This window comes from Theropithecus gelada, chromosome 7a (assembly GCF_003255815.1).
Source record: "Theropithecus gelada isolate Dixy chromosome 7a, Tgel_1.0, whole genome shotgun sequence".
Classification (NCBI taxonomy): Eukaryota; Metazoa; Chordata; class Mammalia; order Primates; family Cercopithecidae; genus Theropithecus; species Theropithecus gelada.
In genome coordinates, this window is record NC_037674.1 from 32,894,860 (window position 1) to 33,011,497 (window position 116,638).

The 116,638-nt window shown below is 42.5% G+C and overlaps 1 protein-coding gene and 1 pseudogene across 2 annotated transcripts; both read left to right on the plus strand.

The window, feature by feature from the left end:
• The first annotated feature begins 10,430 nt into the window (after positions 1-10,430).
• MYZAP (myocardial zonula adherens protein) lies at positions 10,431-104,665 on the plus strand. 2 transcript variants are annotated; one of them, XM_025389892.1, is made up of 13 exons: positions 10,431-10,630; positions 23,051-23,137; positions 36,986-37,141; positions 40,225-40,317; positions 44,539-44,652; positions 48,378-48,530; positions 51,067-51,192; positions 52,271-52,399; positions 56,640-56,719; positions 58,380-58,485; positions 80,818-80,901; positions 94,336-94,436; positions 103,705-104,665. In XM_025389892.1, the coding sequence occupies exons 1-13, from the start codon at positions 10,556-10,558 to the stop codon at positions 103,799-103,801; spliced, it is 1,401 nt and encodes a 466-aa protein (XP_025245677.1). In that variant the 5' UTR covers positions 10,431-10,555; the 3' UTR covers positions 103,802-104,665. The 2 variants fall into 2 exon arrangements, with proteins under 2 accessions (XP_025245677.1, XP_025245679.1); XM_025389894.1 differs by lacking the exon at positions 80,818-80,901.
• Positions 87,875-87,931, plus strand: LOC112628091 (annotated as a pseudogene).
• Positions 104,666-116,638: the final 11,973 nt, after the last annotated feature.

Consider the following 116,638-nt stretch of genomic DNA (forward strand, 5'->3'; position numbering starts at 1 on the left):
TATCAGGGTCTGGTCTTGCTCCTGTATGTTTGCTGGCTGCTCTGATCTGGGATGACCAACCATTCTGGTTTGCCTGGGACTGATGGGGCTTCCCGAGACAGAGGGCTCGGTGCTAAAACAGAAAATCTAGGCAAACCAGACCATGTTGGTCATCCTATCCTGAACCTTTTGCTCTGTGCCTGAAGTCCCACACCTCCCTGGCAGCCCACCCTGGACTTCCCTAGTGTCTCTTCTGGCTCTGTTGCAGGTCTCAGCCCACCTATCAGAATTTGCAGCTGTTTAATCTTAAACTCCCTGTTTCTGACTGATGGTCGGGACTGTGACTGGGAGTTGCTTAAATAGCTCCCTCCCATTTCTCAGCTAAACTCAATTTCCCCATCAGCCCCCACAGCTGGGGTAGATCTTGAAGTTCCCTTCCTGCCCCTCTGAGGAGACCTTGATCCTGTCCCATCTGCTCTAATGGGAGTAATCACAACACTAGGGTATCTTCCCTGCCTGACAGGGACAATGGGAGCTGAGTGGCTATCAGAAGAGGTCACGGTGAAGTGATGCTCACTGAGAGGGTGCTGATGGGGTGTTTTTGTGGGAAGGCAGAGACAGAGCATGTATCCAGGAGACAGAAGCACACAGCCTCCCAGTCCCTCCTTCCACTCCTGCTCTGAGGTTGCAGTGAAGCAGGGTTTGGGGATTGGCACCCAGCACGATGACTGTGTGTCTCTGGATGTACATGTGTCGGCTCCGATTAATGAGAAGCCTCTGACATCAAGCACTCACTCCCATTAGAGGAGAGTGCTGAGGACATGGGAATGAATGACTGCAACAAAGTGTTAAGGTGTGTCACTACACAACTGATGGAGTGATTAAGTCGTCCCTTGTTTTTACTGCTGTAGGTATTTTTCCTTATGCCTCCCTCTTTCCCCAAGCCTTTCTGTTCCCTTGTTACAGGGCCTTTTACACGGGTCAAAATCGGCAGTTTCTTTTGTTTTTTGAAACCCCAACTTACTGAGAGATTAGTGACATTTGTTCTTGAAGAGGAAAGGCTGAGATGACATGCTGTTGAGTGAGGCAGGCAGAAATAGTCAGATTAGAGGGAGGTTTGGACCAGAAGTAGATGTATTTTTTAGGTCCAATGAGTAATGGAGCCCATACCATCCCCTATGAAGAGGTGTTAGGATCTTGGATGGACTGATCTGAACATGCTGCAGTACTGGGGAAGTGGCAAAAGAACACTCACTCATTCATCCAAGAATGATTTACTGCATGTCCTGTGGCAGGAACTGATTGTTGCAGTTGTTGGTATTGGAGTAATGAACAAAACACACTAAACCCCTGCCTAATCAAACTTGGGTCTCACTTAGGGGATGTAAACACAAACAAATGCCCAAGACTTGGGCTTTTATCTGAAGAGGTGTGAAGCCATTGGAGGCTTTGGGCAGAGCAATGTGGGTTAACCTCTGTGTTGTGAATGGACTTTGGGGGCAAGGGCAGAAGCAGTTGGACCAGTTAGGACTGCAAGGATCTAGGGGAGAGGTGATGGTGGCTTAAGCCCCCGTGATTGAAAGGCTTTAGATTCTGGATATATTTTGAAGGTAAAACCAATCGATAGCATGTAGGGTATGAGAACAAGAGGAGGAAGCAAGAGTGATTCCAGGGATTTGGGGCTGAGCTACTAGAAGAAAGTAGTCCCCATTACTTTCTGAGTAATGAAAGCTGGGAACTGAGCTGGGAAAGGCTATGGGCAGGAACGGGTATTTTGTGTGTGTGGGGATGTGGATCTTGCACAAAAATAACAGAGCCCCACACATCCAGGGCAGGAAAACCATGAGCCCCTATGACTTTGTGTGAATTAGAAATGGCATCCTTTCCTCTAGTGAGCATAGCCCCAAGCTGGGGGTATTACAGGATCAGCAGGTTCATATACCCACTGCGGAGTAACAGACCAATATGCTGAGACAGCAGGGTTTGCAACAGAGAAAAAGTTTAATGATCACAATGCTGAGTGAGGAGATGGGAAGAGACCCTCAAATCCATTTCCCTGAGGAGTTCTGGGCTGGGGCTTTTAAGGGTACAATGGAGGATGAGGGGCTGGCAAATGGGGGTCATTGATTGGTTGGGGTAAGGGGGATGAAATCATCAGGACATGGAAACTACATTCTTTGGTGAGTCCACTTTCATGGGGTCCTTCAGACCAACTGACGTCCATAGTTTCACTGGCATGCAGGACCTGAAGAATATCTCAAATGGAAAACTTAAGGTTTGATAATATTCAAGTTGTTATCTAGAGAGCAGTGAGGTGGAACTATAATCTTGGAACAGGATCTACATGATTTTGAGGCCATAGGCACCAAACAACCATGAAGAAGCAGGTCAGACAGTGAGCTGGTCTTATGATGGATGCTGAGTGTGCTGCAAGCTTGGCTCATTTGCATTTCTTCCCCTCCCTTCTTCCCAGATTAGTTTTATGGAGTTTATAGGGATGGTGTCAGTGGCATAGTTGGTCAGGGGGAACATTAGCTCTTTTAGCCCGAAGGCTTTGTGCTGTGAACAATCTTCACAGCCACAAACAGAGACCCTGCCTGAAGCCACTACTGGCGTATCAGAAAGAGCCCTGTCAGGTGGAGTGGGGCCGATAGTGACTTAGGACAGAGTAAATTGAATTTAGAGAAAAATGGTTCATATTCTATGTTTTATGGTAAAGTTTATACTTGTCACAGAAGCTATATGGAAACCTGTTTACATGAGTTCATTAGAGGCCTAAAGGCAGAAAAATAATGTTAGGAAGTATTATTGATCTTCTTACGATTAAAATTTAAATACTGTTTTGTTTAAAAGTTATGTGATTCTTTTCTTACATGCTAAGAATAGATTGGTTCTCTTTATTAATTTGTCTTAATAGAGCAAATCAAATAGAGGAAAAGAAGGACTTTTATTCTTTTCCAAATGTCTCATATTAACACTGGCATGGAACACTCAATATTTTTGCTTTGAAGAAATTGTTCCAAACTTAAAAAAGTATTCTGTCATCTTTCATATTCAGCATTACCAAAAAAATGAGCAGGCAATTCCTGGTTTTCTTTAGAAGGGACTTTAGTTTTGTTGAAGGCTATGACTTACTAGAGTCATGTAGTTTATACTTTATGATCTCATTCAAGCCTCACAACAACTCTAAGAGGTGCTGCTATTATCCCCCATTTCACAAGTGAGAAGATTCAGACTTGGAGAATGAAAATAACTTGCCCAAGACTTCTCAATCTGAATGTAAACGCGTGTTAGTTTAGCTCCAAAGCCCATGCTCTCTATTAAACAGTGTTCATCAGACGGACTCCTCTGATTTGTCAGCTAGAATCCCACAATCCCAAGGCCCCAGACCTCTGGAATTTGAAGAGAATAAATATATCTACTCTATGCCCCTTTCCCCACCTGAGCTTGAGTCCTTTCTAGTCGTCCTTGATGAGTTGTCTTCACCAGCAGTCTCAGACCTGGGCCCAATACAAATGCTGGATGATGGCATAAAAAAAACAACAACTGGGGAGCTTATTAGAATATAGCTTTCTGGGTGTCATCCCAGATCCATGAAATCAGAATGACTGTGGGTTGGGACCCAGGGTGCAGTGTTAGCGAGTCCCCAGGTGGCTTTGGTGTGCAGTCTGACTTGGTGACCACTGGCAGAGCCACATTCCAGGGAAGGGGAATTCCCTGCCTATGTGTGAGGTATCCCTGCCCATCATTTCCACCCTTCCCAATTTCTTTCCTTTATGCCTTCCCTTGGCTAGCTCTGCCTATTAAAGTTGTTCCTTACATTGCAGTTGAGCTCCATCTCTCTGCAGCTTTTGCCTACTAGCCCCCGTCCTACACTCTGGGTTACCCAGAGGGTCTAATCTCTCTGCCACAGTGAGGGACATTCAAGAAGGGAAGTCACTTAACATGTCTCCCAGTCTTTTCTTCTCTAGGGACAATATTCCCAGGTCTATCACTTGAATCTCCCATCATTTAGTGACAAGTTCTTATACCCTCTGGGTCCTGTTCTTCTGAAATCATTTGGGTGTTCCCTTTTCCTTTAAACCACAGCACCCAGACCTGAAGGCCACATTCTGGCATGCTTGGGCCAGCACCACAGAGTAGCTGCCTTCCTCTGAATCCCACGCGAAATCAGATGAGATGTTCTAGGGCACAGAAGGGTGGGCTTCTGTGGAGCTACTGGCCATGCTGAGTTCCATAGGCATCTGTAGCACATACTGCTGCTGAGCCGGGTCTGCTAAGTCTTGTCCTGTGCTCTTCTTGATCTTGGACCCAAGGTTAGGATCATAAATTTATTCCTGCCAGATTTCATCTTGTCAGATTCTGCTCCTGGCTCCAGCCTGTTTGTTTTTTGGATCCTACCTCTTCAATCAGTAGATGAGTGTTCTCTCTTCTGATTCTCTGTCTATATCCATATTGTTTTATACCAGACTCTGTGGGTCATACAGTGCTTTATGGTTACCATTGTCCCAGAGATTTTACTCTAAGTGGTGACATATTACATACCCACTGGTATCTACATTTATTTATTTATTGAGACAGGGTCTCCCTCTGTTGCCCAGGCTGGAATGCCATGTCATAATAATGGCTCACTGCAGCCTCAACCTCCTGGGCTCAAGCAATCCTCCCACCTTAGCCTCCTGAGTAGCTGGGACCATGGGTGCCTGTCACCATGCAAGACTAATTTTTTTATTTTTTGTAGAAACGTGGGTCTCACTTTGTTGCCCAGGCTGGTCTTGAACTTCTGGGCTCAAGTGATTCACCAGCCTCAACCCCTCAACGTGCTGGGATTACACGTGAACCACTGCACCTGGCCAGTATCTACCTTTATATCTTGATTTGTATACAGAAATAATATATAGCTATAGTGGACACAGTTGATACCCATGCATATTTCCTTGGCCAACTTTCATCTGCTCTTTGTGTCCATTCTCTAGCTTTTGCATCCTTGGATGCTAATTGTCTGTACCTGTGACCTTCAGAGGATTTTCCAAGGATATTCAGGTTCCTTGCCCGTGTGGAGTGCTGCAAGTGCCAGAAAGTTCATGTACCTCCCCCACCCTCCATCCCCATACCCAGGGAACAGTTAGCCAATGACCGACTAGTATAGAGTACAAATGCCCTGTTTATTTTGTCTTGAGGCAGAAGTAGCTATGAGGTGCAATTTACACTTCAGAGCTTCCCGTGGATCAGGCTGAATCAAACTTTACCTAAGTTTGCATCCTTGCTTGTTTCTTCCCCTCCCTGGGTCTCCCACTCCCTTCCTGGTTTCTCCTGGGAGCACCTCCCTAATGATCAACTACATAGGAGTCCTTGGCTCAGAATCTGCTTCTGGGATAGGGTGACCTAAAATGACAGTCATTGCATAAATAGACATATCAGATGCTCTGCTTGAATATGCACACAAAATATTTCAGGACTCTTAATTTTAAAGAAAAGAACAGAAAAGAATTTCCCTTTTATAGATTATCTATTTCATTTTTGGTATAGATTTCAATACAGTTACTACTCATATTTTAATTTGTCCAAATGACAACTACTGACCGGTCACTAACTTTTGGGGAAATTACTCAAGGAAATACATGGGCTCCAAAAAGAGATGCTTCTTGCCCCGTGCTGCTCAGGAAGGCCCCTAATTCTTTTCACACGTCTCACCTGACTGACTACTTCCTTTTTGTTTTTACTATTTTTTTTTGACATTGGGTGGAGTCTACTTCCTCTCAATAATTTTATCAAAGACAGTCATCAGTGTATCTTCCTGAGAAAGTAAATACGTAAGGTTTCTGCCTTTGTATTGAAAGGTTTTCTCCAAGCTCATAGTTGTAGCTACTTGGAAAAGTAAGAATGCCACCTTCTTCTAGGTTTTGAGATTTGTCCCACTGTGTTTAATGCATGGTGAAGTCCCAAGGCTGAGAAAGAAATCACTCGTCCTTTATTTCATTCATTTTCATAGCTGATTCCCCATCCCTCAGGATCTGTAGAGGTATTTGTCGACTATTCACTTGGATGACCTACAATTCATGAAAATCCTCTAGCTTTTGGTTGGTCATGAAGTTCTGTGGATTTTCTGCCTTTTGAATCCATCCCCTCCTTTCCATTCCACTGCCACTGACTGCCGCAGTGCAGAGCCTCTTTATGTCACGGCCACACTTCCAGTGCACTCCAAAGTATTTGCCTTGTAGCCTCTGTCTTCCATTCCTACTCCTCTCTTTGCTGCCTACCATCTTTCTTCATAGAAATCTGATTGTATCACTGCACTAATTGCAAAACTTTAATAGCTCATCATCTGCTATTAAGTCTCAACTTTATTCAAGTTCATTTGCAATCGAACCCCACCCTACTTGTCTCTGGCCATTCCCTCCTGCCCTGAAGTTCAAGCTGAACTGGCTAGCGTGCATTTCCCACATCCCCCGACCCACTATTTCTTCCTGCTCCTCTCTCTGGAATGCGCTTACCTTTTCCTCCTCTTTCTTCATGGCCAACAACTCCTATGCCACCTTCCCAGGGAAGCCTTTATTGTTCTCTGCCCTGGCAGCTTCCCTCCTGCCCATCAAAAGTGCTTTGGACACACCTCAAATCTGGCCCCTATCCCCTATCCCAGTAGAGGAGGTGAATTGTCAAGTATGCAGATGTTGGAGTCATCTTGCCTGGGGTTGAAGCTTAGCTTAACCACTTACTAGTGCTAGAACTGTGGTCAAGTTACTTAACCTCCCTGCCGCTCCATTTTCTCATCTGCAAAGTAAGGGACATAACAATTCTTTCCTCATTGAGTTGCTGTGACAGTTAAATGTGTTGATGCATTTTAAGTCTTGTGAACACTGTAAGTGCCATATAAAAGTGTTAACTATCATTTTATTTGCTAAGTGCACATCTCTCTTCCTGGTTTGATTGTGAACTCCTAGAAGACAGGGGCTGTCTTACTCATCTCAGTCCCCAGTGCTCAGTACATACTAGGTGATTGGTACATATTTGTTCCATGAATTGGCTTATTATTACCCTGCCGGTTGTCTGTTTGTTCATTGGGTTAACTGGCAAGCCAACAGAATGATTTCCAATGAGCTTGTATTCCCCAGGGTGGATCAGCAACTGGTTCCAGCCCTTGTGTCTAGACAGGCTTATAACTGCTGTGTATCTGGGTGACTTGGCTGGGGTTTTGGGTTCCTCTCAGCCTGCCTTCCTTATCTCTAGGCCCCGTTCCCTGTTTCTCAGACAACCTGTGAATATGGGGTGTTTCTTGTTCTACTTTATCCAAAGGGGCTTTGTAATTTATTGCCCTTGTCCTTGGCTGGAAATGTGTCCTTCTTCTATTGTGAAAGTTTGGTCTGTTTGGCATGCAGAATGGGAGAATATGCCAGGATTTTGGGATGCTGTCACAGCTGAATGGGAGAGAAAGAAAGGGAAGCTTCAGAGACATAAGAGTGAAGAGGGCACAAAATATCAGGAAGGCTGTCATTGCTTGGGTTCATCTACTGTATGCTCTTGTCCAGTGATTTAACTCTTGATCATTTGTGCAAGAAATAATGAGTCATTGCTGCTCAGGACTTTGCTGGAGAAAAGGGTTCTATCTTAAGTCTCTCAACTAAAGATGCCAATGGAATTTGGAAAGGGTTTAGCAGAAAGCGATAAAGACAATTCAGAAGCAGAGGCCTAGAGGATATGAAAGATAATTCTAGGAACTGGGATGGGAGAAGGAGATAAAATTCAGTAACTGATTACAAGAAAATGAAGGGTGCTTACACAGACATCTCGAATTTCTACACACCTGTGCTTTAGCGGAGAAATTTAGGGCTGCTTTTAGGCATATGTGGCTGTTTCTGTGAATAGAAAAGGATGGCAGCGAAGACAGTTTTGTCATAGCTCCTGATCTCTCCAGCCCAAACACTAGCAACCCCTTCATCACCAATGCTCAGAGGGTCTGGAGTAGATGAGTCATGTTGCAAGGGCATGTGGAGACCTTCCACACCAGACCCTTATCTCTGTTTCCCTCCCACTGGCCCTTTTCCCCGCTCTCTGTTCTGTAGACTCCAGAGGACTTCTGACTGGGCGGAAGTTCTCAGCTTTTGATTCCTCTTTTGAAAAGAGTTGATCTTTTTAAAAAATCATCTTCTTTCAGAGCTATTAATAGAAACCAGTGACTGTGACTTCATTTTTCACTTTTTCCTCTCCACTCCAGATCCAGTTTTCCATTGATTTCAGTCCTACTTGTCTTCCCATTTTCCTTCTTTCCCACTTTTTGGGCTCCCCACTCTTCTCTCTCTTGCAGTTCCTTATGACCCCAGATTCCCAGTGCTGGCCTGTTAGGGAGGAGCTGTGGCATAAGCCAGGGCCTGGCATCTGCCTGGACACACCACCCACAGCCCTTGGTGACTGTCAGCCAGCTTTGGGGAAATGACCTGGCTGGGACAACCCTGGGGCTCTGGTTGCTTCAGCTGCCAAATTGCTTGGAGTCCCTGGCCCACCCTAGGAGCTGGGTTGGCAAGGATCTTAGTTTCTGTTTTGTGTGACTATGAGTGAGTTGAAATCTTAGTCTGTAATATCATTTCTTCATTCTTTCCACATTTACTCTGCACTGCCACACGTCAATTACCTGCTCTAGATATTGGACAGGCAGAGATGTAAACAAGATCCAGCTCCTACACAGAGCTTGCAAGCTAGCGAGCCATCTGCTGCTTTTGTAAAGAACTATAACACAGTGTGAATAGGATGTTAACAATATGGGTGTTATTAGAGGGTTTCGTGGAAGTGGAATGGGAAGGAACCTCTCATGAACAATTTTCTTTTTGGAAGGGATAGGTGGATGGGAGGATGCAGACAGAAGTGTAGCAGAAAAGCAGAAAGACTTGGGTTAGTAGACTAGATGTGTAGTCTCAGCTGTTCACCAATTAACCTAATGTCTCAGGCCTCAGTTTCCTCATTTGCAAAACAGGGGCAATAACTGTAGCCCACCTTGTGGGGCATTGTGAGAATTCATTGAGAAAATGCATACAAAGCACTTAGGACACAGGCACAGCTGCTGTGAGGATGATGATGGCGATGGCGAAGGACAGGCTGTGCAACTTTGGGAAAGTCACTTGTATACACTCGCCTCAGTTTCCTCATCTGCAAATGGAGTGAGTTCCACAGGATCATCTGTAATTCTGTTTAGCAACTTTTTTTTTCAGCATCTTGCCTGTTGGTGCCATTGGGCATTCAGAGAGGGTCAAGGCCTGGCCTCTGCCCTCCAGAAGGAGAGGGGACAGGCACGCACAGGGATAACTCTAACAGAAGACACGGTCCCACAGAGCTGCTAAGTTCCTGAGCATGAGTGTTTGGGGAAGGGGTTTCCGGAGAGCTCAGTGGGGAGGCAGTGCTTGACCTGGGCTTTGAAGGACCAGTAGACAGAGATTGTGTCTTTCCTTGCTGAAAACCACTTTGTCCTCAAGACAAAGACCAAATTTCCAACTAAGCACACAGGTTCCTCATGATCTCCTCAGCTCCCTTCTGCTGCTTCTCCACTGTTCTTTCTGTGCACAGTGATACTTGCAATTCTTGAAACATATTTTATACCTTCCCATGCTTTCCTTCCATCTTTGTGCATGCTAGTTCTTTTGACCTGGGACTCCCTCCTCCCTCTGTTAGGAGACAGCAGAGGGGACAAGCAAGGCACTGGGGACGGACTGGGGGATTCATATCCTACCTTTGCCACTGAGAGGCCAGTGGGGCACCTGCTGTGTTCCTCAATCCCTAGGTGAGTCAATGTCTTCATCTCCAAAACGGGGATACTGAGTAACAACAGTGACTCCCTCAAAGGGCACTGGTGAGGATTAAATGCGGTAACATACGCAAAGTGCTTGCCAGGCAGGCCCACAGTAATCACTGAATAAATATGGACAGTGTGGCCCACTCCTACTTGCATTTCAGGTCCTAGCTTAGTCATCACCTCCTCTGAGGTTGGCTGTGTGCTCCCGTAATACACGGATCTCCTCTTCTACCATAGCCCGGCACCTGTCATCCCCACCAGACTGCAAACTCCCCGAGGCCAAGAGCCTGTCGACTGGGCTGGCTGCTGGTGCGGACGCATAATAGGCATTCAGGAAATACTGAATGACACGGGGTGAGGGTCCCAGTGATCCGAGGGCCTGCAGAGGCTGTAGGGGGCAGTTCGGGGTGGGGGAAGGTCATGAGACCGAATGGGCAGGCGGACCTCAACTCTGCGGGGGACAGAGAGAGTGTGGGGGTCCAGGCTGTCCAGGGCTCCTTCTTGCCCTGGGACTGACCCTGGGAGGGCTCAGCACCCTGGGAGAGGATGGTGCTCAACTTTAACCGGGTCGGCGCCCTCGGGAGAAAATGCAGCCTGACTGGTCGGGTGAGCAGGCTCGGCCCCGCCCCGCCCCGGCCCGGCCCCGCCTCCGGCCCCACCCCCGGGTCTTCCCGGTGCAGCTGGAGCTGCAAGTATCCGGCGCCGTCCCGCGTCGCCCCCGCGCAGGGCGGGCCCCGCACGCTTATTCGGCCCGGGAGGACCGCCGGCGTCCAGCCCGTTACCGACCGCCGCTGCGGGATGCTGCGCTCCACGTCCACGGTCACCCTGCTCTCGGGCGGCGCCGCCAGGACGCCCGGGGCGCCCAGCAGGAGGGTGAGTAGCTGGGGGCGGGAGCCGCCGCCGTCCAGTTCCCCCATCCCGGCCGCCCTCTCTAGAGGGGACTAGGGATGGGAAAACTCGGGAGCCAGCACCTGGCCCCGACGCCCCACCCTGGGCTCAACTCCCCGGTCCTGTGCCGGCTCTGGCAGTGACCCTCCCTCTTGAGGTTTCAGGGGGCCCACCAGCTGGCAGGAGACGGCTTAGGGGACTTTATGGAATTCCCAGAGATTTCCTCTCCTTCCTGCCTCTCTGTCAAGCCGAGTTTTTTGGTGGCACCAGTTTAAAAATCAAGGAAGGCATTTGTGCACTGTCCCTACCTTGAGACCGAAAATAAAGAATGTATTTAAAACTCAAACTTTCCTTCTTCCATTAATTAAAAGAAAGACGGCGTCACTTGTGTCCACTAGTGATAGGGTAATTCTGGAGTGGGATTAGCCAAGCCGGGCACCACTGTGCAAACCAGAACAGCATCCGGCCGCCCAGGAGCCCAACTGTGTGGGACTCTGGTTTATGTAAACCACTTCTTTCTGATTTAAATATTAGTACAGTGACAACAGTGGCAGCACTGAAAGCCCGGGTCAGCATCTCCAGGGAATGTTTCCCTTTGGAAGTGCTGTTTCTTTTTTTATCTTTGTGCCATCTTTTCCCATCTCTCCAGATGTTCTATAAAAGAAATACTCCATCTTTCTAACAGGGTCAACACCTTCGAGCAACTGCCAGGGGCTTGGCTGGTGGCTTTTTAGTTCTTCCATTTATCATGATCTTCAGTACTTATCATTTGGTACCTCTTTACTCTGAGACTTCTGTAATCGTGTTTCCTTAAGATTTAAACAGGTGGTTAAGTCCAAAGCAAAACCCCCACTGGTCCTCCCGTCTGCGTGCAGGTCTTGGACCTGCTTATTTGCTTTTACATGTCTTAAGCGAGTGATGGTGGTCACCTTATAAGCTGTCTTTCTTTAGCTCTAGAAGAAAGATGTGTTACTCTTGGGCATAGGCCAACTGATGGATTCTGAGGTGTGCGTGTGTGTGCACTCACCAGACACTTAGGTTGTGTACACACATGCACTCACGTGCGCACACACACACACATCTCAGAATCCATCAGTTGGCTCACGCCCAAGACTGACAGAACTCCAGTTGTCCAGTCATTAGCATCATAGAATAAGATCCACATTGGGTCCAAGGGGGTTTCCAACCACAGTCCTGGCCTTGCTCTAAGTTGGGTGTTTGTATTTTTCTATGGAAATCTTTCTCAGTTTGAACACAATTGCAACTGAGAAAGAATGAAGCCACTGAAAAGCTAATCCTGAGCCCTGAGAGGATCATATGTGTAACCAGACTGCATGAATTGCGTGAAATTCTCTGTAACTTCCCTTCCAGAGCTGGGGATTAGTTGGGGTACCTAACCTAATATGGTGGATTGATGCAAAAGTGACTAGTATACCAGATCACATTTCTGAAGATTTTTGCTCAAACATTTCCTTCGGAGTATTTCTTTAATTGTAGGTGCTTTGGTGTCAGGCACATTGTGACACTCTTGAAAAGACTTTGCCTTTTGAATAAGATGGCAGACATATTTCGGACTGGAGAACTCAGGGCTCAGGTTCAGGCCATGCAGGGCTGTCCTGAATACACTGGTACTTGTTTCTGGAAAGAAGCTATCTAAAGGGTGTCGGGTTCCCCCCAACTTTATGGTTTCTAGTTCTGCTCATGATTTGCAGATGTTACAGGTACTATCTGTGTGTGTGCTGGGGATTGTGTGTGTGATGGGAAGCTGTGAGATGTTGATTAGTTGATTTATTGAACATTCATAAACCTTTTTCTGTGTGGTAAAGGGCTGGCATTGGGGTCCACTCTACCTGTAGAGGCAGACATTGTCCCAAACTAACATCAAACAAAGTGGTGATGGTTATAGTGAGGTGAAGAGTTTACAAAGTTCTGTAGAAGCTAAAATAAACGTTCTTCCTGAGACATCAGGGGAAGGCTCTCACTACAGGTATGTTTTTTTGAGATGGAGTCTCACTCTGTCACCCAGGCTGGAGCGCAGTGGTGTGATCTCGGCTCACTGCAGCCTCTACCTCCCAGGTTCAAGCAGTCCTCTTGCCTCAGCTTCCTGAGTAGCTGGGACTACAGGTGCACATCACCATGCTCGGCTAATTTTTGTATTTTTAGTGGAGACGGGGTTTCGTCATGTTGGCCAGCCTGGTCTTGAACTCCTGACCTCAAGTGATCCAGCTGCGTCAGCCTCCCAAAGTGCTGGGATTACAGGCATAAGCCACCCCGCCCCGCCTACAGGTGATGTTTGAGTTTAATCTTGCAGGATGAGTAGAATTTGTAGGGGAATTGACGTTATTGGGATACTGAAAGGAGGAAATAATCATCTCACTGGAATACTTGGCATATATAGTAATGTACTGCATAACCACATTTCGGTCAACAACAGTCAGCATATATGATGGTGTTGGAATGGTAGGCTATATCATATCTCCTAGGTGTGTGGTAGGCTATACCATCTAGGTTTGTATAAGTGCACTCTATGATGTTTACGCAACGACAAAAATCACACATGATGCATTTCTCAGAATGCATCTCCATGTTTAAATGACACATGACTACTTTATGATGATGGCAAATTGGACCTGCTTTGGGACAAAATGCCTATTGTTTAGAAAAGCAGGAACAGGATGTCCTGAAAATAAAATTGTAGACCAAATAATCATTGGAAGTGTACCTGAAGTTGAAAGTTGTTCAGTAAATACTGTATTGTTCTGTTATTCCTCTCTGATGGTGGACAAGTGATGGTCTTGAACATGTTAGCCATTAAAATTGTATTTCTGGTTCATCCAAAGAGCTCACCAAGTTTGGGACTGCAGGGGAAACCAGCCTATGTGCGTCCAGATATTCAAGCCAACCAGAAGTGGTGGTGACAGCTGACACTGAGCAGGGACTCCTGCGAGCCAGCTGCCAAGGGTTATGTGGCTGACTGGACTGTCACCAGCTAGCCTTTGTTCAATGGCTGCCACCTGCAATTTGTATTTCCTTCTTATCTGAAATCATCTCTCAAGGAAAAAAAAACAAACAGGTGGCGAGAGTAATTTCTGTCAGCTGATAAACAAAGCTCTGAAAGGCATTTATGGATGCCAACCAGCAGAAGTTGTGAAATTAAAAAAACTCCCTTCAAACCAGTTGTGCACTAAAAATAGTTTTATCTATGGCAACAGCAGGAAGACAAATTGACTGGAGAATAACCACAGCCAGAAGATGACCTTGGGGAATGGGGGGAAACAATTTTAAAAATATTGACTTTGCTTCATGCTTTTGAAAGGAATTTTATAAATGCCAGTTAGTCTTGCTAAATGGGCCTTTGAAATGGAAGTTTCGTTGTGTGGCTAGGTTGTGTGCTTTGTGGGGAAGGCATGTGTTGCTTTGTGGCTTCCCCGCAAAGCACACAACCCAGCCACACAACCGACCTTTCGGCATGATACTTATTGCCGAGTATTTTTGGCTAAGCTGTTCCGCTCCCGGGCTGTGGAATGATAGACCTGTCAAGGATCTTCTCCAGCACCTTGCTCTCTTGATGATAAGAGACTGTTGACTGGTGTTGCTGGTATCATGACTCCTCACTGGCACAGCATAAAAACAAAACAAAACCCAGCAAGGTCACAGGATAGGACTATCTCCTAGCCTGCCCTTGCTGATATTTCTTTCTATTTGGCAAAGGCTTCCTCTGTTAAACACTGGAATGGGCCTGCTAGTCATTGTTCCTTGGCTAATGTGCCCCTCTCTTATGTCCCATTGTTGCCTGACTGGCTGAAAGTAAAGAATTCTCCTTAGCTGACTTCTGAATGATCAGACAGGTGTTTACCGCACTCCCCTTTCTCAGGAGACAGGAACGTCTGTGCACGTAAGCTCTCTATCATCCCACAGGTTCTGAGGAAGGGACCCAGATGTTGTGGGACCCTTGGCATCTGGTGGAAGGAAGCTGGCTGCAGCATTCATTGGGGAAGGGGAGGTGGATCCTGCTGCACCCAGAAAACAGACTGGCTGCACACAGGGCCCTCCTGAGCCAGCCCCGATGGGCTAAGTTGTGAGGGTTTGGAACCATGGCGTCCTCTGGGCTAAGGGCAGGGCTTAAACCACTGCTGGTCAAAAATGACAGTTGTAGGCTCAGAAAAAAAGGTGCTCAGCTCTATGCTTTTTTTCTTTCACCTTGCCTTGTTTGATATAGGATGAGCAGACGTGAATTCTGGAGACTCGTAAGGAAACTTGATTTCTCCTAGACATTTATGGAGATCCCATGGCTTTTCCACAAAAGATGTGGGATGTAATTTTGACCCATTTGTCTCTGGGGCACTGATGGAGTGCTGTGTATGAGGTCCCTGTTGTAGTTCACCTATGCCGTGCATCCGTATATGAACAAGAGACCTGGAGGCTGGTGTCACCAAGCCCTGGTCACTGGGGAAGCTTTCAAGTCAATTAGCCTTAAATGTTCTTGTCTAATTGAGTTCAAGGAGCTGTGGGCGCAGGGCTGACTAACTAGAGACCATGTTAAATATTTCAACCCAAGATACTTCTCAGCACTCATCATGCCTTATGGTCTTATGGAGTTCCAGTACTTCTCCAGCACACAAAAGAGCAATACAGTGGTGTTTACCTCTTTCCCTCTTTGGTGAGTGATAGTTCCTAAGTGTCAACCACACTCCTGGCTCTTTTTCACTCTTAAGGGCCAGGGTGATCTTTCTAAAATGCTAAATCTAGTCTCCTGACTCCTCTGCTTCAAGAGCCTCCTCGGTACTGCAAGGAAAAAGTTCACACTCCTTAGGGTAGCATCCAGGCCCTCTGGTTTGGCCCATGCCTGTCCTGTTTCCCCTCCCTATATGTACTCTTCTCAGATATTCCGAATCGTTTGCCATTCCCCTGAGCTTTCGATGCTGTTCCTTGCCTCTTTGTTTTTCTTCATGTTTCTCCTCTGATAAGGGTTGTCTCCTCCAGGAAGCCTGCCCTGAACCCTGAACCCTCCTTCTCGTGTTCCTCTAGAGGCCTGTGCATGCCACCATTACTTGTGTCACCTATGATTGCCTACTGGAAGACAGGGCTTAGGAACCACCCCTCCCCAGACCTGGTGGAATAGGCACTTAAAAACAGAAATCTCACCAGGTCCTGCAGGAGCCACGGTTAACATTGAATGGGCAAATGGAAAAACAGGAAGAGAAGCTTTGGGTTAAAGCCATCCCATCACCTCTGACCCACCTGGGCAGGAAACGGGTGACAAATACGTGGGAACACTGGCCCAGGTGAGGAGTTTGACAGTTCTGGGAAGTCCTCCAAATATTCGAGTTGCCTCATCCTGCTGCACAGTTGGAGCTTCATCCCTTTGATTCTGTCAGTGGTTCTCAACCGGTTATACACAGAATCACTGGCAGGCTTAAAATAACCATGTCGAGGCCTCATCCCAAACCAATTAACTGGGAACCTCTGGAAGTACAGAAAAGCTAGGAAGCTTCCCAGGCGATTCTAATATGCAGCAAGCTAAGAATATTTCTTTAAGCATTACTCTCTTCTATAGCTTTCTTGGAAATGCAGACACTCCTGGGACAGTGTTGCAGAAAGGACCCTTGGGCCTTGTGGGATGAAGGGCAGGGTGGTGGTGGGGCAGGGCGGGGGAGTCCTCACACTCCCAAGTCACACTGGTATCTTTGTGTGCCTTCATCCACCTGTGTTTTCTCTCTAGATCTTGGCGTTTGGGGCACATTGTGTGCCTGATACAGAACGCAGCCACAGAGAGCAGGAATGTTTTGTATGCCTCTGAGCTAAGAATGGTTTTTACAGGGGCCTGCAAAACCTAAATATTTACTGTCTGGCTCTCTACAGAAAAAGTTCACCCCACCCTGATGTAGATAACTGGGCTGCAAGTTCAGGGCCACAGCAGAGCCAAGAGGTCTAATCTAGATGGAGCATGCTCCGTTCCGCATGTAGCCTGCTGCAGGCTCCTGGGATTTGCTACTTGTGCTGAGCAGAGAGTCTGGGGTCTGTTCCCCGCAGCCACACTTACAAGGGCCCCACCTTTTGTCATTAAGGGGAGCTGGGCAGGGACCCACAGTCACAAAGTGGAACAGGCCTGAGAGAAATGTAAATACACTCGGCTAATTTCCTCAGGGAAATCCATCTCTGTAAACTGTTTAGCAAACCCCTGTCACCTCCCTGAGTCATCTTCTCCACCCCCTTTTTATTTGAGATGGATATTTTTCCCCTCGGTGAACCCAGGTGCCCGAAGTTGAGAGCATGATGATACTGGATCTGCAGAGTACCCCCTAAGTAAGACCCAGGCCATCCGTTCTCCACAAAAGGGTCAGAAACAAGGCCCAAGGGGACCCATGTCTCTGGGGCACTGATGGAGCGCCCCCAGAGGCCCTGAGTTGCCAAAAAGGGTTTTGTTGTGCTTTTTCTTGTGGAGGAAACCTGAATGCTACCTGTCCCTCCCTTGCTATCCCTCCCAGGAGGGTTGGTTTCAAGAAAGTGCAAGGCACTCCAGGGAGTTTCAGCTATATTCTTACTTTGTTTTAGTTCAACCTAAAAAAACTACAAAACCCAGCGCTGAGCGAGTGCCCATCATGTGTTGATACTATGCTAAGCACGGTAGGGGCTATAAAAGTAGTGATGGTACAAAGCTTGTTTGGTCACTCCCCCTGTGTTTTCCCTTCCATCCATGTTGTAGTGCATGGAACACAGGAGACGCTGAAAATGACCAGTTGGATTATTGAATGAACTCAGATTTGAATGTTAATCTCTTCCTCCAAAGATTTGAATGGCTCCTTATTGTCTTCTGACTAGAGCCAGTGCTTCTCTATCATGCATTTGTAGATTGATAGCTCAGCCCCTACCTATTTGTTCATTTTCCTGTCCTACCCAGGCTTAGGTTCTTATTCTTGGAACTTGCCAGCTTCTGTGCACTTGGCACAGACTGGAACGCTTTGCCTGATAGCTGTTGTTGTTATGATGGTGGGTTCTCCAAACCTCACTGACCTGAGAAGTTCTTCCTGTCCTTCTATACCCAGCTCAAATGGTATCCCGAGGGACTTTCCCATGTACTCCCACCTCCCGTTAAGATTAGTGTTCTTCTTCCTATATTCCCGTGATAATAAACAATGCTGACAGAGTGCTTAATGCGTGCCAGAAATTGTCCTAAGCTCTTTACACACATTAGCTAATTTAATCCTCACAACTTTCATAAGAGGGTGCAGTATTGTTAGCTCTGTTTTATAACTAGGGTAATGGAAGTACTGAAGACTAAGTGGCTTTCCAAAGGTCTCAAAGCTAGTAGGTGTCAGAACCAATATTGGAAGCCAGGAAGTGCATTTTCACTGTGCTTTAACCACAAAGCTATCCTGTCTCCACACACCTTGTATTGGTTATTCCAAGTATTCTTGATTGCCTTGTTGTTATTCCAAGTGTTCTTGATTGCCTTGTTGGGGTATATTTCTAGATTATGTACTCCTTGGGGGCACAGCTATTTTTTTTTTGCCATCGTGGTACCCTCATAGTCCCTAAAAAGTATTTTGCAAGTAGTGGGTGCTCATTAACTGAGTAATAAAGTACGCTGAGTCCACCTTCCTGCTTTGATTCCCTGGAAGAGACCCTTGCCCCCAGGGACAGCTGGTCAGGTAGCAGTGGTGTTCAGGGTAGGATGCAGTTCTTTGCATTGTTCATAACACAAGCCCTGAACAAGCTGCTTTGGGAACCCCTGGGAATAAAGTGCCCTACCTGCCCTTCAGGCACTGCCAAGCCTGGGGCAGCTCTGGAGATTGTGTATATGAGTTTCAGGAGACCATGGAGATCAGCCTCGTAAAATGCTCGGAGGTAAGGAATGTTGCCTTGATGTTACTCAGGGGAAGATTTTCCCATGGGGAGATTGCTGAAAGTGAATGAATGGAGGGAGGTAGATTGTACTCAGTCAACTTTATGGGTGGTTCAGGGGTTACTGTCCTTAGTGCTTCTGTTAGGGATTCAGCCTACCTTTTAGACCTTTAGAATGTGCCTCTTGCCGCTCCTGAAGCAGTCCTGTGGAAGGATTAGTCTCTTTCTGGATCTGTCTCTTTCTGACATATTTTCTCCCAGTCTTTATTATTACTATTACTATTAATATTTTAATAAAAAACTTACATATACTTAACATTGTTGCCACCAACACAGAAATGTGTTTCCTTAAGAATATTTTCCCCCTACATCTACACAAGTTATCAGGGAATATTTAAAAAATAAAAATAGGATTATTCTTAATGTTTTGTTCTGCAACTTTCTTTTTTCCCCATGACCATACATTTGGCTGTCTTGTAAGGAATATGTGTGATCCTGTTCTAAGCTGGATTTAAATTGCTCCTGAACAGCCAGTCCGTCAGTGGGTCAGTATTTATTAAAGAAAAACCCGCTGTGCTCCTTAATATTTTGATAAAGCACCTCTGTTGACAAGAGTAAACTTTAAACAGGGTGCTGCAGTAGCCTCAAGCACCTGCTGCAACTGCCAAGTGTCTTTGAAGTCGTGTGTTTTATTTTACAAGTTCATTTTATTTTATGCATTCTGTTTACCTTGTGACTTTGTATACCTCGGGGTATTGCTCAGTGTGAGAGCTTCATATAAGGGTTGCCCAGCCCATCATAGGAAGCATGTTGAGGAATATAGATGGGCAGATGAAGAATGGGCTCAAGCCAGGGGAGGGACCATCTCACTTTGGAGTGATTGGACCCATGGGGTCCCCTTTCTGAAAATTATGACCGTTAAGGACTACCCCTCTAAAATAATCAACCAACCGAAAGTCATCACTTACAGTGTTAATGTCTCTGATTCATTGACCAAATTGTTATTTTCATGGAAACAGGGCTGTGAGGCTAAGCAGGTCTGTTTCATTTTGAAGCATATAGTGTGATGATAACATCTAGATAATAGTAAAAATATCTGGCTGTGTGCAGTGGCTCATGCCTGTAATCCCAACACATTTGGAGGCTGAGACAGGAGGATTGCTTGAGCCCAGGAGTCTGAGACCCACGTGGGCAACATAGTAAGACTCTTTGTCTACCAAAATAAAAAATTAGCCAGGCATGGTGATGCTTGCCTGTGGTCCCAGCTGTTTGTGGGGCTGAGGTTGGAGAATCACTTGAGCCCAGGAAACTGAGGCTGCAGTGCTATGACTGCACCACTGCACTCCAGCCTGGGCAACAGAGCAAGGCCCAGTCTGAGAATAAATAAATAACCAAATCAAAATAAAAATATCTAATATTCATAGAGGCTTACTATGTGACACTCTCCTTTTATCCCATTTTACTCTTGAGATTCAGAGAGATTAAGTAACTTTCCCATAGACACACAGATAGTAGATGTTGGTGCCTGTGTGTGTGTATGCGTGCATAGGATATATGTACATGTGTGCACACTCGTGTGTGTGTGTGTGTGTGTATGGGATGTGGTGCAGGAGAAAAGGACTTCCTTTTCCTTGCAGAATTATGCATGGACTAGACCCAGCCTAACAGGAGATTGTTGAGCACCACAGGTTTGGACTGTCTATATGGTCTGAGTTACACTTTGATGCTTGTGCAAATGGTTGAAACCAGTCTGAGGGGCCTGGAGCCAGAGGGTTGCCTTTCTCTGGAGAGATTCAAGATTCCCATCAGTGTTGTTGCCCATCAGGAAAGACAGCTACCTGGTAGTATGGCTTGGTTTCTTTTTGGCCAACATGACTGACGGTGAGCTTTGAAGGTTGCTTGCAAAGTTGGCCGCACAAGAGGCAATGATAACCGTGGGGGTCAGGCCACATCTGATTCCGGGGGCCCCTGGGGGATGATGCTTGCCAAGAGGAGGATGAGGATGGAGAGGGATCTTGAAACCAAGTCATGTGATTTAAAGAACTGGGGTTGTTTCGTCCAGAAGAAAGGAGGTTCAAGGGACAGGAGGACTGTCTAGAGAAAGGGGAATTATTTTGCAGTCCAAGGACAACCCTGGGTCCATCAGGTAGAAATTCTGGTGTAAGCTCAGATCAGGAAGTTAGAGGGGCCTGGTAGCAAAGTGCAATGCCTTGGAGGGCGGCAGTAGTGTATGTGGAAGTGCTAACATGGGTCCCAAACCTGGGATCCCTAACCTGTTCATGGAATATGAACAGGCTGGTGCCACCTGTCAGGTACATTTTTGGGTGCTGGGTTTCTTCACAGGTGGGCAGGTTGAACTCAAGAGGTGTTTGACGTTCCCTGTAGCTCTGGGCTTCTAGGCTGCAGGTTAGTTTTGCTCAGAGGCCACCCTGTGGACCAGTGCAGATCTGTGACCCTGCCAACCAGACTGGGGCGGGGGTGGAAAGGGTTTGTTTGCTAGGGCTGCCGTGAAAACTACCACAACGCCAGTGGCTTAAACAACAGAAATTTCTTGTCTCACAGTTCTGGAGGTTAGTGGCCCAAAATTAAGGTATTGGCAAGGTTGGTTTCTTCTGAGGTCTACGAAGGAACTATCTATTCCAGGCCCTTCTCCTTGGCTGTTGACAGGTCGTCTTAATGTTTATATGACGTTCACCCTGTATGTGTATCTGTCCCCAGATTTTGCACTCTTATAAGGACACCAGTCATTTTGATTTAGGGCCACGCTTATGATCTCATTTTTACTTGATTACCTCTATAAAGACCCTGTCTCCAAATAAGGTCACATTCTGAGATGCCAGGAAAGTGATTAGGACTTTAATGGATGAATTTTAGGGGGATGCAATTCAATTCATACTAGGGCGCAAACAGCACTCCCATGAATCGAGCCCATATGGCATTTCAGGCATGTGATGGGGGCCATGAGTATAAGAGCTAAGAATGAACTACTTTGAACCCAGAGACTGCCTGGGTTCAAATCTCAGTTCTGCCATTTCCCAGCCATGTAACCCTTCAGAGGCTTAGCTTACTTATCTGCAAAATGGGGCAGGTAAGACAATCTATTACCATAGGTTTGTGGTGAGGGTTAAATGAATAAATACCTGTAAAGCACTTAGAAGGTTCCTATACATGGTTAGCTATTACTATTATTACTGTTATTGTCCCCTTGTACTACAGATTATAGTAGTCCATTTTTCACGCTGTTGAGTAGGAATATGACTTTGCTCCTAGTCACCCTTTGTCAACAGAATATGATAAATCACACAAGTTGTAGCTTCTCTCACTGAATGGTGTAATGCTTTTTTATTTTTAACAGAAATGGTACAACTTAGACTTTAAAAAATCATTTAGGAACCTTTATGCAATATTTCTGTGAACTTTGTTGGCAACCTTTAATAAACTGACATGAGGATCTCAGTGACTAGTGACAAATGTTCATGCTGGTATAGCTAATTAAGGAGTCAGATGTCTTACCAACTCGTAAGCATTACATTTTCTTCTCCTATGCCTTTCCAGCTAACTGTCTTATTTTTAGTCTGTATTAAGCAAACAGGGACAGCTTTTTAAAAATTTTTAATTGTAGCAACGTACTTGTGAGATTTACCATTTTGACCCTTTTTAAGTGTATAGTTCAGTAGCATTAAGTGCATCCACACTGTTGTGCAAATGGCACCACCATCTATCTCTAGGATTTTTTTCATCTTCCCAAACTGGGATTCCATGCCCTTTAAATACTAACTTTCCCTGTATTTTTACCTGCTGGCCACCACAGTTCCACTTTCTGTCTGTATGATTTTGATTACTCCTGGTATCTCATCTAAGTAGAATCATACAGTATTTGTCTTTTTGCCACTGGCTTATCTCACTTAGCAAAGTGTCTTCAAGGTTTATCCATGTTGTAGCATGTGTCAGAATTTCCTTCCTTTTTAATATTGGGTAACATTCCATTGTATGTATAAATCATATTTTGTTTATCCATTCATCTGTCAACAGACATTTGGGTTGCTCCCACCTTTTGGCTATTGTGAATAATGCTGCTATGAACATGGGTATGTAGACTTTTTTGAAAAAAAGTTGTGATTAAACATGTACATGTATATTATAGAAAAATTAAGTATATAGGCAAGTAGAAAGCACCCTCCCATCCCAATAGAGATGTCCACTGTACATATTTTGGCTTCTGTCCCTCTAGCTATATTTTTGCCTATACTTGTGAAATGAGATCATTCTATACATATTGTTATGGAACCTGAGCCATTGGTAAAGAAATGTTTGAAATGGATCAAGTGATGTGGTAGTTTCCTTCTTTGAGCCCCAGGGTGGTGGTTCCCTGTGCTGTACCAAGCGGGCCTGGTACTGTGAAGATAAGGCTGGCCTTATCTCCTGTATGGCTCCTGTATGATCAGGGCAGTGATCCCCATTGGAAGTAGGGGAAACAGGCTGTGAGAAGCCCAAGGTCATCCGGCTCTTTCTGCCCCAAATGCTGACTCCTAACTGGCCTCTCCTTTCCCTCTCTTCTAGGCAAATGTTTGTAGACTACGGCTGACCGTACCTCCTGAGAGTCCAGTTCCTGAGCAAAGTGAAAAGAAGATTGAGAGAAAGGAGCAGGTAAGGTATCTCTGAGGCAAAGCCCCGAAAAGTTCCAGTCTCTACCCTTAACCCACTCTCCCATCTCCTAACCAGGCCATTTCCAGAGGCTGAGTGTTTGCACCCCTGTTGAGGAGAAGACCCCCTCAACCTTCCCACCTCATCTCCCGTCTTCCCAGGAGCTCTCCCCAGCTGGCTCTGCCAGCGACATGCCCTGCTCTTGTTTCTTGGTGAACACTGTGGCTTTGTGTTGCCTTGAAGCTGCAGGGACACTGGCCTTAGTGACAGGTGCTATGGCAGGGAATGTGGGTTTTTCTGAAACAGCCCAATCCAGTTGCATCAAAGGGCCTATTGTGAGCAGCTGGCGGGGCTGGAGCCTTTCTCAGCAGCTTGGAGCAGCAGCCGGGGGCCCTGCTCCCGCAGAAGAGAGGAAGGCCTGGCAGGCAGCATGGTGCGGGGAAAGGACACTTTCTTGGCTGGGGGTAGGAGGCATTCCGCAAACATTTTTGTGCCAGCTCCTGTGCTAAGTCCTGAGGCCAAGAAGATAAGTATGTCCTTGCCTTGGAGGAATTTGCAGTTTTCTGGGTGAGACAATGATGATGCGATATTTCAGGTGTTAGGATCCATCCCTGTAAGACGGAATCTGGGAACACAGAGAAGGAAATAACTGACTGCTTAGGAGGTGACGGTGAAGTAGGAGGCTTGAAGGATAAAGAGGAGGTCCTGCTGACCTCTAGGCCTGTGGTCCTGGCCAACCCATTTTACTCATTCATAATTATGGGGCACCTACTGCATTCCAGGCACTGTTCTAGACAGTAGGAGTATAGTAGTGAACAAAGCAGTCAACCAAATCTGTCATCCGTGGAACTTACATTCTAGTGGGACAAGAATGAAAGTAAACAAAATAATGAAGTACATTTTATAGAGGTTAGGAGGTGGTAAGTGCTGATGGAGACAAAGTAAAAGAAGAGGATGGGGTGCTAGGAAGTAGGCAGTACTTTTTCTTGTGCATGTATTTTATATGATTATAAAATAAAATAAAATGATATGATATAAATGTCATAAATAGAGTCATGACGTAGTGACCTCTTGAAATACAAGCCTTGCTTTGGGGTTAACCATGAATGTGGTCAACTATAAAAAAGAAAGCTAGGCCGGGCGCGGTGGCTCAAGCCTGTAATCCCAGCACTTTGGGAGGCCGAGACAGGCGGATCACAAGGTCAGGAGATCGAGACCATCCTGGCTAACATGGTGAAACCCCGTCTCTACTAAAAATACAAAAAACTAGCCGGGCGAGGTGGCGGGTGCCTGTAGTCCCAGCTACTCGGGAGGCTGAGGCAGGAGAATGGCGTAAACCCGGGAGGCGGAGCTTGCAGTGAGCTGAGATCCGGCCACTGCACTCCAGCCTGGGCGACAGAGCGAGACTCCATCTCAAAAAAAAAAAAAAAAAAAAAAAAAAAAAAAAAGAAAGCTTCTCATTGACGGCGAAGTGTTTGATACTGTCCCTAAGTTTACCGTAGGCCTCTGTCTGTCCTTGCCGTCTCCTCCCCACTTTCTACCAAGGACAGAGAGCTGCCTGTGCTGATGCAACTGATGAATGCCAGGAAAAGGAAGCAGGGTGAAAAGAAAATGAAGTTCTGACTAGAGAAAGTGAGAAGAAGTAAAATTGCTGATCTGCCTACAAAGAGTGGATAAGTTCCACTAAAAAGATCCAGAAAAACAGCTAGTTCTGGGTTGCAGCAGGGAAAAGATGAGGGGGATATGGGACCTCTGGAAAATAAAGTGCCACTGAGAGACAAATGGGGTCCTAGTATCCTAGTAAAGGACGAGCAGCCAGTTTGAACGGGCTTTCACTGGCCAAAAATGGGAACAACTGGAGCATCAAACAGAATAATGACAGTCGTGGGTTATAACACAATGGATATTTTTAAAAATCCTTATGTTTATAGTAATAATTGGAGAAGAGGAGTAGAGGCGCAAGATGAGAGGATAAAGAAGGGAAGCCTCCTTTTTTTAATAGAACACTAGCTAATCAGTTTAGAAAATCTCTGTTTTGTAACCTCCAGGTATACTCATCAATAGATGCAAAAATAAGTTGGTGAAAGATTATTGTAGGTTACTCTCAAAGTATCACCCCAATGGATTACTGATTCTAAAGGGACAGTACCTTCACAGTGGAGTAGGCAGGCAACCAGCATTTCAACTGAGTGATTCAACCTAAGTTCACCAATAGTAGGATGAGCTGATGTTACATGACTTCTGAGGTGATTTAGCTAAGAGGTGCACAACATCACATACGTAATATTCATGCCAAACTTGTTTAACTAATAATAAGGAAACAGAAAACCAGAATGTGGGACATTCTACTAAACAATTGGCCTGAATCCCTCAATAAATTCAATGTTATTTTTAAAAAAGATGAGAATTTGTTGCAGATAACAGACTAAAGAGACTTAACATTAAATGTAATGAGTGAACCTGGATTAGATCTTGGCAAAAAAAAAAAAGAAAATCCAAAAAAGATATGCTGGGATGGCTATACAATTTTGTATATGCACTATATATTACGTATTATTAAATAAATGTTAATTTTCTTGTGATAATGGTACTATGGTTATGTGGCTGAGTGGCTCTTTCAGCTTCTGTGTAGCTTCGAACATTCTCCAAAGACAAAGTTTGGGAGTAAAAGTCCTAAGCAGAGAGTGGAAGTGGTCAGGCTTCAGCCGCTGCACACCTGCTGATGAACAGGCCTGAGTGGGGCCATCTGTCACTAGGCAGTGTCCTCTTCTGTCCTCACTGCTCCTCTCCCTGCCTGTCCCTTTTAGAGCTGATGATTTGGTCCAAGATATGGGCCTGGGCTGTGTCCAGGTGCTCAGAGCTGCTTAGAACACTTTTTGAAGAAGTGGCCTAAGCTGGAGTGAAGGACAGGACAAGGGCCTGGTGGCTGTGCCTGTTGGTACAGATGGTAGAGAAACTGGGGAATATAGTCTTTTGGAGTTAGACCCAAGCTTCGTGCCTTGGGAGATGTTTGTGAAAGTTTTCTGGGTGCCAAAACTGGGGTATTAGGTGCTGGAGGACCCTGGAGGGTCTGTAACCACTGAAGAAGAATCAAGTAATGCCACGGAAGGAGCCTTGTGTGTTTAGCTGTGTTGAGTGGAGTCAACAAATTGTGTGCCAGTTTGCCTGTGTGTCTTGAACAGTGCTTTTCAAACTTGTCAGTAGGACCCTCTTTGAAAAAAAAATCAAAATGTTTTACTGAACCCTCATATGCAAACCAAGCAAAAGTGGTGCTAATGGGGGCCCAAGTCCTCCCAGTCTCCCTTTACCCCTCAGCCCCCAGAAACCCTCCTGTGGATGCTTGAGAACTCCAAGGCCCTGAGGAGCACAGGACAGGCACTGCTGGGATAGCATATGCACCAGGATACTTCTTACACCAGGTGGACCAGGCGTGCAGTCTAAGTGCCTGTGTGTGACACATTGGTGACTCATTGCAGAAGAACTAGGGTAGAGGGGAGGAGGGTGGGGCTGTTGTTTCCCTAGGGATGAAGTCTTTGGGTGGTGTCTGCCCTTGAAGTTTCTAGGGGTAACTGGGAGGTTGCTCTGAGTGATTTCATCACCATGTCCTGGCCAGGTTCCTGGCATGAGTCACTGAGGGCCAGGGCCATGCACTGGCGAGGAGACTCTGTAGGGGCCACTTCCTTGGATGTGGTTTCAACATGGCTTCCCCTCCTTGGAACCCATGGAATTGCAAGATGCCAAAACTCTAGTTGACCCTACGTGGTCACATGACTTTGGTTCCTTTGAAGAGGGATCGTCTGTGTGCAAAGGCCAGGGGATTGGAGCTGGCTCAGATATGTGAATAGAAAGTTGTAAGTGGCCCGATTGACTTCTGTTGAAGTGAGACTTCTCAAGGATTTCCAGGGTCCTGTTAGAGCTGCAAATGACGAGGGCAGCCTGGGCCTTCCTCAGACTTTCACACTGTTGTGGGAGGTGTTTAATATTGCAGGGATGCCACAGTGTCATGGGACAGCTGGCCATGCATAGAGGCTGCTGCCATTTGGGCCATTCTTCCATCTGCTGTTCTCCAGTCATTGGAGAGAGGAATTACTCCCCATGTAGGTGTGTTGTGGATGGCGTATTTTGCCCATTTCCACAAAGGTGTGTTTGGAGGCTGTCGGATGCAATTACAACAGGGTCAGCACCTTCTGATGGAGTCAAGGGTTTGTGGGGGTGTATTTGGAGGTTTCGTACCCCTAAGGCAGATCCCCTGGCTGCCTGTTCCTTTTAGTCCTTCAGGAGACATCACCTGCCCCGAGACTGCTTTCTGCTGACGACAGATGAGCTCCCAAATGCACAGCTTCCTCATCCTTAAAGTAGACACAACGATGCCTGGTTTCAAAGAGTAAATGAGCTAATATATGCAAAATACCCACCACAGTGTCTGGTTTGTCATATGGATTAAAGAGATAATGACTAAACGCTGAATCTCTTCCCTTTGAATGCCAAACCCAGTGGCCCTGGGTCTTTGTTTTTACCCCCTTAGACCTTCTGGAGTTATTCTCCTGCCTGAAGCTGCCTGTCCTGCCTCTCCTCCTTCCTGACTTTATTTTCTATACACATAGCATCTCTTCCCTCCTCTTAACCCTTGCTGAGGCCCTAGCCATGCTTGGAGTCCCTTCCCTGCCATGTCTCAGTTTATCCAAGTCTTCCCTGTCCTTCAAGGCTCAGCTAAAGGCCCACTTCCCTTCTGGTAACTTCCCTGACTTCCATGTGCTGTGGTCACTCTTCCCTTAACCTTCACAACACCCAGGCTGCCCCTTTCATTTGGCACCTAGCCATGTACTGCTAAGAGCTCCACGTAGGCATACATATATATTTTTTGCAAAATTTGTGTATAACGTATATGTAGGCACATACACACAGAGAAATTAGGTTGAGTCTTTTTATTCTGTCTTCCCAAAACCTAGGTCTCTGCCTTGCACATAGTCGGTGCTTAATGAATGCTTGTTGGTTATGATGGTTGAGTTTTATATTAGCTTCCTAGGGCTGCCACAACAAAGCATGAAAAACGAGATGGCTTCAGTAACCGAATGTATTCTGTCACAGTTCTGGAGTTCAGACATCTGGGATCAGGGTGGTGGTGGTGCCCCCTCCGAAGGCTCTAGGGGGAGAGTTCTTCTTTGCCTCTTCCAGTTGCTGGTAGCTCTTGGTGATCCTTGCCTTGTGGCAGTATCACTCCAATCTTCACATGACATTTTCATGTTTCTGTGTCCAGATTTTCCCCTTTTTATAGGGACATCAATAGGGCCCAGTCTAATGGCTTTATCTTAACTTGCCCTGCTCTCCATATAAGGTCAAATTCCTGGGTACTGGGGGTTAGGACTCCAGCATATCTTTTTGGGGGACGCTATTCAACCCATAACTAGGTTCTTTGAGGAAATCACCTTGAATGATATTAACAACTCACATGAATTAGCCATGGGCTTTTATTCGAATATTGAACATTAAAAATCATTAATAATATGGGAGGGTGCTGATTAGTTTATGGGCACAAATTACATGTTGAGAAATTGATAAATGTAGAACATAATGTTTATAAACATGCCAAACATTGAAATTAAAATTGGTAATAAATAGTTTTGAAATTAAGTACCTATTGTTTTCAAAAAACTCTGAATTTATGTATCCATATTCTTCTCCATAGTCATGCGCAACAGATTCCTATGTGTATATGCAGGGACACACACACGTACACACAGAGACAGAACCCACACCAGCTATTGCAGACTTAGCATATTGAATCAGGGCCTCACTGCACAGTTGAATTTTAGGGAATCTGATTTGAGTTGCTTCTGAGTCTTTATGATGGTAAAGTCCTGTGCGAATAGATAAAATAGCTTGAGGCAGATACTGTTTTAAATAGCTATTGACATCCCCACTTTAGAGGTGTCCTTCAGTGACCTGTTGTTTTTAAAGAAGCTGTTTTCTCTCTAGACCTTTGAGAATGCTGAGTGAGAGAGAGCAGATGCAAGGGTATGGATGTAGAGTTGGGAATTTTCATAACCCAATAAAATGTTGAAAAGGAGGAAGTCTTTGCCAGTAGGTTTTATAGTCTTCTTTCCTTTAAAAGCCTTGGATGAATAAGCCTTCTGAGTTCTTGTCCTTGGTGTGACTGTTTATACAACCTCGCGGGTTGTTGCCAAGTGAGCGAGTGTGCTGCCATGATTCAGAGCTTCAGGTGGGGGCCGGGCTGCCCTTTGTGACAGCACACCAGGGACTCTGCGTGCCCCTCAGAGATAACAGCCCCTGGAGGATGGGGAGAGACCTAGGGTTTGAGTCCCGGCTTCCTCATGAACCCCTGTGGTGGTTGGGCCAGTCAGGTTATCTCTAGGGGTCTTCATTGCTTCTTCTAGCAAATAGAAGTGTTAGTCTAGAGCCAGTGTTTTTCCACACGTTCCTTTATTAACGTTGGTAAATGTGGAAGTGCTCTTGGTAAAGTGGTCAGGGTGCAGCAGGTGGAGCTGAAATAAGATCAGGGCTATGTTGGCTGCCTCCAGCAGGCCCCCAACTCTTCACCTGACAACCTTGACAGACACGGAGGAGGAGCTGGGAATAGGGTCTGAAAACCCACTGGACTACACAACTCTTTTCCATTTTTTCTAACCTTCTGAGACTTTGTGATTCACTCCCCATGAAGAGAAACCAAGGACAGTTTGGGGGTGACTATTGCGCTGTCAAAGCCAATTTGACAACTGTGATGAGAATAGCAAAAAGACTAAGAAGAGGGTGGACAGACAGACAGATTCATTCAGATAGACATGTAGAGTTGAGTAGGAACCCAGATACTAAAAACTCACACCATTGATACTAGAAACTGCCGGTATCTACTAGTATGCTATCAGCACACTAGGTGTTTTGTGTATTTTATTCCGTATATTCCTTAGACTGCCCACTGAAATTGGTGGTATGATCTCCATTTTACTGTTAAGGACCCTGAAGCTCTTTAAAGTACAGAAAATAACTTTCTTAGGGGCACACAGCTAGTAGACAGTGGATTTGCAATTCCAGCTCAGGTCTGTGACGGGCTGTGTTGCCATGGGAATATTGACTTGCATGCTTTCTCCTATCAGAGAAACTCTGTTTAGGATATTTACATTGTATCAGTCAAGGTTACCTAAGGTGTGTACTATACCCATGGGTTCCAGAAAAGCAGTTCCTGATTTTTTTTTTTCTCCTATGTATTCTTCCCTTTTCCGCTGGGGTTATTAGGCCTAAGCAACTACTGTCTGCATCGAAGCTGTACACTAGCACTCCTGTCAGGGTGCTATCATTACAAATGCCACTCTCTTTGGGACTTCTGCTTGGCTAGAAGCTTTCCTTTTCCTTCTCATCTTAAGCTTTGAAAGTGATCTTTTCTCCTGAGTTTACTTAGGAAGTGAGCACTATTCAGTCTTTGAGACTGTCAGAATTAACTAAATTCGTTTTATTTTTTAGAAACAGGGTCTCACTATGTCATCCAGGCTGGAGCACAGTGGCTGTTCCCAGGTGCAATCATAGCGCACGATTGCCTTGAACACCTGGGCTCGAGTATTCCTCCTGTCTCAGCCTCTCAAGTAGCTGGGACTACAAGCATACACCACTGTGCCTGGTCAAGTATTTGATAAGCCGAAGGTTTCAGTTTTTCTGAGAATACGGGCCTGCCCATTTCTCCCTGTTTCTTTCCCAGGCTCTGGAAAGGCCATTCAGGCTCAGAGGTGATGTTTATTTTTGTCCAAGAAAGCAGAACAGTGTCAAGTATGAGTAATGACCTGCGCCAAATAATTTGCTGAGATAGATACACAGGTTGGACAAGCCAGAGCACGTTCCTGAAGTGCCAGCCTCTGCCTGCAAGATGGGCAGGGAACCCAGTGGCTCTGTGCTCAGCAGTCCTGGGTTAGCTGCTGCCCTCTGGCTGGAGAAAAGAGGTCTGAAGTCAGAAGTTTTGGAAATAACTTGGCTTCCAGTCTGGAAGTCACACGAGTCACGTTATGGCCCTTCTCAATCATACTGGCAGCCAGGATGTGTGACCAGCTGCCCATCCTGGCCGGTGGGGCGGGGTGGGGGACTGGCTGTGTTCGTCTGCTATTGTCAGTCTGATGTACGTTGAGCGGTGTTTCTGCTCTTATTTCCCCTAAGAACCCTGATTGACCAAGGGATTTTCTTGTTTTGCACAGATTAATCCTCAGTGTCAAGGATGACTATACTCCAAATATTCCATCTTTCTTTTTCCCTTCAAAATGTATTTATGAAGCTTCTGTTTATGCTGGGTACCAGAGATAGAGCAGTGAATAAGACAGATGTAGTCCCTGCCTTTGTGGAGCTTGTTGCATTGTAGGGTCCTATATTCTCATTTAAGATTTGTACAATATCGTTGGCCTTGTTAACCCAGACTCTTCAATGACCAGTAAATCCCTTATGAGAGGAATTTAGGCTGAGTTAGTTTTCTGTGGCTACTCTTTCTTTCTAAGGCACTGGCTGCCAGATGTATCTTTAGGGAGGTTAGCCATAGTGTGGGTAGATTTTAAGCTGTGAACACTCACGGGGAACAGCTTAATCCAGAGATTTTGTGTATGTGTTGAGAGTATGGAATGCCCTTTCAGTCAATTTTCCTTCTTTGTAATAACTTTCTTTTTATTCTACACATTTATTTGGCCTTTTATTTTCTTTTGTTTTTTGAGACAGAGTCTCGCTCTGTTGCCCAGGCTGGAGTGCAGTGGTGTGCTCTCAGCTCACTGCAAGCCCGCCTCCCGGGTTCACGCCATTCTCCTGCCTCAGCCTCCAGAGTAGCTGGGACTACAGACGCCCGCCACCACACCTGGCTAATTTTTTGTATTTTTAGTAGAGATGGGGTTTCACTGTGTTAGCCGGGATGGTCTTGATCTCCTAACTTCGTGATCCACCCACCTCGGCCTCCCAAAGTGCCGGCATTATAGGCATGAGCCACCGTGCCCGTCCAGGCCTTTTATTTTCAAGCAGATTTTATCTAGTAGTGTTCCATGCCCAGGAGGCTTTTAATAGGTCTAGAGTACATTTTTTAAAATTTGATTTTTTAATACCAAGTAGAATTATAAGGAGGCTTTTGATTTTTAAATTAAATTAAATTAAATTAAATTAAATTAAATTTTCTTGAGATAGGGTCTTGCTCTGTCGCCCAGGCTGGAGTGTAGTGGTGTGATCATGGCTTACTGTAGCCTCAACCTCCTGGGCTCAAGCAATCTTCCCACCTTAGCCTCCCAAGTAGCTGGGACTACAGGCCCACACCACCACATCCAGCTAATTTTTGCATTTTTTGCAGAGATGGATTTTTACCATGTTGCCCAGGCTGGTCTCAAAATGCTTGGTCTCAAGCAATCTGCCTGCCTTGGCTTCCCAAAGTGCTGGGATTATAAGTATGAGCCACCGTGCCTGGCTATAAGGAGGTTTTAAAAAACTTAATTTTGGAGAGTTTCAAACATACAAAATGAGACTGGATCGTGTAATGAGTCACTGGCCCTTTCCCCAGCACCACCTACCTCAATACATGGCCAATCCTGCCTCATCTACATCCATGCTGTATAAGGAAATAAATATACATCATCTGTATCTCAGCATGTTTCTCTAAAAGAGACTGTTTCTTAATATCATCATAATGCTCTTCTGCCTAAAACGTAATACTTTTCTTATTGGGAGGTATTTTAAAGGATACAAGAGGAGAGAAATTTAGCCCCAAACATCTTGCGCAGCGTATCAGCTTTTTTCTTTTTTTCCTATGTTCAGTTTTTGACCAAAAGCATGCTGACATTTTATAAAAATGATAGACATCTCTGCTCCTAGCAGCTTTTCTGGGTATACGTGTTGTGACTGGGGTAAACATCAACTGTCTATTCCTCCATCTAAGAAGAATAACAGGTATTCACTTCATTTGGACCATATTTATGTACCCTGAGTAATTCTTAGACCTCTCTCAACTTCTAAAGTTCCCTATTCATTCAGCAAATAGTTATTGAGAGACCATTGCATGTCAGTCACTGTTAGATCTGGGAATTACGGTGGAAAAGAAGACAAACTGGGCCCTGGACTTGCTGGAATTTCAGTTGATAGGGAAGCAGGGCTTCCCCACACAAGGATACTGACATATCCCAACAGTCGCTGGGCTGCAGCTGTGGCAAGTGTCGTGGGGAAGCGCTGTGAGAGTGGACCGAGAAGACCTCAGGGGTCCGAAGGGTCAGGGAAGGCATTCTTGATTCTTGAGGAAGCGACATTTCAGCCCGGCAGTGCAGATCGAGGGAACAGCACGTGTGATTACCTTGAAACAAGAAAGAGGTTGGCTCCTAAAGGAACGGAAGGGAGACAGTGAGGCAGGTGTGGGGTTGGGGATGGGTGGGGGAAGTGGAAAGAGCCCCCCACCCTGGGCCTGCCTCTTCCAAATGGCCCTGAGACCTGAAGGCAGGCTCTTGGCTTCCCTGTGACTGGAGACCCTGGGATACCACATGGAGACGTGAGTTCCAGATGCTCTCCTGACTGTAGCACTGTGGTGAAAAAAGAGCTCCAATTTGGAAAGACATAGGCAGGCACTCGCAGGCTGTTACCCTGGAAGAAGAGAGGTCATACTATTTACACAGTAGGGTCACTGTGAGGATTAAAGGAAATATTATATATTGTATATAATGTAATATATGTTATATACAATATGTTATATGACATATATGTTACAATGTATGTTATATGTTATATATAATAAAATCACCTAACAACAAATGTCTTCCCCCTCCTCTTTCTTCAGTAACGTTCTTCTTCACTTTTCCTGTCAGGGCCCATCAGCTCCTTGGGCTGCCTCAGGAGTCCCCTCCCCTGGCGTGGAGAGGACTCCATCTCCACTGCGGGTAGAGTCATGGGGCTGTGCCCTTCCAGGGGCCCTTTTATTTAGACCCTGACCTTTACACAAATGATCAATTCAAACATAATGCTTTTTTCTTTTTGCCAAAAAACATTCAAAGTCCACAAAAGAACATGAAGGAAAAAGTGAAATCTCATTTTCCTGAGGAAACTGTCGTTAGAGATCTGGATTCCATCTTTTTAGAAGTTTTACATACACAAACACACAGTCTTAAAAAACGAAAATTTGAAATTTATGATTTTTCACTCAGTGTATCTTGATCTCTTTCTGTGTGTACAACTTTGAGACCTGGGCCGCTCAGGAGTGTTCTACAGACCTCAGTGTTCCTGGCATTGCTTGTGTTTTCCCCGCTCCATGGCGGCCTCATCTCCCTGCCCAGGCCAGGGGCAGGATCCTCTGTGTCCAGCCACCTGAGTTTTCCTGCAAGCCAGTTCACCTCTGAAAGCCTTTGCTTTGCAGAAATGTGTTTCACCAAAGCTCTGTGTCGTAATCGGCTTGTTTTTGAGGAACTGCGTGGAGTCTGTGACTGAAAGATCTTGCTTTTGTTTCCTGGTATTTGGGGAGTTTCATTAGAGCTTTTCCTCTTCCTGGTTATATGTCCAGTAAACTGGGGATAACTCAATGCCAGCTTGTGACTCTGCTGCAAACTATTTAACAGCTCAGTTACCCAAACTTAAGCACAAATGTCAGGGTAGCATCAGTGCTTTTGGGACCCAGCTGTAAGGGACTCAGGGGGAAGCGTTTACCAGAAGCAAGTACAAGGAATCACAGCCCCTTGCATCCATCTCTTTCCAAGTGTGGGAAGAAGGGCGAGAAGCAATGGTTGTTGTATTGTCTTACTTTTAAAAAAGCTTACATTGAAACGAAGCAAAACAAAACAAAGAACAAGCAAGATAGAAAGGTATAAAGAAAATGACAAAAGTCCATCCTGATCTCTAGCGCCCCCACCCCACCCGAGGTTCCCTCCTTAGAGACCTGTAAGATTCATCATCATCACGTAGCTTTCTAGACCTTTCTTTGATTTTGCAAACTTTGAATGAATGGGATCATAAAGTACTTACTGTTCTGCCACAGTGAATGATTTCCAAATGCAGACTAAAGTTTTGTGTGTTAAAAAATATTTTGTGGGCCAGGTGCGGTGGCTCATGCTTGTAATCCCAGCACTTTGGGAGGCCAAAGCAGGCAGATCACTTGAGATCAGGAATTTGAGACCAATCTGGTCAAGATGGTGAAACCTTGTCTCTACTAAAGGTATAAAAATTAGCCGGGTGCAGTGGCTTACGCCTGTAATCCCAGCACTCTGGGGGCTGAGATGGGCGGATCACAAGGTCAAGAGATCAAGACCATCCTGGCCAACATAGTGAAACCCCGTCTCTACTGAAAATACAAAAATGAGTTGGGCATGGTGGTGTGCACCTGTAGTCCCAGCTGCGCAGGAGGCTGAAGCAGGAGAATTGGTTGAACCCAGGAGGCGGAAGCTGCAGTGAGCCGAGATTGCGCCACTGCACTCCAGCCTGGCAACAGAGTGAGACTCTGTCTCAAAAACAAACAAACAAAATACAAAAATTAGCTAGTGTGGTGGTACACACTTGTAATTCCAGCTACGTGAAAGACTGCGGCAGGAGAATCACTTGAACCTGGTAGGTGGAGGTTGCAGTGAGCCAAGATCATGCCACTACACTCCAGCCTGGGTGACAGAGTGAGACGCCGTCTCAAAAAAAAAGCGTGTTTTTTTTTGTTTTTTTGTTTTTTTTTTTTTAAATACATGACAAGAATCTCTGTGTAAAGGCAGTTGAAAAGTTAGCAGGAGAGCAGAATTACCCTTATGGAATTTGGGTTTCTGTGCTGTGGGATTGTCGAGGTACCTGGGTCCGCCCCAGGGAAAAATGAGAGAAGACCAGTTTGTCTGAAGTCTCAGTCCTTGATCTTGGATTTCTTCTTACTTCTCTCCCTTCCGTGTTGTGAAGGCCCCTCCTCAGTCCCCTCTGCATCTAAACATAACCTGCGGTATAGGGAGGTGCTTAATGTCAGACAGAATCACAGAGCCAGGCTTGAATGTAGATGTGTGTCTATAAGCAAGTTGCCTAACCTCTTTGAACTTCAGTTTTCCCAGCTATGAAGTGGAAAGTACAGAAAGGACAATTGCTGTGTCACAGAGTGGTTGCGAACATTAAATGTGCTTAGGAATATTTCTAGCTTATAGTAGGCGCTCAACAAATCTTAATATACCCCTTTCCTGCTTGCTAAGCCTTCATTCTATAAAAGCGTGTTAAGGCTTGGACATGTTACTGTTTCTCAAGGGTATTTGCATTTCAACAATGACCAAAACTTTAACTGAAGGAATTAAGAACCAGTCAACAGGACTGGGAGGATCCTTTTGGGCTGCAGTCACACCACCTCTTCCTGGCTTTTCAGAAATATTTCATGAATGATCACAACAGGTTACGTACTAACACTACCCCCTTTTCTCAGAACTTGGCCCCAGGACCAGCCCTACCCTCAGAGGACAGTTTGGCTGCTAGATGACCGCCAGCCTCAACCTTGTGCGTTGTAGGCCATGTATTTAATGATGAGGTTGGAGTCATATGGAGAAGCTGGGAAAAGGGGAAAGATAGCATTATTAAGAGCATGAGGTTTCAAATGCTTGCTTTTGTTACTAGGACAACACAAGTCCATCTGGTATCTTTGTGGGAGTTACTCCTAGGTGAGTGGACGGGCCCTTATAGACATTAGCAAAGGGTGCTCTTCCTCCGGGATACATGCAGCCCAAGCCTATGCCAAATCAACTTGGTGAACAGAGACCAGGTGGGATTTTTGCTCCCTCCATCTCCACTGCCAGGCAATGAGTGCTGGGCACAATTTGCATAATCATACACAGTGGGCCCATTATGACAACTGTTTGCATGAGGCTTAAAGAGTCATTATTCTTTTTCTCTTTTCCTACTTTCTTTTAGCATCTTGACCTGAGCAATGGAGAACCTACCAGGAAACTTCCTCAGGGTGTTGTTTATGGTGTGGTGCGAAGATCAGATCAAAATCAGCAGAAAGAAATGGTGGTGTATGGGTGGTCCACGAGTCAACTGAAGGAAGAGATGAACTACATCAAAGATGTGAGCCATTTAAGAGTTTTTGTCCCCATCTGTTTTCTTTTTGTAGCATGCAAGAGGATGGAGTTGGAAGCATTGAAGTGAATGTAATAAGGTATTTTGAAAGAATTCTTAATGTTATCATTTTGGCTGGAAATGTTTCTGTGTTTGGTTTCTGGAAATGGTAATGTTAAAGTACAGATTTAAATCTGCAAGGAAGGAAAGGTTGAACTTCTGCTGGATGGATGTTACTAGGTAAGTATACTTAGGAGAGCAGATGGCTTCCTCCTTCCGTGTAGGGTTTGGAGGCTCTTGAGTGGTTTTTCTTTATCACACTTACCAGTCCCAAATCCATCCCTGGCAAAAGGAATAGGAAGATGGTGGCTGATTCAGACCAATCAGCTGGGTTGAAACAAATGCTAGGAAGTCAACCACAATAGACTTTGTCCAACCAAGCCAATCAATGCCATTCACTTCCTTGTATTTAATAGTTTATTTCCTATCTTTTAAATTACATGTTCTTTGGAGAAAATTTGGGAAATACAAATATGTATGAAGAAGAAAATAAAATCACTCATAATCTCACCATTCAACCAGAGCAACTGTTAACATTTTGGAGTATTTCTCTCTCTCTCTCTCTCTTTTTCTCTCTCCATTTCTTTTCATTCCATCCTGTGTTCCCCTAGATTGACTGATTCCCCTCTTGACCAAACCACCCAGCTTGTATGGAAGAGGAGATGGGCTGCTCTGACACTGATGAGCTCACATTATAGACCAGTGGCTTAGAAAGTGCTTGTAAGAGGCAGTGTGGGGCCAGGGAGTTACCCAGGCCTGTGAGCTCACAGTCCTTGCTTTGAGCTCCAGCTCTGTGTCTGGCCCAGCAAGTCACTTTTACTCGGTGCATACTTCAGTCCTCAGGCTGAGATTGTGGGGGTTGGCTGGGCTTTAATACCTAAGGTTAAAACACAGCTCTGTGAGCCCCATTTTATTTTGTAGGTTTTCAGATAAGATGCAGACTCACGATGTCTTAGCTTTTGTGTGAGTTTTTAAAAGGAACATTTGTTGAATTTAAAAAATAATAAATGCTTAGCAGAAAGTATGAGGAAAAGCCAGAAAAATTAACATGCATATACATAATGTGTATGACAGCCACCAACCTCAAACTCCTAGTTATCCCAGCTTTCAAACATAATTTTAAAACTTTATTTTATTATATATTTTTGAGACAAGGTCTCACTCTGTCATCCAGGCTGGAGTGCAGTGGCACAATCACAGCTTATTGCAGCTTCTACCTCCCCAGCCTCAAGTGATCCTCTTGCCTCAGCTTCCCAAGCAGCTGGGACTGCAGGTGCGTGCCACTACCCGTAGATAATTTTTTGTAGAGTCAGGATTTTGCCATGATGCCCAGGCTGGTCTCAAACTCCTGGACTCCAGTGAACCTCCCACCTCAGCTTCCCAAAATGCTGGGATTACAGGTGTAAGCCACTGTGCCTGGCCTCCAGACATAATGTTTAACCTTTCAGAATATTCAATTCCTGAATTTCCTGTTAAGAATAGCTCAGACATTTTAACTTTCTTGCATTTTTTTCTCAAGGAAATATATAGACCTTCCTCATTTAAATGCTCCAGAGGCATGGCTCCTCTCTTAATAACCTTCTAAACAGAGTCCCGAGTCCCAGATTGCCCAAGACAAAGACAGGAGGAGATGTTGGCTAATCCTGAGTCGTGGATGACTTGTGCCAAAGTCACATGACCTGGAATTACTACCCTCCACTGTGATCTGCAACTTAAAACTAACTTTCAGGTCCCTCCTGCCACAGGTGGCTTCGGTATCATCCCTGGCCTGGTCGTTGCAGTATTTGCCTTTAGCTCAAGATTCTATCCACTCAGCACTGGGAGCAGCGCAAGAGCCAGCTCAGGGCCACACGTGAAAGCCGTTCTGCCTGCCTAGAATGAAAAGTTGTACTTTTAACCTCATTTTCCCAAAATGTTTGTAGTTAATGGCAAGAAAGTAGACTCTATTTTTAGAATTCATATCGGGAAGTCTTGGAGTGTTGACTCTCCTTTCCCCCAAATCTCCACCAATATCCAGTAACCCCTAATAAACATGTTGTCTAATTTAAAACAATGTGCTTCAAAATTAAACCTTCCAATACTATGTCCTAAACACTTCCATTCTAACCAAACTGCTGCCTTTAGGCCCTTCCTAAAAGAGAAATTCTGGAGTGTGCTGGAGAAAACTCCCTTGAGACTTCTTGCCCTTTTTGAGGATTCCTGAGTATTTCCCCCATCCTAGGGACACCAGAAGAAGAGAGGAGACAGGGACTGTTTGTAAGGTCTTTTGTTGTGTATTTAAAGTTTTTGAGGTCCTGCTAGGCCTCTGAAAGTAGTACTGTAGAGAAACTTGAACAGCGTTTGTGTAAACAAGTGTTTTGGGGATCACTTGAACTTTTGTTATGTTTACTGCCTTGTGTGTTATTGGTGATTATTGAGGAACTGAGTTTCCAATTTATGGGCTCTCCAGGGTTCATATTTTACTTCCTTCCATTCCAGATATTTAATTGCTCTTTGGCAGTCAGAGCAGAGAGAGGGAAAATTAGAGGTTGCTTTTTGGTTTCTTTGCTCCTCTTAGCCATGAGTCTGTTAAAACATATTCTACTTGTAAAAATACGTGATGGGAAAAGGGCAAAACCTTGCCCAAATGTAATTTGAGGGTGATAGGTGAATTTCAACAAACTATTTTTTCTTCAGAGTTCATTTGGCTAATTAATATTTATTATTATATTTATGTGTAATTATATAGAATTATATGTAATTAATATATCATATTAACATATATTTTAATATATTCTATATTAATACATGCCTATATATTTTATTATGTATATAAGTATACATATAAAATTATACGTATAAATTATTTGGATAATTCCTATCTAGTTTCTAACTAATTGTTGGGGGTGACCTCCCTTAATTTCCTGACTGTCTTGTTCTTAAGAGTATTTTTATGTGGGTTCCTTCTTTCTTTAGAGTTTCTTAAAAGTTTTGGAAAGCTTGTATGAAAATGTTATAGCTTGATCTCTAACTAGTATCTCTGTGGGCTACAGGTGAGAGCCACTTTGGAAAAAGTGAGAAAGCGAATGTATGGAGACTATGGTGAGATGAGGCAGAAGATTCGACAGCTCACCCAGGAACTTTCAGTAAGTCATTATCTCAGTTGCTTGGAGATAGGGAGGCATGGCAGAGCTCAGAGTGGTCTCTCAGTTGCTAGTGTCTAAAGATATTAGAGTATCTAGTCTTGTTTATCAATAGAATTATATTTTAAATAAACTGAGGAAGTTTTTATCACAGAACGAAATGTGTTACCTAAAGGGACATTTTTGTGGCAAGAATAATCTTCTTCATGTTCAAAGCATTCCCACCAAAGTCAGGAGCAAAACAAGGAAGCCAGCTATCACTATTATTATTTAACATTGTTCTTGACATACTAGCCAAACAAGAGAAATAAACATATAGGTTTAAAAATGGCACAGATAGATGGAAAACTATCACTGTTTACAAACCATATGACTGTATACCTGGAAAGCCCAAGTGAGCATGAGCTGATGAAAGAAAAACTACTATGAACAAATAAGGAATTCGTTATTTGTAGCAGGGTATAAAATTTTATACACACACACACACACACACAGAGGATATAGAATTAATATATACAAACAGGTTTCAATGTACAAAAAATTTCCAAAATATCATCAACAGAAAAATACTACATACCTAGGAGTCAACTATAATAAGTGGAAAGAAACACCATGTGCTTTGAAAGGAAGACTCAGCATCATAAGATCCACGTTACTGTACCAATTTGAAGTGACCCAATAAAAAGACCACAGCACTTTGGGAGGCCGAGACAGGCGGATCACGAGGTCAGGAGATTGAGACCATCCTGGCTAACATGGTGAAACCGCGTCTCTACTAAAAAATACAAAAAAACTAGCTGGATGAGGTGGTGGGCGCCTGTAGTCCCAGCTACTTGGGAGGCTGAGGCAGGAGAATGGCGTGAACCCGGGAGGCGGGGCTTGCAGTGAGCTGAGATCCGGCCACTGCACTCCAGCCTAAGACCAACAGGTTTTGTTTTTTTATAAGTGGAGTAGGTGATTCTAAGGTTTATATAGAAAATAAATAAAAAGAGTTGCAAAAATAATGAGAAAAAAGAGCAATGAGAGGGAGTAGCCTTATTGAATGTTAAAAGAAAGTGAAAAAGCCTCAGAGAGTGAAACAGTATCGTAGTGGCACATAAATAGACAAACATCAGTTAAAAATACTCCAGAAATGTACCCCAATATGTGATAAATGTAGCATCTCAAAAAAGGAAGGAAAATGGACTAGTCAATGTGCGCTATTAGGAAAACTTACGTGCTGTTGGAAGTCTTATACCTGGATAAATTCCAAATGTACCGAAGATTTAAATGTGAAAAATAAAACCCAAAAGTGCTAGAAGAAAAATATGTGTGAATTCATTTATACCCTTGGGGTAAGGGAATGCCTTTTCTTATTATGACATAAAATCCCAAAACTGTGAAAGGAAAGGCTGATAACTTTGACAACTTTAAAATGAGAAACTCCTGATGGTAAAAATGTCAAAGTCAAATGACCGGGAAAAATTATTTGTCCTTCATGTCATAGATAATAGGCTCATTTTCTGAATATTTAAAGATCCCCCACGAATCAAGAAGAAAAAGGCTACAACTCATAAAAATAGACGAAAGATTTGTAACAGGTAATTATACTAAAGGAAAGATGAAGAGCTCTTACGTGTATGACAGGATGCTCTGCCTCCCCTGTCATTTAATGCAGGTTAAAACCATCCCATGATATAATTTTTATCCATTAGACCCGCCAAAGTGCAAGAGGCGGGCAGGACATTGTTCACAGGCCTATGGGCAAACAAGCGGGTTGCTGATGAAAATGCAATTCGCTATTACTCTTATAGAGAACAATTCAGCATTATCGATCAAAATTACAGATGCTTAGATCCTTTGACCCAGCAATTCTATTCCTCTCACATATGAAGAAAGACATAAGGATAGACTTATTTATTGCAGCATTGTTTGTAATAGTAAAATCATTGGAAACCTAAATGTCTATCAAGAAGGGGAAAGTGGCCAGGCACGGTGGCTCATGCTTATGATCCCAGCACTTTGGGAGGCTGAGGCAGGTGGATCATTTGAGGTCAGGAGTTCGAGACCAGCCTGGCCAACATGGTGAAACCCTGTCTCTACCAAAAATGCAAAAATTAGCCGGGCATGGTGGTGCAGGTAGTAATCCTAGCTCCTTGGTAGGCTGAGGCAGGAGAATCGCTTGAGCCTGGGAGGCGGAGTTTGCAGTGAGCCAAGATTGTGCCACTGCACTCCAGTCTGGGTGACAGAGTAAGACCCTGTTTCAAAAAAAAAAAAAAAAAAAAGGGAAAGTAAGATAAATTATGTATCTCTACAATAGAATATATGCAGTTGTAAAAGAAAAAAGAAAAAATGCAAGTAAGCCCTTGAAGGGGAGATACAGAGAGAGATGTAGATGGTGAATAAAAGCAAGATGCAAGAAAATATGTAGGAAAATTTTGCTACCATTTGTATAAAACAGGAAGAGAAGATAAACATATCAGGATTGTTCTGTGTGTGCACAAAAAGTTACCAAAAGGATAATCCAGAAAGTAATGAACTACTGTTTCTAATTGGGAGGCAGGAATGGGCAGGTGGTAACTGAGCAGGGTGGCAATTTTTTATAAAAATATAAAAGTAACTTTATACTTTTTAAATGTTTGCACCGTGTGAGTGTATTACCTACTCAAAAATTTAAGAAAAATAACCTTCCTCTAGTTTAGCCAAGCTAATGCTTGTGGACATTTAAAAAAATTGGTTATTAATAATCTCAGAGATAAAAGTCCCTGTCTATACGACATACCTTCCATAAGAGTTAGTATCTGTGGGGAAGAAGGGCAGTTACAACAGTCATGCATCACAGTTCAATTTATGACTGGGTTGTGAGATTAAGTGCTTAAGTAACACCTACTACCTTGATGATAGGAGTGGGGCTATGTAAATTTATCCACCCAGCTCATTCCCACTGGCATGTGGGAGGACATTTGTGAAATTCTCACCTGCTTATGGAAAGTCATTCTGCCATGACTGTCGGACACCAATGACTGTCATCAAAGCCAAAGAATTGGATTTGCAATATATGCGTAAACAAGACTCTGCTCCTTGCTTTCCATCACCGTCTCTTACACACCCTCATTTTCTCATGCTAGAATTGTCCCAGAAACCCTGTCTCTCTGCCTGCAGGTCTCCTCCTTCTCCAAGCCATCCTACATATTGCAGCCAGATTAAGGTTGCTAAATGATTGCTGTTGAAACACACTGCTGAACACAAAGCTGCCACGTGCTCCTGGGCCTGGTCTGCTGCTTCAATTCTGTCTCCACTCTCCAGGGTGCACCTCCTGCTCTGCTGGGCCAGGGCTGCTTCCTGCTGCTCCCAGAGGACACATGGGGGGCCTTCCTGGAGACTTCTACCCTCAGTCCTAACTATATCTAGCCTCTTGCCAATATCTAGGTCAAGACTGGCCTCTGACTCAGACATGTTAAACACGCACACCCAACAAAGACAGCAGCAACAACAGCAGCAACAAAACAACTCTTTTGTTTTGTTTTGTTTTTTAAATGAGATGGAGTTTTGCTGTTGTCACCCAGGCTGGAGTGCAATGGTGCCATCTTGGCTCACTGCAACCTTGGCTCACTGCAACCTCAGCCTCCAGGGTTCAAGCGATTCTCCTGCCTCAGCCTTCCACGTAGCTGGGATTACAAGTGTGCGCCACCACGCCTTTCTAATTTTTGTATTTTTAGTAGAGATGGAGTTTCACCACATTGGCCAGGCTGGTCTCGAACTCTTGACCTCAGGTGATCCGACTGCCTCGGCCTCCCAAAGTGCTGGGATTACAAAAACAACTCTTGAGAATTGAGTGAGACTAAAGCATATTCTCTCCATGGTGACTACAAACAGCACGGTGGCTGCAGAAGTTATTTCAACTGGGTTCTAGTTCTAGGAGTGCCGCTTCTGAGCTTTTTGACAATGAGCAAATCACATAACCTCTCTGATTATTTTCTTCCTTGCAAAAGACAACGTTCTGACTCCTGCACAGTGTTGTTGAGAGGGCTCAGCGAGGGTCTGTGAGTAAACACTCTCCAAAGGAAGATGATTCTTGCCCTTCTACTCTCTGGGTCATGCAGATATTGACTTTTAATTTAAAGCTTTACTTTAGATATTGTTAAAGTAGATGTGGCTTCAACAGAAGAAAGTTCCAGCCTAACTGAAGATTGTCATGAACGTGTAGGGATTGATTTTGTGTGACTGTCTCCTTGATCTGTCCAGGTTTCCCACGCCCAGCAGGAGTATCTGGAGAATCACATCCAAACCCAGTCGTCTGCCCTGGATAGTTTTAATGCCATGAACTCAGCCTTGGCGTCGGATTCCATTGGCCTGCAGGTACTCATCTGGTTACTGCTATGACAGGGCAACCTAGCTGAATCAAGAGTGGGGCCTGTGCCTTTGTAGAAAAATAAGTCACAGAACATCCTCAGCTCATCATTCAGAATTCTTTAAGCAGAACCACTGTAAAGACTTATGTCCAGAAGACAGTGAAGGAAATTGAATGAAGCATTTCCAATCTGAGACTTTAAGGCTTTGGTTTTGCTCTCACTGAAAAGGGAATTTAGACCCTGAGTTTAGTGTGAGAGATGTCGCTTGCTCCACCAGATACCCGAGTATTCCTCAGCATCAGTACCTAACCCCGCACATCAGCCCTCTTCCTCCAGCCCCAGTGCCACAAGAAGCACCACCTAATCACAGAATAACACAGACTTCACCAAAGACAATCTGTACTCTTTCATGGCAAGCAATATAAAAAAGGCTTGTAAACACTTTTTTATAATTAGAAATTATTTTGTATCAGAAAGAATCATGGATATTCCACGTCTTGTTGTAGCAGACAGGGAAAGAGAAAGACCCAGTATCTTATATTTGTGAAAATGCATGTTGTTATCTCACTTTGAGGGATTCTTTTCTTGGCTGATTTGCTTTAGTAGGAGCCAACCATTCAAGTGCTTCCCATTTTTACTCTTATAAATCCCCTAACATGCAAATTAACTTGAAAATGTTCAAAACAAAGCATTATGTGTGTTTGAAATAGCTTCCCTTAGTCTTCATTTCCAAATATATGAACAATAGTTTTTACCTCTCCTCCAACTTTATTTGGCTCTTATCTTTTTATCCTCCTCTCAGAAGTTCCAAAAGCTATTTCAAATCCTTTCTGGTTCTATATAAGTAATTTATCAGATAAACAAATTTTCATGTTGGGATTCTCCACTTCCCCTAATTCTCTGATAACAGTTGGTATGGGCAGCAGTGACAACAGCAAGGCTTGGCCACTGTCCTGGAGTGGGTCTGGATGGCCTCGTGTTTGGGTTCGTCTGGGATGCCCATTTCTGGTGGGGCCTCTGAGTCCCACCCTTTTCCTGGCTCTCTTGAGTGTATGCCAGCTTTCCCCTGGCCTCAGGCCAAGCCCCACTGGTTCTGGTTTGCTCAGTAGCCTTTGTTTTCCCTTCCTCCTGTGGTCAGGGGGCTTGCCAAGGCTCCCTTTCCTCCCCTGTCGGATGCCGTCTTATTCCCAGCCCACCAGCAAGGGCTTTATCTCACCTGAGTTCAGACTTAGTTGGTATTTTTACTACATCTCTGGTTTTTCTTCCCAGAAAAAAAAATATATATATATTTGCTAGTCTTTTCTGGCAATTCTTCTGCTTTGCTATCTGGCCAACACTCTGGCATTTACTCCAGAGGCCAGCTGTTTGACTATGACCCAGGCACCTTGACTGATTCCTAGTTATCGTGCAGGCTCTTAGTCCTGGACAGCCAAAGGAGCCTTATAGCTAAAACCGCTGAGAGAAAGTGACAAAGAGACAGAGAGACAGACAGACAGAGAGAGAGAAAGAGAAGGAGAAGGAGAAAGAGGTGCCATCTCACAGCAGGAAACTCAACCTGCTGGAGGAAGAGGGCTGATGTACGGTGTACTCCCACTGATGCTGAGGACCACTCGGGTACCTGGTGAACCAAGTCTGAAGGTAGCTGGCTTCTTCCTTATGCAAGATCCCAGCCTCTCCCACTGGCCCACTCTACCCACTTTCATTATTATTGACAGGGAGGCCAGACCCTTGGTTTGATTCCATAGAATGTCAGAGCTAGAAAGAACTGAGAGGATCTCTAATCCCTTTGTTTTATGAGTAAACAAACTGAGGCCAACAGAGAGAAATGACACGAGCAAGATGCCTACCTAGTGACAGAGCCAGGATTAGAAGAATCCCGGTCTCTTGGGCCAGAGTGTAAGTTTTTTTATGGATACAAGAGTAGCATCTGTGAAGCCAGTGGGGCTGGGGGAGTGGGTAGCTGGCCTAGGTGGTTTCTAAAGCCCCTTGAAGCTCAAATGTTCTGTGACTCCATGCTTCCAAATGGCTTCAGTATTTCCTTTAATATCTAATCACCTCCTTCAGAAATTCTTTTTCTCGATTCAAGTAGGTTTAGGAGCGAAAGGCTTATATTGTCCAAAGTAGAGGCTGAGGAATTGAGGAAGCTTCAGAGACTGATCATCTAGACAAGAGCACAGAGATGTTAGAAATAGTGCCCAACACCAGGGATTTCACATCTTCTAATGCGAAGTTGTAGATGACTGGGGACATAGTACAAGATGCCTTTCCAGTGGCAGGGATTCTATGGAGGCCATTTATCTCTAAGGAGAGTTAACCAAGTAGAAACCAAAGCAGTAAATAGCAACACGATTTTTTTTCTTTTTCTTTTTTTATTATTTTTTTAGAGATGGGGTGTTGCTCTGTTGCCCAGGCTGGAGTACAGTGGTGTGATCATAGTTCACTGCAGCCCCTACCTCCTAGGCTCAAGTGATCCTCATGCCTCAGCCTCCTGGGTAACTGGGGCTACAGGTACACACAACCATGTCTAGCTGGTTTAAAATTTTTTTTTGTAGTTGCCCAGTCTTGAACTCCCACCTCGGCCTCCCGAAGTGCTGGGATTATGGTCATAAGCCATCACGCATGGCCAACACTATTGATTTAAACATCCTTGCTTCAGTGTGGCCTGGAGCAAAAATCACTTGTCTGCATTACCAAATTCTGTTCCTTAGTACTTCTTTATTGCTACCCCTCTCTGCCTAAGGCAGGAAGGTGAAACGTTTGCAGGTATGCGAGTATTCTCAGTCATGTTGTCACTATCCTGGCAGGCAGTCTAGAAGCACAGAAGGGATAGCTCTTTTAAGAAAAAGAGGAGGCTGGGCGTGGTGGCTCACGCCTGTAATCCCAGCACTTTGGGAGGCCGAGTCAGGTGGATCACAAGGTCAGGAGTTCGAGACCAGCCTGGCCAATACGATGAAACCCCATCTCTACTAAAAATACAAAAATTAGCCAGGTGTGGTGGCAGGCACCTGTAGTCCCAGCTATTCAGGAGGCTGAGGCAGGAGAATTGCTTGAACCTAGGAGGCGGAGGTTGCAGTGAACGGAGATCACGCCACTGCACTCCAGTCTGGGTGACAGAGTGAGACTCTGTCTCAAAAACAAACAAGAAAGGAAAAAAAAAGAGGGATGTCTTTATTCTATAAAGCTCATATTTTGTTTTCTGATTTCATTGTGGCAATTTGGGAAATACAGAAAAAATAAATAAGAAAATAGATATCCATAGCCCTATCACATAGTGAAAACTATCATTCAGATTTCTTCCTAGTCTTTTTCCCCCCAGTGCATAAACATGTGTTTGAACCAATGCTTATACATAGTTTTCAAAATGGGATTGTACTATACTGTTTTCAAAGGCTGTTTTTTTTCCCATGTGAAATGATGCATTATAACACTTTTCCTTGGAAGGGCTCCATTTTAGTCCATTTCCATCCATCCTAAGCAGTGGCGAGTGGTGTTGGCAGCAGCTACGGGATGGTATGGGAGAGGCTTTCAGTCCCACCAAGCTACAGGGGCAGACCTCTTGGCCACCATGGGAGACCCGCAGTCCCTCACAGCACAGGGTCCCAGACTGGCAGCTGCTGTAGCCTAGGACAGCTACCCCAGTGGTTAATGATAAGGGGACTTCCCAGTGCGTGGTGCAGCCCATGTGTTTTCATGCCACCGGATCTGGTTTTGTTTTTGTTTTTATCCTCATAGAAAACCCTTGTGGATGTGACTTTGGAAAACAGCAACATTAAGGATCAAATCAGAAATCTGCAGCAGACGTATGAAGCATCCATGGACAAGCTGAGGGAAAAGCAGAGGCAGTTGGAGGTAGCGCAAGTTGAAAACCAGCTGCTGAAAATGAAGGTGGAGTATAAAAGCCTAGATTTATTTTCTATGCACCTTTCTCCTCTTCTCCCTTTTCTCTTCCCATCTTCAACGTTTCCATTTCCTTTTTCCATTCTCTTCTTCATTGGATTTTTTTTTTGAGACAGAGTCTTGCTCTGTCACCCAGGCTGGAGTACAGTGGCACAATCATGGCTCACTGCAACCTCTGCCTCCCCGATTCAAGCAATTCTTGTGCCTCAGCCTCCCAAGTAGCTGGAATTACAGGCGTGTGCCACCACGCCCAGCTAATTTTTGTATTTTAGTAGAGAAGGGGTTTCACCATGTTGGCCAGGCTGGTCTCAAACTCCTGACCTCAGGTGATCCACCTGCCTTGGCCTCCCAGAGTGCTGGGATTACAGGCGTGAGCCACCGTGCTTGGCCCAGATTGGGGGTGCTTCATAAATGCCGCCACTGGGCATGCCTTTCTTGGCCTCCAGTGGCCTCAAGGGCTATTCAGACACTCACCATGGTGCTGCTGTTATGTTACTGAGAAGACGCTTGGGATGCCCACAGATCTGGGACGTCAGAAGCCTTGGAGATCTTTCCCTTCACTGTTTAGATTTTCATTGAGGTCCCAAGGCCTTTCTGTTTGGCTTGACAATAAAGAGCTGAGGGACACACAATTAGCTGGTACTTGGGCTGTGACCCCTTCTCAAGAAGAAAACTGGTGGGTGACTAGGGACACTGGGGGAGTGCCCCATTTGGCCCTCTGGGTTGGGAGCGTTCCTTAGCTGGACTTCCAGTGCCCTAGAGGCATTAGCGCCCCTCCCAAATTTAAACCGTGGATAGACTTCCTACCCAGTGACAGGAGCAGATCCGTGAATGGCTTCTGGAGGGCACTTAATAAATTATGTCTTGGACGAATTCCTTTGTATGTAAGTCTGTGGTTTTAAAATTTTGCTCAGCCCAGACTCAGGCTATAGTATGGGTAGTGTATCCACATCGTTTGTTGCTCAAAGTAGAATATGTGAGGGAGTGAAAGGTGGTACTATTGGTAATTTAGTTCACTTCACAGGGGTGGGCTGGGTGGGGAGGAGGGGCTGCCGGTGCGCCGCCTGGTCTCTGTATTGCCACCCTCGGGATCTGCTGCCAGTTCCCCTGGCGTGCCACAGCCATGGGGCAGATCATCTCCTCTCTATGTTCACTTCTAACAGGGCAGCTCTTCTTTTCCATATATTGCCTTTCTCAGTAAGAGTTAGTTTGCGGGGGTGGGGGGTGGGGGGGGAGCTTATATTGCTAAAAAAGCCTGAAATTACTGATTTAAGTATTTTTTTTCAGCTGAGGGGATTTATTCAATCATTCATTCTACAAATATTTATCGAGTGTCTACTCTGTATGTGTCCTGTTCAGTACTGTTGGTTCCAGAGGTGGCCTGTCACCAGGCATCTGGGGACATCATTAGGCTGCTTGGCAATCTGGCCGCTTCCCTGGAGTCCAGGCCTTTCACTCCAGCCCACAGTTGCCTGTTGTAGAGACTGATGCTTGTTTTCATCCTGACAGTGGAGTTAAAAAGGTTTTTCCCACTCCTCCTATTTTACTCCCCAAATTGAAAAAAAAGAAAAAAAAGCTTCAGGAACTCAGGGTATGTTACATGACCTGGAGGCAGAGTGAATGGGCCTCCAGGGACAGAGCCCTTCCAGCGAGCTGTGCGTGCACTGCAAATGGAGCACACAGCACACAGGGTCTCTCTCAGCTGGTGATAAGCTCTGTTCAGGATTTTCCACTTTGGGACTTCGTGGTGCCAACACTTGCCCGGTGATGAGAAGGGAGAAGTCAAGGGCATCAAGAGAGACTTGTCACATCTTGGAAATAAACATCATGTCACCTATTGAGGTTGTAGAATGCCTCCCTTTTCCAGAGTTTACGTATGCAGCAAACTCAGCTGTCTGCAATAGGCAATAACCTGGAAGGAGGGGATGAGAGCAAACCTTCTGCAGCATAAAATCAATGGCGGGAAGTCTGTGTGTGAGGACGTGGCCTGGCAAACGGGAGGCACCAGCCACTACCAACCTAAGCCCTGCCCACCTGCAACTCCACTGACTTTTTCTCACTTCCTAAGCCAGGCCTGCTTCAGCACCAGGAGTGCCAGCTTAGTGTTCCCCACGCTAGGCTGGAATGTTTCCAAAAGCAACATTTAGGAAAGCACAAAGGTGTGGAAAGGGTGAGTTCAGATTTCTCCTTTGAACTTAGCTGGTCTTACCTAGAAACTGGCTTGGCCAATGCAACTAATGAGATTGCTTAGAGTTTCTACCTTTTGAAAGAGTCACTCATGTGGAGGATACCTTTGTCCTGAGCATGCCCCCAAAATTCATGTGAAATGCCACTTTTTATTTTTCTGTGGCTCTGCTCACCCCTCTTCCTCCCTTTCCCTGTTAGGTCTTGCTGCGTCTCGCTGTCGAACTCAGTGGATGGGCTCACTGCCTCTGTGAGTCCCCACACGAAATGCACAGAGTGGAAGCCGCCAGCTCCCCTGGGCCCTGCCAAAGCTGTCATTCTGAAATGAGTCTCTTTGTAGGTGGAATCGTCCCAAGAAGCCAATGCCGAGGTGATGCGAGAGATGACCAAGAAGCTGTACAGCCAGTATGAAGAGAAGCTGCAGGAAGAACAGAGGAAGCACAGGGCCGAGAAGGAGGCTCTTCTGGTGCGTGTGTTGTCGCTGCCGATGTAAACTAACCGGGAATTGTTGGTTCATTATTGGTGGTGATGTTTACTTAGTAGTGTTTATTCTTAGAGGTGGGTTAGTGGGCTTGGCCATGGGTAAGGGATCAAGGAATTATTCATCGGCTCATTCACTCCCCTCCCCTGTTCCCCTCTTCCCCTCTTCCCCTCTTCCCCTCTGCCTGTATTCATCCCCGTCCCTGCTCAGAATAGCCCCTTGTCTCTGTCTCTAAATACACACCTTTTTCTAGCTCATCTGACAATTTGCCAGCATCTAAGCAGATCCTGAGCTTGCCTGCAGCTGTGCCCTCCCTCCCTCCCTCCATTTGCTTCTCTCCACCTGAAATTTCTTCCTTCACTGTCCTTGATCTTGCCTAAGCTCCCTAAAAGCCTTAAATGCCACCCTCTCCATGCATGGAGTCTTTCCCAGTCACGGAGCCAGAAGTGTTATCTGTCCTTAGGAAGCTCACTCTCTCTCTCTCTGCCTTTACTGTGGAATTCTTTTATACCTGCCATTAGAGTGGGGCTGCTTATCTCACATCTTGGCTTTTCCAGGAGATTATAAGTTCCTGAAGGCAGGGACCCCATGTCTGGCTCATCTGTGTCCTTAGAGGCTTAATACATGTTCTGATGATTCACTGGGTTTTCTTGTTAGTAATGAGCTGATGCATTGCATTATGGGAGAAGAATCTGGGAATTCTGCGTTCAATTCCAGATCTGGTTCTAATTCCCTTTACACTTCTGGCCAATATGACATTCCGAGTACCTACTCAATGTTATTAAACATTTATAGGCCTTTTTCACAACTTTTGGACATAAAGACTCAAGTAAAAAAAGGGGGAAAAAAGTAGTGAGGCCTATTAACCAGCCACATGATATATCTTTATTCATAGGTAAGAACCAGAACCAGGAGGTTGAGTTCATGATCTGTGAGACACTTTCAGGTTCCAAGGTCATGTTTTAAAGAGAAATCATGATCTAGAAGGCCAGAGCTGCTTGGATTCTGATGAGTAGCCTCGGTACTCCATGCCTGTACTTAGGAGAGTATATTTCTTTTGCAGGAAGAAACCAATAGTTTTCTGAAAGCGATTGAAGAAGCCAATAAAAAGATGCAAGCGGCAGAGATCAGCCTAGAGGAGAAAGACCAGAGGATCGGGGAGCTGGACAGGCTGATTGAGCGCATGGAAAAGGTAGGACACAGCGTTGGGCCTATTCCCCACTTGCCAAACTTTTCCCTGCAGGTCCATCTGAGATACGAGAAGCCCTGGGTGTGGATTCCTCTCACCTCCCAAATTTGCGGATTTAAAAAAAAAAAAAAAAAGAAAAAGAAAAAGCTATAAAATAAAGTATAAGGAAGTCCAACAAAGTTCTAATTTTTCGGCCAGGCACGGTGGCTCACACCTGTAATCACAGCACTTTGGGAGGCCGAGGTGGGTGGATCACGAGGTCAGGAATTCAAGACCAGCCTGGCCAAGATGGTGAAACCCCGTCTCTACTAAAAAAATACAAAAAAATTAGCCAGGTGTGGCGGCAGGCATCTGTAATCCCAGCTACTCTGGAGGCTGAGGCAGAGAATTGCTTAAAACTGGAGGGGCGGAGGTTGCAGTGAGCTGAGATCGCACTACTGCACTCCAGCCTGGGCGACAGATCAAGACTCTGTCTCAAAAAAAAAAAGTTCTAATTTTTCCCATGGTAACTATTTTGATGCTTGTAAAAAATTTTACTTGTGAAATTCTTTAGAAAAATTAATATTTTAGCAGCCTCATTTTGCTGTTGCCCCAGGCGTGAACTTAGTTTATCCATTGAATTATCAAGCCCTATTTAGGTGTTACATCAACACAGCAACCCTGTTGTTTCTGGGGCGTGTGTCTCAAGAGTTGGCTTTTCCTGGACACGCTGGGGACTTGAGGGAATGGGGAGGCCCCATTTCTCTAGGCATGGTCAGCAGGCTGATGAGTGGGGTGGGGGGACTTGAGGAAGGCGCGAGTTCAGCTGGGATAATGAAGCCTGTCTAGAGAAAGGGAGGAGGCCAGGAATTAAGCAGGAAGTGGAGGAAAAGGAGGAAGTGGTGGGAGAAAGGAAAGAGAAAAGGAAGGAAGAGAAGGAAGAGAAAGGATGGGTGACCTTTAGCAGGTGATAACTGACTTCTGGACCCAGGAGTTCAGGGCTGAGGCTGTGGCTGGTTTCTGGGAATGGCTCCCCGGCCATTCCCAGAGCTTGCAGAGAGCAATGACCTGCCAAGACCCTGACATTATTAGCACCCTGTGACTCATTCGGGATGCGGAGAATCTCCAATCTGATGATGGAGGCAGAGGAGGGGCAGCAAGAGCAAGGTCACTGTCAGGCTTCATGTGATTCTGAGAAGAGGTCGCCTGACCTCATGGTGTTTGCAGCATAAGCCCCTCTACTGTTCTCTAACAAGGCAAGGTGTCGCCAGTATGGGAACTGCATTAAGTTCAGGACTTTGGAGCTTCAGAGCTCACTGGGTGCTTCTTTTTAGCTCTTTAGCTTTTTACTTGGGAGAGACAGGCAAACTAAAGAGTCAATTACAAGCTTACTTTTACCCCCTGGGAAAACAGAATCCCATCTTTTATTGAAGAGTAGATGATTGGCTTAGTGAGGACTAACATTAATATTGACCAGAGTGGGTAGTGGTGAAGATTGGACAATAAGGGAGCTTTCTAGAACTTGGGTGAGCTTCTTCCCACATTACTGTCCTCCTACAACAGCAGAAGATGTCAGTTAACTCGGATGCTCTCTCTCTGGGTGGCAGGTTTTTCTGCAGCATAAAGAAGCAAGGTGAGCAGGCAGCATAGCAGGGTAGTCTGGGGGAGACGCTGTCATACAGAGAGGCCACAGGTAGTGGTTACGAACATAGGCTTTAGAATCAGACAGCCTGGGGGTTTGAATCTTGTGTCTCTTTCTAGTTGTTTGCGGTTGCTTGATTTTTCCAAACTCAGTCTCCATTTCTGTAAAATGCTGATAATGGTACTTCTTACTCTTACGGCTTTTGTGAGCAACGCATGAGAAAAATCCACGCCAAGTGCTAAGCGTGGTTCCTTTTATATAGTAAGGGTTCAATCATTTGTGGCTATGATTTTTACTTTGTTACAAGGTTGCCTAAGCGTCTACCCTCAGAGTCAGGTTGTTTTTAGCTGGACCCATTTCATGCTTATCTTCATCGTACTCTTGAGGTTCTGCAAGTTTCTTGCCTTTCCCCACTGATTTTCGCATGGAGCCCTCATGTGGGGTGAATGGGTAGAGCCAGGAAGCTGGTCAGGCCAGCCCTCCCTGCCAGCATTTAGGAAACACAAAACCTTCCTCAAGTGGTGTTGGCTGCTTCTTTAGTGATTGGAAATTTATTGTCCTTTCTCTAAATCTTCCTTTCCATTTAGGCTAGAGAAATGCTGTATTTATTGAGCTGAGATTAGATAGGCCAATTTATGCTGTTTCCTTTCCAGGGACAAATCTTTGAGAGCAGGAATCTGGCCAAATCCCTGTCTCACACTACGTGAACGGCATGTCCCTAGGCAGGGCTGTGGCAGTGTACGTATCCTGCTCTCGGTTTTGGATTTTGCTCAAGGACAAACCATGTGCTTTTGAATGGCTTCTCTGCCATATGCCTTAGTTTACTGTTTCTCTTGTTGAGCATTGTATTTCAAACACCTTTTTTTCCTGATCAGTAAAAATCCTTTAAGGAGTATTCTCTACCAGGGACCCTTCTGGGGAACAGATAATCTGGGCAGTGGTTTCACAGATGTTTACAAATGTAAGAAATAATTGTGCAGTGTACACTTAAGATTTGTTGTGCCTCAATTAAAAAAAAAAAAACTGAATGTTGTAAGTGCGCTGTAAGTTAGACCTTGCTCTACTTTACGACAGCTTTTTTTTTTTTTTGGAGGGAGGCATTCACTTGTGAAAGCTTTTATCACTGTTATTTCAGGGCTAATGTAAAACTTCCAGCCACATGGGGGCAGGAGGAACGTTCTGCTCAGGTCAGGCCATAAGAATGTGCATTTGCTGTAGAGATGTAAAAATACAGTAACAAAACCCCAGTCAAAGTTGATCTACCTTTGTTATTTTAAATATTTCAGTGATATACTCTTCCTGCTTGAGGTGGACTGTTTCCCCACCCCTTTGGCCTACCTCTTTGTATACCACTGCTTAGCTTCAAAGTTGTGGCAGTTAAATTTTCAAAGATTTGCGTTTAATAATTTGGTAGAAAAGAGGTTTGGAATTTATGTAACTAGTAAGAATTTGCAGGGTAGAATTTCTGAACATCAAGATGAGGACCATTAGTTCTCAGAGAAGGACCTAAAGTAAAATAATCTCCCAGTTAGTGAGTGGGATTTGATAAACTTCCATTTTAAGGACATTTGTTACACTAACATCTGTAATGTATTTTTAGTGCAATTTCAGTTATGACGGGCACCATGTCTTTATGAACGTTTTTCAGCTTTGTCCAAAGAAATGACTCCAGACTCCTTTTTTGGGCAAACTCCTAAATATACATAGATATAGCAAAGTGTACAAAGTGCACAGCATGGTGCATGTATGTTTCCTATTGCTACCATAGCAAATTTCCACAAGGTAAGTGGCTTGAAACGACACAAATGTATTATGTTACATTCCTAGAGGTCAGAAGTCCTAAAATCCAGGTGTTGGCAGAGCTGGATTCCTTTTGGAAGCTCTAGAAGGGAGTGCACTTCCCTGCCTTCTCTAACTTCTGGAGGCCACCTGTACTCCTCAGCTTGTGGCCCCCTCCTGCAGCTTCAGAGGCAGTAGCAGAGCATCTTCCAGGCTCCTTCCCTCTGATTACAACCCTGCTGCCTCCTCCTTAGAAGGGCCCAACTGGATAACCCAGGATCTCCCCATTTTAAGATCCTTAACTTAATCACATCTGCAGAGTTCCTTTCTCCATGTCAGATAACACATAGGATTCAGGAATTAGGACGTGGACATCTTTGGAGGGCCATTATTCTGACCACAACACATTTTTACAAGTGAATACACCTGTGTAAACACCACAGGTTAGAATATAGGATATTGCCAGAATTCCAGAGCCTCTTTTCTTGACGATTCAGAAAATAATAAAGAATTTTACAGTACGACAAGCCACCAATTTGAAGTATTGATTATCGTTATTTGGAGCTATAAATTTTCACTGAGCCTGGGCTGATGGAATACTTTTAGAAAATAAATCGTGAATGGTTTTATTTGGGATGTTTGTCTCTGACCCATAAATATATCTATACATACACAACAACTGACTTGGCAGTTTTGAGCCTTGTTTGGGCTTTGCTGAGCAGGTGTGTGAAACCCAAGGGGTGTCGTATAAACTTGGACTCCCTAGTGCTAGAATTGCTAAATAGACATTCTCTGTCGAACTTGGGATCCATTGATTAAAATATCAGTTTCTGTTTGTTTTAGGAACGTCATCAACTGCAACTTCAACTCCTAGAACATGAAACAGAAATGTCTGGGGAATTAACTGATTCTGACAAGGAAAGGTAAGACGTAATGCCTTTCATCTTGTAATGGATTTAGGCTGTGGACATGCTGTGTTTTTATGGCCTCATTTGACCCTTGCATTTTCATTTGTGTGGTTGTCCCTTGTTACAGACTTAAGCATACGTGACATTGGGCTGATAGCTTCCAATATGGAGCAAGTTTCTTTGGAAGCCTCCAGCCACATCTTGCAGACCATGGCTGGTTGTTAGTGTAGTAGAACATGTCAAATACTTTCACAAGTGCAGAAGTTCAGTCTATTAATGTTCTCCATCGCCTTGAACTCCACAGGATACACCTTGTTGATGAGAAAACTCATCAACTGTGACTAATACCATTTGCTTTGGAAACTAATTTTAAAACATCTTCCTTTGTTTCCAAACTTTGCTTAGTAAAACCTTGCATTGTCCTCTGGCTGTGAGTATATAAAGCTCTGCATGAAAAGCATGGTATAGTACACTGTGTCTTCTAGAAATCAAAAGACAGAGAGGCCATTCAGGAGTCTCTAGTGAAGGAAAACAAGGTTGAGATGATTTGAGTGTTTCGGGCAAGTGACTTAACCTCCCTGAGTCTTGCTTGTGCAGCATGGAAATTCATCTTTAAAGCGGGGAGACGGGTATGATGGTGCTAACGGTGCCCATCTCACTAGGTTACTATTGTTAAGAGAATTGTTGGACTTGCTGCCTGCCAAATGGTATGTGCTGAAAAAATACCCATTTTTCCTTCCTCAGTTGCAATTTCAGAGTTTTCAAAGTTATATGAGGCTTGCTAGTCTTTAACATAGTGCTGAGGCAGAGATGGGGCACGGGAAATAGACCACCAGACCGTTCCTCCAGTGCTCAGCCCCAGCGGCCCCAGAGAATTGAAGAGTCCAAGCAATGTTGGAGAATAACTTGTGCTGTTGTAAAACAAAAGTATGAAATGTCTTGTGATGTGGCTTGCTCTGTTTTGATGTAGAGAAGGTCTTTCAACTTGTCCCCCATTTGCCAAAAATAAAGGATATGTAGAGCAACTGTGATTCCAGACTTTTCGGTACTCTGCCATTGATTTCAGATATTTTATTGTGTTACTGGACCCCTTCTTCCCTGTTCCCCCATCAAAGTAATTTACTGGATGTTCCAATATTTTATTAACCCCAAAACAGATAGCTTCTCATATCTGTAAACGGTGCAAAAAAAATTATCTTTCAGTCCCTGGAAAATAATCGTCCTTTTATGGGATAAAACTTGCAAATGGGAGCTTGAAAAATAATTCTGTGCCCCTCGGGTGTGGTAGTTTGTTGGTAATCACACTACTTTGTGTGGCCGTCACACGAAGTAAGAAGAATGGATCTTAGGGTTTGATTTCTTGTTCTTGGCAGTATTTTTAAATTTTTTTAAGTTTACATTTTTTTTTTAACCTAACCTTCCTCAAAAGATACATGTTTTCTATTTTTATTTTTATTTTTGTGTGGAGATGAGGGTCTTGGCATGTTGCCCAGGCTGGTCTCAAACTCCTGGCCGCAAGCAATCCTCCTGCCTTGGCCTCTTGGAGTGTTGGGATTACAGGCATGAGCCGCCATGCCTGCCCCTCTTGGCAATATTCTTTAAAGCTGTGACTGTTGCTACTGCTGTTGCCGCTTTGGTTTAGGACTCATTTGCTTTTTCCTCCTATTTGTGTTAGGTATCAGCAGTTGGAGGAGGCATCAGCCAGCCTCCGTGAGCGGATCAGACACCTAGATGACATGGTGCATTGCCAGCAGAAGAAAGTCAAGCAGATGGTTGAGGAGGTAAGCATCTGTAAAAGGTCACAGGCCTGGGATTGCTTCCTGTGGTGGGGAAGCATCCCCAGAACAAGTCTGCCTTGCCGTTCCGTTTCCTGTGGCTCACAAGCCGAGGTGCTCGGGCCACTGCCATCTAGGCCAGGAGTGGGATTTCCCCACATGTCCCCCATGGACTGGTGATGATGCCCCTAAAAGAGGGGTCTCCTCAGGTCAAAAGGTTACAGTTAAGAAAGCTGGAAATTGCAGTTCCTGAACTCACCCACTGTCAAAGGACAGTGATAGCCTGCGTGAGTACCCACAGCTCAGGGGACCCAAGGGGGTGATGGGAAGGGTCAGTTTAGCCCAGGTCCCTGCACTGCCTCCATAGCCATCCGTCTCTCTCTCGGCTGCCATTCTTGTCCTTTATTCTTTTCTGGGTGTGTCTTTCATTCCCTTTCCTTGTCTGTTTCTCTCTTTTTTCTCCCTCCTTCCTCATTCTCTTCTCCCACTCCTGTTTCTTCTCCTTTTCCTTTACCACCATCCTTTCTCTCCTGTCTCTGTAACAGGAAACCAAGCTATACATTTACTGTATGGGCATAGTTTACTATTCTCTTTTTTCTAAATGAAAAAAATGGGTAAGTTGAACATTTGTATTTCTCTAAGAGGAACAATTTTTTTTTTTTTAACTTGTGTCAGTGTAATCTGCCTCTCTTGTGGTGATGTTCCAAAGAAGAAAGTCCGTGCTGTGTAAAGCTAATCACATATTATTGTAGTTTTCTTCTTGCTCAATTGAAAAATCTGATGGAAAAATCTGATAGAAAAAGAGCAGTTAGTACTAATAGGGTTATAAGAATTCCCTTGAGTCTAATTTTCTAACTTGCAAAGAAAAGGTTTCAATTTAATTAAATATTTGGTTGGCAGTAGAAAAATGAAAAAACATTTTCTTTATATTAAGCACTACTTTAAAAAGTTATGTTTTATTAATGAATTATTAAAATTAAAAGCATATCTACTTCTAATAAATCATGTACATGACAGATAAATGGAAGATTAAAAATATATATTTTATTAATCTCTAATATATTGGAGATATTAATGTTGTGGGGTTAAGGTCAGAGAATCGTGAGGATGGGAAGGGACATCTTTTTTTATTGTGTGTAGGATAGACATACACATTAGATAAAAGTTTGTCCGTAAATGAGAAGTGCAGTTATACTGTGTTGAATCATGTACATCTTATATTGATTCACACACAAGTTTCTGGGGAGCAGTGGAATAGCAGAGGAAGCCATGCACGCACCTTTGCAATCGTTTTGTGCATCCAGGCAGGAGCACTGCCCATGACAGTAAGGGGGAGGGAGATCCTGCCCTATGGTCAACGTTAGGTAGATGTCAGGAGTGTGTTTTCCAAGGAAAAGCATCGCTTTGCCACAACTAGCATCTCAGTGAGCCTTGGCTGTTGGCGCATAGTTTTTCTGCTTTTGAATTTCCCACCCACGAAGCCTGGGGCAAGGGCATCCCTTATTTTCCCCCATGTGTCTCTAACTGTGGGTACTACATTTCTCCCACCTCACCACAGGGGGGTGTCTGTGTCGTTCTTGTATCTAATCATTAGAGATGATTGAATAAAACCTCATACTGGTTGGCTTCTGATTCATTTAAACCCTTACCTGTAAGAGGTTAAGGCTGTACTGAATCAGAGGCACCTGTTTTTTTAAAAGACACTTTCAAAGAAGTTTAGAATTCTCCATTTCCTAACCTACTTCCACAATATAACAAACACACCAATTTGAAGGGGGTGAAGGAGGACACACACACATAGAGATGTACATACACATACCAATGTGTGTGTGTATAGGGATGCATATAAAGATCACTGTCCATGCTTTGCTTTTTTCTACCTGTGATTTCATATCTTCCAGATAAGCTTCTGTAAGCTTTGATGTGGTCTGTGGTCTGTGGTCTGGAAGGCCCAGTCATTGGAATGAAATCACCAGCTAAAATTTAGGATGCCATCAGAGTTAGCACCCCCTGGGGGCTGTTTAGCCACCACCACCAACATGAACAAAAAAAGAGAGAGACACTTTTTATTCCTAATAATTTTTACTGCCTGATTTAGAAAGTTTGTGTTTGCCCAGCATACTGCATTAACTTATATAAGAAATGGATAGCTTAAAAAATCTCAATTGCTATAGCCGTTTATGTGAATACATTTTTTAAAAAGTTAGAAACATGGTCAAGGGGGATGGACAGATGAGCACATTCAGAAGAGCAAGACCAGGTTGGAAAAGAGTTGAGAACCTGAGTAATTCAGGGAACTGGGGAAGACATGCCCAAGGTGGGATGAGAGCTCAATTCACATCTTAGAAAACATAAGGGAATATGTTCTTGTTTTGTATTGTGAAAGAAGGCCAGGCCGGAACCACTGGGTGACGCTTTCAAAGAGGCAAAATGCAGCTCTTCATTCAAAGCAAAGAAAATATTTCTAGTCCTGGCTGCACTGGTAAGGCATTTAGCCCTTCATCATGAGTACATTCCTTAAAAAGTAAGAAGCTGATTTAGAAGTTCTCTAGTGTTCCTCCACAAATTCTGTGTTCTATATAACCTTAAAGACTGTGTGGAGGAAGTCTGGTAACTTCAGTTAAGTGTTCATCATACAAAGAATTCTCTACTGTTTACTATGCTGTGCCTGTTTTTATGAGCTCAGCCTTATCATTATGTTGCATGATGAGCAAAATCAGCAAAGTCGTAACTAAATCACTTCAGCTCACTTGGAGCAAATTTTGAAAAATCCAGACTACTGAATTGGTCACTTGTGAAATTAATCTTGAAATCTGACTCTAGAAGAGAACTGTGTTTTCATCTGTGAACTCTGGCTCCCCAGGCATATAGGCAGCCTTTAAGTGTAGTGGATGTTAGCGACCCTTTTTCTTCCCTCACATGGGTCTGGAAGCTCGTCTTCATCATAGCCTCACTTTCCCCATGGATGGGAGTCTCGCTTTCATCCGTTGTTGGTATCATTTTCACCATAATGTCCATGAGGAAACTTAGTTTTTTTAGATGATGGGCTTCTATTGTTTAGCTCAAAATGTCCAGGTATTACTACTGAGATCCTTGGGAATCCTTAAATGTTAAGCAACATGTTTCTTCTCACCTCAGTGGAGTATCTTTGTATCATAGTAATAATAAATAATAAGATAACAAATAATAAAAAGTAGCTGGCCCAGGTTTTGTCATCCTTAGCTCAATAATGACTTGATTTCTATGATGGGAGACAGTAGGACTCGTACTATGTAGGAAGGGCTCATGGTGGGGGTGAGCCCATTTGAAATGAAGGATTAGTACATATCTTACAGGGTCAAGTTCATTGAGAAAAGACAACGCAAAGCGTCTTCTGTAAAATGTGGGGCCAAGTACCTCTCACTAGGCTAGGTCTTTCTACTGAATTAAGTCTCCTTCTGTCATGGATGTCAGGGGGTTGGGGATCTCCCCGATTACCAGTTCTGCCAGCTGATTCTGACTTTGATAAAAATGAAAAAACAAAGCCAAAAAAGCCCCACGTGTGCCTCTTAAAGTCAGAAAATACAAGAGAAATGCCGAGGGATTGGAACGAAAAAGCCCTCAAGGGGAAATTAATTCAGTCATCCATTCAGCAGATACCCACTAGCCCCCGCTTCGTGCTGGGGCTGGGTACACAGTGGGGAGTCATGCAGGCATGGGCCCTGCTGGCACGGATCTTACCCACTGGTATCACCCGAGTTCCGGGGTAGTCTTGCCTTTGGGCTTTATTATCCTGTTGAAAAGCCTTGTTGGGATTGGTCTTTGGTCTCGAATCTAGCTGCATTCTTTAGATTGCCAGGAAAGGCACCGGGAGAGCTGAGAGGAGTAAAAAGTGAGAGAGCATCCTGAGGCCCCCACAATGGCCCTCTGCTCACACAACTTTGAGTGTGACTTCTTCAGTCCACAGAGTCATTCACACCCTCTTTACCTGCTGTCACCATGGCTCACCTGCTGCCGACCAAAGCAACTCTCCTGCCAAGGGGAAAGTGATCTGGAGGAAAAAATAAATTATTTGCCTTCCAAGAGGGTGGATTTACATTTTTGCCAATGGGCAGGGATATTATTCAGCTGAATGAACAGTAATTTCTTAAGAGATTTTGTTTTTAGCTATTTCCCAGTACAGCCATTAGGCATCCTTTCATTTTATCATGTCTTTCTTTTGATTTCCCATTGCCACTTGTGATATAGGAAATGTTTCTTCCAACAGGGTCTGAAGGGAGTTTCTTCTCATTTGCAGAGGAGGCATTTTCTTTAGACTTCTTTTGCTGAAAGCAATCGCACTCTACCCCACTTTGCTATAATTGAGATGTTTAATAAGTGCAAAGGTGCAAGGAATTGATTTTCTCAGTGCTTCTCCACCCAAGCTGCACACTGGAATCACCTGGGGAGCTTTAAGACATGCCTGAACCTGGCAGATGGGATGGAGGCAGACTGAGCACTGGGTTTTGTTTCGTTTTAAAAACTCTACAAGTGATTCTAATATGTAGCCAGGATTGAGAATTGCTGTCCTGGATTCTCAGAGCAGTGGCCTGGCTCTCCTTGCTGGGTTTCATGTTCGTGCATTTGGCCAGCATCCCTCAGAAGCTCCTATGCCTGAGGTGGGAAGCTGCTGGTGAACTCGGCATAGGAAGGGCTCAACAGAAAGCAAGCCTGGGAGACAGTCACCAGGGACCAGGAGCACAGAAGTGAGAAAGCTGGTCCAAGTCTGTGACTCTCTGGGCACTGTCAGGGGACCTTCACTTCTTGCCATCCCCTGGTCCTGGGAGGATTCTGTGACAGCTCACTCTTTTTTTATTTTTAATTTTGTTTTAGAGACAAAGTCTTGCCCTATTGCTCAGGCTGGAGTGCAGTGGTGCAGTCATACCTTTCTGCAGCCTCCAACACCTGGGCTCAAGTGATCCTCCCCACTCAACCTCCCAAGTAGGTGGGACTATAGGCACGTGCACCCACGCCCAGCTAATTTTTGTATTATTATTATTATTTTTCATATAGAGACAGGGTTTTGCTATGTTGTTCAGCTGGTCTTCCAACTCCCGGTGTCTGGCAATCTTTCTATCTTGGCTTCTCAAAGTGTTGGGATTACAGGCGTGAGCCACTACACCTGGCCTGATAGCCTAATCTTAATAGCTGTACTGGCCTGGTGGTATCCAGATAATACAAACTTCCCAAAGGCTATTTAGACCCATCTAGAGAGATGTTTCTAAGGTGGGATGAGGTACACTTGTTAAACAGATAATAGAAACTTAAAGGGACAGAATCCAATCCACCTAAGTCCTTGAAAGCTGGACTACCACGAACAGAGACTAAGAGTGATTCTCATGGATCCTGTTCCAACTGTGCATGTATGCACATGTCTGCCTCTCCCTGATTTAAATTATTCACTTCTGTCTATACAGAAGACATTACACTTGGCCACATGGTATCCCTTTAGAAAGAGAAGAAAAAAATCTTGGTAAAATAATTATATTAACAATGACCACTTCTCAAGTTTAAGGCAAAGCAGAATATTATTGTGTTCCTAAGGAATGATTTCGAAAGTATTTAATGGTCATCTCTTAGATTTTTTAAAAGAGTGATGCTATAGTCATAATGCAGCAGTTCCTTGGGGGAAACAAACTGGATCAGGGAGAATAGATGAGTAATTCAGAGAGTTGAGGCTTTGAGTATCTGGCTGTCTAGCCAGTTGGCCAAACAAGGCTTTACGTTACTAGTCCCTAAATCCACATGCACCTGCAGTTAGAGACCTTTATGTGTATATAACGAAAGATGGCCTAGAAAAATAGCAACGAGCATGGACTTTAGCATCAGACAAACCTGATTTATTTATAACTAATAAAGTTATTAGTTTCCTTGTCTATAAAATAGGGTTAATAATAGTATCTACCCAAGTTTTTGTAAGAGTTCAATGAGATGACATGTATAAAATGCACAGCATGTTAATTGGATCATAAGAAATAATAAATATTAGTGGCTGTTATTATTACCACCAGTAAATGGGTTCCTGCTGTGTATACCTAAAGTTAAGTGAGTTAAAAGCAAAAGTAGCTATGTTGATTTCCTGACCAATGCACAGGGCTGCCTTTCATCTTTCCCTTTGGGAGTTTTGTTGGCCACATTCAATCTTTGGGTATATTTCTCTCTGCTCTTTTGTGCTCTGTGCTGTTTTCTAGCTTAGCCATCAGTCTCTTGACAAGAATATTTATACAAAAAGCAATTTTTAAAATTTAAATTTTCTTCATTGCAAGTATCTTCCATTTTTATGTGGTTCAGTCATTTGCTGGCACACAATTTAATTTAAAACTGTTGTGTGGCGTGCTGAAATGTGCCACACATGAAAGCACACTTTTGCTAAATGCCCTGTGTTTAGAGAATTTCAAGTACTTCTCATAATTTGTAATTAGCCAGATGGGGGTAGGGGAAAGGAGCCATAGCACCGAGCCCACAAACCTAATCCACTCAATTGAACTGTCTCCAGATCATGTCGCACGAACTCTTCTCCAGATTTAGTCTCCGGCTCTTTGGAAGATGATAAATTGGTACCCTGCTCTGGGTTGGAAGTGATTCCTTTATTGTTCGTGATTAGAAGAACACTTGTACACTCTCTGCTGGGAAGAGGTGGTATTTATCTATGATGAGCCAATGAACAAAACAGGAAGGACGTATTATTGAAAGGAAAATTTGACCATGTGGGGCTCTTGTTTGTGAAAACACCCACATACTGTCACCCTGACTTGTACAGCCTCAAGCTGCAGAGTCAAGAGAACTCACAGATCCACAGAATATTTTTAGGAACTTGAGTAGACATCGAAGAAGGAACTGCAATGGAAAAGACTACTGTAAAACCTTTCAGAAAGTTCCAGGTAGAGGCTTGGAAGATGAATCCTTACGGAAAAGCTGCCAAAGACATCTGCTAAGGAGATGGGAAGAGAGCTTGAAGAATGTTAGTGCTCTGGGAAGGAAGTGCTCCCACCAGATCACCCCCCAGAAAGTACAGAAGCAGCCAGGTGTCCATGTGGTTTGGTTCTATTTGTATATAGGAGGTGGCCCTGAAGGTGTCCTTTCTGAATGGATATCAATACTCATCTTAGGACTCTTCTAAGAGGAGTTTAGCTTGCTTCTATCACCATCAGCATTTTGCCTGAATTGGTGCAACCAACTTCACGAAAATGAGTGTATCTGATAAAGAGAAATCTATTTGACTGAAATATGTTGAACTGAAACATCCTTCATGTATGCTTTATTTTTACAGAGGTCTTTCTTGAGATTGCTGCAGGCATTGGTGTTTTATCAGAACATGACAGTTTTGCTGAGAACTAGCAGTAGTAGCTGCAGTCATAGCAATGGGTGGCATGAGTCTACATAAGCTGGGAGACTGGGCTCGTGGAGTGAGTGCGTTCAGAGGCCCAGTGTCCCTCAGATGTTGGCTAGTTCTCCACTCTACCACTCCTTCATGGCAAAGCAGGCACGAAGATGCTTTCTTGCTAATATTTGCCTTTGCTTTCATTTAGATGCTTCTGCCCAGCATAAGCAAGGAGGGAGGGGATGGGAAAGAAGCAGATGAACACTTCTCCACATTAGTAATTAACTGCTAATATTGTTCACCTGTGCACGGTGCTGTGTTTAGCCACAGATCCCCAGATACGATGCTGGGTATTCAGACTTCCACTAGAGAGACAGAGGCAGATTTGAGAATCTCATCTGGATGTTAGCTTAGTGTTGTTACCTACACTGCTTTTGGGGGATACTTTTATTGCTGTAATGTTTTTCTAAGTCACTGGCATTTGTTCTAGCAGCATTGATTCATTACCAAGTTTTTAAAAAGGAAATAATTAAGAAAATGCTATGACCTTTAGAGAAAATGGGTCACCCATGTGAGTCCCGCTTTCAGGGTGGTGTGCTTTCTTCTGCTTTTAGAGTTTCTTTTCTCTTTTGGGCTATGAACAGTACCTGGAGGCCAGGCAGGCCTTATTCTGGAGCAGATAGTGAGTGAGGTTCCTGGAGTACTGCATAGCCTGAGAGTGCCTCCTAAGTAGATGCCCTCCACGCCTCCTGCACTTGGCCCTGGCACTGGGTCCTAGGCTCATTGTTGATCTTCTTAGATCTGGGTTCCTTGCATCGCAGGACCTACCTCAACCTGCTCTTGTCTGCCTTTGCTGTGTGACCCTCAATTCACCTCTTTCCTGCCTGTACTGTGATATGGGTGAGCTTGACTTACTGCTTGTCAAACCTGAGTCATATGCTCAAATCCTGCCCCGCCACCGCTTTCCTCCCTTAACTGGATCCTTAGCCTTGGACTCCAAGGCTGCAGCTCTGTCTCATGGCCACTCACACCCCACCCAAAGGAGGTGCTACTCAAAAGTTTGAGGCAGGAATGATTTATCGTAAATGACAATGTTATAGTTTGTAATTCTAGTGTTGAACATGGTATTATTGACTTATTTATTTTAAAATCTTAGACACTTTATCTAAAATGTCAATTTTTAGAAGGTATCAAAGCACAATTGTGGCAGCCTTTTTTCTGTATGTATTGTATGTATTAAAAAAACAGGTTTACTTTATGACAGGTGTTGGTTACTGTATTCACAGTATAAATTGTCTTTTCAAGGGAAAAGATATTTTCTTTGGAAATGTTGTTGAACCTATGTTCTCTTTATTGAAATTGTTCTAATTGACCTTGAACTGTTTCTCAGACACCTGGTGCCCAGTTTCTGGCCATAGACACTATGTGAGGCTAAGTAATTCATGTTTCAGGTCACTACCAGTCACGAATGCTTCTCTCATTCCAAGGCTATGCATATGGATGTCACACTCCCATGTCAATCGTCTCTGGAAGGTATTATTTGCCCAGTTTTTTAAGCATGGGAAACTGAGGCTTAGAGTCTTAAAAAATAAGTAGCTGGCAGTCTCTCAGCAAATAATGACGGTGCTGCACTTCACACCCAGATTTGTGACTCCAAAACTAGCCTTTGTTCTTTTTTTCTTGTTACTTTTTAATTGGAAAAAATTTTAAATTGCAAAAAGTTGTAGAGAATGATAAAAAACAAAAACCCATGTACCCTCTTCTAGGATTAACAAATGTTGCCATTTTGGCACATTTGTTCCTGATTTTTTTGTTTTTTTTGAGACGGAGTCTCGCTCTGTTGCCCAGGCTGGAGTGCAGTGGCCAGATCTCAGCTCACTGCAAGCTCTGCTTCCCGGGTTTATGCCATTCTCCTGCCTCAACCTCCCTAGTAGCTGGGACTACAGGCGCCCACCACCTCGCCCGGCTAGGTTTTTGTATTTTTTAGTAGAGACAGGGTTTCACCGGGTTAGCCAGGATGGTCTCAATCTCCTGACCTCGTGATCCGCCCGTCTCCGCCTCCCAAAGTGTGATTTTTTTTTTTTTTTTTTTTTTTTGAGACGGGGTCTCACCCTTTTCCCCCAGGCTGGAGTGCAGTGGCCGGATCTCAGCTCACTGCAAGCTTGGCTTCCCTGGTTCATGCCATTCTCCTGCCTCAGCCTCCGGAGTAGCTGGGACTACAGGCGCCCGCCACCACGCCCGGCTAATTTTTTTTTTATTTTTAGTAGAGACGGGGTTTCACTGTGTTAGCCAGGATGGTCTTGATCTCCTGACTTCGTGATCCGCCCGCCTCCGCCTCCCAAAGTGCTGGGATTACAGGCTTGAGCCACCGCGCCCGGTTGATTTTTGTTTTTAAACAAAAGAACACATCACAGATAAAGAAGAGGTTCTCTTTTTACCCCTCCCCGATTCTATTCCTTTTCCTTCTTTCACCCTCTCTTCTATTTCAGAGGCAATTTGGTCTCTAGCTGGGCCATGCCTTGATGATCTTACTGTGTGTATGTATATATAAAATTAGTATATGGCTTAGTTTGTGTTTTAAATTTTACATACATTTTAATTTATATATTAACAATAAATTTTATTGTACATATTTTGTGACTTATTTCTCCGTTTTGTTTTTGCTGTTATTCCATATAGATCTAGATTATTCATTTCAATGGCTAATATCCTTTTGTTTGAATATATTGTAACTTATTTATCCTATTGATAGACATTTTTATTCTTTTACAAACAATACCAACATGTCTCCAGGCTTCTCTAATTAGGAAATATACTTAGAGGAGGCATTGCTAGGGTGTGGGATTGGCACAATTTCACCTTTTCTTGATATTGCCCAATCGCTGCCCACAGTGCCCATACATTTCCACCAGTCACATGTGAGAGGGCAGATTTTCCAAATGCTCACCACCACTTGGCACTGTGTGGACTATAATTTTGGCCAGTTAGGAAATGGCATCTCATTGTTTTCATCTTAATTTGCGCCAGCCTGATTGCTACTCATTGAAACTTGTGAGGTTGGGAAACTTTTCTTAAGCTTATTGGCCATTCAAGTTTCCTCTTTTATGAAATGGTTGTTCATATCATTTGCTCATTTTTATGTTAGGTTGTTTTTCTTTTTTCTGGCTGACTTGTAGGAACTCTACCTCTTATCAACATTCATCATTTATCAAAAATTATTTGGGTGCCATTATTTTCTCCTAGTCAACGTTTTTTGTTTGTGGTATCTTTTATAATACATAAGTTTTTAATGTTGGCAGAAGTAAAGTTAATCTTTTTGGCTGTGTTATGTGTCTTGTTTGATGTAAAGATAGTTTCTGTAATAGTTTTGAAGTTTGATTGTTCATCTTTAGGTCTTCAGTTACCACCTGTACATCCATCCTCTCTATCTTCTTTCTTACTCTGTTTTTCTCCATAGCACTTATCATCCAATAATATGTCATGCAGTTTATTTATCTGTTTTGCATGTGTATTTTATCTGTTGCCTGTTTCTTTCCACTAGAATGTAAGTCCCATGAGGGCAGGGACTTGCATCTATTTTGTTTGTGGCTGTATCTCTAACACCTGGGATAGTCACTGACAAATGATAGCTGCTCAATAAATACTTGTTGGACAAATAAATAATGATCCATGTAGAATTTATTTTTGTGTATCATATGAATAGGACTTCTTTTATTTTTGGCTCACAGAAAGCTTGTTTCTCTAATAGCATTGCCATACTGATTGTTTTTAATGTCACTTTCATCAAGCTGGAGTTGTTTCCCCTGTGCCATTGTCTTTGAACAATCCTGTTTTCCTGCCCATCTGCTCAAGACTGAAGGAAACACATTCCTTGGGCTTAAGAGTGGGAATAAGGATGAGGAGAAGCCAGGTACAATTTGTGGGAGCTTATGGGACAGTTGGTACACATTTAAGAAGAGCCTCTTATGAGCATGAGTGCAAAAATGGACATGAGTTCCTGCTCTCAGAGAACCTTCTGGCTGACATTTAAACTCATTAGAACTTGAGGCAGTATGTCATAGGTGCTGGGAACACAGAAGCTGGGAAACTTAGTGGTTAAGTTCATAGGCTTTGAGTAAATTCAGTCTGCTTTTGCATCCTGCCTCTGCTACTGACTAGGCTTTGTATCTTGAGCAAATTATCCTCTCCAAGGTTCAGTTTCCTTATCAATAATATGGGAATGGTCATAACATTGCCTCCTCCAGAGGTAGTTATAATGATTGACTGATATGATGTGTGCTAAATGCTTAGAACAGTTCCTGCCAGTACAAACTAATTCTGATGTGGGTGGAGTCTTTAGGGAGGAGGTAGTGTTTGACCAGGCCTTGTAGGATGGGTTGGATTTTTCTAGGCAGGGATTGAATGGGTGGACATGTCAGACAAGATATAGAATAAATAAAAGCAAAAACATGCAGACCAGAAAGTATAGGGTGAGTTCATAGAGCATTCATCTAGTTTGGATGGTATGAAGGAGTGAGAAATGAAGAGGCTAGAAATATAGGTCGACACCAATTGTGATAGTTTATTAGCACCAAGCCAAGAAGGATGTCCTTCATCACTGTGCTCATAATTCCTCAATGGCTCCCCATTGCCTGATCAGATCTGAGCTCCAGAGTGGTGCCTCTGGCCAGTGAGTGCTGGGTGAATAGCAGGGGAGAGGAGCAGGGAGGACAGCAAGAAGGCTCCAAGGAGAGCCCTGGCTAGTGCCGGAGAGTGTTCACTTTCCATGCACTTGAACTTTAGGAAGAGCTTTCAAAATGCAATTTTTTAGCATCATCTTTGTGCCAGATGTGGAGCTAGGGGCTTCCGTATATATGTATTACATGATTTTAAAACAGTTCTCTCCCTGGACACTCCTGTTCAGGATTTGGTGTTTTGTCTCTGAAACTGAATTCATCAAGGAAAGCACAGAGGTAAATAAGCTTCTTCCCTATCTCCATTCCACTAGTCTCCTCTTGAATCATAGAGGGAAAAAAAGAACAGCCTAAAGAATTAGGGCCCCAGCAGATCCTTTGTGACAGACATGTCACATATCAACCTTCTTCCCAGCCCTGCCAATTCTCCAGGACAGCTTGGCAGCCATAGGTTGTCATCACAGGGAGGATGGAAGCAAGCAAACCTCTGAACAGGGTGTGGTGTGAATAGGACAGCCTGGGCCTTGACCTCACAGACACTTGCTTGTGTCTTAATCTCAGCCATATAAGCATCTGGATGATTGTGAAGGGAATGAATGAATGATGAAAGTCTTGGAACCTCAGTTTCCTGGTCTGGAGGGGATAACCACATGGGGTTGTTTCTGAGAACCATGAGCTAACCCAGCAAAGTTCCTGTAGCTTGCACGCTCCTTCTTTCTTCCTTCTCAGAGAATGTGCCCAGATTGGGAAGCAGTTTAACCGTCCTTCCCTGACATTTGTATAGCCAAGTCATATTTAGGTATCCGGGGGAGCCAGAGTGCTCCTCCTCTCCTTCAGGAGAAGTTGGGTTATCTTTAATATAAGATAGAAATCAAACCAAATTACATTATTTTACCTCAGAAGCCAGTTGCAACCGATCCTTTTGAATGGTATAGTTCTATTATTATATATTACTTCAAACTTAATAGGAAAAAATTGATTAAAATATGTGCCATGTTCATATCTAGCCTGGCTGAATGCCACAAGACACATTAATTGAAAATGAATTTCCACAAACCCAATCAAGCATCATGAAGATGAAAAATGTACCTTTTCCCCTCCATTCCTTCATTGATTTTTCATTTTCCCCACTCAGTGCTTCATTTAGCAATTTTTCAGTTTCGTTTTGTTGTGGCCTTAATTCATTTCCTTTACTCCCCCCCAAATGAGATAATGTACCATTTTCTTCATCCTTATTAAACTCTTCTTTCATGCTGCATTAGTGCAGGGCAGATTCTGATCTTGTCATATTTCTCTATGCATTTTTTTTTTTGTTAAAAAGAGGCTGAGCTTTATTCTTTTTATTCTTACATTTTGTGGTGGCTTTTATCAAAGAGAATGCACTTTTAAAAATACAATAACTATGAAATTACAATGTTACAGGACTTCCAAAATAGAATTAAGGAATGCTAGAGCAAAACTAAAACACTTTTTTCAGAGGAAGAATGTAAAATATCAATTATTCTCATTCAGAGTGGGTGTGTGGAGATCAAACACAATTCCTCTTTTGTTAAGGGAAATGGAAACAATGGTTTGCCAGATCATAGAGGGATCAAGAGTTGGGTTAAAGACACGGCACTGTCAGGAAAAGAGCAGGCAGAGGGAGACAACGGCTGAAGCCTGAGTGAGCTCTAGAAGGTTCTGTCCCTGACCCAGTCAGTTCACCATTTCCCTGGATTTCTAGGGGTTTCGAAAACAATAACGGGGATCTTCAAGGTATTTCCTTGTAAAATTTTCAAATTTTCAAATAATGTATTGGCATAAATTTCCCTTGAAAAGGCTGTAAGAACTCACAATAAAGTATCATATTGCTCTATTTTGACCTAGAATTCACAGCCCTAGTAATCTCATTTTGATTAGATGCTTTGATTGGCAGTTATACATCTTTGATAAAGTTTTCAGTGTGAAAATGAATTATTCTTTTGTTAAAGCTGTTTTAAGCAGAATGTCTACAAATGAGGGCCCGTGAGAAGGAATAACAAAGCAGGGGTGTTGGGGATGGTGGTTGGGGAGCTGTGGTGACCTGTTAACCTGTGGTTGAGTTTTGCGATGTGTGCAAGTACACACAGCCCCGACACTCTGATTTTGAAAACAATGAAATGAAAATGAAATGAAAACATCATAAACAAATTTCAAATAAAATAATATAAAATGTTTATTTCAGGGGACATGTATGCCATTACATTATTTGAAAATCTGAAAATTTCACAAGGAAATAGCTTGAAGTTCTCCATAGAAATCCAGGGAAATGGTGAACTGACTGGGTCAGGGATGGAATTTTCTAGAGCTCACTCAGACTTCATTCATTTACAATGAAAACAAAATAAAACAAATTTTAAATAAACAATAATGTCGAATAAATGTTGAAATAAAATAAACTTAATGTGCATTTAAAATATTGAATTCCATTTTCCTTATAAGATTTAAGCAGTTTGATTAAATGTGACCGTTTCAGTTTTGTTTTTCATTTTCTGTTTTTAAAGAGTTTATTTGAGCAGGCAGCACCAGGCCACAAGCAATTGAGGGCTTCACCTAGGGCGCTTGAGGGAAAAGCTTTTATAGGCGTTTATGGAAACAAGACAAGGGAAATATTTGATTGGTTAAAGCAGAAAGTCTGTACTTAGGCCACACCTGTAATCCCAGCACTTTGGGAGGCTGAGGCAAGAGGATTGATTGCTTGAGGCTGGGGGTTTCAGAACAGCCTAAGTAACATAGTGAGACCCTGTCTCTACAAGAAATTAAAAAATTAGCCAGGCACGGTTGATCACGCCTGTAATCCTAGCTACTTGGGAGGCTGAGGTGGGAGGACCTGTTGAGCCCAGGAGTTTGAGGTTGCATTGAGCTGTGATTGTACCACTATGCTACAGCCTAGGTTACAGAGGGAGACGCGGTGTTAAAAAAAAAAAAAATTCCCTATTTAAAGGTTAGTTGGTGTTTCCTGATTGGTTAAATTTTAAATTTCATCTTCCTAAGCCATGACCATTCACTCTGAGCTGGGTTTCAGTTTGCTTAGGTTAGAACCCAAGGCACTGGAGCCACCTCAGCCTAATGGACTCCCAATTAATTATTTTAATGGTTCCCATCTTTTGGCTAGCCTTTCATTTGTGAGAGATTGATCAAGTTTTGGTGTGACATTTTCTGTTACCATCGTGGCTGGTTTTTCTTTATCTCAGTGGGAAACTCTTAAGTATGCCGTCAGTTTTAACCTCCTCCTATTATCAGTAAGAGCGGACAGGAGGGGGAGTTGATTGTACACATGACACTCCCAGTACGAAATAAAAGTGATGTGCACCTTTTATATGCTCTGGTTTGGAGTGTGTCCTGTTTTACATAAGGCATTTTTCGTGTTTGTTATCCTTTGCCAGCTGGTGAAAGAAAATACCCCGAAGCACAATTTATTAACGGCCCATGTCAAGTGCTGTCCGGTATTTAACACTTATTTGCTGCTGTGTTTTCTTCATTCATTTCTCTCCACAGTCCCCAAGTTCAATCCTGAGTTATGTTTCATGAGTCTTGCACAATTGAGTGCTACTCACATAACTGCAATGCGAGAGCCATCTCATTTCTGTCCTCTGATGTGAAATGGACTGTGTCCTCCATGTTACTCATGGAAAGAAATTCCAGGAAGTTAAGAAGCCTCACAACTTCTAGCTGTGGATTCCTCACTGAATCCATACCAGAACCATACTACATTTTTGTACAATTTCACTTTGGTCTGGTTGACATATAAGCTCTTTTAAAACATATTGGGGAACTTTTTTTTTTTTTTTTTTTTTTAAGATAGCAATCTGTTTCTAAAGCAGTTTTTCTTTAAATGTGTGGATTGGCAAGGGTGATTTCAGCTCCTGAGAAAAGTTATCTTTTATATGAGATAATTGATGCACTAAACACTTGTTCCCTGTGGGTTTGGGGTCTAGCACAAGGGAAAGAAGTCAACCGAGGATGGCAGTAACTGTGATGTGTCCTAACAGGGGTAGGTTCAAAGGCTGAGCCATCACAGAGGAGGGGGACACAAAGCCAGCCTGGAGGACTTGGAAAGCACTGGCCTGGGAGGTGACTGTGGGTGGATTGTGACAGCAGCAGTTTTTCCGGTGGAAAAGGGGATGGAGGGTGGGGAGGCATTCCTAATGGAGACACTAGCCTGTGTGTGCAAAGTCCTGGAGGCAGGACCGTAGTGTGTTCATGCAGGGCTGAGACGATGGAGTGTCCTAAATATAGGGTTCATTGTAGGGACAGTACGGGCATGAAATGAAAGTGGGAAAATAGGGAGCACAGCGGAAGGGCCTCCCGTGCCATGCTAGTGAGTCTGAACATTAAAAATGTAGGGGGTTTTTAATTGAGAGAGTGAGATATTCTGCATTTCTGGTGCCAGAGCATCTGTATTTTGTAAAAGCTCCCTCCATGGGATTCCAGCATGTGACCATGGTTAAGGATGATTACTTAGCTCAAACCACCTATGCAGGTAACTCGATTGTAGCTAATGGGGCGGGGGGAAGCCATGATCAGTTTTAAGAAATTAAAAGAACTTTTGTTTCCCCTCCCTCCTTAAATATCAAACTGGCCTATATTCTTAGAGACTAACATACTGCATGATTGATTGGGCTGCAAGGCACATATTCACATATTCAGTCTGAGTTACAAAGAAACATACTCATCAAAACAAAAATTAGAAAAAATTATATTAATATCTGTTAAAAGGTCCCAGATTTTATGAAAATGTGTTTTTCCCCTTGTTCTGTAAGGGGGCCTACTATTTCATGTTTAAATTTAGCTATTGCAAGATTCTGTTCTTGCATAAATCAAATAGGTGAGGTCCGGAAAATCAGTGCTTCTAATTTCTCAGTTCTTAATGGCCTGATTGGAGCCTGGTGAGTTGCATCATTTACCACCACCTGGTGACAGCTAGAACTAAATGCAGCTTTGTGGAGGGTAAATTGAAGGTCAAACTTAAACATGTAATGCATCAAGAAGTGAGAGCAAAGGTGCCTAATGGATTTCTTGCATACCAGCTATATGGTACCCTGGATTTTGGAGTAACTCCTGATTTGGGAGTTGCTCTGGGGACATGTGTTTAGCAAGATCATCTTGGTCCAACTGGGACTCCAAGCGTCTGTTCCAGACAGTTTTTCCCCTGAAGTCTATGGGATGGATTGTTTAGGAGTAGCTGGATGGATTCGTTGATTCATTCATTTGTTATCTGAGAATATAAAGATGATCAAGGTCTTTACTCTTGGGAAGCTCACAGTCTAGGGAAGGAGAAACATCAGTAATCACATAATAGTAGCTACCTTTTGAGTGTTTTTCATGTGGTAGGTGGTACAAAAGACAATATTTCAAGGTTCTTTGAAGTTAGTAGTCAGAAATAATACCAGCCACTTGACTTAAAGATTGTGAAAAAAGACCCAAAGGCTTGAGAGTCAGATGTTCCTAGGAGGCAATCAAACCCAGGAGCATGTGAGTCTGCTTATTTTAGAAGCTGAGTGCATCACTTGGGAAAGGCATGGGAGGTTCTTCAGGGCAGACCACTGGGGAGACTAAGTTAGGATTCAAGGTTGGCACCCCTTGGGGCCAGCAGTGCACTGACTCTGCCAGCCGTAGCATCCTTTATGCTCTTATCTGAACAAGTCAATTCAGATCACAGAACATACTAGAAAAGATGTTTCTGTAAGAAATGTTCCAGGATAAAAGGTAATCTGCACAGACAGCATTCATTTAGCGCAATAGCATAATTGCTTCTTGGAGGACCATTGCTGAAAACCATGAGCCTTGTTAGAAGCTACAGCACCCTCAAATCCTACTGCTGTCCGGCTCCTTCTCCCCAGAACCAGGTGTCTCTCCAGGCTAGCATCAGCCCTCTGCTCTCTCATGAGAATTCCAGAGACCTTCTCCCTACAGCATTCTCTCTAGGTGATGTATTTGCCATTGATTTATTTTTTAAACTACAATCTAGGGGACAGTGACCAGTAGGATCCTCTCAATATCTTACTATGAGCTGCTCATTAATCTGTTTTAAAACCACCTTTCTTGCTTTCCTTGCCTCATAAGCCACTCTGATTTCTTCAGAGACAGTGAAACAAGTGTATTTAACATCACCTTTTACATCATTTGATTAAATATTACCCCTGACTTTCTTGGAACCTTTTAGTTCCTTTCATTTAAAGATTTTAAAAGTCAATGTTAACAATCTTAATACCATAAAAAGGAAAGAAAAAGGCACACTATGAGAGTATTTTTTGGAAATTATTTCTACAAAAATGGAAGGAAGTTTACACAAAACAAACTTTAACCCTACCACAACCCCAGAAGTATTTCATTTATCCAACTTCTGTTCCAGCTTTTACTTTCATCATTGTAAACTTTTGCTTTTCTATCCCTTGAGGCTTTTTGTAAACTTTCCATTTTGCAGTGTATTTGTTTTTAGTGTTTGTGTAATATACTCCATCAAATTGATATTTTGTAATTTATTACCCATTCCTTTAGTGCTAGACATTAAGGTTATTTCCATTTTCTCTCTATTATAAATAATGGGAGCAAGAACATCTTTATATATAGAGCTTTTTCCTATGTTTGAATTATATCCTTAGGATAAATTCCCAGGAGTGGGATTAGTGGATCAAAGGGTATGAACAGCTTTATGGCTCTTAATATTTATTGCTGAATTGCCTGAAGGGTCATACTAATTCACAAAGCCACCTGCAACACAGGAGAGGAGCTGCCCCTCCCAGCCCTGCCAACACTCATTTCTTCAGTCAATAGTTTTGGGCAAATTTAATAGGTAGTCAAGGGTAACCCATTACTGTTTTTAATTGGTAATGTCTTTAATTATTATTAACATTGGATATTTTTTCTTATGGGTGTTTCTATTCTACTTTGTATGATTTACTTTTCGTGTCAGAGGATTACATTTTTTTGACACCATGTGAAATTTAAAATATTTGATAATGAAAATGCCAAATGCACGCAGAACAGAGAGAATAATTGATGGAGCCCTCTACGTTACCCAGGTTCAGCAAATAGCAAGATTTGGCCATACTTGCTTTATCTACTCCTTCCTCTTTTTTCCCCTCTTGTGCAGTATTTTAAAGCAAATCCCAGACATTCTGCATATGTTTCCTATACACTTCACCATGCATCTCTGAACATATGGACTTTTTCTTACATAATTATAACACCATCATCACACCTAACGAAATTAATAATTCCTTGCTGTTATTTAATACCAACCTGCAATAACATTTTCCAAAGTGTCTTTTTTTCTGATGCTTTGTTCCAATCAGCATACATTGTGTTTATATTTAGTTATGTTTCTAAAGTCTCTTAAGCTAGAGCATTGCTGCCCCCATCTCTCCCAACTAGTTTTATTCCTACCTAAGGACTGAGTCAGTTGTCTTGTAAAAATGTTCACATTCTGGATACAACTTTTTGTGTTCTTATTAGCGCTAGAAGCTTGATTAGATCAAGTTTCAACTTTTTGGAAAGGCAAGAACACTTCATGGGTGATGTGTGTGTTTCATCGTATATCACTTCTGGGGTGTAGAATGTCTGGTGGTTCCACCTTGGGTGATGCCAAGGCTGATAATGGAGGCAAGAGGTGACAACCCAAAACATGGTTGAATGTTTCTTCATCAGCTTTCACCATCACTGTTTAATCTACTGATGATGAATGCTTAAAGCCATTATTTCATAGAAATTGCAAAATTGTGATTTTCTAATTCTGTCGTTCCTTGGCCATTGATTAACTGGAATTATTCTGTCAAGTAAAACTTTTCCTCATAAACTAGGGCTTTTTAGAATCTCAAAATGCAGTTTAAACAAAGAAGGCAAGATAGATGCTTTATTTTTTCCTCCAAACTGCTTTCCAAGTAAGGAGTTGATGCCTTTTTTACATCCATTGGAGTTCAGTGAGCTGTTCCGGTTTTTTTTTTTTTTTTAAAGAAATATAATACTTATGTTCTTTGATATCTGTATATTTCATGTGTTTTACTCAGTTACACTCATTATTATTTTTGATGTTCAGAATGTTCCATCCTTGGCCCAACGGGAGACACCTCATGTCCTTGTTTTCAGGCATAACAGGGTATCTCAGGTTCATCTAGTTTATTTTTTGTCCCCTGAAATGAGCCATTTCACCAAGATGTCCTGTGTTTTTTCAGTGGGGAATGCTATTTAGAGACCACAACCTGGACATATTATGTTCTTATTGTTTCCAAGTTTTCTCAGTAGATAGAGTAGGGATACGTATTTTACAAAAGAAAATAAAAATTATGAATTCGTACTGATACTGTCATTTTAAATTGAACAAAACTTTGTTTACTTCTTTGATTTCATACTTGTATTGCTTTCTCTTACAGTAAAAATCTTGGTTCCAAACATGATGATACTACAATATATATCAAATGGTTTCAAAATAACTTCAGTGTTACTACTAGCAGTCTTCCCAGTGAATGAGAGATTGCTTTGCAGCTCTATTTATCTTTGATAATCCACTAAGAATATTGAGTCAAATTACTGTATTCTAACAACACTTGAATTAATACTTCTTACCAATTTGTGATACACATCGTTTCTTCAATTCAGTTTGTTCTCAGATTTTAGGGTTCACTTTTTTCTTTTTGGCTTCATTGTATTTTTTGAATCTATAAAATAATGCTTTCAAAGTTAAACCTATGTAACTAGGCTTATGTTTATTACATAAACCTGTGTAATAACTTATTCTTTCTCCTTCACCTAAGTTCTTCCCTTTCCCTATTGGTAACTGTTTATTAATAATTAGGGTTTATTTTGTTTTTGCCGTGTTTCTTTTGCAAATAAATATGCATTCATGTGTCCCCGCCTGTTTTACATCAAAGCGAGTATACTGTCTACCTTGAAATACACTTCTTCAGTGTTTTCGAGATCTGCATTTTTTGGAAGGTTACATAGACCTCCGTCATACCATGGTTTATATAACCAGTCACTTATTGATGGAGTTCTGTTTTGTGTTTCCTAAAATAACAAAAATCCTTTGTTCATATCATTTCATATTTTGGCTGGTGTATCTTTGGGATCTATTCCTAAAAATGGAATTACTGAGTGAAAGGGTTAATGCATATGTACTTTTTCTAGATACTGCTAGATTCACTTCCATAGGAATGTTGTCATTTTGCACTGAGAAGGATTTTAAAATTTGTTTTGTTTTGATACAGGGTCTCACTTTGTCACCCAGGCTAGGGTACAGTGGCACCATCATAGCTGACTTCCACCTTGACCTCTTGGGCTCAAGCAATCCTCCCACCTCAGCCTCCCAAGCAGCTGGGACTACAGGGACACACCACCACACCCAGCTAATTTTTTGATTTTTTGTAGAGACAGGGTCTTACTATGTTGCCCAGGCTGGTCTCGAACACCTAGGCTCAATCAATCCTCCTCTCTTGGCCTCCCAAAGTGCTGGGATCATAGGAATGAACTACTGTGCTTGGCCTGAGAGTGCTTTTTAAAAATTATTCTGTGAGCAGAAAAATTTAATATACAAGAGTTTTGGAAAGTTAATGTGTTATTAATGACCCTACATACTGTTCCCATTATTATGCATAACATGGCCTGGTACAGAGTACTCTGGTTCCTGCCTTCAGGGAAGCTACGGTTTTTCTAGGGAGACATGATTGGAAAGCAAAGAGTGATCTAAGATACAATATATTATAAAAACAAAGATGGGTCTTCTTAGGAAGCCTTTCTTGCTTACTCTAGGCCACATGAGTCTTTGGTCCTCTGAATTTCAACACTTTTAATGAGACTTCTAATGATCCTTTTTTCAAACCAACTTTTGACACTTGGTTGAACAAATATGAATGTATTGAATAACACAGCCAAATGTTTGAAATGCAGGCTGCCCTATAAATTCAAGCTGAATAATCATTTTTTGGAGAGTTGTATCTATATTTCCCAAAGCACATTCTCTGGAAGATCGACTGGATGTTTTAAAGGGTTACACAGTAAAATCAGTGTGGAAATGTTGGATTAATCAAAGCTAATTAGCTGTGACTCCAGAATCATGTCTGCTGCCCCAACCTCGCCTGTTCACAAAATCCCCCTGTCTTGGAGCGTCTCGTGTTAATACTGTTCCGCGAAACACAGAGAATCAGCACGGAGGCTGTTTCAGTGAAAACCATCCAGCCCCACTGGAAATGAGGAAAAATAGAAATAAAAATAAGAGTAAATGAAAACTAAAGGCATCTATTCCAGTTGATAAACTTGTACTTGTACAATTATATATTTTTGGTTAACAATTTTCCATCCCTTTCTTTCTAGATTGAATCATTAAAGAAAAAGTTGCAACAGAAACAGCTCTTAATACTGCAGCTTTTAGAAAAGATATCTTTCTTAGAAGGAGAGGTAAGAATCTGTGTTTCTTGCAAGTTGATGTCTTCCCTACCATTAAATTTTATGTTGCTAAGCCTACCACCAACACTTAATTAAAAATATGGCTATTTCCCGGCCTTGTAAAATTGATTGAGGGTTAAGTGCCAGCCTTGAAAATGAGGTTCTGACAGCTGTTTTTCCTTTACCGTCAGACTCTCCTCATTCCAGTTGCTGCTCACTTCTGCTTTTTAGTTCTACTTTTTCTTATTAAAGAATCATCCTAGCGAGCCTGATAAGCTGTTGATTAGCACTGATAATTCCCTACATTTGTCCAGTGCTTTATAATTTGTGAGATATGTTCGTGTACATTCCTCACATGATTCTCTCTGCAACTTTCAGAAAGGCAAGACTAAGATTATTATCTCTGTATTGATAAATGAGAAAACAGAGGCACAGAGACGACAGGTGGTTTTGCTAAAGGTTGCCCAGCTTAATAAATGTCAGAGCCAGGCTAAAAGACTCCTAAATGCAGTGCTCTCCTATCACATCGAGTGAAGATGTTTTAGAGGGGACTTAATTTTACCTGAAACTTTCAGATGCTTAGTATTCTTGACTTTCTGGCTTTTTGAAAGTCATTTGGGGATTTTGTAAAGGTTCCAGAGAAGAAAATTATGGGGTTGGAAGAACCTTACAAGGTTAGGTATTAATAGAAGGAGAAGTCAAAATCTATTTGCTCTAAAGGTTCTTTATTAAGAGCTTGGCATTGAGCCTTTGCCTTTTGAGACTTCGTGAAAAGCTGGTTTGCCAAGCACCTGTCCTTGTCTGTGTTCCTCGTTATAGTCCTTCCCCAGTGAGAGAGCCCGGCAGACAATGATGAAGTAAGAAAAAAGAGAAGAGAGAACTTCGATTAAGCCCGGGTGTGTGTTGGACACTGTTAGTTACTTTGGATATGTTCTGTATAACACAGAAGTTAAGAGTGGAATCCAGCTTACCCAAGTGTGAACCCTGGATCTGCTTCTTATCAGCTGGGTGATTTGGGGGAAGTTTCTTATCATTATAAAGGAGGGATCATAACTGTGCTACGTGTGGGTGACGGTGAAATGAGAATGTATAGAAGGTGCCTGGCATGTACTAAGCACTCAATAATTTTAAAAGTATTATTGTTGTTCTCTCTTTATTAAAAGGGATGCCCTCTGAGTTAGATGATATTTTCCCCCTTTTATAGATAGTGAAACTGAGGTTTGGGGACATTAGGAAGTCTGCCCAATGTTACAGCAGAGATGGGTAAGCCCAGATCCAGAGCCTGAGCTCTGAACCACCATGTTTGAGTGGGTAGTGAGCTGGGCCTTCATTTACTCTGTTTTTGAAGGGTTGCCTTACAGCAGTCATAACCAGAAGTCCCTCGTGGCCCACAGGGGCCTGGTACCAGATTCAAAGCCCAAGAGTCTCTGTCTTTTGAAGCTGAGTAAATGGGTGTTTTCCCCATTTCCACTCCTGTCTTCCTGTCCACAGTCATTGGCTCAGCGCCAGCCTTGTGAATGAACATTTCTGTTTCTGAGATTCCTTCCTGAAATTGCAGCTCCCTGTGGGAGGAAGCACACCTTCCCCAGTAAGAGTCAGAAAATGAGGGCCCTAGTGGAAGCCCATGTAAGCCCATGTGTCCAAAGAGGGGGCAGTCACAGGAGAGAGGAAAGACGTGCTGACAGGAGAGGCAGAAGGTCCACCAAGACTGTCCCCCACGCCCACCTCTGGCTGTGCTGCTAAAGCAAGCTCTCCTACTGGTAGATTCTTAAATATCCAAGGGAATATTGCAAATGGGGAGTAGTCTTAGAAATCGCTATGTTTGTTCATGCTCAGTGTATTAAACTCATCTCTTACCTTAGTTTGGGTTGCTCCAGACCTTGAAATGTGGAGTCCAGATAGTTTATCTGGGAGGTGATCTCAGGAAGCCCCACAAGGGGAATGGGGAAATGAGACAGGGAAGGGAAGAGAGCCAATAGCGGTGCCATATTAAGGAGGTCGCCCTAGGGACAGCTGAGGCTCATTCCTGCTGGGGATCTCTGGGAGATGGTGTGGAAGTGACCCTGAGCTTTCCTTACTAGAAGACCAGAAAGCTGGGGCATTTATCCACTAACTCCCATCAGTCATTGGCTGAGGCCCACTCCAGAGGGTTGTGGCAGTTCCGGCCTGCCCTCGGCAGAGCCAGTTGGACTCTGGTGGTCAAAGGAAGCCCCCACATAAAGAATCACCAGTGGCCTGTTAGGAAACAGGAATGCCCAGAGGATGTTGGGGGGGTGGGTGGCAGTGTCAGCTATGTGTATCTAATAAGCAAGACTTTGAAAACCAGTTTTTTTGAGCATATCAATAATGATTATCAATTTGATTGATTAAATTCCCTGAAACTATTTAAATTCTAATACAAATTTAGTATGGCTAATTGCTTTTGGCCACTTCAGACATCCACCTTTACAGCAGACAATATATACAAAATAAGTTACATAATGACAGGATTTAATAATACATTTAGAGTTAAACCTATTTTAGAATACTAAATATCATGGGTTTTAATTTATTTTGTCATTGTTTCTGTTCTTGTTTTTTTTTTTTTTTTTTTAAACTTTCCTGAGGCCATTGTTTTACTTCTTTCAATATTTTCTGAGGGTAACATCATTTTGACACCTTCCAGACAGGTGCCATCATCTTTGAGATCCAAAAGAGAAAGGATGCCTTCTCCAAATTGCTAAGATTAGAGGATGTGGGTTACATAGGTTCTTGGTTGGGTCACAGGGCCCTCAGTGGCTTCTTCCAAGGTGACTCAAACTCAGGACTCCTTATCACTGTCTTTAGCACTATTAAAAATACATGTATTCTTTATCAATATTTCATCATACATAGCTGGGCCATGTAGAGATCTCCTCTCCTAGGAGATCAGAGGTGACATTCAAATACTTGGTTTTCCTCTTTGACTCTCAGACTAGTTGATAATTTACACACACTCTGCTGACGCTGTTCCTTGCTAATTGTGAATGATCGCTAATGCTGACACGTTGCTGCTCAACTCTCCACCTGATTGCTCTACGGTACGGATGCTGAGCAGTCCTTCTTCAGGCCCTGAAGTCCTGGGGTGACCTAACTTACATGTTCTTTTGTTATTCTTTCTAACATAACACAGAAAACTTTTAAATAGATATCTAATTAATACCTCCTAAAAGAAACCACAAAAGTTTTGGTAGATAAATCTGGTAACTCCCCTTCTTATTAATAAGTAGCTACGTTTGTTAAGGGCACAATTGCAGACTCCATACTCATACTACCTGAGTACAAATCTCAGCTCTGCCACTTAGTAGTGATGTGATATTGAGCAAGTTAATTAACTGTTCTATGCCTCAGTTGGCTTGTTGATAAATAGGAACTCTCTGTGAAATGGCTTCCTCTCCATAGAGTTGTTATGACGATTAAATGTGTTAATACTTAAGTGATTAGAGAAGTACCTGGCTCATGGTAAATGCTGTATGTGTTACTGTTTCTTTAATTGCCTGGGTCCCAGGGACTCTTTCATTATCATTGATAAATATTTTAGATTGATAGCTATGTCCCATAATGAATCACTCTTTCTCTTTTGCTCATCCTTCAAAGTTGGAGACTGGCATCAAACTCAGCTGTGTGATAATTTAAAAAAGAGAATTTCACCTTTAGGTGAAGAAGAGCAGGGCTTGGACAGGCCAGGTCCTACTAGCAGGCCATAGGGCCCAGAAGTCCTTTGTCTGCAGCAACCAGAAAGGTGCATGCCGGGAAGGTGAGGCTGGACATGAGTCTTATAGGCTGGCAATATTGCAGCTTCTTTTAGCAGTTGGCCCCAGTATTTGTAGAATTCATAGGTGTTTGGGATTCGTATCAAGTCTTAGAGTTTGAGTGTCATAAGCTGATGGTCTTGTATGATGTCATTGCTCCTATTATTTGTTCTGGCTCCATGCCCTGGCAGTATTTAGGGATTTATTGATCATGCCTGTGCTTCTCTTAGCGACAATGCTGTTGGTTTTAAAGAAGCAACCCTTAGTTTCAGACTGAAGAGCCTTAGTTCTTACACATGTCCTCAGTCTAGTTCCTAGCTGTTCCCCAAGAATGTTTTAGCTGTTCTCCTTCTTGAGCTACGGGTTCAGGACTGCATGGCATATCCAGCACTGTGCTGGAGCTGCTTCATACCGGTTAATGAAAGTGGAAGGCATGCATCGCTTCTCAGGTCTCCATTTGGGGATGTCATGTTGGTCACTTGAAATTAGCTATGGAGGAGGTCTTTACATCACAGAAATTGACATACGTCACAATCAGAGCTTTTTAACCTAGGGATTTTATTTTCAAAAATTTACTAGTGCACCATTAGTATTACATAACTCTGCAGTTATATCTAAGGGCTTTGTGTTTTTACCCTGACACCTCTGCTTACAAGCAGAGTGACTCTGGGCGGGTAATTCTACCCCTCTGAGCATCAGTTTCAGCGTTTGTGAAATGGGGATAATCACTCCCACTTGAAAGAAATTTTTTATGATTAAATAATATATACAAAACACTTAGAATTGTGCTTGGCACAGTACCAGTGTTAATTCTTTCTTAATTACTCAGCCTTTTGGAGACTTTGGTTCTGACTCACATTCTGCCATTATCTGTGCATGACCTTGGGCAAATCATGCCACCAACAGTCTGGGCTCAGGTACTTCATCTTTAAAAAAGGGAAAAGGCTAAGATCAACTCTGAGATTATTACCATTTTTAATGTTTGAAAACTTTGTTGAAATGTTGAAATCACATTAGGCTCCTGGACAAACAGTGAAGGGAGGACCCTCTACCTCATCCTGGTCTCAGAGAAAAGGACAGGCCCTTTCCTAGGTCACGGCTGACACTCTAGAACCTTTCTTCTTTTCTTTTAAAACAGAGAATATGGATCATTTTAGTCCCTGGATTCATCATTTGTGCTTACCTGTGTTTAAACTCATTAGATTTGGAACTCCCTCCTCCCTCTGCCCCAAACCCAAATGACACAGCAGGCTCCTAAAAGCTTGCTCTAGCCTGGCCCTGTCAGACTACGTTTTCATCAACCAATTTAAAATCTTCTTGATCCCGCTGATAAGTGAGAACATGCGGTGTTTGGTAGACATAAACATGGGAACAATAAACACTGGGGATTACTAGAAGCGGGAGAGAGGGAGGGGGAAACGGTCTGAAAAACTACTTACCAGGTGCTATGCTTATTACCTGGGTGATGGGCTCGGTCATACCCCAAACCTCAGCATCCCGCAATATACCTTTGTCACCAACCTGCACATGTGCCCTCTGATTCTAAACTAAAGGTGAAAAAGAAAATCTTCCTGATAACAAAAATATGCCCATTCTTTTTTCTTTCTGTTTTTTTCCAAACAATTTTTTTATTAGCTCAACTTCTAGAGAAGAAGAAATATTCTCCATTTCCAATATAGAAAATGTTCTTAAAATAACATTGCAAGCATTTATCTTCATAAGCTTTTTGAAACTCTGAACAGATTTCGTTACACTTTTCTCTGTTGGAAATCCTACACTTACAGCTCAATTCAAAAGTCAGAGGAAAGGAGTCAAATGTCTTGGTTTTGTCCATCCTGCATTTGATGTGTGCTGTGTAACACCTGAGCCTCTCAGTGTGTCTGTTGTGCATTCTTGGAACTATTAATAATTTTTCTGTGTAATGTTGGAGTGGCAGCACCAGGCACCGGGCTCCCCACATGCATCTTATGGAACACACATTCTATGTATGTGCTACAGCCCCCGAGCTGCCCACACCCCTGGGCCTGAGGGAAATGGTGGGGGAGGTGACTGCCAAACATTCGTAACATAATTTCCAAAACATGTTCAGAAGTGTTACACATTTTCTCCCTTCGCGGAGGGCACATGCGCCTCCCAAGCCATCGGGTTGGTATCCGTTACACATATAAACACAAGGGGGGTAGTGTTTGAAAGCAGGAAAACCATGCAATTTACTTCTCAGTCCCAGAAGCAATCTTTTCTGTAGCACAGTCCAGGCAACAGTCTGAGGCTATTCTTTGTCGTTCCACTGTAGTCATATTCTGTAAGACTAAGAAGCAGATAGTCTTGTTTTATTGTATCAAGTCCGTTAATTTAATTTTTAAAAGTATTTCTTAAATCTGCCCCACACTCTCTAACTCTCCTCTTATTGCCCATGTTCAGGCTTTCATCATCGTTTATTTTTTACCTTGTCAACTTAGTTATTTATTAACTTACATAAATAAGTTTCCGTTATTTATTAACTTACATAAATAATTGTTTCTGTTTAAGTGTATAATCCACTGAGTTTTGACAGTGTGTATACCCGTGAAATAACCACTGCCATCAAGATATAGAGCATTTCTATAACCCCACCAAAGATTCTCTGGTTTCACTTTGCAACCCAGCTTTCCATTCATCCCTAGGCAATTCCTGATCTTTTTTTTTTTTTTTTTTTTTTTTTGGAGGTGGCGAGTCACTTTTTATCACTTTTGGTCACTATAGATTCCCATTTAGTGGGAATCCACTGTATGATTTCCATTTCTAGAAATGGAATCCTATAGCATGCACTCTTCGGTGTCGAGCTTCTTTCACTCAGCATAATGATTTGAGACGCATCTAAGTTGTATGCATTCCCTTTTGTTGCAGAGTGGTATTCTGTTGTATGAATATATCACAGTTTATTCATTCACCTGACAAAATACTTTTGAGTTGTTTCTAGCTCAGGGCTATTGTGAATAAAGCAGAAGTGAGCATTATAGTACAACTCATTATGTGAACATAGTTTCAATTCCTCTTGGGTAAATTCCTGGTAGTGGAATAGCTGGGTTGTAAGAGGAGGCATAAGTTTAACTTTCTGAGAGACCGTCGGTTTTTCAAAGGGGTTGTAGTAGTTTAATTTCCTACAGTTTGAGTGTACCAGTGTCTCCATATCCTAACCCAGACCTAGTATTGCCAACCTTTTAAATGTAGCCATTCAGTTTTATAGCTCTTTTAGAATTTGTCTAGCAGGTTTTCTGGCTTTGAAAACCCCAAAATAAAAATAAAAACAAAAGAAAATAAACTGAGCCGTGCTAGGGGATATAGAGTGCTGTCTCATTGTGGTTTTAATGTGCATTTCCTTGTCAACTGGTGATGCTGAGCTTCTTTTCTTCTTTTTGAGAATCTTTTCGTATGCTTTTTGCCATTTGTAAGTTTCATCTTTCGAAGTGTTTGTTCCAATCTTTAGTTCATTATTTTATTGAGCTTTTAGTTTTTTTACTATTGAGTTGGAAAAGTTCTTTATATATTCTGGATTCGAGTCCTTTGTCAGATATATGTACTATGAACATTTTCTCCCATCCTGTGACTTGCTTTTTTGTTTTCTTAATGATAGCTGAAGATACATATATATGTATTTTTTGCAATGGGGTCTTGTGCAGTCACCCAAGCTGGAGTACAGTGGTGCAGTCTTGGCTCAATGCAGCCTCGACCTCCTGGGCTTAAGCTATCCTCCTACGTCTCAGCCTCCTGAGTAGCTGAGACTACAAGTGCATGCCACCACGACGCTTGGCTAATTTTTGTACTTATAATAGAGATGGGTTTCACCACGTTGCCTGGGCTGGTCTCGAATTCCTGAGCTCAAGTGATCTGCCCACCTCGGGCTCCCAAAGTGCTGGGATTATAGGCTTGAGGCACCATGCCAGGCCCTGTTGAAGAGATTTTTTATTTTTGATTTTAAATTAACCATTTATTTCTGTTATGATTTGTGTGTTTTGTGTCCTAAGAAATATTCTCCTACTACAAGGTCACAAATATTTTCTCCTGTGGTTTCCCCTAAGAATTTTATAGTTTTTACTTTTTTATTTAGATGATACATTTTAGGTTGATCTTTGGGTTTTGTGTGAAGTAAAGGTATTAATACTCCTTTTTTTCTACACAGATGCCCAGTTCTTTACTTTTAATGTCTCTTTAATATCTGATATTGATTATTTGTACCCTCTTGATCTCCCTATCTTATGCACTCTATGTCTCTGTCTCTCTTTCTCTTCTTTGCCCAAATAGTGGGTTATCAATTCTTGTTGATTTTTAAAAATAATTAAAATAGCTTTTGGCTTTGGTGATTTTCTCCATTGCGTGTCTGCTTTCTATTTTATTGACTTTTGCCCTGATGTTCATTACTTACTTCCTTCTAATTATTTTGGGATTACTTTGCTTTTCTTTTTCTAGCTTCTTGAGGTAGAACTTAGGTCATTGATTTTAGACCTTTCTTCTTTTTTAATATAAACCTTTAAAGCTGTAAATGTTCTTCTAATCTCTGCTTCACCTGCATCCCACGAGCTTTGATATACTGTAATTTTATTATCATTCAGTTTGAAGTATTTCCTAATTTCCCTTGAGATTTTTCTTTGATTTATGGATTATTTAGAAGCAGGTTATTTGATTTCCAAATAGTTGAAATTTTTGTTGATATCTTATTTTTATTTCTAATTGAATACTGTTATAGTCAGAGAACACAGCTTGTATGGTTTTAACTTTTAATTTATTGGGACTTATTTTATGGCCCAGCATATATTTTCAATTAAATTTTTGTGAAAAAATATATATTTTGCTGTTGTGTATGTTCTACAAATATCAATCGGGTTTAGGTGGTTGATAATATTGTTTAGATAACTGACATTTTTCTTGGATTTTGGATAATTGCCGAGAGAAAGGTGTTATAATCCCTTACCATGGTTTTTTACACTGTCTCTTTCTTTCTTTGTTAGTTTTTACTTTATGTACTTTGAAACTCTGTTACTAGGTACATACACATTTTTGTTATGTCTTGATGATGAATTGATCTTTACGATATGAAATGTTGGTCCCTACCTTTGTTAATACTCTTTGTCTTGATCTCTATTTTAACTGATATTAATGTAGCCATTTTTGCCCTGTTATACTTACTGTTTACATGATATATATTATTCCAGTCATTTACTTTCAACTGATTTGTATCTCTGTATTTAAAGTACATCTCTTATACACAATAGTTGGGACTTGCTTTTTTATACATTGTTATAGTCTTTGCTGTTTAATTGGAGTATGTAGTTTACTATTATTTAATTATATTGATATGATTGGATTTAGATCTACATTTCATTATTTGTTTTCTGTTTGTTGCTTCTGGTTTGTTTTGCTTATTTTGCTTGCTTGTTTGTTTTGTTCTTCCTTTTTGCCTTTTAGATTATTTCAGTTTTTTTAAAATAACATTTTAATTTATCCATTGGCATTTTTGCTATATCTCTTTTCTCTAATATGTTGGTGGTTACTCTGGGTATTGCAGTATACATCATTAGCTGTTCACTGTCCACCTAGAGATAATATTGTACCATTTCTTATAAAATGTAGAAATCTTGCAATGATATAGGTTCATTTACTGCTGTGCCTGTGGCTATAATTTTTATATGTATTGTATCTACATACATTATAAAACCACGATACATTATTATTTTTGCTTTAACGATCATATGCACTTTAAAGAAATTAAGAGAAACTAGATTCTTTCATATATACTCTATTTCTGGAGGTCTGATTTTTCTCTCTGATGTCATCTCTCTTCAGCCTGAAGACCTTTTATTTAGAATTTTGTGTAGTGCAGGCCAGGTGGTAAAACATTCTCTGAGTTTTTCTTCTCTGAAAGGCAGGTCTTTATTTTGCCTTCATTATTGAGAGATATAGAGCTCTAAGTTGCCAGTTTATTTCTCTTGGTACTCATTGTTTCTGGTTTCCATGGTTTTTAATGAGATATCTGTAGTAATTCAAATGATGATGCCCCTGTATGTAACAAGTTGCTTTCAAGATTTTTCTTCGTTTGTGGTTTTCAGAAGTTTGACTGTAATGTGTTTCTCTCTGAATTTATCCTGTTTGGGGGTTTACTGAGCTTCTTGAATTTGTAAATTTATGTCTTTCACTGAATGTGGGGAGTTTTCAGCTATTATGTTGTACAGTGATTTTTCTGCTTTAATTTTCCTCTCTTTTTCTTTGATTAAAAAATCCATACGTTACGCTTTTCAAATTGCTTCACAGTTCCACAGTGCTCCATTTATTGTTTTCAGTCTTTTATTTATCTACTTTCAATTGGGTAATTTCTATTAATGTATCTTGAAGTTTACTGACTTTTTCCTTTATCATCTTCAGTCTTAAGTCAATCTGGTGACTTTAAAAAAAAAATTCAGGTATTATACTTTCCTGTTCTAAAATTTTCATTTAGTTCTTTTTTTTATATTTTCTATTGATTTTTTTTACTACTTCATTAATCGTTAGCATATTTTTCTTTGTCTCGCTGATCATTGTTATGATGGCTGCATTAAAGTCTTTGTCTGAAAATTCCAACATCGGAGTTATATCAGGATTGGTGTCTGTTGATTCTCTTTTCCCTTAGGAATGGGTAATATTTTCCTGACTCTTTATATGTCACATAATTTTGGATCATAAGCTGGACATTGTGAGTGCTTTGTTGGGTTTTTGTTGTAAAAGGCAATGAATTTAGCCAGACCCAACTACATCCTGCTTGTCTGTGATGGTGATGGCAGATCTCAGTTCAGTTCTTTAAACATTAGCTGCAAACTTCTTTCAGTTTTCTCCAGACATGCATGGTTCAGTCGTCTACCAGTGACTTGAGCTGAGTCTATATACAAGGGTTTAGTGTTTTCCCCCTACTCTGACTCTTCTCTTTTGCCATCTCCCCTACTGTTAGTAGCCCTGGCATCCTTCTCCTGGTTTCTTCCACCAGAAAGATGATCTTTCTGTTAATATTTTACTATATCTGTACTGCCACCACCATGACTGTGCTGCTGTCAGGGCAAAGCTGCCAGCAAAAAGAAAAATAATAAAACACAGAGAATACGGAGGACTACTTGCCACGTGCTTCAAGTTTCACCTCATCTCCAAAACTTGCCGGTCTTTGTTGACTTCTCTAGAGACCTCATTAGTTGTTTTTAATCTGTTATTCAGAATGTATAGCTGTGACTTGCAGCAGGATCAGTTTGTTGAGTGCATACTCCTTTCTACTGCAAATGCAACCCCCACTCTTTAGCTGAATAGTTGCAGTGGCCTTTCTGCTGCCTTTTGTCTTATTTTCCTCCAATCCAACTTTCACTTGGGAGCCAGGTGATTAAAAGAAATTCTGGTGCTGACTTTGCGATTGTAAGATTGGTTTCTAACTTCTTGTAATGGCATACGTAGCCTTTCGTAACTAACTTCTGCACACCTGTGTAATGCAATAAGGTGCCTTTTCTCAACCCTGTGTGTTTCCACAGTTCTGGAATACTCATCTCCTTTGCTTTTTCTTACTCTCTTTCTCTTGCCTAACTCCAGAAACTCCACCCCTGTCCCCGTTTTGAGTCAGATGTCCCCTCTGAGTTCCCTCTTAATATTCTTTGGGTCCCCCTATAATGTTACTTAGCACATTGTTCTCTTATTTGCTGCTGAGTTATCTGTATCCCCGCAAGACCAAGCTCCTCAAAGGTGGCAAATCATGCCATATTTCTTTAACTTCTAACTCTTCCCTCAGCTAATTTCACTACCTGATATATAGTAGATATACAATAATTTTTCTACTGATTGCATTATATTCTCATGGGTATACATTTTTTATTTTGATTTCTGTGGGTATCTGTCATGCACACACAGAGTTCCCATGAAATAGAACAAAGGATTTGGGGTCACTTGTCCACTATTCACTGTGTATCAGTTGCGGCATATTTGTTAACCTTGTCTTTTAGGCCCCCTACCTATAGGTATTAGACCCAGCATGCTGTGAAATCCTCACGATTAAAGTCTTTACACTAAGAAGGGATAAGGCTATGGGGTTACTGGAGCATCCAGCAAAGGCAGGCCTCTTCTGCCTTTCTCTTTCCTTATAAATTAGAGAGTTTAGACATTGTTGGGGAAGCGCTCTCTCTCTCGCTCTCTCTCTGCGTGGGCGTGTGTGTGTGTGTGTGTGTGTGTGTGTGTATGTGTGTGTGAATGCCGATGACTCTCTGGGAATAAGCCAGCACCATTCTTCCATACTGGGGATGAGGTGATAGATTCAGAGCCTATTGATCTGTCATAGCATGTCATCTGCTAAGGGATCTGGAGAGCATTCTCTTCCTTTACACCATTTCTTATTTATCAGAAGGGATTCATTGACCTTTACACTGTACAGAACATGAATTTTCACAAGAACTGATACTTTGCTCCTTGGTATCGACCTTTCAGAGCAGGAGCTACTGAATAACCCACATTCTTTCTTTCAAAACAAATGAGCTTCTGTCTCCATAGAACTTTTAAACTTCGTTGTGTTATCTAATGTCTTAGAATAGTGCCTCAGCTTCAGCTCCAACTTAAGAAAAGAGCAAACGATTTCATTTCTAGTTATGCAAATAAAATGTTCATTGTAAAATCAATTATAAATTTATTTATTCAGCAAATATTTATCTTGCATCTGCTGCATGCCATGCTTTGAGAATACAACCAGGAAGATAGATATGATCACTGCTTCCTGAACATTTAGTCTAGTGTTAATGAAAAATATATAGAAGGACTTTTTAAAAAGCATCCCCAAATCTCATACGCAGAGATAACCACTGTTCACTTCTTTCTGAACTTTTTTTTTTTATTTTGGTGTTTTTGCCCTTTAGATTTCAGGCACCAGCACTTCATCTATTTTCATTTCAGTATCTTCAACTTCTTTGTCTATTTTCATTTCTGTATCTCTTGCTTCTTTGTCCTTCATTTCCCCCATGAGGCAAATTTCCAATTGCTGAGCAGCTAATCTTTAACTTATGTAATGTTTGGCTCTGGCCTGAAAGAAAAAAAGTTTTCTGAATGTGCATTTTAATCCCAAGGAGCTTGTTCTACTTTATATGTGTGAGATTCTGAATTTTCCACACCTATGAAATACTAATTAAGTTATAGAGGTATTTCCTACTGTTAAATTAACAGACTTGCTCATTTTATAGTTTAATGAGGAGGTGTTAAAAGTTGGGCTGCACCTTATTTATAATGGCAAAAACATGATAAATATCTAAATGCCCATCAATAAGGGACTAGTTAAATAAATAATGTATCCATACAATGGAATACTATTAATGAATTAAAATAGTTTGTTGACACAAAAAGAAAACTAATAAAGATAGAAAAATAGCTGCAACAAATTAGTGGCTGAAAAAGCAGATTATAACATAGATTACAATATTTTGTTTTCATTTGTGTAAAATTGGATGCAGATGTCTGTACATGCATAGAAAGCCATTTGTATGGATTCAATCAATCTATTTCTTCAACACCTATTGTGTAAGTGATGCTCTGTAAATACATTGTGATAGTTGCCCATGTTATGGGGCAAAGTCAGATAATACATATAAATTGTATTATACATATTTGGGGGGGAACATATTTGACTTACTGAAAATATCTTTTTTCTCGTCTCCAGAATAACGAACTACAAAGCAGGTTGGACTATTTACTAGAAACCCAGGCCAAGACCGAAGTGGAAACCAGAGAGATTGGAGTGGGCTGTGATCTTCTACCCAGGTATTTAGGAATTTCCTGATTTTTTTTTTTTTTTTAATTCAGATTCCTCTTTGGCTGAAGAAAATACTTTACTGGGCCGTTCTTAGCAGAATTGCATTCTTCCTATCAAAAATATTTCTGCAAAGCCAAGTGGTGGCTGCTGAGGGGCTTGACTGGTTTCTGTAGGAACAGGGGCATTGTGCAGGGTGGAGGGGTAGGCAAAGGAGAGACCTGGGGAAGCCATTTAGAGAGACATGGGCCCTGTCAGTGAATGCATGCATTTCTTCCTTCCTTCATTCATTCAGCTAATGCTGTTAGTATCTTCCCTATGTCAGACAGTTTGACACAGAGAGGAACGAGATTTGGTTCCTGCCCCAGAGTACAGTCTGGAGGGAGAGACAGGTATGTAGGTAGACATATATAACAGTGTGAGAGGGGCATCGAAGGTGCTTTAGTGATATACAAGAGGGAGGATCTAAACCTTGAAAAAAATTCATCTATTCCTCAGTACTGTAACAGGGTATTGTCAAGCACTGGATCCAGTTCATAAATACCTGCTCTGGTTGAGTCATCAGCAGATACGCGATAACTATAACCCGGTTTGTTCAGTTACATTCCTGAGCTAGAAGACTGACCTGTTCCTTGTTAAGCTGCTTCCACGCTTGTGTCTCTTCCTGGTGACATTAGAGCCTGTAACACAGTAACCTGCCTCTGATAACTAACTCGCCATTTCTAGGTGCTCACAACTGTGCCCGGCCTAAAGAGGACATAAAACAAGTTTACAGCAAAGATGCTAATGACATGTGACTTGTGATTTAGGTAATCAAGATCACAAAATGCCTGGTATCCTGTGTGCAGGAGGGTGGATTCTTGTGTGGACTGGGACACTTGTGTGTGCTTTGCTGGACATAATAGTCTAGAAAAATGTCGAATCCTGGAATCCTGAGTGGTTATAGCTGGTGGAAAATAGTGACAGGCCGATCACCAAGCTGGGGTGTGGAATACCTGGTTCTTGTCCTAGCAGCCAGCAGCAGGATGCCTTCAGACAGGTTCTTCACTGGGGCCTCAGTTTCTCGACTTGTAAAGTCAGTGATTTGACTAGGTAATTTCTCAGATCTCCAGAAGCTCTAACATTGCATAATAAGGCCTCCTTTCCTTACTTTATTAATTTGTATTTATTACTGGTATTATCATTTTTGTTAATTAAAATGAATCACTTGCCATTCTAAAAGAATTTACCAAAAGCAGAATTAGGTTCTTTCTTTGACAATGTCCTCAATTACATTGCTTGCCTTCTCGTAAAAAGGCATTTTTTATCATTCTGATATAATTAACAGAAAATGTTGAATATCTATATCTATATACATATACATATATCTATATATATATTAGACTCTCGATCTCATCATCGTGTGGTACAAAGTACATGGTGAAAATATAACCAAAAAGAATGATCAATTGTGTTCAGAGGCCTTTTTGAAATATAAATAATTTGGCCATTTCCCCACTTTTTGTATTTTTCAAAAGCCAACTGGCCTAGTCCACTCTAATTGCCCACATAATAAATCTTGTTTGGCTAAGACGGGTACAAAACTATGTCTGAAACCAATAAATTGTTTGTTTTCTAATTCCCACATTTTGGCTTAAAACAAGCTTTTCAATTTGTATGCCCAAGTATAGCCTGAAGCAAACTTTTATGGCTAAGTTATGAAACCACAAAGCGGTTTTCATAATGGAAGTGCTGACAGACCCTTAACTTATGGCCATGGTGAACTTGGAAGCCACTTCAGTATCTAAAAGCAGCTTTTCCATAAATGTAACATTTGGTTTCCCCCAGGATCCATCTTAGCAGTTTAACTACCTAGGTCAATCAGCAGAGGAAATGAAAACTACATATCCGTGTTTCCGAAAAGGCAGAATAATATTTCATTCGTTTCCTCGCAAATATTTATTAAGTGCCTACTATGTGAAAGGCGCCAGGCAAGTCTGGGTGGGGAGGAGCCCAGGATCTTTAGGTAACTTAGGGCAGGGCAGCGGCCTTCCACCTGTACTTCTTGGAACTGCCTTACTCTGAGCTGGGGCTCCTGGAGAGGCCTCGGGATGCCCGGGGGGATGAGGAGGGTTAGTGAGGGGCTGGCCCGTGGGACCCTCCTTCCTCCCCAAAACAACCTGAGAAAGTCAACTTTTAGTCTGTTTTGTGTGTTGGATTCCAAGTAAGATTCTGTTTGAATAAATAGCTCTATGGGCAGAAACAAATTGGAACTCCCGGTCTAGTTAATCCCCATGTTTTATGGATACCAGAATCGAGGCTCAGAGAGATCAAGTGATTCACTGGAAGCCACATAGCCGGAATTAGAACCAGGCCTTTTTGAGTCTTGGTGCAGTACATGAGTAGTTTGAAAGTGTGTAATAAACAGAGAGCTACTAAATGGTGGTGTGTATGTTCTAACAAAATTCCTGGTTCATACTTGGACTTCAAATTTGCATCTAACTAATAAAATATTCCATGGTATTGTCCAGAATATTTTTAAGATTTTTTTCTCCAGAATATTTTAGACCGGTACAAGCATTGAATTAAGCCAGAGTTATGCAGAAGGGTTTTGTTCTTACTCCCTGTTCTTCTCCTACAAGGAATTCATCAGTGTGGGACAGTCAGGGAGGCTCAGGCTGTCCAGTTCCCTGCCCAGCCAGCTGCTAGCTGAGCTCAGCCTTGGGCAAGTTACTTTATCTCTCTAAAGCCTCAACTCTTTCATCTTTAAAATAAGAATGAAGAGGACAATATCAAACCTCATTGGGTTGCTTTGAAGATTAAATGAAAACGTGTACATAAAGCATTTAGAGACGGGGCATGGTGGGTCACGCCTGTGTTCCCAGCACTTGGGGAGGCCAAGGCAGGAGGATCCTTTGAAGCTAGGAGTTCAAGACCAGCCTAAGCCACATAGCAAGACCTTATCGCTACAATAAATAAATAAATAAATAAATAAATAAATAAATAAATAAAAAATAGGCCGGGCATGGTGGCTTACACCTGTAATCCTAGCACTTTGGGAGGCCGAGGCAGTGGCTTGCCTGATCTCTGGAGTTCAAGATCAGCCTGGGCAACTTGGTGAAACCCTGTCTCTACTAGAATACAAAAAAGTAGCCGGGTGTGGTGGTGTGCACCTGTAATCCCAGCTACTAGGGAGGCTGAGACAGGAGAATAGTTTGAACCCGGGAGGTGGAGGTTCCAGTGAGCTGAGATCACACCACTGCATTCCAGCCTGGGCCTGGATGACAGAATGAGACCCTGTCTCAAATAAATTTAAAAAAATAAAAATAAAAATGAAAGCATTTTAGCATAGTAACTGGACCAGAGTTCAGCACTTAATAGCTATTACTATTAATATTAACTAAACCCAAACTCTGATTTTCTGTGTAAAACATTGTATAAAATATAAATAAATTTGAGTATGCTAAGATGATTTCATTAACTTTTTATTGGTGGTAATTATTGATTTTATGAAATGGATTGATAGCCTGATCAAGTATATAGTGCTTCAGTATGCATTGGACTTTTCAGTTAAACTCTCTAGACACCCCCTCTAGACACTATGTAAAACTCTGGAAGGCCCAGTGATTGATGAGGCCTCTGTCAGCTAAGACCTGAGAGTGGCCCTGCATGCTGCAGGCATGGGGTACTTGTCTCATTATACAATAGCATGGCCTCTCCTACCCAGTCATCTGTACAACTGCAAGTGTTACATGCTGTGCTACTGCTAGTAGCATTTTTAGAGCTGCTCTACTTTTTTTTTTGTCTTGTGTGAAAAAAAAAATTGCATTTAATTGCCAGGTGCGGTGGCTCACGTCTGTAATCCCAGCACTTTGGGAGGCCGAGGCGGGCAGATCACCTGAGGTCAGGAGTTTGAGACCAGCCTGACCAACATGGAGAAACCCCATCTCTACTAAAAATAAAAAATTAGCCAGGTGTGGTGACACATGCCTGTAATCCCAGCTACTCAGGAAGCTGAGGCAGCAGAATCGCTTGAACCCAAGAAATGGGGGTTGTGGTGAGCTGAGATCGCACCATTGTATTCCATCATGGGCAACAAGAGTGAAACTCTGTCTCAAAAAAAAAAAAAAAAAAAAAATTGCATTTAGTTGATACTCAAAAACATTTGTTGGGTGAATAAGTGAAAGATACATACCAAGTGAGGAATGTAGGCAGGGGATCAGTATTATCACATCATTTATTTATTTAATAAAGGCCTTGGATGAAGTGATTCCTGCTTATATTTTACCTCTTTTTTTTTCCTCTCTCTCTCTCTCTCCTCACTAGAATATGAGCTCCATGAGGCAGGGATTTTCATCTATTTCACTAATTGCATTCTCCCTGGGACCTCCTTAGAGCAATGCTTGGCACATACTAGGCACTTAATATTTGTTGAATGGAGCCATCTCCCTGTAGCATTCGACAGTCCTTGCTAAGAAGAAAGGAAGGATTCCTCAGCCTGTTTCTTACCCTTGCGGGAGTTTTCTCTCCTGGTTCTCCAGCTATCTCGGTGGTCTGTCCTTCTCCAGCTTCTTTGATGGCTTCTTTTCCTCCTCCAATACCCTCGCCGTGGTAGTCCACATGGCTCTATCTTGGTTCCAGTACTTCCTGCAAAGATTGCATCCAGTCTCACAGCTTCACCTCTCCTCTCTGTGGCTGAGCCACAGAAAGTGTGCACCCTTCTCTTGAATACAAGTCCTTGTTCCCCGCAGCCTTCTGGGCACTCCCAGCTGGTGTCCACTTGGTCTTCATACTTGCCGTTGCATGGCCGAGTGTGCCATCTCTTTCTTCAAAGTCACTCCTCTTAGGAGTGAGTAAGAATACTGGCTTGGAAGTTAGACCTGAGTTTGAGTTCTGAGTCTGCCTCCTGCTGTATTTGCAGCTTTGGCAAATTCCTGCCCTCCTTGATTCTTATCTTGAAAAGGATGATTTCGGTGGCAATCCCTTTGGAAGCTTGTTGAGAGGATTAAGTGAAGTAACAGGCATAGAATGTCCAGTGGAAGTGCCCCGCATTTTCGTATTTCTGTGGCTGCAGCCGCTGCTTTCCCAGACACCTAAACTCAGTATATTGCAGTCACTTCTGAGTCAGAGAATTATTTTGCTCCTTGACTCACTCACTTATACTGTGCTGTTCTTTCCTTCATGACTTGCCTCTTTCTTTCCCGTTCCTCCTGCTGCCAGCCTGCCCGAGACTGTCTAATCTACTCAGTACCATCTCTCTGCCTCACTTTCTCCTCCTCAAAAGCTTCCCCTCCTTCATCTAATCTTTGTTTTCCATAAATTTCTAGTGACAAAGGATCTCTTCATAAAGAGAGAGGGAAAGGGAAAGGGTGAGAGGAGACTCACTGTGGGCTCAGGAGTTTTCACACGCGCGCGCGCACACACACACACACACACACATGTGTATGTGAGTATTTAAAGACTCAGAAATTTGGTTTGAAAACTTTGATATATGTTAATGAAAGCCATTGAGAACAAGTCCCGGTCATCTAGCTTTCATTTACAAAGAAAAATGAAAAAAACGAAAACCAAAAGAAAAGTGACTTTTCTTTCTCCTGCCCTATAGTGAAACTTGGTTTCCAGCAAACTCATCAATTATGTCATAATAGGTGCAATTTGATGAAAAATATCCCCCATGGTCATAAGTGCTCAGCACGTAGTGAGTGCTTTAAAATGCTTATATTTTCGTATTTCTGTTGCAAAGACCAGAACACAAAGTAGCTTTTTGTCAAAGCTTTATTTGCTGATTCTGCTATTGTTTTCCCCAGGGGAACTGCCCCTTTATTGATTAATAAAAGGTTAACAATAGCCTAAATGTGTTAAGGCAAATGGTTGGGTTTCAGTTTTGTGCTTGAGATTATTTCTGTTCTTGAAATCCTGTTGTTTCCTAGTGATCAACAAAATAAAATACCCCACTTCTTTTTTAAAAGATCGGGATATGAGAGCCTGTTTTTGAACCCTAGAAGGTTCACTTTTATAAATATTTCTGCATTTTATGGGCTTTCAGGATATTGTCACTGGAGACTGTTTCTGTTATGTGGAATTTTCACAGGAGTTGGCACAAATAGCCATCTGGCTTCTGCTCCTGGCACTCCACTAAACTGCCTGGTCAGGTCCCTGGGGCCTCCTGGATCACCACGTCCCAGGGATTGCTCTCTGTGGCAGGTGACACTGGGACCCCTTACTTCTTGAAACTCCTCCAACCTTTGGTTTCCTTTGTAATTCATATGTGGGGTAATAGCTCTGTGGCTGGCTTCTGTGAGCTGCTGGATTCATGGAGATGATGGAGATGTGGCTTTCACCCTTACAGAAATTATACCTAGCCATGGACACAAATGGGTAGACCAACAAGTGCAGGAAGATGCTATAGAGGCTTGGCGCACTGGCCCATGCCTGTAATCCCAGCACTTTGGGAGGATCATTTGAGGTCAGGAGTTCAAGACCAGCCTGGCCAACATGGTGAAACTCCGTCTCTACTAAAAATACAAAAATTATCCAGGTGGTGGTGGCACGCGCCTGTCATCCCAGCTACATGGGAAGCTGAGGCAGGAGAATTGCTTGAGCCTGGGAGGCAGAGGTTGCAATGAGCTGAGATCATGCCACTGCACTCCAGCCTGGGCAAGAGAGAGAGATTTGGTCTCAAAAAAAAAAAAAAAGCTATGGAGGTGTGAGAAGCCTCCATAATAGGTGTGTATGGGGATTGGGTGGAGAACACGGAGAATCTCTTTGGGGGAGACATGCAAAGTTTAAAATACACCCCCTGCCATGCTTTTAATACATCCTCTATCACCGGGTGAATGACTGGATGTGGGAAGTTAGGGGAAAGGGATTCGACTCCTAGGCTTCATGTACACATTTTCTCATCGCGTTGGTTGGGATAAAGAACGTAGCTGTGTGAAAGAACCCATAGGTCTCGGTGGCTTAGCACAGTAAAGATTAATTTCCTATGTCACAGTTTAAGGCAGTTTGGTATAGGTTTCACTCCACACAGTCTTTCAGTAACGCAGGAATTCCTCCATCTAGCGACCCTGCCTGCACTTAGGAGTCCTCCTGGATTCTCCAACTGTATGCTGTATATAAAAGGGAAGAGAGAGAGCGTGGGGGATTTACGTAGAAGATTTTTATGGGTTAAACATGGAAGTAGTAGAAGTCATTTCTGCCTGTTTAGTCACAAGGCCCACCTAATGGCAAGAGAAGCTGGGAAATGTAGTTACGTGTCCAGGATGAAAAAGAAATGGGATGTCTTAGTCACCCAATCCTGTTAACTGTAACTCCCAAATATCTCCCTAAAATCTCCCTGCCACTTCCCATCCAGTGCTTCTGTCAGAATTCAAGCTCTCATGATCTCTCTTTCACCTCCTGAAGAACAAGAATTTTCTAACTGACCTGCCTTCAGAATAATCCTTCCCTAGTCAACCCTCGATAGTACCAGAGGAATCTCGCTAGAATAAAAATATGAGCAGACCATGGCCCTCCTTAAAAACCTGCTGTAGTTCCCTGTCCCCTTCTGAACTACTTAGCCAGGGACATGGGACCCTTCTCCAGCAGGCCTCATCTTCTGCCACTCTCCCGCATTGTGAACTCTTTGTTCCAGTCGTTCCAAAGGAGCACATGGTTTGCAGTTCCGCATCCGCAAACTGTGTGCTCACCCATCTCTGCCTTGCACATACTGCCCCTTCTTCCTGGAGTTACCATCCCTGCTTTGCCCACTTGGTGAATGCTAGGCATCCTTCAAGATTCACCTTCTCTGTGTGAATTTCCAGATGTGAATTTCCTGGTGGTTCTAAATTGTTCTGCCCTCAATTTTCCCATCATGTCTTCATGCTTATTTTGTTCAGGTCATGGCGGGAAGGGAGGCTTGAGAGTTAAATGAAGGGACTGTTGTGGATGTTTGGGCAACATTAAGGGAAATAAACAAGGGACAGTGGCAAGCTCCGGAGCTAGCGACAGTGGAAGCTGTTACCACCTTTGCCTGGGGAGGCAGGGGAGAAAGCCAGGGGACGAGAACAAGTTGGGGAGCTATAGCTAGGGACCCTGGTAGAGGGATGCTGCCAACTACCAACCTGCAGCCTGGCTGGGAAGGACAAATGTCCTGACCTCTTTGTCCTCTCATTCCCTGATCCCCTGCTACCACCTTGCAGTAGGCCAAAAGGAACTGAATTTGAAGGGCAAGGGAACCCCTTGATGCTCACCTTTCCAGGCCACAGAGTAGGGTGGAGAAGGGGGAGAGTAGGGTTGGATGGCAAAAGAAGAATGCCCAGCACAGCTGTTACATCTCTGTTATAGTTGCTAACATAGTACATGAAAATTTTTTATGTTATATCTTTCCCACCAGGTGACAAGTCCCTTGAATGCATGTTTCATATTTTTCTGAACCATGGATGCCTAGTACAACCTTTACAGGTTGCTAAAAATAACTTTTTTATTTTTAACCTGTCATAGTCTGTTCAGGCTGCCATAAGAAAGTACCAGAAACTAGTTAGCTTATAAGCAATAGAAATGTATTTCTCACAGTTCTGAAGGCTGGGATATCTAAGACCAAGGTGCCAGCAGATCCAGTTTCTGGCGAGGGCTTGCTTTCTGGTTCATGGATAGTGTCTTCTTGCTATGTCCTCACATAGCAGAAGGGATGATGAATATTTCTGGGGCCTCTTTTTTTTTTTTTTTTTTTGAGACGGAGTTTCGCTTTTGTTGCCCAGGCTGGAGTGCAATGGCATGAACTCGGCTCATCACAACCTCTGCCTCCTGGGTTCAAGCGATTCTCCTGCTCAACCTCCTGAGTAGCTGGGATTACAGGCATGTGCCACCACGCCTGGCTAATTTTGTATTTTTAGTAGAGACGGGGTTTCTCCATGTTGGTCAGGCTGGTCACGAACTCCCAACTTCAGGTGATCTGCCTGCCTCAGCCTTCCAAAGTGCTGGGATTACAGGTGTGAGTCATGACGCTGGTCCTGGGGCCTCTCTTATAAGGCCACTAATCCCATTCATGAGGGCTCCACCCTCATGACCTAATCACCTTCCAAAGACCCCATCTCCTAATACATCACCTTAGGGGTTAGGATTTCAACATATGAATTTGGGAAAACATAAACATTAAGTCCATTGCAGGGCCCGTTTGTAATATTTAAATGAAATGTTAAGCTGCATTATCGTCTTTTTATTTTTATGTGCGTAAACACCATTTTCTAGAGTTGTCTTAACATGTGAAGCATATAGGGGGGTTTGTTTCATTTTCCTGACCTGCCTTTTCTCATTTCTCAGTCAAACAGGCAGGACTCGTGAAATCGTGATGCCTTCTAGGAACTACACCCCATACACAAGAGTCCTGGAGTTAACCATGAAGAAAACTCTGACTTAGGCACTCAGAGGCGCATACTTTTTATAAGTGGACAAAGGCTCTGGAACCCTGTGGCTTGAAATCCTTTGGGAAGGGTGACTCTTGTTTCCCCTATACACAGTGTAAGCCGAAATGGAAATCGCTGAGGCTCTGATCCACTTCTAAGACAGGAAGGAAAGTGAAGGTGGAGTGGGCAGGTGAGAGAGGGATATACAAGGTCACGTTTCAGACACCCACCCGGCATACCCTGCTGTACTGTGCCATCATTTGTTTTCTTTGTAGATACTGAAATCCTATCAGGAGGATTCCCTCACAATGTATTTTATTTGCTAGACTTTGGTTGGGAGGGAAAAGGACATTAATTTGAAGTTTCATGTTATTCATGCCAGGATCATTTGATAGAGCATGAAGGTCTTGATTACCCATAAAAGTATTAGAGGCAGCGTTTCTCTGGTACAGAGAGGCCTGTTCACAAGGAGCATGGGCACCCAGCCAAACTTGAACCTGGAAGGGAGGGTTCCCAGGCTGCAGGTGCTCTTTCCTCTTGGTCCCAAGCATCTGTGCAGGGTCATGGGAGCCGCAGTTAGAGACTTGTGTGGGCCAGACGAGCTTCATGCCAATGCGCTAGTCCCTTGGTTTAATTTGTGCCTTATGCTTTCATTGGACCAGCTGAAATCACTGTATTTATTCAACTTGTGATTTTTTTTTTCTTTCTCACTTTAACTTAAAGAGAATTTTATATGTCATGGAAATTTAATCATTAAACGTTTTCAGTATCAATTGGTGTTTTTGTTAAACGAATGAATAATCTGTTCATGCATGCTGTACTTTGATATTATAACCTATGTCACATATGTTTAATAAATACCATATATTTTCTACTAATGTTGTCTCTGTGTTTCATCCATGACCATGTAGAAGGGGCAGAGAGCAGATCAGGCTCTGGAATGAGTGTCAAAATCAGATCACATGATCTTCCAGACAGTACAATCCACAGAAGCATCTGTAAGCCATAAGATTGACTGTGTGTCAGGGGGCCTCTCTGTCTTTTTAATTCCTGAAATTTAGTTAATACACCATGTGGAAAAAGCAAGATACATTAATGATCACAAAGTACACAAATGGATTTTACTTTTAAACCTTTCCTCAAATCTCTCACCCCTTACTGTCTCCACTTCCAAAAAACCAAAGAAATAAAAAAGTAAGAAAGCAAAGCAACTCAGTTAGATAAATCACTGTGAGTCAGAACCATGCTAAGAGGAAAATGTGCATTTGGGAGCCAAATTTGTATTTAAACAATGTCTGTGGGACCTTGGGCGAGTCATCAAAGCTCTCTGAATATTAGTTTCATCCTTTAAAAACCTGGGATCATCACACCTACTTGATAAGCTGATGTGAGTGCCACATGAGGTCATTCCCACATAGGGACTGGGCACTGCCAGGCACGTAGGCAGTGATTGCTGTCATTCTGGAGGTTTTAGAGCACTGCTGACTGCTGGTTGAGTCTCACCACTGGAGCTATTCTAGCAGCAAAAAACCATGCTCTATGGCAGCCACCAAAGAGGAGCACTTAGGGAAAAAGCTGTCCTTAGGACAGGAGATATGGAAGCTGGACTCAGAGAGAGGCAGAGGGTCCTGGAAGCCCATCCCCCTGGAGAAACTGGTCTGGAAGCAGTTTCTAAGTGAAATGCAGTGACTTAAAAATGTCAATTTTAATGAGACCAAGGTAGAAATGAAAACTACTCTGCCAACACTTCCACATTCACTTCTTTCTCTCTCTCTTACAACAAGCAAGGAAAAGAAAAACGTAATTTTATTTATTTATTTATTTTTTATTATTATACTTTAAGTTCTAGGGTACATGTGCACAATGTGCAGGTTTGTTACATATGTATACACGTGCCATGTTGGTGTGCTGTACCCATTAACTCGTCATTTACATTAGGTATATCACCTAATGCTATCCCTCCCCACTACCCCCTCCCCACAATAGGACCTGGTGTGTGATGTTCCCCTTCCTGTGTCCAAGTGATCTCATTGTTCAATTCCCACCTATGAGTGAGAATATGCGATATTTGGCTTTCTGTTCTTGAGATAGTTTGCTGAGAATGATGGTTTCCAGCTGCATCCATGTTCCTATAAAGGACACGAACTCATCCTTTTTTATGGCTGCATAGTATTCCATGGTGTATATGTGCCACATTTTCTTAATCCAGTCTGTCAGGGATGGACATTTGGGTTGATTTCAAGTCTTTGCTATTGTGAATAGTGCCGCAATAAACATACATGTGCATGTGTCTTTATAGCAGCATGACTTATAATCCTTTGGGTATATCCCCAGTAATGGGATGACTGGGTCAAATGGTATTTCCAGTTCTAGATCCTTGAGGAATCTCCACACTGTTTTCCACAATGGTCGAACTAGTTTACAGTCCCACCAACAGTGTAAAAGTGTTCCTATTTCTCCACATCCTTTCCAGCACCTGTTGTTTCCTGATTTTTTAATGATTGCCATTCTAATTGGTATGAGATGGTATCTCATTGTGGTTTTGATTTGCATTTCTCTGATGGTGAGTGATGATGAGCATTTTTTCATGTGTCTGTTGGCTGTATGAATGCCTTCTTTTGAGAAGTGTCTGTTCATATCCTTTGCCCACTTTTTGATGGGATTGTTTGTTTTTTTCTTGTAAATTGGATTGAGTTCTTTATAGGTTCTGGATATTAGCCCTTTGTCAGATGAGTAGATTGCAAAAATTTTCTCCCATTCTGTAGGTTGCCTATTTACTCTGATGGTAGTTTCTTTTGCTGTGGAGAAGCTCTTTAGTTTAATGAGATCCCATTTGTCAATTTTGGCTTTTGTTGCCATTGCTTTTGGTGTTTTAGACATGAAGTCCTTGCCCATGCCTATGTCCTGAATGGTATTACCTAGGTTTTCTTCTAGGGTTTTTATGGTTTTAGGTCTAACATTTAAGTCTCTAATCCATCTTGAATTAATTTTCGTATAAGGAGTAAGGAAAGGATCCAGTTTCAGCTTTCTACTTATGGCTACCAATTTTCCCAGCACCATTTATTAAATAGGGAATCCTTTCCCCATTTCTTGTTTTTGTCAGGTTTGTCAAAGATCAGATGGCTGTAGATATGTGGTATTATTTCTGAGGGCTCTGTTCTGTTCCATTGGTCTATATATCTGTTTTGGTACCAGTACCATGCTGTTTTGGTTACTGTAGCCTTGTAGTATAGTTTGAAGTCAGGTAGTGTGATGCCGAGAATTCCAGGGACCATTCTACAGCTTGGGCCTTTGTATTTTAAAATATATCTTCAACATATGGAAAATTCTAAACATGATTTGAACTACTCAAGAAGACTATTATAGAGATTTCCTAAATTGTACAGACTGAAACTGAAACTAAGAGATAATCCTTCCAGATCCTTTGTCAACATTAACTCTAGTGCCCCTCAACCTTCCATCTAAAGGACTGACATTCATCAACCTCTTCATGAGCAGGGTATTATGTAAAATTGGGAGAATGAACTCTAACATTTCATAGTAAATTTATCTCACTGAAATGGAAAGCAGCAGTGTATGTAAAAGTTTTAAAAAAATAAAAACAACATCCTATAATAATGCTTCCAATTAATATTTTCATTCCAGTCCTTCCAGACTTTTAAAACAGACACACACACACCCCACTTACTTTGTTTTTAAAACAAATAGGACCCTATACTGAGAAGCAGAATCGTGTGATTTTTAAGAACATGGGAACACTCGAGTCAACTACCTGAGCTGAATCACTGGTGTGCACATGGGTAAGTCACAAACCTGTCTGAGGGATGTAAAATTGGAACTGGGAGAGTTCTTTCCTAATGGGGTTGGTGTGAAGAGTAAATGAGTTAATGCCTGCATGGTTCTTAGAATAGTGCTTGGCACATAATAAGCACTTAATAGATGCTACCTATTATCATTACATACTTTTGTAGTTACTTTTTGCTTACTTGATATATATAAATATATATATACACACACACACTTTATATAGTTTATATATATAGTAAGTTTTCTTACTTTATATATATACTTTATATATAGTAAGTTTGCTTACTTTATATATATATACTTTATATATAAAGTTTGCTTACTTTATATATACATACATATAAAGTAAGCAAAAAGTATATATATGTATTATATATAGAAATATACACATATACATAAAGTAAGCAAAAAGCATATATATACTATATATATAATCTACACCATTGCTTCTTATAGGTAATTGGATTCCATTTTTTGATGTGCCATAATTTATTTGACCCATCCCTTAGTGTTGGAATTTCGGATGTTGTCTTTACTTTTCTTCAGCAGTCCTCTGATGAACCATCTTTTGCACACGTTTTTGCACACTTGCCTGATTATTTTCTCCAGATCAATTCCTAGAGGAATTGTCTGGTCAAAAGGTATGCACATTTTAAGTCTTTTGGTGCATATGGCCTGATATGGCCTATGGAAATTTGAATCCATTGAAATTCTCACTAACAGGCTGAGAATGTGACTTCCTGACCCTTTTGCCAACATGAGGAATGAGAAACAGAGTGTATAACATTGCTTTCTTTAGGGAGACCTGCCCCCAAAACAGGTGGTGAACAAATTTCCTTCAGCATATTGCCTGTGGATATCAGAACTCAGGGACATGCAGGTGTGAGCTGTGGGCCTGGAGGTTCCCTAAGGCCCAGAAAGTGCCTGGGCAGCCCATAGGAAACAGGATGAACTCAGAAGGAGCAAGTGTCCCTCAGGATCCAGGAATCAGAGAAGTCCTGCTGCTTAGTGAGCCAGCATCAAGAGTCTGTCACTCAGGCCACATGCCTAAGATGTGGTTTGACTCTGAGTGGGGCATGCCCCCTATTTCAGGGATAGCCTGGGACAGAAGATCAACATCTGCGAAGTGGTTGGAGGGTGCACCAACCAAGGCTGAACCCTGAGCTGGTCCATGTGTCCACTCTGAGCACCCACCTTCTCCCCAGTGAATGCCATCTGCCTGCTCCAGGAATTCTAGGGTGGTCACCAGGGCAAGAAGTGGGGGTGACAGGAATGGGTCCTGGCTGAGGCCCCATTGGGCCATGGTGCTCTTGTTGACAGCCAAACTGAGAGGGCCAGTTCAGTTCACCCAGCACATGCCAGGTGCTTGGAAGACAAAGACATGCGCCTCAAGACCCTTGCTCTCTCCAAAATCTTTTCCAGCGAGTCCAGGCCCTCCTGATAGTTCCCATGTCTGAATCACAGAGGAACTTATTTTCAGCCCCTTCTTTATTCTTACATCTCATAACCAGTCTTCGTGTCCATTTATTATCTCTCCAGTGACATAAACTCCTCAGGGACAGTGTCCCATAAAGGGTACACTAGTCATTTGGAGGGAACCCATTGTGAATCTTGATAAGCATGAAGAAATCTACAAATGAGGAGTATTCCAGGAAAAAGCCTCGGCTTGGGGGAAGTAAAGGATACCAGGAGTTACTGAGCTGGATGCAGCACACATACACTGAGTCTTTATAACAGTCCTGCCTGGAAGATGTTATTACCACCATTTCATGGATAAGGAAATTGAAACTCAAAAATATGTGAAAATTGTCTGAAACCACCCAGACCTGTCTGATTTCAGAACACAGGTGGGAGGCCTGGAGTCAGTCCCAGGTCTGCCATTAAATCACAATACCTCCTTGGTCAGGTCACTGCAGCACTTTGAGGCTCTGTGCCCAGGATGCAGATTTGTAATGAATTAAATGGAACTGCATCGCCCACCCAGGCTTGCTGCACAGATCACGGAATAGCGTTGACAAATTTCCTAGCAGTGCATCAGAGACATGCCAATAATTGACTCCTGCTACTATTACTAATAATTATTGGGAAACCAGTATTGGCACCAAGAATATTTGCAAACCCAAAGATTTCTTCTTATTGGACATAGAGACTTAATGAATGCTAGTGAATGGGATTGTGCAGAAGACAAATAGGAGGGGGTAAATGCCACTGGATAAACAGGCGGTTAAATAAACTGTATCTCCTTTTCTTTAGATGTGAATTTAAGAATAATTTATTTTACTTCGTCAGGGAAGGAAAGGCCTAAAAGGGAGACTAAAGATGAGTTTCTAAAAAAGAGAGAACAGAAGCAAAGAGACCAGAAGGCAAGTGCTGCTAAACCTTGGGGTAATTCATTAGGCAGGATTAGAAAACTAATACATGGTGTGAGAAATACAGTTGCTTTTTGTTTTTGCATGAGGATATCTAATTGTTTTAGCACTATTTGTTGAAAAGACTACCCATTTTCCACTGGTCATATATGCATAAATCTATTTCTATACTCTCTATACTGGTACATTGATCTAGTTGCCTATCTTGACACTAATACTATGCTGTCTTGTTTGCTATAGCTTTATCATTGGCCATAAAGTCAGGTAGCATAGGCTCTCTAATTATGTTTTTCTAAGTTGATTGGGCTATTCTAGGTCCTTTGCATTTCTATACGAATTTTACAGTCTGTCAAGTTCTACAAAAGGGCTATTGGGATTTTCCTTGGGACTGCATTGAATAAACAGGTCACCAAGGATAACATCAAGCCCTTGCTGTGTCAGGCCAGCTCCTAGCAACACTGCAGCCCAAGTTGGGAGCACTAGACTGGCTCCTGGATGTCAGTGACTGCTCTGCTTTTCCTTAGCTGGAAAGGTACTGGGAAAAACCTCCATAGTGTATTTTAGAAAAGGTATAGTATAAGCTTTGTGGGATTCCGAACAAAATATCATAAGAAACATTCATTTATGCCCAAGGGCCATAAACTTGATATAATCTGAATGCAATCAATTATAAATAAATGGCAAACAGTTCTTGATGGTTTTCTCTTAATTTTTCAAGTTTTAACATAGAGCGTTTACAGGATTCACCTTCCTGATTTAGGGGTAGGAGGGGGGTTGAGAAATAATTAGTAGGCAATTTTTTGGCCCTGGGACTTTTCTTGTAAATGTTTTCTTTGGCAGCCATACTCTTGAGAACAGGAAGTTACTCTCTTGTTACAGATTTAAGACTTTTCTGAGCCAAATAACAGAAAGCTGGATTAGTTCTGAAATGAAGTGGGGGGAAAAAAAACAACTCTAGGCTCTTGCTGGAGATTAATGACATCTTGCAAATATTTTAATTCTCCCCTTTCCTCTTAACTTGCTACCTCCTAAACAAAACACACTCAGACTGGAAAAAAAAAAAAAAAAATTTAACTGATCACTTTGTAGCCCAACCTTAAAATAAAATATCTTTGTGGTGCCCACAAATTTATGTAAACATTTTTGGGGTGTTAAAGGGAAGGGCAAATAGGGCTGTCTTAAGTTGATCCTTTTTTTGGTTACAAAATCCCCAATATGAAATTTAGAGCATAAAATGTAGTTGTAAAGATGCTAATTTTTCTATGATAATCATGAAGATTCATAATTTTATTTGATCTTTTTAAAATGGCTTTTTAAAAATAGGTAAGAGTGTTTAATCAAGCTTCGAAAACTATGCCTATATGTTGTTTGAGATGGTTGCAAACAATTCTTTAGGAATTGTTCCCAATGACAGGATTATATCCTTTGACTACAGTACCTATTCATCTGACTATAAAACAAAGGAATTATTTCCTCCAAAAGGACTGAGTCCTCATTGAAGGGTGTACTAAGGTAGAAATAAAAATAAAATTCAATTTTTACACTTGATTCTAAAAAAAAAGTTGTAATCTTGATGAAGTTTATAATCTGGAGGAACATTAATTCCGTGAATTATCTGAGAACCATTTTTGAGGATTCTTTTTAAAATTGCTTTAAATGTAAAAGTTCTTATTTTTTGCGAGGATTCTTAAAACACAGAAGGCCTTATAAAAACTTTGAGATTCAGAGGTAAAGAACACTTTCCTGTAACAAGTATATATCTTCTACCAGTAATCTAGGAAGTTTCCATGGTATTAATTGTAGCCTCAGAAAATAAAAGAGTCAGGTTAAGTGTTTTATTTACACTTGCCTCTCGTGCCCAAATTCAAACGCCCTGGTACCTAAGAAGTTTGCCTGCAGGTGAGAAGGGTAGGATAACGGGGCCAGTAACTGATGGGAGCAGGGGAGGATACTTCCCTGGGCTATAAGAACATGCCTATCCTAAAGTCACTCAAATTCCTAAGTCTGAAAAACACTGTGCTGCCAAACACACCCATCTGTAGTTTGAATGTGGCCAAAGACCGACAATTTGCCACCCCTGACTTACATTATCTAATGTTTTTCTTGCTGTATATTATGAAGAGGACATTTATTCCTTCATACTAACTTTCTTCAGTCTGCTTGAGGTGATGCCCTTCCACATCATTCATAACAGTTTGCTTGTCTTCTACTATTTTGACAACTTCACTTTTTTAACCTTATAAACAATTTTAAGTTACTCAGAGCTGTCATCCATTAGATATAAAAATTAAATGAAGTCCAAGAATTCTAGGTGATGGGAAACATTATCCAGGGCTGCAAGACATGCACAACTATGGGAGTCCAGCAAAGGCTGATAAGCCTGGAGCTCCAGCAGTGTTGGGTGAGCATTTATTTAAAGGGAGCTACTTGCTTCCTGGTTTGACTGCATACCAAATATTTCTTCTCAACATTTATGAGCTTAAATAGATGCAGATGTTGCCAGAGAATGTATTATAACATTCATCATACTAGAATCATATACTTTTAAGTGTTGAGAGGCATCTTGGACTTTGGTTCAATACTCTCGTTTTAAGCAGGAGGAAGCTGAGGTTCAGAAGAGTTAACTAACTTGCCACAAAGTTAGTGATCCACAAACCCTGACCCATAAAAACATTGTTGAGGGTTGACAAATTTTACTACCACCACCTTCATTCTCTCATCTGGATTACCTTTATTGCCCTATACACTATGATTGACTATTCTCTCCTCCCAATTTTCAGGAAGAAAATTGCTGAGGATTTTTTTTTCCTGAATAATTCTTCTATGTATTTCATGGACATCCCTTACTCCTCTCCAGCTCCCTGCTGCTGATGATTTTCAGAGCTGTGTTCTTTCTCAGGTAAGATGGAAATGAAAGGTGACCAGACATTGACTCTGGCCAGGTCTAGTGAGAGGAGAGGGGTTAGCTGGTTTTCTCTAACTCTAGCCTGCTGCTGATCACTGGTTTATTTATTTCATAGCCTCTGATGTACCTCAGACTTCAAAGAGTGAGAGCCATGGTATGCTCACACTGTAGCAGAAACTGGTTCTTTCCATCCACTAAAAAGACAACTACCTCCTTTCAGGTTGAAACCTGAAAGGATCTTATGAAATCTCATCCTGTAGTGACTTTGCAAATTACCTCCCTCACTCCTTTTTTGTTTTCTCATAAATATATGTGCAGACTATTTTTCCTCAATCACAAAGGAAGTATAAACATAGTTTATCTGATATTTTATGAGTTAAATAATTTTTATAGCCAGACTTATATGATATACTGGATGTTTTATGAAAAATCTTCAGTGAGGCCCATTTAAGTGTAGGACACTCTGCCCTCCAGCATAGAATATGAACCAATTCTAAGCAAAGTTTAGCTTTGATATCCTCCTACTTTCCTGCCCTACATACTCTCCAAATTCTGGAGATGAGTACTCTGGAGTCTTCCTATTATCCTAAACTCACTGATGTAATAGTCTCTCTGGTGTGTTCTTCTTCTCAGATTACTCAAAATTCTCTCCATTTTCTCCCTTTCCCTTCTAAACAAATTTCACTCTTTGAGTGTAGGCCACCACCTTAACTAGGCTGTTATGAGGAAGCCTTTTAGAACTAATTAATACTCACATGTAAATTACTAATAGATCATTTGTCTTCTCAAAGGAAGATATTTGTTCACCATATAATCTTCTTATTGGTGGAATTTCACTCGATGTGTGAAAGGGAAGGAAAATAAGTCAAAGAGAGGGGAAGGTATTTTTAATCTTGTTTAAGATTTTATGTCTTAAACTGAGAGGAGGGGGCTTAGCTACAATGTCTATATAGTCTGTGTCAAAGATTATGTGCTCCTTCAAGGATTTTGTTTTCACAGTTTGTGAGTTTTTTCATACTAAAAAATCTTACAAAGTTTTATTATTCAATCACAATTCAGTTGGTCACATATCTAACCAGCAATCTTCATTACATTTGCTTATTAAAAAGTAAACTTACATGAAATTTCAGAGTACCAAACTTTTAATAATTTTAAAAATTATGTCTTCCCACACTACCAAGATCATAAAACACAGTGGTGACCTGAAATGGAAGATTTGTCACTAAACAACATTTTAGCCATGTGACAGTATTAAGAGAAAAGGGTTCTTTTCCTCCAACTTGAACCTTACTTGGCTGAGATTTTCTCACCACAGTCTTTGTATTTTTTTTTTCCCCATGGGCAACTGCCCCCTTGATTAATCCCATTTCCCTTAGTCCTAGTTTTTCCAGGCAGCTGAGCAAACAAAGATGCAGGCAGCCATTTTAACATGCTTCCTCCCTCAAGCCCTCTGGGATGGGCCGTCTGTTCATCCTGTTCATAAACCAATGGCCTAAATGGGGTTGGAGAAAGCAGCAAGGATCTTCTGTCAGGATTAATTTTAATAGGCCGTAGTCTGTCACCCGGGAACCATAGCCCAGGCAAATGGCTTTAAATTACTATTTGCTGATAAAAAGGGAGATATGAGCTGAAAATTTGGTTCGTCATTTCAAACAACTTGGGTAACTAATGCAAGAATTTACTTTTAGTGTGGAGTGCAGGCACTTTACAGCCTAAACCCTTGGGTAGTGGAGGAAAATCTTTTGTTGCCATGGGATCACAGTGAAATATAAAGAGGGGAAATGTGGCATTTTGTAGAAGTATAGAATTTTAGAGCTGGAAGGGAAACAAAAAATGTATCTGTGAATTCCTAAGGACGTATGTTTAGAGCTTTATATTTCTGATTTCTTTGCAGAGAAATGTGATTCCTTTTATTGCCCCTTCCACTTTTTCATCTCCGTCTTTACCAGTTCCTTTCTCTTTCCTTTTTTCACTGTTTTTCTCATACCCAATTCCAATTCCTTGTTCCTTCCCTTGGTTCCTCATCCCTCACCAACCAGGCTCCCGTCATTTCTCTGTGAAGCTCTGCACTGAGGGATACATGGGGTAGTGTGGTGAATGTAGCCCCTAGGCAAACAAGTCAGGAGGTCCTAGCTCTTGTCTCCTCCCCTGTAAAGTGTGAGAAAGCAGTCTGGGGGACTGGCTGGAAGGGATGGTTTTGTAAAATGACACACAGATGTCAGTCATTATTGTTCAATAAAGTCCTCTGTGTACCATTCCTAAGTAATTTTTCATGAGCTATGACCATTGTTTTGGTTTGTTTAAAAATTCAGAATGTGACTGGGCATGGAGGCTTACATCTGTAATCTCAGAACTTTGGGAGGCCAAGATGGGAGGATCACATGAGCCCAGGAGTTCCAGACAAGCCCTGGGCAATATAGCCAGACCCCATCTCTCTACACACACATACATACAAATCAGCTGGGTATGGTTGTGTGCACCAGTAGTCCCAGCTACTTGGGAGGTTGAAGCAAGAGTGACCTTTGAGCCTAGGAGTTTGAGACTGCAGTGAGCTATGATTGTGCCACTACACTTCAGCCTGGGTGAGTGACAGGGAGACCCTGTCTCAAAAAAGAGAAAAAAATCAGTGTGTTCCATTCTCAAATGCATGATTCCAAGATAAACCATGAAAGAAAATAGAATTTGCTTCATACTTATTTATGACCCTTGGTTCCTCTCTCTTCTCTTCCAGCCAACTCCCCTCAACTCTCATGGATCATATCACTTGTTCACGGAGAAAACGTTCTCCACATTCTTTTACAAACATGATTGATACCATAAAAAATGTTTGGTGCAAGTTCTGTAATCTTTCTTAAGTAGCCCAGCCTGAGCACTTGAGCAAGAAGGCTGGTGGCTAAAATTAAACAAAAGATAACAAAACCAAAAACAGGCTGGGCGCAGTGGCTCACACCTGTAATCCCAGGACTTTGGGAGGCTGAGGTGGGGAGATCCCTTGAGGCCAGGAGTTCAAGACCAGCCTGACCAACATGGCAAAACCCTGTCTCTACTAAAAATACAAAAAAATTAGCCGGGGGTGGTGGTGCGTGCCTGTAGTCCTAGCTACTCGGAAGGCTGAGGCAGGAGAATCGCTTAAATCCGGGAGGCGGAGGTTGCAGTGAGCCAGGATCATGCCACTGCACTCTAGACTGGGTGACAGAGCAAGGCTACACCTCAAAAAAAAAAAAAAAAAAAAAAGGAAAGAACAAAAAAACGAAGTGTCAATGAAGATGTTGAGCAACTGGAACCCTGAGACATTGCTGGTGGAGTGCAAAATGGTACAGACACTTTGTAAACAATTTGGTAGATTCTTAGAAATATTCATTTACCAATGACCTAGTTATGCCACTCCCAAGTAAAATGGAAGCTTATGTTCATGCAAAAACCTATACACAAGGTTTATAGTGACTTGATTTATAATCAGCAATAACTTAAAGCAACTAAAATACCCTTCAATTGTTAAATGTATAAACAAACTTATACAATGGAATACTACACCCATAGAATACAATACTACTTAGCAATAAAAAGGATCAGGTTACAGATACCTGCAGTGGCAATAGATGAATCTCAAAACCATTATGCTAAGTGAAAGAAGCCAGATTCAAAAGGCTACTGTATGGTTCTACTTACATGACATTCTGGAAAAGGCAAAACTCTAGGACAGAAGACAAACCAGTAGTTGCCAGGGGTAGGGGTTCAATGGAGAGGCTGACTACATTTTGGGGGGATGA

What these genes read in the sequence shown, in the direction of transcription:
- MYZAP (XM_025389892.1), top strand. Translation starts at nt 10,556, where the DNA reads ATGCTGCGCTCCACGTCCACGGTCACCCTGCTCTCGGGCGGCGCCGCC. An exon ending in AGCTCACCCAGGAACTTTCA is followed by an intron (nt 40,318 to 44,538) that starts GTAAGTCATTAT and finishes TGATCTGTCCAG; the next exon opens with GTTTCCCACGCCCAGCAGGA. An exon ending in TATCTTTCTTAGAAGGAGAG is followed by an intron (nt 80,902 to 94,335) that starts GTAAGAATCTGT and finishes TCTCGTCTCCAG; the next exon opens with AATAACGAACTACAAAGCAG.